General features: G+C 45.8%; 4 protein-coding genes across 6 annotated transcripts in view; 2 read left to right on the forward strand and 2 right to left on the reverse strand.

Moving 5' to 3' along the window:
• LOC142575239 (transducin-like enhancer protein 4) overlaps nt 1-22,458 on the reverse strand; it is a 60,125-nt gene extending 37,667 nt beyond the window's left edge. The window contains exons 1-7 of one of the 2 annotated variants that reach the window (XM_075684419.1): nt 21,713-22,458; nt 8,022-8,186; nt 7,884-7,928; nt 7,556-7,618; nt 7,227-7,301; nt 4,788-5,052; nt 3,211-3,233 (exon numbers count right to left, since the gene is read on the reverse strand). In XM_075684419.1, coding sequence (XP_075540534.1) covers nt 3,211-3,233; nt 4,788-5,052; nt 7,227-7,301; nt 7,556-7,618; nt 7,884-7,928; nt 8,022-8,186; nt 21,713-21,757 — 681 coding nt within the window. In that variant the 5' untranslated portion in view covers nt 21,758-22,458. The remainder of the gene's footprint in view (nt 1-3,210; nt 3,234-4,787; nt 5,053-7,226; nt 7,302-7,555; nt 7,619-7,883; nt 7,929-8,021; nt 8,187-21,712) is intronic. The other variant, XM_075684418.1, reaches the window with a different exon arrangement.
• A 12,491-nt stretch (nt 22,459-34,949) lies between these two features.
• Nucleotides 34,950-100,862, reverse strand: Smg5 (Smg5 nonsense mediated mRNA decay factor). 2 transcript variants are annotated; one of them, XM_075684423.1, is made up of 21 exons: nt 100,477-100,861; nt 95,339-95,437; nt 94,898-95,018; nt 94,121-94,283; nt 88,562-88,678; nt 87,883-88,054; nt 81,612-81,713; nt 64,723-64,797; nt 63,618-63,751; nt 56,470-56,613; nt 54,057-54,131; nt 52,685-52,745; nt 50,506-50,620; nt 49,649-49,727; nt 49,426-49,559; nt 47,137-47,277; nt 40,645-40,891; nt 39,960-40,050; nt 38,885-38,965; nt 37,150-37,313; nt 34,950-36,466 (listed from the first exon to the last, which is right to left on the reverse strand). In XM_075684423.1, the coding sequence occupies exons 1-21, from the start codon at nt 100,545-100,547 to the stop codon at nt 36,390-36,392; spliced, it is 2,463 nt and encodes an 820-aa protein (XP_075540538.1). In that variant the 5' UTR covers nt 100,548-100,861; the 3' UTR covers nt 34,950-36,389. The 2 variants fall into 2 exon arrangements, with proteins under 2 accessions (XP_075540538.1, XP_075540539.1); XM_075684424.1 differs by lacking the exon at nt 54,057-54,131 and having other exon boundaries at nt 100,477-100,862.
• On the forward strand, nt 44,824-47,277 carry LOC142575245 (vacuolar ATPase assembly protein VMA22). Its single transcript, XM_075684431.1, has one exon. The coding sequence runs from the start codon at nt 44,849-44,851 to the stop codon at nt 45,473-45,475; it is 627 nt and encodes a 208-aa protein (XP_075540546.1). The 5' UTR covers nt 44,824-44,848; the 3' UTR covers nt 45,476-47,277.
• Nucleotides 100,863-101,119: 257 nt separating the features above from the next.
• LOC142575243 (T-cell activation inhibitor, mitochondrial-like) lies at nt 101,120-104,875 on the forward strand. The gene is made up of 2 exons (XM_075684425.1): nt 101,120-102,343; nt 103,442-104,875. The coding sequence occupies exons 1-2, from the start codon at nt 101,277-101,279 to the stop codon at nt 103,878-103,880; spliced, it is 1,506 nt and encodes a 501-aa protein (XP_075540540.1). The 5' UTR covers nt 101,120-101,276; the 3' UTR covers nt 103,881-104,875.
• Nucleotides 104,876-107,474: the final 2,599 nt, after the last annotated feature.

A 107,474-nucleotide genomic window follows, 5' to 3' on the forward strand; every position in this document is an offset into this window, starting at 1 on the left:
CCTTCAACAGAGTGGAACGCTTCTATAATAGCCTGTAATATAGCTTTGGCATGTGTTCTTATCATTTCTCTCTCTCTTATGAGCTCACAGGTGCTGCTATGGAAAACATCACCCGCAGAGCAGCTTTTTCATGCCTCACTACTGTTTTACTCTGCTTCCATAAGCGAGACCAAGGAATGCTAGTGACAATGGGCTGGTTCTCAATGATGATCACACTAAAAATAAACATTAAGCCGTTTTCGTACATCAAGCATTTCTCTCTTGAATTCTATTCATTCAGTCACCCCAATTATACCGCCCCCACCAACTCAATTCGCGGTGAATGTAGTGTAGCGTTCAGCACACTGCCTATACTAGAGAACCTAGACTTATGTGGGCATGTAAAATATCCAAGAAAGCAGGCCTTCCCTTTTTATTTCAAAATAAAAAGGCATAAACATAAAAGCGGCTTCCCCCTACCATACCGCCACCTCTCAACCTATTATGCTGTCATTGCCTACTACCGAGCGGAGAAGCCGGGTGGGCTCACGTTCAGTCGAGAAACGTGAGCCGGACCATAGGGTTCCCGGCAGCGAGGCAAAGTGTTTTCGGCGTTGCCTCATTCAACCCCCCCTCCCCTCTCCCCCCATTCCTCAACACCAAACAAAACCAAAACCGCGACTCGTTACGTGTGGTTCTCTTCCCCGAGCTGCGGGGGGAGAGAAAAACAGACGTCGTCCTCGCAGCACCGACGGCGGGGAACCTCCTCCGCCCCTTGTCGCGGGGAGACAGCAACCAGAGGAGAGATGAGTCCACGTACTCAGAAGCGCGCGTACCCTCCCCACCGCCGCTTTCAAAACGCCCTCGAGCAAGCCCCGAGACGCAAAGCAATAAAGTGGGCGCCCTGGCGCCCTCGACCCGTTCCCCCGTCCCAGCTCGGCGAACGCCAACCGACACTCGTACTGCACCGCAAATTGCCGCGCGGCGGCATGCAACTTCCCCCCGCCATCTTTCGGCATTTTTTCGCTGAAAGCGCACAATGGACCTGCTGGGAGTGGGGTCGGCTGGGAGGGGAACCGCCTAGCGGGGGATCGCTCGCTCCGGCGGGCGCAGCAATCCGTCAGCAACAAAGGCGCCTGACAATCGACCAGCGGTTCTCCCTTCCTAAGGGGGTGGGGGTCTTTCGAGACGAAAAGACTGCGGGAACAATACGCCGCCGCTGTACGCGCACTTGTAGCGGCGCACCGTGCACGCGTCGCAAACACGCATCGGCCCCTCTCCGCACTGGTACCACGGGAACTGCGACCACGGCTGGGCGGGAAGCCAGTACCCCCGCGCAGACCAGCTAGAAGCCCGCGAGGACTCTTCACCTCCGTAGCAGCGTTTACACGGCCACGCAAAGTCACGGCGAAGTCGGATGTCGCAGCGGTCGTCGCCATGTGTACGCCGTCCACGACGTCGTGCAACGAGATGCCCGCACCTCTGCGAATCCGCGGCTTCTTAAGAGCGACGTCAGCACTCCTTCGCAGAGTTGTAGCGAATAGGGACAGTACAAACGAGAAGAGCTGAGCGGCACGATCCCACGCAATCCCTCAATGCGATGGCAAGTCACATCGCCGCGTGAAAAGCGCTTGCAGGAGTGATACGCTGGTCACAACACCTGCGATAAGTATGCGTTCGAAGCTCTTAATAAGGGACACCTAAGCACGCGCGTACAGAGTCCTGAATATTTGGCTGCGCGTGTTAAAAAAAAAATATTTTGCGCCCTCCGCTGCACTGTTCTTGCTCAAATTTTGCAGAACGATCGCATCCTGGCGTCGACTTCGTTTAGTATAACACCTGGCACGATTAGTCACCTGTTTTTTAAAGACAAAAATAAGAAACTGTTTTCGTCTATGGTGAAAATGACGTCTGAAACGCCGGCCCTGGCACAGACTCGTTTCGCCAGCTGCAGTCATCTGCAGAAGGCAGCGTTTCAGAGAGGGTTGCAGCTTGTCGCCCGCTCCTGGAACAGGCGACTGCCCGCCCTGAAACGCTGCTTTCTGCAGATGACGACAGGTGGCGAAACAAGTTTATGCTTGCGCCGTCGCGGCAGCAACTCGCATCTCCATAAGCGCAGGAAAATTTCCACTTTTTCTTAGAAACCAGGCAATTAACTATGCAGAGTATTATACTACACGAAGTCGAAGCCAAAATGCGATCCTTCTGCAAAATTTGAGCATGAACAGTGCAGCGGTGAGCGTAAGATCTTTTTTTGAACACGCGCAGCCAAGTATTCAGGACCCTGTCTGTATACATGAGGGATATGGTGGTTGGTCGTTTTCGTCGCAACAATTAGGAATGTTTCTTAGCGTGTGCTGGGGGCGTAACCTAATCATGGAAGAAAGGGAACCGAACCATGAAATCATGCGAATAAAAAAAAAAACACTTTCCGCTTGCCTGTGTTGATGTTAAACTCTGTCAATCAATTTCTCAAGCAGCTGTTTAGCTTCTTCGCAGAGTATGGTTTGTCTTTCTCTCATACGAATCAACGCTGCTTGATGCTAGGAACGTTACGAGCGTGGGGGAATGAAACGCGAGCGGCGCATGGCGAGCGTGGAGCTCTGTCGTGAGCACCTCTAGCAGAAGCCACCGAATTTCACGATCGGAGACCCTACAATACTCCATAATATATGCTTCCACGCTCACAATAACGTCAGGTCGGGTCGAATCGGCTGCCGAAATCCGGTCGTCGGGTTCATGTAAACGCTAGCGTGTCGGGCTAAGGCGAGTTCGGTCAGTCCACTTGCAACGGGTGGGTTGACTCCCCAACCCGCTAATGCGATTGGGGAGTCAACCAGCATTAAATGCCTCTAAATGATCTCGACTCGCTCGCGTCGAGATCATGTAAATGAATCTATAAACGAATCTATAGTAAAGCAAACCAGTTTCACTTTGACGCTGTCGTAGCTACGTAAACGCGAATTGTTGACACGAAGCTGCCAAAGGCTGCGGAATGGAGCGTCCACGTCACGAAGACGACGTCTGCGAAAACACTTCACAAGCACTAGTAAAATTACTTCCAGAACCATACAACTCTTTCCTCCGTGTAATCCATATATAAACCATGCGATGCAATGCCCCTACCATACATTCAATACGACACCCGTGTACCCGCTACTACAAAAGCGCTGTCAACATGGTTCCGCGTACATGCGCGGGGGAGGTCATGATGTGTAATGCAAAACTTACATGCCGCTCTTCGCTGCTGTGAACTGCACCAGTCACCAAGGCAGCCAGGGCCAAGCGTGTTTAGCGCCGCGCGAAAGAGGCAGGAAAGGAATGAAAGGGAAAAGAAAGAAGTCAATATAATATAACGCTTTGAAATACTGCGACGCGAGCAAGCGCTCAAAAGGGAAATAATGAAGTATGGAAAGAGCGCGAGTCGCATCGATTCAGCACAGCTGGGATCCAAAAATCGATCAGCCCGGGGGTGACACCACCGCGAATATTGCCATCATATCTAATGATCTTGTTACCATGTCCTTTGGGAGATCAGCGACGTTGTACAATGGTCAGCACTAAATGGGTCAATACATGGACTGAAAGAAAAAAAAAAAGTGGGCTTCCCGCGCCTTGCCTATCGTGCAGACATTTGCTACAAGAAGTCCGACTGCATCTGTAAAATCGTTAAAATCGCTTTGTTACGAAGCTCGACAGCCGTCAACCAAGTTACCCGAGAGCAAATTATGCATAATTTCGAGAAATTGATATGTGGCACGAGAGTAGCTGATACAAGAATTGCTTTCGCCAGCAGAGTACTACTCTTCACATCAATGCAAGGGAGAGATCGTGGGCTAGAACTGGCCGACACTCGTAGCACTCCTTGCGGTAGCCGCTATCGTTACGATATAGATTGGCCACGGCAGGATTGAAGCACGCGCGTTCAGTCCGGCCGTGATTTAGCAAACAGTGGTGTCAACGTGCTCGCGAAAAGCAACTGCGGCCATATACGTTACGGCAAGCCAAGAATTTTTGTATATTTGAAAGGCGGGTAAGTGGGGCGCTACGCTCTTGGCAAACCTGCAAGGTCTGCAGCTCGCGCGCAGCAGCTTTTGTTCAGTGGTTTATGGTACTTTCCTAGCCGCAGTTCTCTACGTGAATGCATTAGATTGCTCATCACCGCGACACCGAAAGGCATAAGAGCAAATAGATGAAATGAGATGTAGAATCGCGCATTGAAAGGTCCTGCGTAACTGCTCGCGGCGCTCGTCACCACAACAGATCTCGAATTTAGCAGCTACAGCCAGGCATCGCACGTGCCATCGCAGAACGGCTGCTCGACTGCTGCAGACAAGCGTGACCGCGTCTCACTACAGAGCTGACGGACACGAAGTGTTCGGCAGCATTATCTCGTGTACTTCGTTTTTCTTGCTAGTTTAGTCCGCGCTGTTTCCTCAGTACTAACATACCGTACCTCTAATACCAAAATGGCCACTGCGCGCTCGTAGTCTGGTTCCAGGTTGCAGTGCACCCCAGCACTAACGAAACACAGTGTAATAATAAAGAACGGGTGGATCATACTTCGCACTGCAAGAACTACAAGAACTCCAGCGGCAGCTCTGGCCATGGGCGGCGCATGTGACCTTTGAGTCCTTGGCCGCCAGGAAGGGCAGCTTGCGAAGCACCTGCTACCTTCAATTTATGCGCACGGCACTCACATAATCTCACCGCCACGTTCACCTACATTCCAGGCTCATTTGACAGCCATCTGGCTAGGCCAGCATGCGGCTAACGTTGACGTGGTGAGCAACGTAGCGGACACTCACCGGAGGCGGACCGCTTGTCGTCCGAGGCGGCAGCGGCGGCTGCGGCTGCCGCAGCCGCGGCGGCTGCGGCCCGGTGGTCCTTGAGGGCAGCGGCCGCGGCGGCCAGGTGCGTGGGCGGCGGCGGTGCGGCCAGCGACGACAGCGCCAGCAGCCCCGCCGCCGTGCTGGGAGGCAGGCCCCCTCCCGGCGGCTGCAGGCCGGCCATGGCCGCGTGGGACAGCATCGGCAGCGGAGGGGCGGGCATCTGCTGTGCCTGCATCTGGTGCTGCAGCAAGACAAGCGAGGGCTCGACTCGGCAAGAAGCAGAAGCTCATCAACCTACCTCAGCAAGAAGTCATTTGCGCACACCCAATACTCGCGAAATGACTGGTCACTCGCCCCAGCTGATCCTATTGGTGTACCCGACTACGTTTCCTTTCTCCTAGCGCCTATTGTGAATTAATAATAACTGACAGCAAGGTGGTGACCGGCAGTACGAGTAGGCTTTTCCTCGGTAAACGAAATTCATGAATGCATAATTATTGGAGACAATGAAACTCTTATGGGAGAACGTGTCAGAGCGGACAATTTTTTTTTCTCAGTATGCAATGTGTGACTATGGTATATTGTGTAAACGGATGATAGAGTGAAATGTGTATAACATGAAAGTACGGACTGCGTAGTCCCAGATACAGGCATTTGTGCTTTTGTGGCTGCTGGCATTGTGTATTACCCTTATGCGCCGAATAAAAGGATAAGAAGCCCCAACGATACTGGACCGCCGAGGTGTATGCAAGCGCATGAGCGGCTGCCACCGCATTTGCCGCAGCGATATTTAGTCATTTTTGGCGCAAACCTTCCAGACATCGACGAGCGACTGCTCCAGTTGGTAGTTAAGCAAGACACCAGGAGATGTGCAATCTGGATAAGACTTCAACGACGAATGAGACTGACCGGCGATACTGACGTCGGGCTCTAACCACACCGCTTTGGCGCTTCACGGCAACGACCACCGCTGACAACAGTTCTTACACTAGAGAAACCGTACTTGTTTAAAAGCTTATTTTCATAAGCGAAAAATAATCCTCACTGTTTTGCGGTAGCTTTAGCGCCGTCGGCGCCGATGTTATACAGTGGAAGGGCTAATACGTTGGTATAATGATGTGAAGGAAAAATTATGCAGATCCCACGCACTGTAGGAATCGACGTAAGCGAAGCTTTCCATGATGGATGCTTTGGTTGAATATAATTAGTGGTGATGTTGACGGCTAAAGCTTAATTTCTTCAACGTTTAGGCTAACACGAGAGTGGTGAGTTGATGTTAAACGTTACCTTGCGTGCACCATTGCTGTTTGTCTGCGTAGTACACAGAACACACAGGGAGAGGTGTTTGCTTAAGGCGTTGTAGTGCGCCATATTTTATAACTTCTGAGAGGGTTGAGCGTTGTCATTTCCTCACATGGCACATTGCATTGTGGCAGAAGTATTAAACTTCAATTGGATTATGGGGCTGTACGTCCCAAAACCACACTCGGATTATGAGGCAAGCCGTAGTGACGGACTCTAGATTAATTTTGACACCGTGATGTTCTTTAACGTGTCCCAAAATCTAAGTGCGCGCGCGTTTTCCATTTCGCCCCCGTCGAAATGTGGCTGCCGCGATTGGGATCAAATACACGACCTCGAGCAATGCCATAGCCGCAAAGCTAACGCGGCGGCCACAGAGGTGTTGATTTGACGGTCGACCGCTTCCGTAGTGTATTCTGGAGCCTGAGGTGCGCTTTAATTAATGCGGCTCTGCTTCTGCACGCCCTGCGTAAGTTGCCCGCTTGACATATTTGCATGGCGTTTATCCTTCAGAAATAGCAGCAATGAACTGTACCGTATCTTGAATTTAAGCTTATCCTGTTTCCCCGCAACCGCTGTCGTATAGTATTGGGGTTTCCTTGTCTTCTCACGTCACCTCCCCCTCTCTTATATTGGAACTGCCGTTTCCCCCTCTACTTCTCTCTACAGTTCTATCTGCGTCCCATCTGGCTTCGCACGTTAGTAGAAAGGAACGCGCTGCAGTTTCTGCAATACTTCTGAGGGGAGTCACAGATAATTACAGCTGTCAAGCGGCTATGGTGGCGATGGCCAAGGTGCTCCCGAGGGCACTGTGCCCATTCGACGTGGTGGGGTGAAAACGAGTTTCTCCCGTCGCCTTTTCTCTCTTACTCGCGCTGTCATATATATACACGCTCTGAACCACCCCCCGACGCGCTGTCCGCGACAGCAGCCCACAGCAGCAGCAGCAGTGGGAAAGTCGAAAGATGAGGCAAAGAAAGCATCGCTTTAAAAAAAAAAAAAAGAACATCCCACAAGGTAATGTATAAAGTACCTAAAAGCTTAGGCGGACGTCGTTAGCGGTAAACTTCAAGGTCAATATCGCAAAAGTTTGCGGCCTTAAGAAGTACATACCCCGATAATGGCGTTGAGTTCGGTCATCGTGACTTGCTTGGCACGTTCCACAGCTGCCGCCACTTGTTGTTGGTGCTGCGTTGCAGACGAAAGCAAATGGTAAGTCAGCGACAGTGGGACAGTCTGCGAGGTCCGGTAAGCAATCATCGCCCGAAAGCCTGACAAACATCGGTACAAACGTGTTATTCAACTGTCGCAGCGTTACCGATTGCCAGATATAGCATACGAGTGCACAAACAATGGGCAAAACTAAGCAAAGTGCATGCGTCCACTATCGAACGATGCTAATGCGAACACACAATTTGCACAGGGGCAGTTAGGCAACGTACCTCTTGCGACAGGAAAGGCAGGATCTGAGCGATGATGGCGTTCAACCTCTTGGCAATCTCAGTCTGGAAAAAAAGAAAACGTATATATCCGCTAATCTGACTTGTGTAAAGGTCAAACATGAACAGAAGGATTCATGCGCCAGTTCATTTTGAGCTGTTCCCGACATAGTGCAGCAAACGCAGGCAGTTTGCGAGAACCGCCCAAGATGCACGACAGTCGGCCTACAAGATTCATCACGTCGGCAAGCGCGATCCGCGAACATCGGATGCCAAAATGCGACGAGAAAAAAGTTTTCGTCCGCTAACGGCGACCTCACTGCAGACTCACCTGCTTGTGCATCTCCACGTTGAGACCGTAAGACATTTCGTAGTACTGCGAGGCAAAGAGAACAAGCATCAGCAGTGATGCACTGCCAGCGCCACGGCCGTGAGCACGGCGGCGGCAGTACTACATCATGGTACTCACCATGACATAGTGCCTCTGCATCTCAGTCTTTTCGCCGGCCAACTTCTCGCACTCGAGCTTGAGGCTGTGGTACTGAGCCTGGAGGAAGCTGAACTCCTCCTTGATGCGGTCGCACGACTCGGTCACAGTGAACTTGAACTGCTGGCCCGCCTGTGGCGGAGGACCCTGGACAACGAGAAAAGGATTCGTTACAGTGGCGCGCCAACAGCAGTACAGGGCACATGCAGGGCGAGTGGCAACGAAAGTCGAAGCACGAAGCTAGGCACGTGTAAAGCGAAAAGGGGGTGCTCCTCGGTAACGATTCCGATTCTCCAGCCTCTGTGACGTGCGCGCGAGTGGAAAAATATAGGTCAGAAACCGCTTTTTCGAACGTTTCCAGGCATAAAAACGCAGAATGAGCGTTCTCTAGGCCGCGCCCCCCATATTATGTCCCGTCATTTGGATATCGCAGACCTTCCGACTACTGTGATGAAACATGTGGAAGCTGAAATGTAGAGGGCTTCCGTGCGCTCTAGTACCGTATCACGAAACTATAGCGTAGCCATGACTGTGTCCGCTATGTATTCAGCCTGCTCGCAACCTGTTCCTTTAAGGGTTGTTTTCATTAGGCCTATTCGATTCTGCTTTGGCGCGATGTCACAGCTCAATTCCTTATACGACAAACATAATTCAATTTTTCTGATCGCACAGACATATGTCTGACTCACGGCACGAATCCGTATACATATGAAAGGGTAAATTGTAAAGCGTGCGCGAGTGCGTCTGCAATGTTGTGCGCAGGAACGGCAAAAAAAGTTGAGTCACTTTAACCTTCGCTAAAGAGGATGAAGGCGAAAGCCTGCGGCTCACGAGACATTAATTAAATTACTTGACATTCTCATTCGAATGCGTTGTTACTTCCTATTGTTTTCTCCAGCCAAATGTCGCGGGTTCGAGTGACTTAACTATATCCTAATTAACTGTGCCTTAATGAACACCACCGGTCGTAGGTTCGACCATCGATTTTGGTGCACTGAATTTTGATCCCACCAAAACTGAAGGTTCGACTCCCACAAAAGGTCATGAGCTCTACTACCACCAATGGTAAAGGGTTCGATTCCCGCCGAAGGTCGAGGGTTCAACGACCATCGGTGGTCGAGGGTTCGACTCCCGCCAACAGTATTGGGTTAGACTCCCGCCAACAGTATTGGGTTAGACTCCCGCCAAAGGTCGAGGGTTCGACCCCACCAATGGACGTGGGCTTGCTTCCAACCGGTTGTCGAGGATTCGACCCCCGCCAATGGTCGTGGCTTAGACTCCTGCCAATGGCCATGGGTTCGACTGCCACCAAAGGTCGTGGGTTCCACTGCCATCAATGGCCGTGGGTTCGACTTCCACCAATGGTCATGGGTTCAACTTCCGCCAATGGTCGTGGGTTTGACTTCCGCCAATGGTCGTGGGTTCGACTATCATCAGTGGTCGCGGGTTCCTCTTCTGCCAATGGTACTGGATTAGACTTCCGCCAAAGGTCGAAGGTTCGCCCCATCAGTGGACGTGGGGTCGCCAACCACCAGTTGTCGAGGATTCGACCCCCGCCAATGGTCGCGGGTTCGAGTTCCGCCAATAGTCATGCGTTCGACCGTCATCAGTGGTCGTGGGTTCGAGTTCCGCCAATAGTCATGCATTCGACCGTCATCAGTGGTCGTGGGTTCGGCTTCCGCCAATGGTATTGGGTTAGACTCCCGCCAATGGTCGTGGGTTCGACTACCTTCAATGGTCATGGGTTCGACTATCATCAGTGGTCGCGGGTTCGACTTCCGCCAGTGGTCGTGGGTTAGACTATCATCAGTGGTCGCGGGTTCGACTTCCGCCAGTGGTCGTGGGTTAGACTCATCAGTGGTCGCGGGTTCGACTACCATCATGGTCGTGGGTTAGACTTCCGCCAGTTGTCGAGGGTTCGGCCCCCGCCAATGTTTGTTGGTTAGACTCCTGCCAGTGGTCGCGGGTTCGGTTCGACTACCATCAAAATTGGTGCCACAACGGCGGACGGTCAATTTGTCGATAATGCCGGACATCGGATTTTTCGACCCATGAGCCACTTCAGAGTTTCGCCTTAAAATATTCGCGAAACCTAGCGACGATGATGCACGAGAGCTTCGAAGACAAGGGAAAGCGCTCGTGCCAGCATTGTGCACGAATAATGGGACCAGGAAAACCGCCGACAAATCAAAAGGCGACGGACAGTGTGGAAGCGAAAGCACAGCAATGTATAGCGATAATATCGGCCGCAAGCTCGAGATACACGAGCTGTATAGATAAAGGTAACGCCTGAGAATCGCATTCGAGGAAACGCCTGGGCACACGGCCAAGCGAACGCAACGATTTCTGCTACAACCTGGGGCGGCTTGCACGAACATTTAATAACGAATTTAAGAACGCATTCTTAAATGTTCCCTAGACAACTCCTAGTCCGCACTATAACGCGTCCTTAACAGAATGCGCGCCTATTCGTTGGGCAATTATGCACGAGAACGAACCTTAGGCGCAGCAGTTAGGGCGAGTTGGTATGCCATGACTTTTTTAGGCTTGTAGTGCAGCTCAGAACGAGCAAAAAGGAAGGTGGCAGGGGTAATGAAAAGGAACGGAGAACACAGGGTGAGCGCTACCCTGTTCTCCGTTCCTTTTCATTACCCCTGCCACCTTCCCTTTCGCTCGTTCTGAGCTGTGCTACAAGCATAAAAAAAACCAGCCTTAGGCGATGAAAAGCACAACACGCCGCTCCTGACGGCGCTGACGAATCAAGCAAGACATCCGCTTCTGATCAATATTTAACAACCATTAATTAATTCAGTGTTCGAGATCCGACAGATACAGCGAAGGATAGTTGCAGCTGAAGACTGGAAAGTGCACTGAACTCTACCCACTGCCCATTACGCAAAAGAAACGAAATATAGCGGTGCCGCTTGTGAAAAACCAGCAATACATATAGCATAGCGGAAAACGTGGGTCTGTCTGGTTGAACTCAACGCCACCAGGCGGCTGCACCACTCCGGCCGCTCATGTTTACGCCCCCGCACATCCGGCAATCCGCCCAAACCACCCCCGTTTGCCGGAACAGCTGACATGCTAAAAGTCTCTAATATGAGTATACGATAGTTCAGCACAATGCGTTGGCGGGCTGATTGGTGCGGATCCATAAATACTTTGTTTAGCACAAAACAAAGTATTTATGAGTATACGAGTATGAGCAATATGAGTACTTGTTCAGTAAAACGAGTGAACACGGAAATCTATCCCATGCTCGTATAGGCAGGCATGGTGCCATGTCTGATGTGACGTCAGTCACTTTCGTCACCCCTAGGTCATCTTGTCTTGTCCGCTATTCTTGTCCGCTATTCCGGCAAGCAGGTGTGGTTTGGGCGGGTTGCCGGATGTGCGGGGGCGTAAGCATGAGCGGCCGGAGCGGTGCAGCCGCCTGGTGGCATAGACTTCAACCAGACAGACACAGTGCTTAATTTCAGTAACCTACTATATCCTGCTTCGCTTCTGGTGCAAATTTACGCCAGCGGCGTAATTGCGAACACGATGACGCCGCTGTCGAAAATTTACACCAGCAGCTAAGCATAATATAGTAATTGGCTCTGTGTTTGTGTGGTTCAGCTTTGCACCATCAGCTGGTGCCACCAATCTATCTGGCCGCTCGTGTTTACGCCCCCGCTTATCCGGCAAACCGCCCGCGCTTGCCGGAATACTGGACAGACTAAAATTCTCTATAGAAATACCGGAGCCGGCACCCCACTCGTTACCGTATAATGCAGCGTACACAAACTCTGACGGCTCATACGGCTCTGACTACATATCTACCTGCATTGTTACTGAAGGACCAGCGCAGATTAAATTTTCTCACCAACTCACCTTATTACTGTGCGTGGTTTGCGAAACGATGAAATTATAGCAAGGCAATAAAATGTAAACCGACTTCGCTGACACGGAATTGGGACAAGCGGGCAGAACCAACAAACGTGTGCTGAAAGACGTAGGGGTGAATACTAACTGCGAGCTTTTAGACGAATGTACGGTTGTCTGCCTTGATACGAGGTTGCCAATAGTGAACACCCACTGCCTAGTATATAGCATCTCGACATAACAGAGACAGCAGCTCAAGCCGCCGCCTGAGAAGCAGAGCCGCAGAGTCTACCTTCCTTCGGTGCACGTTCGCTCCCTGCACCGAAAAGGAGTAACGCACGGAGAACACAACTGCGACAGAGTTGACACACCGCGGGAGGCCACGTTCGGCGACGGCCGCGCGCACCGGGCCGATTGAGGTGTCGGCCAGCGGAGCGGCGCCGCTCCCCGCGCGCAGCGAGCGCCGACGACCCATCAGCGTGTCGACCTCGAAAAGCGCGCTACATCATCGCAACAGCAGCGACGGCGGCTCACGTCAGCCGAGCAGCGCGCGGCGAGTGCTCGCAAACGAGGAGGCGAGGAGAAAAAGCGGCCAAGCAGGCGACGATCTGAAGGCGCGCTTCAGAAGAGAGCGCGTGTGTTTGTGTGCGTGTATTCGCTGCGAACAAGACGGGGCGCACCGCAAGAAGGGAGGAGGAGGGAGCGCTTATGCAGAAAAGACATACGCGGCTCGAGGCCGTCGACACGCACGCCCGCCTGCTTCGCGAGCACCGCTCTTCCAAAGAACGGCATCGACGTGCGGGGGAGCCACAGTATCAAACCCGAGACAAGTTTACCGCGCGCAATGTTCACAGGGAGAAGCGACAGCGCGCACGAAAGTGTTGCAGTCACTTGCTCAGGCCCGTCTTTCGTGTCGCGTAGCACAGCTTTGACTGCTATCAGGAATTGAGTCCGTCTGTTCTGCCGTGTCGCGCTCTGCGGGCACGTGCACAGTCAGTCACAGGAGTGCAATTGCACATTACAATGACCCCTGCGGCCTTGGCTGGGTTACGACTCTTTTTTTATTAACAGCTTATGTCAGTGTGCGGTGACTTGTGGATCCGCAGAATAAGGTTGTAAGGAACGCGGACTAAGAAGTCAATTCATTACCGGTCCCGTCTTGCTTACGTCTTGCGCTCAGCGGAAGCCCGCCTTTAGCCCTTCGCTGCACACCTTGTGTTGCCGCAGTCTCCTTCACACGTTCTTACGCCTCAGTTGCCCGATTCCCCTAAGCATCGGTTATGACAAAGCGACAAGGTTTTGTCCCCGAGAGAGAAAATTGGCCAAGTGCGCACTATTCTCAATTGCCGACTGCATTAAAAAAAAAAAAAACGGAGGTCATCCAGCGTCATTCAAGCAGCGTCAAATGCTTTCCCTCTCTCTCTTTCGTAACTTGCAATGAGCCAGTAATTCAATGAAGGTAGTGGTCGCCGGTGTCCGTCACAAGCTCGCCATTTCATTGCTGGCTGCTCGCCCTTGCCGCTCCTCATACGCGTCGCCATCCATAGGCGAGGCACCGCGATGGTAGGCAGCGAGCTGCGTGCAATGAAGACTGCTACTGTCGCTATTAGGTAACAAAACATGACACACTGACGAGACGGATTCACATAAGCTGAGCTCAAAGACGTCTACTCGCGAAATAGCCTCACACACTTACTGCAGCACAAGAACTAAAGTCGCCAAAGTCAGCACCAAGAAACTGGGATCTCGATCTAAATGACCGAAGGCAATGTGATAAGTGCACCGTGCTGTATACACCCCACTTCTCAAAAGTAAAGGCTACAAGCGCGCCTGTCTGCATGCGTGCTTTTACGGCGCAAATGGCAAAGCCGCTTCTCGGCGCAGAGATAATTAGCCGAATGGACAGGAGCTAGACAGAAAAAGGACGCGAGATAAGAAAAAAAAAAAAGTGGAGACAGGGAAAGCTATGCCGCAGACGCCCAGTGGCAGCATTTTCCGTTGTCTTCGATCCGCACCTGTTGCAAGCAAAAGACGCGCTACCACCTCCTCCCTTGCTTGATAGGCCTAGTTGCAATATGAAAGGCAGGATATGTCCCGTTATCATAAAACACATATCCTTGTAATATCTAGAGCAAAGATTCCCGCTGATATACGCACCCCCTCCCCCTTGTTACAGGCCAAGCGTCGCTGCGATATCTCCGCTTGGGGCAACACATATAGATAGCCGGCTAACGTGCGCCGCGTCTCTGTCATTGTGAGAGCTTTTGTGCTCGGCAAGAACTACTCGATTCTTAGACGGGATTACAGCTGACCAGTTTTCATTTGTGTCGAAGAGCCACACCTCTTTTTGCCTTCGTACTCGGATAATATTGTTCGAGGCTGCGCTTCTATATGATGGCTGGTGCCTCGATGTTCTCCTACATCGAGGCACCCTATGTACCGAATTCCGCTGGCTGCAATGCACGAACGCGTGCAGCCGGTGTGCAATTCTATGCATTGCAATGACACATAGCCAAATTGCGTCATGTTCCCGAATTCCGCCACGTTGAATTTTTTTAGCCAATCAGGGAGGGAGTTGCCAATCTGTAGGCCAATCACAACTGAGAAGATGACCAATTTGACAGTATGACGGAATATGAGAACAGGTTCACAAGAGCACCCCCGATTCACCTGCGACCGCCATCGCCTACATCACCGCGACCGGCCAGCGCTAGCGAAACCGAACAGCACGAAACGCATTTCTTACGTAGGCCACATTTACAGCACATATACAAAGCGCGGTTTCGGCCTCACGTGCACGTACATGCGGTGTGAGCCACCTCTATACTGACAATCGTCTTCAGTGCCTCAGGCAGCCGCCGGGTGGACGTGACGTCACGTCCGCCGTTTCTCTGCTCTATTAAAAGTCACCAGGTGACGTCTGAGAAACACGATCGAGCAATGCACGGGTCCCCAACGCCATCCGCGTCATGACGTCGCCTGTTTTGCCATGCGGCCTCGTTGGTATACGCCATCTTGGCGCAAACAAAACGAGGACACACATATACGGCCCTTGTTCAGAAGTTAGCGCCTTCTCTGTGTGTTCATCTGTCCTTAGCGTGTGGCCCTTGTTTGCGCTACGCTAGCATTCCAAAACTGTTTGGCCTCGCGCGCCACTTCGTAACTACCAGTCCAAAGTGTGGAACGGAATCGTCAAGCGTCCTCCGATAATTTTGCCGAACTCGCGTTGCGCGGTGCGGCAGCATCGTTGAGACGTTCTTCCTATTAAACTTCTGCGAACGCTGTTGGGACGCGATATATAAATCCGACGCTCAAGCAGCGTTAAAAATAGGTCCGACAACCACCGCCCCAGGAAGATATTCTGATGCCCACAGGAATCTTGTACATTTTTGTTGTTGTTGTTGTTGTTGTTGTTCGCCGCTTCAAATAAAAAGTTGGCACCCTTATTGTGCAGGTCGGTCGCGTGACCTTTACCTATTACATTTTTTTTAAAGCTTCGTGTCTGCACTACAAAATACAGAGTTTAAAGTCGGGTATGACTTGTTCACTTTCAAGCAATGTAAACACAGATCAAGTTACGCAATATGATCACAAAACAAACCATTACAGTGGCGTAGTGGGTCAAAATAAATGCATACACAATGCATGATAAATGCCAGTAGCGACCACAGCGAAATGTGCCGTTTTTCTAGGTTAGAAAATAAAAAAAGTCTATTTCGTACCGGCGCGTACGGGTTAAAACTTGATGCCTTTTGCGAAGAAAGCGCTCTGATCTCACTGCTAAGACCATGGAACATAGAAACGTAGTAATATCCGCGCGTTTTGACATGGCGACAACCGTCGGTAGGAGGCCGAGTGCACGAACCCCAGTGAATACGGCAGGTGAGCGGCATGGCTCTTGTCACCTGCTCCGAGAGTCGATTCAGCAACAAAGGAGAGCGCCACTCCGCGAAGCGCAATAAAAGCGTGGAGCCTCCCGCCCTCACCAGATTTTTCTTTCCATATCTTTTTTTTTTTTCGGTCTTTCAATGTCTCGCTTTTAAGACAGGCGGGCGTTTAGATCGCACTCTCAGTGCGGCAGATGTTCAAAGCATGTCCTGCGCGGACGTGACAGTCTAGAGCACATCCTACGTGCGCGCATGCGCTGCACGTTTGCGTTTACTAAACGGCAAACACGAACTTTGCAGGAAGCGAAACTCGTTGACATGCCCGCCAGTTCGCCCTGAGGACGCCGTGTTTGTATTTGTGAGGAGTGGCGTGGCGAAGCTGATGATAGGTCGGCCCGGTTTGCAAGCTCGGAAGATAAGCGAGTCTGTTTATAGAATAAGCGACTCTGCTATCGTCGTGACGATGATAAACGGGTCGGACGAAGCCTCCATAGACAAAAGTTATTAGATTAATTGTTTGGCTAGCGTATATGTAACACGAACATGTGAGCGTGTGCTACCCCCATCATTATAGACAAGCAGTTCATATCACTGAATATGAACCACTACGTAGCTCCTGGACGTTATACCCAACCTGCGCCTAACACAAGGAGTCATATACGTTGATTTCAGTGTTGTAGTGTACATGTGTTCTCCTATTCTCTACGTGTTTAGTAAAATTCGAAGCTTGCGTCGGACTACACAGTTCCTCGTTATTCTATGGCCAGCGGATGCACGCCTCCTCCTCGGTTCGTTGGCAGTCTTCCTATTCAGCTGACATCTCTTGCGGACAGAAAACGCTACGCAGCAAGCCAAAGGTCGATCACGAATGCCTCATTTTCCTCGCATCTACGCGCCGAGGTTTATACCGACCACTCATGGTCGCATGGTCAGTTACCAGTAAATAACTCAGCACTATAGGTTAGCCAGGGCAGCGTACCCGCCAGCACACAAATCGCTTAACAAGCGACAAGAAGTAGCTTGGAGAGGACTTCAGACGAACACCTACCCCGACCCCGTAGCCTATCACTACTACTACCCGGACCAATACCCTAATACATGTAAGCATTGTAAGCAAAAAAGCTGATCTGTTCCATATTATGTGGTCGTGCCCAGCCGAAAATCACACAAATCACGAAATAAGTAATATTGAGCAGTGGGAGGCCATGTTGCTCAGTTCCGACCCTGACCTGCAGGGCAAGGTCATCAAGAAAGCTGAAGAAGTCGCCAGGGCCCAGGGGCTCGTGGCTGCGTAACAAGGTCATCCGTCAAAGCCTTTACTCATTCACTCTACCGACCGCTGAGATGACGAAAACGCGAGCAATCGCAACTCATTCACAAACGCACCGCTCATGTAAACGTAGATTTATGAAATGAGAGGAGAGAGAGAGAGAGAGAAAGATGTAAGCAGCTGGATTGTCTACCTTCCAGAGCCCGCCTTGGTGTGAAGATAATGGTTGTGAAGTGAAATGTGTCACAAAAAAGAGAACGGGCTCCACTGATATCGAGCACGGTGCATTGTTCGACGCTGCTATTTATCTGAAGTGAACTGGAGAAAACACAAATCTCGAGAACACCCACATTCTCAGGTGAAGTTTGCCAGGTCGGTCCGCATGTCCAGTAAAACTTCAACACACATGTATATTTCGAAGCGTGTGGGCATGGTGTCCCTTTCAGGAAACAATTGCTAGTCCCCTCCCCTCCTCTTTGTGTGGTGTTTATGTACGCTTACATTAATAATAATATTATTATGACGCAATTTTAGTCGAGACGCATTCTGCAAGCAAGGCATTTCACCTTACATTAACTAACGATGTTTGAGGTCAGCGGACCCGCACCTAGTTCGCTTCTGCAACAAGGACCGTTCAGTACGAATAATAGGTCGTAAAAGACAAGATGCGTTGTGTGACGGCATCACAGACACGTACAGGTTCATTGGATAGTTTTGGCATACCGATACCGTTGAACTGCATTCCCGCTACGATATCCGCCACATGTCAGCTGCGACCATGGTAGCTATAAGCCCTTCCAAGCGCTAAGATTTATAGCTGGCCGATGTGGGAACTGTATAACGATAACGGCAAGCTAAAAACGCACTACTGAACATAGCACGCGCGTGATCATTCTCACGATCAGAGTCCCTTTACTAGAGGGTGATGTTTTTGTCCTGACTAAGCACTTCTATGTTACTACACGTATCTCGTAAACAAGGAGTACCTTGCACCTATTGAACACAAATTGGCAGGCAATGTATATGTTGGGATATACAGGCGCCGACCACACTGCGGGAAGGGGCCATTATCAATACAACCTCGCTCCATTCACAAAAAGAAGAGACATTAAATCAACATCTACCCCCCCCCCCCCCCCCCGATAGGGGCAACTGCCCCAAACTAACATGAAGGTAAAACATTCGATGTATGTTCTATTGCCACTACGGGCGTCCTGTAGACACTTTGTAGTACGTACTACACGGCATAAAATTCCCGTGTCGATTTAACTTTACCCGTGACTGAGGCCGCGTTGGATGACACTGCACTGAGAACGCCGCTAACAGCTTTTGCTTCGTAGAACTCTTGCTTGAGCAATTCGTATAGACATGCTGCGTGCACACGAAAGCCGTGTCGTATATTGTAACAATAAAGTTGAAAAAAAAAAGAAGAAAACCTACAATAGTACGCTGGAATGGGGTAGCACGTGCCACCGAGGCCCCGTTTGAAAGGGGAATCCACTCAATATCATCATCAGTTCACAAAAACAGCTCCATGGCTGCCGTCATTTTCGAATGAGACATGAATCGGTTGCACAGAAACACGCTGAAGGAAGTAAGCGCAATAGACTCCGGCGTGCGAATGCCACAGCGCAGGAGACAGCGTGCCGTGAATAAAGAAATCGTGGGGGCGTGGTCTCGCGACAAACATGAACTTCTGCGGGCACGCAGGGCGTGGATGCGTATGTCTGCCGGTATTGCAGCCTCCAGGCTTCGAAGAAATTCAGCTTTTTCACTCGCAGATTCCACGCCCCGTAACATTTGGGATTTCGTACTGAGAACTTCGTGTTTTGATATTTGAAGTATATACGCGCATGTTCATGTACCATCTTATTTTCTTTATTACTACCTCTTTGCTGCCAGAATGCATTCGTTTTGGTACCGCTTCCTCGGAGAGATAAATAAGAAAAAGAAACGAAGGGGCCTTTGCAGGGTCCTTTGAGCTAGTAAGCCTGATAAGACAGCGGGATAAGGACGTCTGAACTTACTGAACCTCCCTCAAGCAGGCGAGCAGTAAAAATCGCCGAGGAAGCTGTAAAAACGCGTCACTTTCGAGCGTCTTTACGTCTGCGATATCGGCGACATCGACTTGGGATGAGAGCAGGCTCGCAGGACTATTAATTTCCAGCGATCGAATAGACGAGCACATGACACACTCGAGTTCGTCCTACGCCCTCGTAGGGCGGTGGACGGGACCAGAGAAAACAAAGACAGCGCCTTCCCCCTACGAGAGTCGACCAATCAAGCGAGTGCCGTACGACAACGCCATTCAGAAAAAAAATGGCCGGCAAAGCGCGCGGAAGTATGTAGCTCTTTTTATTGCGATAGAAATTATATGGACTGGTAAGGCTGTCACGAGTTGTTACAAGGAGGGGGGGGGGGGGCTTTCGGCGACCGTCAACAGCGTCCGCTTGGAGCTTGAACCAGGTTCACCATTGGAGAGGGTTCAGCAGGGAAGGCGATGTCATGTAGAAACAATAAAATAAGCTTAATACATCATTACGGCTGGGCAGTGCACTCCAAGACAAAAAAAGAATATAGAAACGTCCGGCGTGCCTGCTCCTGCACGCAAGGGCAGAGCTAAGATCTGGCTCCGTGTGGCGGCTCGGTGGCCTCCTTATACCCTCCACCATCCGGGCAAGCACATTCTCTTTTGCTGCCTGGTAGAGGGCCTTGTCAGGACACGTGGGGTCAGCCCATACAAAGGAACACGGAGAGAAAACACTCTTTGGCGCAGAGGGGGTGAACGTAGGTCACGTCGGGTCAACCCACACAGAGAAACATGGAGAGAAACCACTAGGAACATGGAGGGAAACCACTTTGGCGTAGAATGGTTGAACGTAGGGCAAAGGAGAGTAGGAGTTAACACTGGTGCATAATCCCGTCCCATACACCCGACTGACAAGTCTGTTCATGTTGACGAGCGTGACGATTAGGCACGTCGCGTCTCGGGCATTTGGCATCCGTTCCATTATATTGCCGCCCAAAGTGAACCGTGGCAGGTCACACTAGGCGAATTTTAGCCGTCGGAATCGACGTAAGGTTCTGGATATATTTAGGTATATGTATGCTAAATGCTTAAAGGGACACTAAAGCAAAACAATAAATCAGTTTAGACTAATCAAGCATCGTTTGAGAACTCTGCAGGCAGTCATTTCAAAATAATAGTTTGATTATTAGATGAGAACATGAAGGTCGAAGTATCAGTATTTGAATTTCGCACCAACACCCCAACACCCGTATGTCAGTGTGACGTCAGGGATACCAAAGTATGTTTTCGCATTTGGGCCGCGTTCGCTGAGTAAAGGTCCCCGAAACTTGCCATGTTTAATATTCGGTTCCTTTAGAACGCAATGTAGTCAATGTGTACCGCTATATGCTTAGGTAGGCCCTAGAAGCTGCCATCAAAATCCATGACGTCACAGCGACCAGGTGCGGGAATCTCAAGGAGGCGTCGCCACCAGTCTTTCGTTCTTGCGCTTTTGCTGGCTTACCAAGCGTCTTATCGTGGTAAGAGTGGTGTTTTTGGTGTCGTAGAAAGGTAGTTTACTGATGCAAAAGAAATCATTTTTCTCTTTAGTATCCCTTTAAACGCTCGAACCTTGCTCTTTCAGAGCCAACTTTATTTATTTCGGGTGAATACAAGAGATAAACCCAATGTGTAATACAGTTATAGAATCAGGACATGATGTGCAACAATCTGCTGAAAAAAATAAACAGCAAATTTTAAGCAAGTTTATAACCTTGATTTATCAGTTTAAATCGCTTTCAATTTCGGGGCATTTCACAAACCATGATCACAGTGTTGTCGTTTTCTTTTTATTTCTTTACTACGTAGCGGTCGAGAAAAGTAGAAAATTATGCGATTGGAGGCTAAGAAACCGTGTTGCATTCGAAATGCAAGAAAACGCAGGCGGTCTAGAGTGGGCGTTACGTGGTAGTGGAGCACGGTTTCTGAATAATAAAAAAAGAGAGCGCAGCTGTTACGCCGAGAATGCACGGTGCGTACCGAGACTCGCGATGTGGCAAAAGAGCCAGCGCATAAATAAAGAGCATGACATGCACATTCAGATCAAACTCGAGCGCCGAAAGGACGTTTCGTTCAATCTGCGCGCAGGCCTGACATGTGGCGGCACCTATCGGCGATAACCGCAAGTAAGAACTTTTAGACGGGTTGCCTAAGCCTAAATAACAACGGCCGTTGCAAGCAGTGAACTACTTCGGTCACACAACAGTGATGTTGCCCCGGCTTCTTGCCAGACGCCTGCACAGCTAATGCGAAAACAAAACAATAAGAACGCGTATTCCTAGCGGCAACGTCACGATTGCGCAGGCAAGAATAGCGATGCAAACAACACTCAAAAGAACAAAGCCAGAAAACTGATTGACAGCTCGCAGAGAAATGGGTTTCAATGGGAGCCGCAGCATGACCATGTCACGTAGCGGAGGCTAGAAGAATACAAAAGCACATAACACAACGAGCTGATGCGATCGCAGTTATTTCTGCGCGCGTTGCTACCCCGTCTGCGCTACAACGAATGTTAACCAACCTGGTGTGCGGTCACGTGCGCGCAAGCGCACTCTGCGAATGTTGTACTACTACTACTCACCGTGACAGGCATGGCTGAGCTCACGGGATGTCTAGCCGGGTACATGACGGGTCAGCCTCGCATCCGAAGAGGCGTCCCGCCGCCGCTACGATGCCCGCCGCTGGCGCGTCGTCATGGCCGTATCCGACTGGCTAGTATCCTGCACTACCTGGTACACCAACGAAGACACATCACGCACCACAAGCACCAGCGGACAAGCTGAGGAGATTCACCCGCGAGGCACCACTTCCCGGGTCGTCCTAGTCGGCGCAGTTGTTGGGAGCGCGCCGGCTTTCGTAAACGCGCGGTCTGCCGAACGGCGAAGAGCGATTGCGGAGCCCAGAGATTGGCTTAATCAACAAACATGACTGTTCCCAGGCGTCAGCTCGACCGCGCTGGCACCGCTTTAGAGCCGCTTTCCACGAGAAAACGTTGGGAGAAGCGCGGCCCCCTCATCCCCGAGTCCCTGGTCGCGGAACAGAGCGTGTGGGCGGAGCGCCCACGTGGGTCTCCGGTCACCGACGCGCTCCGCCTCCTGCAGCTTTCCAGCGTTGAGAGTGCGTTGCCTGACAGCGGGCCGTCAAAGTCACGCAGTCACCGACGCGCTCCGCCCTCCCAAGCGCCCGCCTCGCGGCGCTAATACGATTTCCATTTCAGCGCTGCCGCCGGAGAGCGGCGGCGCGAGACGGCCGAACCGAGGAGGGTGGCGAGGAGGGAGAGGCCGCCGATCAGCGCCCCAAGCAAGATAATTATACAGAGCTTGATGTTGCCTTTGATGAGCACTTGAGCGTGTAGTGTTGATGTTGAACAAATGTTCAGAACCTGGCCCCGAGAACCCTCCCGCCGCCGCCGCGGAGGAGCGCCTCCCCGCAGTGAGAGACCCCCTCTTATTTTTATCTTCTTCCAGAGCCGCGTGGCGTGTTATGGAGGCGACGCAGACGGCATTTATTTATCCCTCGTAAAGCGGAAAGAGGGCGGCCCCTGCGTGCCGCCTCTTTCTTGATTATTTCGCTCTCCTTCGCGGCGTTTTGTTCTGCGGCTGCCGCTGCTGCTTCTGAGGAGTGAAATTGTTCCCGCGCCTGTTTAACTCGAGAGCGCTCCTCTCCCGCGCCTGGACGAGATCAATTAAACGCGCCCCCTCTTCCCGCCGCCACAGCGGCGAGCGACCCGGCATTTTTGTTTTCTTACGGCTGCCGCTTGTCGCTGCCTTAGGCGTCTGTGGAGATCCGCCGCCACGAGAATCTCCTCCGATGCACTTGCCGTCGCACCGGCGCTCTATCGCCGTTCTCAGCGTGTGCAAACAGCCGCTCGCTTCTCTCTTCATTCTTTTCGTCCTCTCTCGTCGTTTTCAACCTGCGTGACTGCATACGACGGCGCTTGCCGCGCTGCTCGTATGCGGCGGCCCTGCGGAAGACCTCTCTTCTACTGACGACTGGGTCGTTGTCATAGCTTCACACAGCGCGCGCACTTAAAAAGCTACAAAAGAAGTACCTTACATATGTCTGCGAAACGGCCCCTGTAATTCAGGCGTATGTGTTGGAGTATATTTCTTTTTTCCCTTGCCGCTGCGTGCATCATAATCATATCGTGGTTTTGGCACATAAAAGCCCACAATTTTTTCCCCTTGCAGCTTGTGTTTCCAGCCATTTCAAGCGTACGTTCGTTCCCTTCATCTGTTAGCATCACTAAAATAGTGAGCAGTCTACTTGCCAGCCTTTGGCACGTATACGCTCTCGTGTTGCAAAAATGAGCGCTCGCTAAATCCAAGTACGCAAATTGCGGACACGACCACATTTGAACCTAAGCGCAGGTTAGCGTCGATCACTTCATATGCGGGCATCGAGCGATCGAACCGAATTCACTGCGACGCAAGCGCGCTTTCATTGCTTACTTTGCCGGCATGGGACCCACGGTCTGATAGGAACTAATGAGATTGGACGCTCTTTTCGGTACGGAGCCTTCCGGGTTGCGCCAGTGGACACCGCCAATCATTGTTGACCTCGTTCAGCGGTGCCGAGGAAGTATCATTGGCTGGCAGAGAGTCGGGACTTAGTAATAGCGCACGTACTACGTGCATCCACCCCTTCCCCTCGTGGCTAGTCTTTCATACGGGACGTTATAATGGTTTGCTTTATTAAATGGAACGGTCCTCAGACCACTTCACATTGGCCGTGCTTCAGGAACCGTGCAGCTGCAAAACGCAGCTTTAACATCAAGGCAGCACCAGGAAACAGTGAAACTGTCTTGTAATACTTCGCGGTGGTTGAGTTAGCGCCCTGCAACCGACTCTGAAACCCGACCGTACCAATGACGCAGCAGTTGTCGGCAAAATCGGGTTAAAGGCCCAGGCCATGCATGGCCACTTTCCAAGCACGCAGCAGCGTCAGACCAGAAGGGCCATGCCAGCGCTCGTGTAGTATCATAACGAAGGTAACACTCGGTGATAAAAAAGAGGGGGGAAATGCTGTCACGTGCTGAGAATTGATTTTCGCCGCGCGTACGCAAGCAGGCGGGGCGCCGAGAGGTTGGGCGCTTGCTCAGTGTATAAATACTACCGTTCTGTGCAAGCAAGCTGCGCCGCCGTCGGCCTCGTTCCCCATCCCCGTATTGACCCCCCCCCCCCCCCCCCTTTGGCATCGAGTGGGCGCAGATTTTCGGTTCTTCCCGCAAGGGCGGAAGTCGTACGAATGCTGCGCACCAGTGCCAGCCAGTGCGGCTTGCAGCCCTCTCTCCGAACAGGGAGAGATCGTGTGCGAGGTTGAAGGGGTGGGGAAGTGGGGCTGTAGCTGCGGGGACTGCCGGCTGCGCGGATGGTAATGGATCAGCGACGAAATGGCCGCGGACGCCCGCAGTGTTCCCCCTCCTGTGTGTTTGAGCTTTTTCCTCGACGCGAACAAAAGAAACAGCAGCGGCTTGTGAGGGGCTGGGGTCGTGTTGGAGGCTACACAGCGAGGGGGTCAGAAATGTGAGCGCGAGATGAAGCAAGACGTTACACCCCTCCACCCCCCATCATGCCGTTCCGCCGCCTCGCTCCGCCGCGGCCCGGTGGTTCACCGGGGACGAGCGGCGCCCACGCTCTCCGCACCCCGCGCGCGAAACGGCGGGCAGGGGCTTGTTCCGCTTCTGCCCGCGGCACGCCTGTTAAGCTTGCCACACACATGCACAAAAGAGGAGGAACATACAAAGCTAACGAAAGGAGACGGAAACGCTTGTGTGTGTGCTTTTTTGTTGTTGTTGTGGTTGTAGTGGTTTCTTTCTTTTATATATATATTGGCGCTCCGTGGCCATAGCTATTGCGAAGGCGTATGTGCGTGCAATGAGGGGTGCGATTTGTAATAGTTTCGTACGCCTAATGCGATCTCGATAGGCCCGAAAGCCAGTTAGCGATCGCCGACAGTTGCAGTTATATGAGCGTTTCATTTTTATTGTTATTACAATTGTTACTTGTACAGATAGTGCATAAACCTTCGATGTTTTACAGGGGCGCTATTTTGTGTTTAGAAATCAATTCTTTTTCTACAAGGCTTGGCAGCATTAACTACAGCTATAGCAACGCACCTGGCAATAATACCCAGTAAAATATTGTTTGCGTTATCAATCTTCGTTGAGCTTTTGAGGGCCTCTCACCATCTGCCTGAACAATTGTTAGCAATGTCAGAGAAAAAGAACACGAGAAGTCTCTTTCTTCGACAGTGTATACGACCAACTCCACCTTACACTGCAATAGGCACTTGAGAGACAAAGTTTCGAATATGTAGAGTGGACATGAGCTCAGAGATACTGCCGACTGTAGATTGCGCAGCGTGCATTTTAGGCGAAAGTATGCGAAGTCGGCTGGAAGTATTGTCGACTGCAGGTCACGTCGTTCCCATTTTCGGTACTAGGGCTCCTTTTGTGGTAGCAGACAAACCAGCCGATAACGGCCCGTCTAAGCGCTGCTATAGATGAGCAATAAACTCTGCGTCAACCCCCGCCCTCCCTCGCTCTTACATTTAGATAAGTGCGTGTAAGGATGTCGTGTGCTTCAACGTGCGATAAAAAGCTGAGAAAGGCTTTGCAAAGAATAAAGTCGCAGCGATATACAAAAAGTGCTTAAGGAAATAGCTCTCATGAACAGTTCGCGAGTCCAGAAACAGTTACCGCAACTTAACGCAAGTTTATGCGCCTAATGTGTGTGACAGCTGTTGAAAAAGCATATGCAAGGGTGCAAGCCGTCTTATGAGCTAGAAACGTGATCTTATTTCCTCCTATAGAGATGATAATCATAACTTTTACAAAAGCTTGTAAACGTGCACAGTTCAGCACGTCTTTTCTTAAGGGGCATTCGTTGACTTGAAGCCACTAGGCACTGTTGCGTACTCCAGGGTAGCGTACCGTACTGCTGCCGAGAAGTAGCGGCGCCTGCCTAACGAAGCTCGACCGACGTTACTTATTGGGTAGCGTGGCGTTGTCGGCGGGCTGCAGGCATCCGGTAGATCATGGCGACCAAGCAGGGGCGAGACGATTTGCTAGTGCGAAACTTGCACGGTTTATTCAAAGGTAGTTGAAAGAAAATAAGGAAATCATGAAGTATGAAGTCTCAAGTAAGAAGTATATCAAAAGTACATTTCGGAGCCCCTTAAATAGCTCTCTACAAGTGTGGGCGGGATCTTGCTTCCATCGATGACACGTGACAGGCACGGAGAGAGGGCCCCTCCTCCGCAATACCAAGCACGGGAGGAGAAGTCGATCCTCTCATCGACGAATCCGGGGAGAAGGTCGGGTGAATGACCCCTCCGGTGCACGTGGGCTCCGGTTCAGAGAAGGTCGGGTGAATGACCTGTCGCCACGTGGTGTCAGACGCCAACCCTAACAGCACCGACTTTAGCTTCTCTCGCTACCTGCTTAGCAGTTTCCCTGGTCTATTAAGTTTTTTAATGTGCTTGCTCTACTTGATGCACCATTGTACGGAGGTAACTTTGGCGATTGCATGTACAATGTATGTACCTGCTCGTTGTGTAGGAATAAATGCACGAAGTGCGCTGAGCTGCTAGATGTGGACTGACAAAAATAAGAAAGAAAAAGAAAGCGGCCTCTCGTGTTCCCAGCAAAACCGAATGGGCGGCAATATACGCAGTAGATGTAGCATCATTCTAAACCGATTATAGTTGCCGCATGGATTGAAATACACAGTCGACAACAGGATTCGGGATGCTTTTTTCTTTTTTTCTTCGACGACAGAAACAGATTAGTGTATTAAACATCGGCGTTGACAAAATATTAATTAAAATAACATTGCCTATACGGACACATAGTAAGATAAAGTTCAAATATAACTGTTTTACCCAGCAGGCCAGTGACGCAAATGTAAATGCTGTTGACGTTTCCGTCATCCCAACGTTTGCAGAAGATCGCGCATCGATACAGTGATGATGATAGTCCTGCATTAGAGCTGCCTCGTGTGATGCGGCGTATATAGGGAAATGACAACATCGAGCTTCTCCTGCACAAGGACTCTGCACATTAGAGTGGAGGCCGCTTATGTATACAGAACAGAGATATCTCGAATTATTGTCAATATCGATCAGCAAGAACATCTCGTTGAATTTCCGCGTACAAGCACGGAAGAATCGCACGCCTATATCGAACTCCATGAGCAGGGATATTCGATATATCGATCAACGCACAGTACTGTGCCTTTCATAAGGTATGCCTTCCTCGGCACTCGCCGCCGCTGCACCGAACAACCGCGGCACACTGCAGCCTCAGCCTGCGCCTTTTTCAGCACGAACCGTTCTTTTCAATCATGTCACTTGTGAGTACGGATTTTATCCGACTCTCGGCATCATTCACCTGCAGCATGCTTGTCGTAAACGTTCTTTCTGTAGGTATAAGCGAGCGTAGCTTCAAATACGTTACTCTTGAAATACTTCTGCTCAGGGCAGATCTATTGTTAAAAGCCTGCGATGCGACTAATGAATTTTCAAAAAAAAATATTGTCATACGTATACTATGTATTGAAGGACAGTCAATTCTTTAATTTTATACGCAATGGAGATAGAAAAACACGTTTCAACTCTTCATAGGCAACATATCTTCGTCACTTAAAAAAATAGGTTCCCTATGTACGGTAATTGCGCATTGACCATTTCATATGATATATAAAACATACATTTTCATAAAGTGTCTATTTCTCGTTTCATAAACATGTTCCCGGCCGTACAATAAAACGTATTCGTCATTTCATATATTATGTATACAATATATAGGTTTAAAATAAAAATAATATATAATTTGTTCTTTAAATATGGGAATTAGTAATAGCAAGTGCAGTAAGTAATAACAGTTAAATGACAAATGACAACCACATCAAATGTAATCGCGAATGAAAGGTGCGCAGGAAGAACCTTGCCAAAAATAAGTTAACAAGCGAAAGTGCAAAATAAAGATTTCTAGTAGCGTTTTTTGAATTAGCTCTGGAAGAATTATGGAGAAATGTATATTTTCGGTACAACCACAGTTCTTTGGATCCCTCGTCTACTGCTCGATCAATTTGAGTGCCGAGACCGACCCGTGTTGTTATTCGGGAAGGTGCGTAACGATGCGTGGCCGCCAGTCCCGCACAACCGCGTAGAGCGCTGCGGTTCGCCCACCGCAGAAGGTTAGGAAAACACCCAGCACAGCAGAGAAGTGGCTATGTCAGGCGGCTCGACTGATAACTGTGAAAGCGTCATTGAACACATGGAATTATTCTCCACTTCCGGCCGTGTTTTCCCTACTTCCTTTTTAAATAAAAAGATGTTGATCGACAAATATTTTCACAAAAACCGCTTAAATTTGTTAATTTTCGCTTTTCCTTCCTGTTTGGCTGTTGCCTTGGCTCTTTCCCTGAGTAGATCGTTTAATTTTTCAACTCCTTGCGACTCTTGTTTCCAGTTGCCAATTTCGCGCGAAAAGTGTTGTACAATTAGAGAAAAGCCAGACGAGGTAACGGGTGACAGTCACATTGCTCCTGAGTTTAACGGTTGTTGCAGGGTGTGATGATGGACGCTGTTTCGCATGATTTTATTTTGCACCTTATCTAACCTCTATCACGGGTATATGGTTTCGAGGATATGCCAGCGTCGCGGCGAGCCGTCACTCGAGGAAATAATGAAGCAAAAGGAAAAGTTAAACGCAACTGGCGTTTTCTCCGGCGGCAACTCGTTCCACGAGCGTACGCACCTGCTGACTGCGAACCGAATCCCTTTCCTGGTCCCTGGATCAAACAAAAAAGGTTGAACTAACGAAGCATCAGCGATGCGCGTGATCGTTGAATAGATGGTGACAACTGAGCTCATCTGGAGTTAATCGCGCGGGCACCGAATCTATGAGAAAACAGGCCTTCACACCCCAGAAGGTGCCGATAACTACCGCCATCCAAAAAGAGTGAAAAAATTGACAATCATTCCACTCTGTGAAGATGGAATCGCAGCGAGAGCTGACGACAGTCAAAGCTCTCAAACGAAAAGCAAAGTGCTTCACCTCCGCCGCGGGTCGGCTTGAAGTATAGTGCAATGCCGGGCCTACCGGCGGCAAAGGTGAAGTAGGCGTTAAGCACTGTCCATACGTGGGCCGATCCCGGAGGTAATGCAATGCCAGGCCGACTCGCGGCGGTGGTGAAGCCGGCGTTAAGCACTCCCCACACGTGGGCCGATCCGGGAGATGGTGCAATTCCGGGCCCAACCGCGGCGGAGCTGAAGCATGCGTTCAGCGCTCCGCATACGTAGGTCCATCCCGAAGGTAGTGCAATGCCAGGCCGACCCGCAGCGGAGGTGAAGCAGGCGTACGTTAAGCACTCCCCACACGTGGGCCCATCCCGAAGATTTCGAAGGGCGCGTTACAGGTTCCCGAGCCCACAGGGGTTCGTGCCATTGAGCTTGGACCCTATCTGCGCTATCACCAGGATCTGCCCACACGATGATTTTGTTCTGTTGACGGACATTGAAAAAACAACGAAAGGTTAGGTATATTTATTTAAGGCAGAAAGCTGGGCTAGTTGGTTGATGGTTATTCGTATAAGGGGACATTGCATTAGCGCATAAAAAAAGGACACGGACAAGAACATGAAAGAGACACACCGAACGCTAGACATGAACTGGCTTTATTCTCAGGAGGACACAAATATATAGGCAAAAATACGCGTGCCCAATAGCGCATGCCCAATGACACCCTAATGTGCAAGAATTTTATATCCTTTGCTGTCAAAGATAAGTTTGGTTTGCTGACGCAGGCCTGTTTTTCCAGATGGATAAGGAAGGCCTCGAGTATTTCACGCTCTCACTGATCTACATGTGCTAGAAGTAATCACTTGAGTCTTCTCAAAGACCGGCATGCATTCACTCTCGCAGTGCTTGCAATGTGCCGCCAAGTGCCCAGATCCCGATGGTGCCTCGACAAGCAGCGTGTGCTCCACTAGACGAACGTTGATGCACCGGCCAGTTTGGCCGATGTAGCAACTTCCGCATTTTCACAGGGGGTTCATGAAAGTGTACATATACAGGCAGTTCGCCTGACAAAAGCAGGGTTCCTCAGTGGCTGAATGCCTGACAAAAGTGGTCAAAGCTGGTGATCAGGAGGCGTCGACGACTGAGCGACAAGCTCATGGGCGGGCTAGATGCGTGGCACTGCCCTACATTCACCAGCTGACACACCGCCTTAACAAGGTGGCGGAGAAAGGCAATGTACCCCCGGGCTACGTGCCTGTGTTTCACGTAACATGAACCAAAGAATTGATAAAAACGTGGTTAAGTGTAACTGAATGAAACCAACGACATATTGTTAGCCGTCACGTGGCGCTCCTTAGGATATTTCTTACATTGCGCTGAATTAATTAACTAAGATCAATTATGCAAAACTTTTAATATTCACTTTAGGGCCAAGTGTGTTTCGTTACGTTGGAGGGCATTCCAAAACGACCGATATATTTATTTTACGGCGTTTAAAGAAAGCCCGCGAAATATGGAATGAAACCACGTCACTGCGCTCGTGCGCTACCGTATTGCGGCGCTCTAGACCGCACTTCGCGCGAAAGAACCGTGCGCGCGGACCGTACATACGAAGTGAGCGGTCGCGGCTCTCGGCATCGGCTTCACGGTGCGTCAGCATCTTTGACTGTGGCACATAGAATCGTGGCCCACGGAAAGAAAGCGCTGTCGTCTCTGATAGGCTCGACACACGGTTGAGAGTGCTGCAGTAGGATAGCGCACGAGCGCAGTCACGTGGCTTTATTTTGTATTTCGCGGGCTTTCTTTAAACGCCGGAAAAAATCACCATGCAGCAGGTAGGTTGCCACCTGCTGCCCTATACAACGTAACGAAATGCACTTGGCCCTAAAGCGAATACAGTTTTTTTTTGCATCATTGATCTTAGTTAACTAATCAAGCGCAATATAAAAAAAAAATACCCTAAGGAGCGCCACCTAACGTCACACCTTGTGCCACTGCTTTGATTCAGTCGCGGTTTACCACTTTTTCTAAATCGTTGGCTCATATGTTACGTGAAACACCCTGCATATAGCCGTATACGTCCGTAACAGTGCATGGATTGTATCGGTGAGCGCCTGTGTATTTTGCACAAATACCAGGTCATCTGCGGACATTAGCAAAATATATTCTGAACACTTCCATGTGCTAGTGAGCAATATATGTTTCTTAGTTATGCATCATCTCAAGACAACGATTATGAAAGACATAATTTTGTAACGCCGTCGTCAATGTTTGTGCATTGACAAAATAAGATACCCCTACCCCCTTACAAGGCGTAACCTACAAAATATGCCATTTACACACCATTGAACGCCTTAAATGCGCAGTACGGGTGTCTGCGCGAATTATGCACTGTGTAAAAACTACCATGCAGCAACATGAGTGCGCCAAAGGCGTTCTATTCTTAAGGGCTTAAAACGTTTTATGGTGGCTACGCAAGCTGCAAATCTTTCCAGTTCTAATCAAGGATATTTGAGAGAGAAATAACTTTGAAATTGGGATCCTCTCTCATGCCTCAACATCGCTCCATAGTACGTCTTTACTGCATCACATTGTGCAATGTACCGAAAATTCGGGAAAGCAAATTCTTTATGAATCCCACGCTTTATTGCTTGGAGCGTTAAATTATAATGGCCCTCACGCGATATGTAACTGTTAGTCACCTTATATTTTCACCCTTCGAAAACGAAACTTTGCCCACTACCACCACAGCGCGATCGAACTCGTTTCCCGGCGGCAGTAGAAAGTATTTGTGTCTACAAACTTGTTACCTTTTACAGATTACATGTGCTGTGGATGGCAGTAGTAACGCTGGTAGTCACATTTAGTGACACTTTCTTTTTTAAATGCGAGGGTTGATGCCTAAGGCCGTATGGGATGCGGGTAAATAACGATGATTAAGTAGTGAATGAAAGAAGATTTGCAGATCTAATAAAGTCCAGGAGGAATCGATAATATGGTCTCTGCGTCCAAACAATTGAATGGCCAGGTTTATGCGGCAAAAGTCCCGCTGCTGCGAGGTGCCGGAGCCTCCTCAGTTTGTTCAACTCATTTGAAATGGCAGTGTGCTTGCTTGAGTGTTCTCATCGATGAAACATCAAAGGACCGCGAGACGCTCGCGGACCGCATCCGACAAGGTTTTCCACCCAGAATATGCCTGAATAACAATACTTGCGTTCACGGGCAGCAAGGTTAGTATAACGTAAAGCTATTCCAATCTGTTTTTGTTCCAAATCGGCCCTTACTCCTTCCTGATAGGGCAAAATGGCTCGGGCTCTGCCTATATGAGCGTGGCACCCACCTGTATGGACTGGGCCCCGAGTACGAGTACAAACTTAGTTACCCAAGTTGCGCGGCCATCTGCCTCCACTTTTGCGCGCGTCTGCAAACAAGTCGCGCTCTGATGTCAGCTGACTGATCGCCTACTGGAGACCTCCGATTACATTTGACGAAGCTCACGCTGCAACGACCGTCAGTCTACGATTGCGGGCAACAGGCGTTCAGAGCGCAAGAGCAGACGACGCTCCTACGCTAACTGCGCACTTTGCAATATAGAGGTGCAGCAACAAAACGCTCCGAAGTCATGCGGCACAATATTTTTAGCTACGTTGGTTGCGTAGTTCTCACGAGACTTTCCAGATAGTTATCCGAGGGAGAGGAAGGAAATGAGCTTAAAATGGCACAAAAAATTACAAAAACAGAATTCTCGACGTTTAGAAAATGTTTTTCTGGTCACATCACTGGAGTTGAAAGCCACACCCCTCTATAGAAGACACAAACGTCTGAAAATCATTGTGGGCCAAATTAAGTATTTAAAACCATGTGGACATAATAAATGTGTGGGAATTTCAGTCAAGCGAGAGTTGCTTTCGTGCACATTTATATCTGACAGGCCCTAGGCCTAGTTTAGCCGACAGTGACGCTTCCTAACAGGGCATCTTGAGGGAGCGCACCAGAGAGGAAAGTGATTTCACCTGTATTTGAAAATTGCCCTTTTACGATACCAAACACGCCGCTCTTACCGCGAGAAGTGAGAAAAGGTGCGAGGAAAGACCGGTGGCGCCGCCGCCGGGAAGTTCCCGCACCATATCGCAGTGACATGAATTTTGACAGCGTCTGTTATGGCTTAGTTAATTCATCGGTAAAAATTAACTACATCGTGTTCGCAGCAAGATTTGAATATGGCAAGTTTCAGGAACTTTTACTGAGTCAACGCGGCCCAAACATGAAAAGAACAACAGCTTTGAAATCTGTGATGTCATACCGATCTTCAGTGCTCAGCGATTGAAATGTGATAGACAGTATCGCGTCTGGTGATTTTTGCGGCACCAGTGAGCGCAGGGTGATCGCTGAGGGGGTCCAATTGCGTCATGGTGCATCGAAATGACTTGATTTCGTGTGACACAAGAGTGCGCCAGCTAAATGTCCCCAGCGTCCAACGGTGGCGCAAAAATGTGCCGGCCGCCATGCTGTCTGGGTATTGCGTTTCAATCACTGAGCACTCTACATGTGCTGGGGTTCTGGTGCAAAATTAAAGAAATTGAATTCTCATTTCTTTTTCTTCTAATAATTAACCTAATATTGCAAAAGTATCGAAACAAAATTTTTCAGTGAAGCTGTATATGGCTAGGGCATTTCCGTCATCCGCGAACAACCCGTAAACTAGCTCGTTGGCGCCTCTCTGCGCAACTGCATGAAAGCACTTGTGCCATTGCTCACGTGTTCGTCATCTCCTTCCACAGCTGGCTCCATTGCCGCTCATTGAGTATGAGCCATTCATTGGCAAGAGGACACTATCATCGATCATCATCAGCAATGGTTCAAGCAGTATTCATCCACAGCTGGCTCTGTCGTCGCTCATCATTCCAGTGTAGAATTTCATTTCTCTTCTATCGTAGTAATGGCGAGGGCGTGTTAATTCTTTTTTTTTTTATTTACGGTGAATGAACCATTAAGGGGACATGAGTCATTCATGGTCTTATGTGACAGATGCATTTAATAACAGAGGTGATATGAAAATGTGTGTGCATACCCATCGTCACGATGACCACCAATCAGAAAAATATATATGTCCATACCTTTGTTCGAAATTCTATGTCAACTCTGTGTCGTGTGCCAAACAGCTTCGCTGGCCATCCACCTTCACAGAGTGGAATGGTTCACGACATTTTTAAACATACTTCAGTCTTAACTGAATTTTTTCTTTAGCATCCTTTTAAAGCCTCAGTTGGTGTATTCGTCTTAAATATGCTGAATTGCAAACTTTCCCACATCTAACATTTCCATACAGTGTATCTTACAACACTTTCTTGATCCAAGTGCACTTATAACTGCTTGCTCCTGTTAAATAGACCTCCCAGAGACAACCAAACTCTGAACGAGCACAAGTCTGCGTTCTTGCAGAATGTTAGTCTCACGAACTTTCTGTTCATTTTTTGCCACATTTCTTTGCACTGGAAAACCAAAAATTAAACTCTTTCCAAAATGTATCAGAAACATAGGCCAAACAAAATGTTCTTATCTGCTCAAATGAAATAAAAATTTGAGTTATCCAAGTATGAATTACTTTTTGAATGCACTTTCTTCTTGGTGTTTGGTGGCACATTTAACATTACCTACATCCCCTTTTTACATGTCTGGCAGCCCAAGACCACTGACGATCTTCTTTTAGTTTGCTGTATCATTCACCAATACCTTCAACTTGTGGGGTCTAAGTAATCCCACAAAAATGCAAATAAGGCATGAGACAATGCTGCCAACTCAAAATAGCTTTATTTCAAATGAACAACACCCCACTTTAAATGGCACTGATTTCAACAAGTACAGTCTTTTGACAGGTATCAAATACAATTCTGCATACTTTGGCATCTGTAAACATGAACAAACAAGATGCTTCAATAACTTGACCAGTATAAACTGCACTCGACAAGAAAAATAAGCACAAAAAAAAAAAAGGTGACTGGTTGCCGCATTATCTGGAGTCTGCAGATGTTGGACAGCACATACACAGCATTCAGCAGATCGCTGATCTACACAGAACCAAACAAGAGTGGATAGCCTGCAGAAGGCAAATGACAGTGCAACAGTAAAAAGAATCAAGCAGGGCCCACTGGCCCTTTGAAGTTGTGTTGGCCAGTTTGCCTACACTGGAAAATAAATTGACAAGCATACATTATGCTGATGATGGAGCTTCATTTAGCTTAAACGATGTTATATATATATGACACATGAACACTGTCTTACTTCAATTGTATGCAATATTTTATGCAATCTTTTGAAAATAAAACCCTTGAAACAATGTGCTGGTTTACTCAACAGCTGGTAAAACATGTGACAGTGATATGCTGTTCAATGCAGCTTGCATTCAATTAAACTATCTGTCGGCCGGGATTAAAATGCAATGGGTAACAAAACTGAAAATGAAAGTAACCCAAATTGCAATGAACTTGAAATCTTGCTATATGACGTGAATGTCAGCAGCCACAATAGCTTTTTTGTTTGTTTGTTTTGCAAGTAACACAAAAGATTTTAGTTCACACTACCAAACTTTTATCAAAAAGTCCCTTTGACAGCTTGCTAATCTTAGCAAAGCAAAGCAAGAAAATATAAATGGCAAGGAAACTGTGCCAGGATATTACTGAAAAACAATAAAATAATAATGCAAGAGCTTATTCCAGCAAATGAAGCAAGTTCGCTTGAGCATGTCATATGCTAAACCATGAGCCAGCACAGACAGCCTGCCTAACTGCCATGCTACGTGCGCATAAAGTGCGCAAAACAGGAGACGCTATAAAAAGCAAGCTCACTGCCAAGCTTACTGTCTAAGCCAGTACCATCATGCCAAATCAATGACCAGCCCAAACTGCACTGCTGACTGCTTGGACAAATGTGTATTCAGCCTCCAACCACCTGAGAAACAGCTTTTGCCTGCTGCACCAGCCACTTGGCTGAGAATGGCATTGAATTTCTAGGGTGACCAGCCAAACTTTTCGTCAGCACCTCTGCTGTTGCCTCACCAGAAGCTACCGCGGCGATCTCGTTGTGATGTAAAACTCGTTGCTTAGGATTCCCGTACTTGCTGCAAATGAAAGCGGTGTGCCCGCAGGGTTGGTAAATGGGCCCGTTTCTCGCCTCCAAGGGGATCCACTGTCAATCCATGTATGAGGTGCTCAGGGGTCATTCTTCAAGGTCTCTCATCCAGGTTGTGTTCTGGGCACACTCACTGTCAGCCACTTGGTGGTGAATGCTTCTACATCCTCCATGTTGATGCCTGCATTGGGAAGCGGCAGGGGTCTCAAACACGTGGACTACACCTTAGGCGCCTACAGCCACAGGCAAGTCCTCATATTCCTCTCAATATGCCACACAGTGTATGAGGACTGGTGACTGATGCAAGTTTGAGACCTTTGACTCAATGCAACTTAGCCTTAGCTTACCTAAGTACAGAGTGATGGGTGCATAACATGAGAATGGTGAAAGTAAACACCGCTACACAGAACCAAACAACTTCACGAATCCCCATTAGGAATAGATGAAAATAGCCTTGTCATTAGGAACAAATGAAAAGCAGTGCATACACTAACGCACTGCAGCGACCATCTATTATAATTTTTTTGAGGAAAGCATGAAGGCGCAAGGACACGAGGCTCAACTTTAATGATGGCATCAGCAAAACTGAATTCAAAGCACATTGCCTGCACTTGATCGCAGGAGTGAAAAAAAGTGCACAATTTTATTACCACTGAAGGGTTCGTCAAACCTTGGCACATACTTATTACATTAAGATCACAGTGGCCATTCCCTCTGATAATATACCATATGATTCAAATGGAGAGAGCCAAGGGCAAGGGTAGCAACTGCAAGGCTACAAGGCTAGCAGGTAAAGTCACACTAACTTTTACAGTGGTGAGCAACATATACTTTAAATGGGGCATAAGCAGTTGCGATGCTTGCCTGCAGAGTGTGCGAGTGCAGTTGCATTGGGAGGCAGGCCGCCTGCAGCCCCAGGTGGTCCAGAGCAGACTAGCAATGTGACCATGGGCCGGTCAGCTGGGTGTCCGCCCCTGGGGCACTGCCGCTCCAGGTGGTGGCAGCACTCAAGGATCTGGAAGAGCTCCCTGCAGCAACCACACATAAGAGTGTTGTCACTGCACAAGCTTCCTCACGCTAAAACTCTTGTCGGCACATAGCAGTTTACTGTGTTGTTGCCCGATGGCATTTAATGCCCCCAAAGATGTACACAGGCTAAAGGAAATGGTATGGTGGAGGACAGTTTATTACTACTTGCTATTGGGCTAGTAGGTTTATTTCATGGATAGCATAACCCCTGGTGCAAACTAAGCACAAACAAGGAAGATGCACAGGGTAGGTGCATCTGTCTGTGTACCAGTCTTCTCCACATTTTTCGTGTGTGTCTAGTTTGCACCAAAGACTACTTATCCATGGAGTGGAGTACCTTGGGTTACTTTGAATCACTTATGATCTTTTTAACCCTTTCACTGCCTCTCCTGACTATACTCGTTTTGAGGTTTCAATGCATTACCTGCCTCTCCAGAAGCAACTTGTGCAGTAAAGAACATTGCATACCTATTGTGCCATCTCTGGAGCGCTAATAAAAAATACACAAAACTTGTAAGTCAAATTTCTGGCGGAAGGTAGAGCATATATCTAGGGGCTCTGTTGCTCTGTCTTCACAGGGCAGCCTGGTGTGGCAAGTCAGATTGCACTATGACAGACAAAGGAATTTATTAATTTAATTCACAATTGGGAGGAAGCGACGACATAGAGCCTGCTTCTATGCAATAGCAGATCTGAAGGGGAAGGGTGGGGGGAGCAAAGCTGGACAGCAAGTTGCAGAAGTGAGGGACTGTTGAGTTGTAGGCATTTATCAAAACTTTACATGGACAATTCCTTCTCCTGCAGTTGCCCATTTTAATGACATGCTCAATTTCAACTAGAAAGGAATATGCTGGTGGCAAACACATGAGAGTTTATAAGCTATAGTGAAGTTTGCCATCTTGCACCATTATCGTATATTGCCAAATCACTACAGGTGATAAAGGCTGAAAGAGCACTGTATCTGTCTTCCTTTATTGTCCTGTTCCTTCAAAATTATTAGAAATTAGTGATTTGAGTGATCAGTAATGAAGATTTCGGTAAGGAGTGGCAGACATCGGCTTCAAGGCAGCTGCTCCCCTCTTGTAGGTAGGCAGCTTACTAGATCACTCGACACAGAACGAATTCATTCCTAGGACCTCTTGAATGAACCAACTGCCATAGCCTCGCTATCCTTCAGGCTTGGCTCATTTTCCTGTCTTGTGTCCTTGAAAATAAAAACGACCTTGATGAAACGACATTTCAGGTGTACTGAAGGTGTCAGAAAAAAGGTGTCATGAGACAACCCAAATCAACAGTTTCTCGGCAAACAATTTCAAAGCCTAACTTATTCATGGACCCGGGTTGCGAGAGAGAGTGCACAGAAAAGAGTGTACTTTATGACAAATATCTTCCTCGGTACATTTTTCTGTTTTCCTTGTACCAGCTCCAGCCGTCGTACTTCGTTTTCAGACACAATACTGTTATTGCCACTACAGCTCACAGGCAATTTGTTTGCAGCTGTAGAGCATACCATACGCTTCCACTGTGGTCATAATGCCTAGGAATATAGAAGCTAACTTGGGGTACACACCAGGCTTCCTTCTCCTTGCGTTTTGGATACTTCATGGGAGACAGAGAGAGGCGTTCATGGCTCTTTTGAGAACGAACGTACCTGCAAAGACATGGTAAGTATTATGCACAGACAAAAACAACTTCGCACTAAAGCCGCTACGAGCATTCACTACAAGTCAAACCAACTTTAAAGAGCCATAGTTCATCGGTTCCTGCACTGCAAACTAAATTCATATTCAGTAATTAGTGCATGAGGCAGACATTAAGCCACAATTAGGGATTATATCTACTTTTTTTTTAGAAGCAGTAATGAGTGGTACAGCACAAGAACAGCTGACCTTATCACTGCTTGGTGTGTAGTATGCCTCTACCATCAGATTAAATAGAGTGGAGAAATACCATAAAAAGAAAAATAATGTGACAGGAAAAGCAACAGAAATATATTGCTTTACAAAAACTTGCCTAACAGCATTAAAAGCGCCTACCTGACTCACCTGTCCAGCTGATACTTGGCCAACCTGATGTTTCTCAGAATAGTTCTTACTTATATACATGTATCAGAAAAAAGGAAACCGAGGAGCCCGACTTTTATTTGTCATATCACAAGAAACCAACAAACAATGACACCAAGGACAGCATAGGTGAAATTTCATGCAGTTGTTAACTGAATTAAAGAAATGATAAACAAATGGAAATGAAAGTGGACGAAAAGACAACTAGCTGCAGGTGGGATATGAACACAGATCTTTGCATTACAGCTGTTTTATTTCATCCACTTTCATTTCCATGTAGTTATTGTCTATTTAATTCAATTAAGACCTACAAGTGATTTCCCTATGCTGTCCTTGGCATCATTGTTCGTTGGCTTCTTATGATATGACCACACACATACATACACACACAAACAAAGTAAAGCAGGTACAACAATTGCCATTTTCTTCTCTATTTAAGTGGACTGGTCTCCATGCCTGTAGTGATTCCTATCTGCAGTCCTTGCTCCAAATTTGGCTAAGTTTTTCAGCGTACAAGCACTGTTTTCTAGTATTTTTCTAGCAATTTTGCAGAGTAAAGATGCTGCTACAAATGCTGCATACCTGCTTCCTCTGCGCAACTCCCCTTCCAGCCAGCGGATTGACTCACGGGCTCCAACGCTTTCCCGTTTCAGCAGGTCCAGACTTGAGATCACTGTAGGTAGACAAGAAGCTTGTTTCTCTCAATACCAGAAAAGAAAGCCTAGAGAAATCAGATTCTGCTAGCAGCAAAGTGATCGTGCACTATGGCTTCAATGTTGACCTGTGATTATGAGCGATATGCAGTCCTTGCTATTGCACCAACCAAAGCCTCCATGAGTGATTCACCCCTTCATTCAAATGCAGCAAAACATATTGCAGTGCCTCTATATATACATAGAAGAAAACATGTTGTAACGAGTAAATTAAATGATGAAACAGTCCTCCCTGGAGGGCAGACAATCACAACCAAATGTGTTTATGCAATAAATTGAGCCAAGCTACCCCCCAACATCACCTGCCATGATTGGGCAACGGCTTGAGCCACCTTGCAAGTCTAAAACGGTCATACCTGCAGTCTATATTTTTTCTCCTAATTGCACTGATGAGCGTTAACGTGCACTTTAGATCTGCCATCGAGTGTGACTCATCTTTGCGACACTGTCATTAATTCCGCCCTTCATATGACCACCCCTTCCATGTAATGCCCCTTTGGGACCCTTGAAGTATAAACAGCTATAAAAAAGTTCAAAAGAAAGGTTAAACTGACCATGTGATGGCACAACAAGCACAAAGCGCCGGGAGGCCACCAGGCGTCGCAGGTGGACCAGGCGTGTGGAGAGCACCTGTGTGTGTGGCACCAGGAAGGGCGGTGGTGCGGCCTGCCTGCCTGCCTGGCCCAGCTGTCCCTCCAGGTCCCGCACCTCCTGCTCCAGCCACAGGTGGGCCATGCTGCGCATCACCCGCTTGCGCTCCTCATCACCCCCTCCTCCCTCACCACTCATGAGGAAGACATCCTGCACACAGAGTGGTGCACCACATGCACGTGAGCCATCAACAATCCAGCACAAGCAATTACGCAGTTGGCACAAAAGCTATGTCCCCTTCAGTCACGGCGTACACATTGTGTTCTTGCCAGTTCAGCTGAGCAGTTTCAAAAAAGAAACTACAGACATTGACTTGTGGGTCAACTGAACCCTCACCTTACCCATGCAACTGCATTTCACTCCTGAGCATTGCTATGCATGACCATTTTGTCTAAGGCACCGCATGTTCAATGCGCCATGTTTGATCACCAACGGTGAAAGAACAGTTTTCCCTTTCTAGTTTCCTAGTCATACCCGAAGCCAATAATCTAATTACATGTGCACTTTAATGGGACACTAAAGGCAAATATTAAGTCAAGCTAAAGTGACAGATTATTGCTCAAAAACAACTAGGACATCAATATTATCGATAACAGACCTTTATAAAGTGAGAAATTTAGGTAAATATAGGACACAATTTGAGATACTACTGGGACATTCTAGTACCAGCCCGATGATGCAGCACCTCACTATAACAGTGTCACAAGTACTCAACCATTGATATAAAAAAGATTATTGCACTGCACTATAAGATGGAAGAAAATGCTACTTGTCCAATTGTATACAATTCTTGGAAGAAATAACTCATAACAGACGTTAACCTTGACAACGTGGGTGGTCATAAGGTTCCATTTTCACTTGACCCCGCATCGTGCATGCTCTCACACTTGGGTAGATTTGGTATGACATACTTGCTGCACTGATTTTGCTGGCTTGTGAAGCTCATATTAGCTGCAAGCAGCAGAAAATGCTGCGTCCAGGTGATGTCTTGGCTCCGTTTCTGGCTGTGTTTTTGCGCTTTAGGCAAAGAATCGTATCACTGGCTCTTGGGCGCCATTTTACCCAGTGATGGCAGTAAAGGGCACTCATGATTTCTGCAGCATCACACCGTCTCACTCGTAGACGGTAGTTTGAATTGTTCTACAGGAATGCAGCCCCTTCCGTTGTGATTTTCACTGTAACTAAATCTGTTCTTGGCAAGAAACAAGTGCTGCGAGGTTTCTGTAATGGTATTTTAATAGTCCACATTGACGTAATATTTGCCTTTTAGTGTCCCTTTAAGCCAGTGATCCAAATAATCCAATGAAAAAATTCAACATGACTGACTAAACAGTAAGACGAGATTTATGAGGGCTCTCTAGGAAATGCACAAATCATCAACCTGCTATCCTGAATTTCTCTGAATTGAGTCTGCAGTACTTTGGAATAAAACTAAGCAACTTTGACACACTTATCTACAGTCCATCATATAATTTGCAATTGAATTTGCAGGGATATACTGTTTTCACGATGACGACTCTGCTGCAAAAATAATATAGATCATTGTCTAAGCAGACTGAACGGCAGCTATGGTCTGCCAAATGACACATTTCCCCAGTGACTTCCTTGTTGCACATTTTAATACAAGAGAAAATGAAAGAAAGAAATAAGAGGGCCTTTTGAAGTGTTTTGTAATGCATTTGCTTAAATATCTATTTTTTTATAAAATTCACAACATACTTTGAACTTTACTCCTGCTTTCTTACTGCACAAAGGTAACCCTGTAATGCCAAGTGTAATTCTATGCTGAGTTTGATACCTCAAAATTCTGATTTAAGAGGGAGCTTTAGCTTGGGGGCTCCTATCTAAATACATGGCAATGCAGAAATCGTTTTTTTCTCGGCAGCCACTGCACCAAATTTGATGAGACTTGATGACCACTTTGATAATGATGTCACCGTTGCAAGAGGATTTTTCATTTAGGCCATCAGTTAAAAAAAAAGCGTATAAAATTCTAGAAAATGAAACTGTCAAGTTTACAACTAACTCAGCAATGAAATCCAATATGAAAATTCTATAAACTGCACAAAATACATCTACAGTGAGCAAAACTGATGTATTATACAGTACTCTGAAGCATGCTAATTTGCGTGTAGAACTTTTGCAAGACCATCATAAACTTTGTAACAAATTCGTAAAAGCTGTAAGTTCATATATGAAATTTGCTTTAGATACTCTAACTGATGCAGTTTACAGATCTAAGATATCTGTTTTCGGTGCAGAGTTACAGATTTGTAAACTTCGTACTTCTCCTTACTTTATTTACTTGCTGATTTTCGGCACTTTTTATTTTTGAGCTGAAGCCCCAAATTAAGATGTTCCTACCTACAGTCACCAGAATTTAACTTTCTCTCTCAGATGCAATAAATTTCATTTAAATCGGTCCAACAGTTGTCTCATAAAACCGTGTATGCATTTCACATGTATTTGATTAGGGAAATCTGAGTTTGCCCCGAGCTGAAGCTTCCTCACATGTAAGAGGAACTGAATGCAAAGTCCATAGTAGCATTTTCTACACGCTGGAGCGAAGTTTCCAGCTATGGATAGTTCAGTAAACAAATTACTGATTCATATACTACTTAAGTTCCACTAAGGTAACATTTTCTTTCTTTTTTTTGCACAAGTATACTCTTCAGAGCCAGCTATAAGGTATGCCCAGATGCCCATCGCAATAGGTGGGCATCTGGCTGCCCATTGTAGAAAATGTGACGCGAAGGCACCATGCTTCCTGCTCTTGAAACAAACTGTTGTTGTCTATCGCCACAGGAATAAGATTACGAGGGAAATTGTGGAAGCAGCTGAGATAGCCAGAGCAGGTGACGAGTGCGTTCGCACGCCGTCTATACTTTTATCAAGGAAAGAGCTTGAATTTTTGGGCATAGTAGTCACATGACTGTTTTTCCTCCTTCCCTTCAGTGTGTCTATTACAGTGGCGTCCCAGTGAGTATACATACACTCACCAGCCGCAATAAATCAATTGTTGAAAGTTAGCGCTCGTCCTGTGTTCTGCTTGTCCCTGTGTCATTTTTTGTGCTATGTATCCCAGTCTGTATATAAGGTATGTGCTGGGGATTTCTGGCCCTATGACATTATTTATTTTCTTTTTCTTACTACATATACATTTAATATTGTTTCGGGTATGCAAAAAATAAAAAATGAGTTGCCGTCACCATTGCAGGGCAACTACATCTCTTTATTTTCATTTCAACAAAACAAAAAAGTGAACAGGCTGTTCCATTTTTCTTAATGTGAAAATGTGTTTTGACATTACAGGCATAAAGTGTGATGGGAAAGACCACCACCACCATGATGCTGACAGAAACTGTATGCATGTAGTGTGCCACAGCAGCCCTGAGGCAGGCAAAATAATCCACACTTTACTGCTGCATGGTGCACGTTAATCTGACACTAAGGGGCCTGCACTTTGCCATTAGATATTAGGGTAAAATTAAGCAAAACCTGGAGCTTTGGAGTGATTGAGAATTATTAGCAGTGGCTGGATGGCTTCTGCCTGCTGTAGCAACTTTTGTTTTTTTGTCAAGTGCAGCTCTATTGAAATTGATCTGCAGCGCATGCCTGCAATGGAGATAGTGTTTCTTGCAACATATATGCACCTAAGAGCTGCTGGGCTGTGCTGCAGAGAAAAAAAAAAGAACACTTCCAAAACATTTATATTCCAGAATTTGCCGAAGTTTGTGAACTAAATTAATACTGAGAGAGAGAGAGAGAGAGAGAGGGAAGCAGGAGGAGGAATGAAAGCGGAAGCGGGTTTATGGCGGCACAGTATTATGGATGCCTGGTATGTTGGCCGGGTTCAAACAGGCATAAGGATGATGTAAGGGCGACGCAAAACGTATGAATAGTCAGAAAAAAAAAAAAAAAAAAGGGATCAGAGACGTACGATCGTACGCCGAGACCCGAGGCCGCTGACCATGCCACTGACGAAGCAAGCGCTAGCACGCACAAACGGCGCGAGCGCCCCGCCACCTGTCGATCAGCACAAGAACTGCTTCGACACGTGAGGTCACGTGAGGTCACGTGAACAACGCTATCACATGAGCGGCCAAAATGGCGGAAAAAACGCTAACTTCTGTTGCTCCGACCGAAACTGCCAAAACAACCGTGGCGGAAACAGGCAAGCTCGACGATTCTACTGACAGAGAGCGAGAAACGTTGCTGGAGAACGCGATCGTTTCCGCGGAGAAGATACTACAGTTACGCGAGAGCCTGAACGAGTTAATCGAGAACGGACTGCTCGAGCTGGCACGCGTGCGGTACTCGACCGGCAACAAATCTGTGTCCGCCCTGCAGTTAAACATGGGCGAAGTGGAAGCGCTGCGGACGGTACGCAGTAACTTCGAGGACCAGAACCAACCCTACCCTAGCTTTGAACTACTACAGCCCGACGGCACGGGAAGTACAACCAAAGAAGGCGAAGTCCGTCAGCGTCGTCAGGCAGAGGATCCTTCAAGGGGGGCAGCGGAGTCGCCTCCGCAGCGCCCGACAAGCCCCACCGATCCGCTGCGCTGGTTCGGCGTGCTCGTGCCCCAGTCACTGCGGCGCTCGCAAAAGTGCTTCATAAGCGCACTCGAGGTCGTCGTGGACGTGGCCAACGAGCAGTCCCGCCTCGCAGTCGCCTTGGACACCTACCGTACCAGCCGACGGGCAGCGACAGTGCCCGACGTTGAACCGTGAAATGTGCGACCTTTAGCACGCGCGGACGTCAAAAACGGTAGCTCGTACAGCAACGGTAAATGAAATTGTGTAATCACGGCGCAGTCAAGTGCACGACGTGATTAACAGCGAGACAGCGCTGTCTCCTCGTGTCGAGGCAGGCAGGCAAGCAAGCATTCCATCAACGAATACGTACAAGCTCCCCAATTCTGTTACGGTTTCTTGCTACAGACGTGGGTACTTCAGGTGGACCTTTTGTAATGCGTGTTGGGGCCTACCTTTTGTCGATCTACAAAAAAAAAAAAAAAAAAAAAAAAAAAAAAAACTTTGCCAGAAGGTTCGTCCTGTCTTGAATTTTGAATAGATCTGGAGCTGGGTAATGCTCAGCACTGAGCCAAGGCGTACTGAACCTACGCGATGGGCAAAACCAGCATTGAAGTGCCACATCATATGAATGGATGGGGATATTACGAACGCTACCTTTGTAACAAGGTGCTGGCAGATGTTGCCAAGCTCGTCACTTCGTTTTACGCCTATCACCGGCCTTTAGGACCCACAGTTTGTACTGAACACCACTGATAACGACAGAAATTCATTACTATTATCTATTCTTTGTTCCCTGCTTTTGCACCACCAATACTTCAGTTTTGCTACTCTTCACTGTAGATTCATTAATACTACCCCTAAATCGCATTGCTTCGGGCAGGGTTACTCATTGACCTCTGGAAGGATAATGTGACACTAACAAAATATGCCCTATGGTTTTTTTTTTGCGGTACACAAGTATTGTCATCATCGGCAAATTTTACCCTATAACAACTTGCTCGCAGATATCCTGATCTGCCATCGAAAAGTAGTGCGCCACCCATTGAATTATCATAGTTTTCAGTTTTGATCTTATTCTTAACTGTTTGATCTATTTCAGTCTCTGGCTTCTCCGTTGCCATGAGTAACAGTGTCACCTCATGTAAGCCTGCTAAGGATGTTATCAGCCACGTGGGTCAGGGGGCCACCTTTATTACTAGCCTATTACCCAAGTGCTTTGTATTGGTACTAAACAATGAAACAGGTTCATGGCATACATTTGTGAGCTTAGAAATGCTACTATTGAACTACCAAAAACACAGTGCCATATACTAGGAGGTTGGGGCTTAAACTATTTTTCACTTTTATGGCACTTCAATGAGGACTTTAACACTTGTACTATGAGTAGTGTTGCCCGCACACGCAAAAAATGTGCAGGAAGAAACGTAAATAAACTGCTCACAAAATCTATCAGTGTACTTGTACTTGGCATGCACTTGAAGGACAAACTTCTAGCCCAGTAGTTTTGGTACTTCTCTATTTAGCAATTGTTGTCAAGAGATGAATGCAGGTGCAGAGAGCATCCAGCATGCCCTTCAGGAGCTCTCATAGGTAATCGATAGTGGCATCACCACTTTTATTTCATACTGACACTACTTTATTGCTTACTTTGCTATGAAGACCAACTTGTTTTTTTCTTCTCATTTTTGCACAGAAGTAGTAAGATAATTATTCTCTTGGTATACCCTTTCAGATCAAGGTAAAAACTTCTGCCAAACTATTTAGTGCACACAGTGCTCGAAAGACAGAAGTGCCCTATGCAGCCTTTTCCCTGCAGAGCAGGAGAGGTGTGTCAGTGAAGAAGCAAGGCCACTTGCATTGCTTAATGACATGGGTGATGAGGTCCCATTGGTCATCACAGGCACCTTGGGATGAAACTGGCCATGGCTATATTGCAACCCGGATCCTGGTCTCTCGGATAGCCACTGCCCAAAGCGCACCAGGTAGACAAGACGTAGCTGTGCATAGGAAAATGACAAACTGTACAAGGCAGCATGGTAGCTAAACAAACATAAGGTTGAAAAACTTTCCACCAACATTCTTGATGCGGCTGATTGATGGCTCATTCACAGTTCCCTTTCTCACTGTAAGAATGCTGCTCACCAATGAATTTTAAAATGGCATAGCATAAACCAGAACTCCAAACAAGCAAAACCTGCTTCTTTTGCCTGACGTGACACTTACATGGCATACATTTTTTATATATGTTGCACTTAAGTGATTCTATTAATGGCTCGACTGAATGGAGTTTTCTTGCATTTCACCCAAAGTCTCAACAAGAAAAGTTTATCAATCGGCCAAGCCAGACATTAACTTGTCAATGCAGCCAGAATTTATGCACTAGAAATGGATAAACTCTGGCTATCTGTGCAGGCCACTACTTAAGCCACAGTGATTACTGGCTCACTGATTTAGCACAATTAAGCTCATTGACTACAGTGAAAAAAAATATGCGGATCCCATGCACTGTGGGAATCGATGTAAGCGAAGCTTTCTGTGCTGTTTGCTTTGATGGACAATAATTAGCGGTGATGTTGAGAACGAATGTTTAATTTCTTCAGCGTTTAGTCCAATATGAGAGTGGCATGTTGATGTTGAATGCTACCTTGCGTGCACCACTACTGTTTTTCTGCGTAGTACACAGAACACACAGGGAGACATGCTTGCTTGTGGCATTGTTACGCTCCATTGTTCATTTCTCTGAGGGGGTTGAGCATTATCATTGCCTCGCATGGCACATCACATCGTGGCAGAAGTGTTAAACTTTTGATGGGGCTGTACATGCCAAAACCACAATCGGATTACGAGGCACAGCGTAGTGGCAGACTCCAGATTAATTTTGACACATTGGTGTTCTTTGACGTGCACCTAGATCTAAGTGCACTAGCATTTTTGTATATTGCTCCTGTTGAAATGCAGCTCCTATGATTGAGGTTGAACCCATCACCTCGAGCAATGCATAGCTGCAAATCTACCACGGCGGGCACAGAAGTGTTGTTTTGACGTGCTACATGTTGATTTTATGTGTGCGGAGTGTTGCCTAGATCCTACCGTGCTTTAATCTGGCTTTGTGCCTGCACGCCCCACATCAATTGTCGGCTTGACAAAATTACATGGCATTTATTTTTCAGAAATAGCACGGACATACCACACGGCACCTTCAGTTTACCCGCAACTGCTGTTGTGTCCTTAGTATTAGCATCTCTCTGCCTTCTCATGTCTTTTCCCTCCCCCCACCCTGAATTGGAACTGTGAGTGAAGAGTGGTGAGGCTGTTATCACTCATTTCGCGATTGCGTCAGTCCTGCCTATTATACGCCTCCTCTGCCTACCGCCTATCTACCATTCTATCTAGTTTCCCTCTGGATTTGCATGTTCGTGGAAAAGTAAGTGCTGCAGTTTCTGCAATGCTATTGCGGGAGTCAAGTCAAGGATAATTACAGCTGTCAAGAGGCTAATGTGGCGACACCCAAGAAACTCCAGAGGGCATTGTGCCCATTCGACGTGGTGGGGTGAAAACGAGTTTCTCCCATCGCCTTTTCTCTCTTACTCGCGCTGTCATATATATACACGCTCTGAACCACCCTCCGACGCGCTGTCCGCGACAGCAGCCCACAGCAGCAGCAGCAGCAGCAGTGGGAAACTCGAAAGATGAGGCAAAGAAAGCTTCGCTTTTAAAAAAAAAGAACATCCCACAAGGTAAGGTATAAAGTACCTAAAAGCTTAGGCGGACGTCGTTAGCGGTAAACTTCAAGGTCAATATCGCAAAAGTTTGCGGCCTTAAGAAGTACGTACCCCGATAATAAACTTGGCACAGTTCATTGACTGGTTTTTAAGAAAAAAATGCAAGTTTGCCTGCGCTTTGGAGATGCGAGCTGCTGCTGTAACGGCGCAAGCATAAACTTGTGTTGCTGCCTGTTGTCATCTGCAGGAAGCAGCGTTTCAGGGAGGGCAGTCGCCTGTTCTAGGAGCAGGCGACTGCCCTTTTTGCATTCTGCCCCCACTGGAATAGGTCTTGGATTGAACTCGTGACTTCCTGATCAGCAACACAATGCCCCCATGGCCACTGAACTACCGCCGGGGTTGACAACTGTGAACACATCGTACCTGGCACTCCTCACCGTGTTGTACCCTCAATTCCCAGTTGATGATGTTGTGAGCTGCAGACAGCGCTGCAGTTCCTTGCAGGCAGATGTCTTCTGGCAATGGGCACATGGTTGGCGTGTCTGGTAGTGCCATCTCTGTCAGTGCGTAAATATGGGATTTCACAAGTGTCGCAGGGAACATGCAAGCAAAGGATTCTTCAGCAATAGTGCTTGGCTATGCTCACCAACAGGATAGGATGGTGGGATGAATGGCAGTATCAAGTTGAAGAGGGAGGCCAAATGCTGCCACAAAGGTGTCCTGGCCTATTGACAGAGAAAAGGCACATCAGAAAAGGGCCAAAGTCATTGCTGCTTTTACTGCATCCTCGTTTTCACCCAAGACTGCTACAAAAATCTGCCCTCATCGTAGACTGACCTCTTATCTTTTCTACGTAAAGCTATTTTTCCGCTCTGGCTTTGTTTTTCATTTCTCTGCTAGCTGTACGAGAAATTCACATACAAGGAGTAAATTTACATCTAATGTCACATTGTCACAGTGTCTTGATCTCTGAGCATGTGTATAGTGCCATGCAATTCAAATTAACCTCAAGGAGTTCTAGTATGTCCATGTACTACCATTACGGTTTACATAATACTGAAACACTGGAGAAAAGGATGGCAGCAGCAATGTTGGTAGTGACAATGCATCAGAAATGTCTGTGTTTTATCATATATTGGCACTTGTGTGAACAAGTGTTCCAGCAATGCAATAAATGGGAATGCAAAAGTTTTTTACGTGTGTTCTTACAGAAGGAAAAATAAATGAGTCATCATACAATAATGACTGCTGCTGCCAATGCCTTTCACCGATGCATGCTATGTAAAACATGGCTGTCGCAATTATACCTGTGCATGGCCTAGCTGAACTCAGCTTCACAAGATGGTGCCAGAGGTGCTGCTACACCGGTGTGCACAGTATTTCTTTATTATGTAAATGGCAATACATATACAGATAAGGTAGAGCTCTCTATTATGGCTGCTAGAAGCCATACGAACAAACAACAAGGAAGCCATGTGAAACCATCCAGAGAGCTTTACTTACCTGTGTGCAAGGTCCAATGAGATCGGTGCGTCCCAGGAGCCAGTCACAGAGCATTTTCACCGTAGGCAGCAGATGGACACGTGCCAGGTCCGAAAAGAGTGGACTGTCGTCATCACTGCAGTGATAAAACAATCACAAAGAAGCAAGCTGAAAATCCAGCAGTCCAGGATGGGAACTCAATCTAAGACTTCTGTAAGAGCATGTCTGTGCCATCATGCAAAAACAAACAGAGAAGACAGTGACTGTCACATTAAAGACATCTCTAACAGTTTCAATTTGTAAGTACCTCATTGTACAGCACGACTGAAACACATGGGTAAAGCAAAGTTGCATGCAACATAGAATATTGGTAATGAAACAGCCTAAAGGGCACAGCTGGATGTAACTATGTTTTTCTGAATGCCCATTCACTGCCCATAAACCTTTTGCAATCACAAAATGTTTAAAATGGTGCTGGCTGAAGCCAAATGCTAGCTTTAGTGAATTTTCTGCACAAAGTGCTGTAGTGCAGGCTACAAATTCCAGGCTATGTGCCCAGGTTCCACTTAAATTCAGCTTTCTCCCTGACACCACACTTTTGGCTTTGAGAGCATATGGGTAGGAAATGTGCTCAGCAAATCCTTGTACATAAAAAGTAAAAATAAATCTTGATGCAGATGAATTCACATAGTATACGAGAGAGCTCTTTCTGTCATGCTCACAGCAAGACAACCACACTGACAGAATGGAATCATTTATTCCATGATTGTGAGAATAGGAATGAGCCCGGTGGCTTACGCAAAGTGCTTTATTTAGAGCCACCTTATCTACTGCAGCGACGCTCAAGGCGCTCCAGCAGCTTTCTTCTGCCCTTCGACTGACATAAGAAGGGTGTTTCGAATACCTCACCCAGCCTCATCAACAACTGCGGAGTTGGCACCGATTGATGTTGCTCTGAAGTACGTACAGGAAGAAATGAGCACATCGAAGGTTGCCATCCTTACAGACTCCCCTGCTGCCTTTAGCAGGCTGTTGAGGAAGGACGCCGATAGCCCAATTGCCTGCAATATAATATAGTCCGCCGACAAAATTACTTCTCGTGGGGTGTCCCTGACTGCCCATTAAATAACTTCGCACGTGGGTATTGCTGGAAATGAAGACGCTAATCGCCTCGCTTCAACCTGCGCTCACAACGGGAGTGACTGCCCAGAAATTTCTTGCATGATTGACAACGCCTGTGTGTGAATCCGCCGTTACTTCGTATAGCAGCACCCAGACCACCCTGTTGCAAACAGCTCGTTCCCTCCTTGTGTTCGTGGCCGTGACTTGCCCCGTAGTGCCAGAGCACTGTTAGTGAAATGAAGAGTTGGCTCTGTGTTGGTGTGCGAATGCTTATATTGTCAAGGATGTGTGGACAGTTCGTCGTGTATATCGTGGGGCTCCTGAGAGACACTTGAGCACCTTATATTGCCCCACGTTTGTCACACAATGAGCACTGCTAATTAAGGAATATGGACTGATTTGACTCAAGTGTGTACGACGCTTGACTGTTTCCAAGAGGGAATGTTGCTCAATGTGACCAGGCCTATAAAGCCTTGCTAGCTTTCATGCAGAAAACTGATTTGGCCTCCCGTTTATAGACATCTTTTCCGTGTTCCTACTTTCTTTTGTCCGTGTCTCTGTCCTTTGTTTATTTCCCATTTTCTTTCTTATTTCTTTGTTTCCTATTTTCTTCTCCTCTTCTAGTTTCATTCCCTCCTCCCGACAGAGTAGGCAGGCATTGTGCCCCTCTCGGTGCCAGTTGTCAGCTTGCTTCTTCCCTGTTTTCTGTGCCTGTTTGTATGTTTCCATGCGACAACGATGATGATGATAATGATAATAATAATAATATACAAGGGTGAGGGTGACAGGAGAGGGAGTCAGAGCAAGAGTGCAACTATCGCCATGCTAGGGTGTGCTATGCAACACTTTCATATTTTAGGGTATGTCAGCTTGTTTGTGCTTGTTCCAACTTCTGCACATCCATTATGTTATGTACTATGTATCACTGCACTTGATAGCTAAGCAAGTATGCACCGACTAGCCTAGATATATGCCATGCTGGATAGAATACTGAGCAAGCAATGAACACATCTGTAGCAATAGTTTGTTTATCAGCATTGCACACTTGTGAAGGAAGACTGAAGAAATTTGTTCTCACCTACTAACTGGAGGAGAGCCAGTTGAAGACTCTTCTTCCACTTCAGTACCTGGAAGCCAGCCTGCAGTCACACAGAGAAAAATATGAAGGCCAACAGAAGAGTCATTGTTCGATGCAGTGCCTGAGCCTTGCTATGGGTCATAGTGGTTTGAGTCAAGCCATCACACTGGGACTTTCATCTCATTGTCAAAATGTGACAGTACTACCTAACTTACTGGTACTTCAAATACTGCCATCTCACTGGAAAGGCAGTGACTATGCAATGATTACATACATAATTCACGAAAGGAATTGTCCATTTCTGCTGTTTTACTGATAAGCTTGTGATGCAGCAGTAGAAACACCCTCCCTTCTTGTTTTTCCTTGTCTCGCAACAGAACAGACTCCTTTTCAAAGAGTGAGATGTGTGCCATTCCTATGATGCTGCCGTCATCCTACATCACACTGTCAAAGAGAGCAAAGCAGCGTGCCAACGCAGGGCAAAGTGAGGCAACCTGAATGACTTTCCACCAGGTGTGGAGCACGCAATCAATGCTGTCAGTTACACAGTGGTTGCTTGTGGCCTAACTCAGGAGACTGCATGAAAGAGGCAGGCACTTTGGGCTGAAGTACAATGCCATACTTGAATGGTAATTTCAGAGCACTGTGGCAGTGATACTGAAGTTTTGCCAAGACAGCCTTAGAAAAATAAATAAATTCCGGGGTCTTATACGCCAAAACCATGATCTGATTATGAGGCAGTGGGTGACTCCGGATTAATTTTGACCACCTGGGTTTTTTAAAACAGCACACGAGCGTTAAAAAATACCCTTATCAAAGTGCAGCCACTACGATCGGGTTCAAACCCCAGACCTCATGCTCAGCAGCACAACGGCCTGGCCATTGCAGCGGGTGGAAGACAGCCTTATATCTGTATTACATGAATGAGTAAGTTTAATAGCAATAGTCAGGCTTCACTGTCGCCAGTGAAGCCTGCTTATGCTGGCAGTAAAGCATAGCCGATGTCCGATGGGATCTTTGGAGCGCTGCCTATGAACTTGGAAATTATCAGCAGAATATGCCATCTGACTTCGTAGAAAATTTTTATGTTTTCTTATATTCTCTTTTTGTTAGGGCTGTAGACTGCACTTGATAGCCAAGTGAGTGAAGAAATTTATAAGAACGCAATAAATTATAATTTTTGTGTTAAGAGGAAACCAGCCTAAAAGAAAAGTAAGACAGTATCATATAGATAATGAAGGCAATGAGTACAGAATAGGGACAAATGTGATGAGGTACAGCAGCTGCATAAAGATATGAGGTTACATCTTGTGAAAGAGCAGGGCATTCTTGATATCTACAGCAAAAGGAAACTGCTGGTAAGCATCCTGACCATTCGTGGTGGCAACAAAAGTGCCGTCTTGTGGCAAGGTGGGTTCAGTCAGTAGTTTTGGAACTGCAGGCACATCTGCATGGCAAGTTCCCACAGTAAGGCCTTGTTCATGCTGCCGTATACCATCATGTCACAGTCATAGGAAAAAAAAGCACATTAAAAGGCAGGCAACAGAGACACCAATTCAGTGGTCCCACATTTTTCCTAGAGAGGTTGTGCTTTTCGAGTGATGGGCACACTTTATTTGGCAAAAACAGGATTATATAAATTTCTAGGCTTGGCAAATAAAACAAACAACATCTCTGACTTAAAGAATTGATATAGTAGCAGAAGTGCATCTACTCTTTTATAGTACTTGCTCATGTGCACAACATGAGCAAGTACTATAGAAGAGTAGATGCACTTCTTTCAAAAATCGCAACTTATGCATGCAGGAAGAACATGGTACATAGTTACATAATCAGTTGCCTTCTGTATGAGTTGAAGTTGTCTTGCCATGGCAAGGTCAAAGGCGTACAATTATGTGCACATAAGGTGAATAATGGAGCAGGCGAGTATGTGCATTAGAGCTCCAAGGCGGCTTGCAACCATCTTGCACATCACCAATGATACGAGCCGACATGCATCTGTACAACATGAAGAAACTGCTGTCAGGTTGTAATGCAGCAGTGCTCTGCAGCAACCCTGCTGCAGTAAACAGACTTCTGCTTCAACTCAAAGGTGTAAGCAACCAGTAATTAACAGCAATGTGCATCACCAGTGATCCTAGTCAAGTCAATACAAAGCTATCTTATGTGCTCTATAACAAAACTAACCGCCACCGTTACTTGATGATAGCAATAGCAGCATACTTTATTATGTCATGCTAACCAGCCTAGCTTTGGTCCCACATATGCCCAGTTACTATATAATTGAGGCAATGACAACTTGTGAAGGTAGCATTGCAATCCGTAAAATGCAAGTGTAGTAGAGGCCACTGTCTAGTGTTGCCATATTTAGAGCACAACTCTTCGGCACCCATTCCTGTGTTGAGCGTTAGCGTGCCTCGGCAGCCGAGCGAATGAGCACAGCGAAGGACGAAAGAGCGAACACAAAGTACAATGGGTGATGAAAGACGGCGGCGATAGCGAAGTGAGCACGAGGAGAAAAGCAGAGGAGGAGGGTATGGCGAAACCATGAGAAGAAAAGTGTAGTGCCGCGCAAGACAGGCTCTGCGGCGATGATGGCTATGAGATCGTGCCAGAGTAGCGCACGTCAGACATATGGAAACAAAGTGCTGCATAAGCAGAGGTCTGTCTGCAGCGGCTGCTGTGAATCGCGTCCACGTATTTCTCGATTAGCGAGACAGTTACGGCACACTTCGCTTCATTTGCAACATGCCGCATGAGAAAGATTGTCTGTGCCAGTCAATATATCATGAAATGAAAACGTACTATAGAGCTGCACTCAAATTTTGCATTAGGCAGTATTGTAATCATCAGTGAATGTTTTTCTTTTTAGAGTGTGTCACTAAACTGAGAAAGGTTGCTAAATTTTCACTTAATTTAAATAATGTGAGTGTTTTAGAACACTAATACAGGCCAGCATTTTAACTACCGAAGCCATCTAGTGTCCATATAGTGAATTTACCAGCAGGTTGTAGACTGCTATAGCTTTACTAATATGCATATTTATGAAACAAGGGTTAACCACATCTGAATTTGTGTGTAATGATGCATAAATATCCCTCACAAAGGAAGAAAAAGATAAGAAAGAACTAGAAAAATAAACAAAAGATAGCAGTCGCAGCTAGAAGCACAACGTTTGCACTAATGGCAACAGTAGGCAATTTCTCTATTGCTGAGGCCAACAGAGTAAGTGCTGTCTTGTGTCTTCTTGCTTAGCCCTATTTATTAGTGTTGTTCGCTTCCAAAACAATGTGAAAGTTTGCAATGATGCAGGCTGCTAAGCTGCCTAGTGAGCAGGTAATGCTGGTGAGACAAAGGGCTGCTGTGGTGATAAAGTGAGCTCTGTAAGCTAGACCTACGATTGTGGTAAAAACCAGTTCACAATGGCAAGAGTCACCATCTGCGCAACTGGGAAATGCAGGTTTTGAAAAAAGACGTGTGGGTAAAACATCAGGAGAGTGCAACTTGTAGCCTATTAACAGATAAAGATTGAGCAGCACCAAAGTCTGCAGTAAAGCTTGAGAAATAAGTGACACCTTCATTTCTATAATTTTTTTGAAGAACATTACTCGTTTAACCTTCTCGTTTATCCTGACGTTAACGGTTAGATGCCAGGGGGCGAACAATATTAGGGCAAGTTCATGTTGCAGTACACAACAAGGAAGCTGTCTTTTGCAATGTCTGTTCCTTTTTGGAGTGAACCGGAACACACACCCAATGCACTTGTCAGTACACCTGGCACTCACCGGCATTTCGGTGGATGATGCTGTGTTTCTGTCTCTCAGGTCCTGTGAGGGAGCACTGAGACACCAGGTGAGAACAGGTTGCAGTCACGTGGGAGAACATGTTCAGGGTGAAGGCAGCTGCAGCACTGCTCAAAGGATGAGGCCCTGCAAACATCAGGAAACCACCTTCTTTGGTTTCTTGAGCCCTTCAGAGCAATTGCAGAACACTGGCATTCACCTTTAACTTCTGCTTCACCAACGCCCATGAACTATTAGTATATGGTGCAATCTGCACTACTGGCCATGCAACTGTCTGGCAATTTGAGTAAGTATACCTTCTATTCAAGGTGTCAAGCACACTACCAAACACTGGCTTTTTAAAGTTGTGACGTGCAAGGGCCGGGGCAAGCGAGCCCAAGACCCACAACGAGGAGCCACGGTTCTCGGAGGCCAAGCGTGGGATCGACAGTAGTTGACTGAGGGGTGAACAGATGGCGTGAGTGCGGGGAGGGAGCGGCGCAAGTGTGTGGGGAGAGTGAAAAGGTGATCGGAGTGGGGTGGCGGGTGTTGCGGGCGCGGAAGGTTGGCATTCGGGAAATAAAGCGGTAGTTTGGGACAACGTGTGGCGTGTCGTCGATCGTGACAAAGTGGGGCTGAGGGGAGCTGCAATGTTCTTACAAAAACGAGATATACACAAATAGATGCTATGAACACAACCGCAATAACTGTTCTCGGTGGAAAACATATAAAGCTGTTTTGTTGCATTTCCTATTTGAACCCCCAGATATAGCTGCACTTTGCATTATTAAACAAACATTTGTACATTATTATGAACACTCAAAAGACTTAATTATGCATAATGCATTGTCTCTGTCTGCATGGGTGCAACTGAAAATTGAAGTACAGTTGAACCTCGTAAATTCGAACACACTTAATTCGAACTTTCAGTTTATTCGAATTGGCACTATGGTCCTGTCAAAGTTATGTGTATTCCAATGGGGTGAAAATGCCTGGTAATACAAACGTGCAAGCATTTGTGACACTTAATTCGAACATACTGCACTCTGACAATGCTCTTAGCAACGCGCCAAATCACGCGGCAGAGCCTCCGACCAGCATTACTCTGACCCCGCCATAGAGGAAGAGCTTAGAACAGACGCCCCAACGCCGAGCGAAAAGAAAATAAGAAAGAAAGGAAGAGTAAAGAAATTGTGGTGGAAATTTGAGCTCAGGCATGTGCAGGTGCTTATCACTGATTACTTCTGTTAGTGACACGGGTGTCCTGTACAGTCAACAACCGATTTTCTGGACCCCAATTTTACGGACATGCCCGATAATTCAGAAGCCTTCGCGGCACCACCATGTCGATGCACAAGTCGATGTACAAGAATCGATAGAGTTGATGTACAAGAACATCTGAAATTTCGGACGCAAAAAACCTTCGCCGTCCGACTTTCCAGACTTTTTGCCATGACCACAGGTTCGAAACGGCATTAATCGAAGCCACCACCACCGCCGTTTTGATTATCGCACCACCTTGAGCTGGTGCTCTCGCATGTAGATCCACTGGCAGCTGTACCCACAACCTGCCTAGCTACTGCAACGCTATGCCTAGCTACTTCGACGTTCGCTACCTAGCGTCTTGCTGTTCGATGCCGTGTTCTTTATTAAAACAATTTGCTGCTGTTAGCAATGGTGCCGACTCCACCTTTGTAATCCTCGCGAGTGTCTTCGGAGCGCGGAAAATATAACGCGTTGTATAATGCTGGTTCCCGGAAGTCAGATTCGCCAGAATACAGCAGTGTTATGCAGTGACGCATACTAAAAATTTCGAAGAGACGATTGTTATGGGACATGGCATGTTTCCTTTAATTATACACGTGTGCGCCCGCCACCACTAATCACAATATGGGCACCGATATGCCTAATAACTGACTGTAATTTGTAAATACGTGTGAATAAATCTTTTGGAAGTTTCCACTCATGTGTTAGCTCAGTGCACATGTGCCCCTGCAGGTAAGTCCTCCATTCATTTAGCTTGCTTTAATTTGAATGCTTAATTCGAAAAAAATTTTGGGCCCACTTCGAGTTCGAATTATCGAGATTCGGCTGTAGTAACATTTCGCACTGCTGGAGTTTTAAGATTGCAGCTGCAAAAGCACTAGCACGAGGTCTACAGCATTGTACGTTCTGTAAGAAATAAGTGCAATGTATGCATTATGTACATCGAGTGGCAAATGCCCCTCAAAGGGAACTAGTATACGAACACCAGATAATCATTGTCACTCATTTGGCATCTAATACCACGTGTGTGTGCATGTATGTGTACATGCATGTGCCACACATGCACGTACGCCCACTGCATTGCCTTACTGCCTACACTGCACACTACATTGCCTAATTTGCACATTCCCTCTGCTGGCTTTGCAGCATGCTGCTGGATGAGAGAGAGAGAGAGAGACAGAAAATAATATATACATATACTTAAAAAAAAAGAATGGAAGAAAGAAAGGAAAAAGCTTGTCCTAAAGCCCCTTAAGCTTCGTAAAGTAGTGACACCCGTCTCCTCTGCCTTCATTCCTCCTTGTTTCTCCTCTCTTTCATACTCCCTCCTCGACCATGGCACCACCTACACCGCTCGAGCATAGCAACAGCGCCAACATGCGCATATCGACATTCCGTAGATGCTTCTCGAGCGAAAATGGCGCTGAAGCACAGCGTGAGGGCCCACATGATGCTATTAGGCCAATAGCGACAGGGCATCAGCCTCGACCAGAGCGCGCGAAGAGGAGGCGGCATTCTTCAAAGCAAGGCGCTACTTTACAAAGTTTAAGGGGCCTTAGCTTGTCCAGGTGACAACCTCACTTTTGAGACATGCTGCCATTCACCTTGTGCTGCCACTGTATGTACAATTTCTGTCTATGATTTATGAAGGTGTCAATTGCCGAGTGCTTGTGTCATAACAGGGGTATGTCCTCACTTGCATCTTTTCATCAACTCCTCTCACCACTGCAATGGTGCATACGTCTGGTGGGTGCTCTTCTCAGCATCTGCACTGCATTTTTTTCTGGCCTTCTAATCTGCACATGACTGCACCATGTTTACTGTTTACAGTTGAGGCACAGTACAACATTCTTGTCTGTCAGAGACATAAGAGAACTTTCTTGAAGTACAGTGGGAGGGACAGCAAGTGCAAATTTTTTTGTAGGATGAGACCCTCCTGCGGCCTCCACTGTAGAAATGACCATGTAGAAAATGCCTGCATCATGGGAAGCCTATATAATCAGGCAGAAACCTATACAGTAAAAGCTCGTTAATTCACAACACGTTAATTCGAAGTAGCCGCCGCAGTCTGTCCGGCAATGTATTAAAAGCAATATGTAATGCATCCCGCTAATTCACACGGAAATCCGCACCACCACAGATAATTCGAGCTCCAGAACATCGTGGATGGGGAGAGTGCTAGTGCGTGGGAGCATGCTGGCGTCCCCGTGCGGGCCGCACTGTGTTGCTTTTTCCATCTGTGGCCCTTTGTTTAGGCTTGACTGGAGAGAGACGCATTTGCGCCTGGCCATGACATGGCCAACGCCTCTATTGCAGGTTGCTTGTCTCCTGGGAGGTTCCGTATAAAGCGCAATGACGATAAAATCATTGCTGTGTGCCGTATGCTGTATGTGCGAGAGAAAGCGTGCGAGGGTGAGCCGGCGAACGCGGCTCAATCTCGCGTGCTCAAGAGAGAGGAAGGCGGGGCGCTTGCGCGCCCTCTCTTGTCGCGCGTGCAAGGCACAGGGGTGAGGCGGAGGGAGGGGGGACAGGGTCTCTTTCGGCTGCTGCTTACAGCGCCGTATATTGAAAGCCGTCTGCAACCTGGCCAAAGTGCACGCCCGTGCGGGCCTCATCTTCAAAGCGATCTATGATGTTTGCAGAGTGTGCGTAGTGCCGGTAGCTTCGTATGCGATGTGCTATCTATGTTTCGTTCATGTTAAGCGAGAGCTCTATGAAGGCCAATTCGCTCGCTGTGTTCATTTTTACCTGTGCGCACGTGACACCATACTTGTTATTTTAGTCAGTAAGTGAATGTTTACAAGTTTGTTTGACCGATAAAACTGCTATCCTTACTTCGTATAGCTATCTACTAATTCACTATCGCAATCGATGCTTTGCTTTACGGGCGAACTGCAACATTTTTTTTTCTCCGCGCTAGTCGGCGTAATGAACGCACGGACGGAGCAAGAGCCATCTCAACGTTGGGCATGTCAGACAGCATTGCCTGCGTCCAGTGATGCTGGCTGCGCCAGTGCTTCGAAGTATAGACATTGCTGTTCATGCCAACATGATGTAGCGTCGGTGCGCGCGTGCTCATGCCTGATCAGACTATATACATGCCTTTACCGAGCTATATTTATCTGGCTTACTAGTTCAAATTTTGTATAATTTGAATTTTTGTAGCATCCCTGTGGAATTCGAATTAACAAGATTTTACTGTACTTCCTCTCCGATGTCTTAACAACCTCAACTATAACCTCAAGTGATGTCACCGTCAGTGCTGCAACGCCAATGACAAAAGAAGTGTCATTAAACACCCCAAGGGCACTGCCGGGCAGAGATGCATTGCTCAGAAAAAATTATGGCCAAGGTTGAAAGCTTGCTATGTAACAAACAAGTACAAAATGGGAATGGCCGTGATAGACCCTGTGAGGATTGTATTCGTCCATTTCGCTGCGGTGCCACAGCGGAGCACGTTTTGGGCATGGGGACTGCATCGCAGCAAGCCTGCTTTCGAACATCTTGTGCGCAGGCTGCCGCTTTCCCAAGAGTGCCGTAGAGAAGCGGGACTGTAAAACACTTGCTGCTGTCCGCCCCCAAGCAAACCAGCAGCTCACACGATTGGTCTGTTTTGGCAGGAACTCGCATCCCATCTCTCCTGGTGGCTCAAGCTGACTGTGGAAAGGGGGCTGCAGGGACAAGCTCTCGGATGGCGAAACGATGCGCACTGAATTCTGATTCTCCCAGTTACCCCTTTTTGCTGCTCGTCGGCCATGCCAAAGGCCCTCAACCTGAGGCAAGTGCGTACCTATTCGCTGCTCCTGTTCTCAAGACTACTTCAAAGGGGCGTGACTCACATCATGTGCGGGGTCATAGTGAGCCGGGTTGACCTCGGAGGCTATATCAAGCTGAAAGAACATTGCCCTATTAACACGGTTGTTGGGAGCGATCCTCCCATACAGCATTTTCTAATACTGCTGTGTCACCCTTTATTTGGGGGAGCTTTGGCTCATGCACATGGCAAGAATAGGGAGTAGTAGTTAGTCAATGCCACGGTAGTCACCTCCTTCCTTGTGCTCTGGGCCTTCTCTTAGTGCGGCGCTCTGTCTCACTCCCAGTGGAGATTGAATAAAATCTGCCTGCAGGTTCCGATCCTCAGACTCGCATGGTGGTCTAAGGGGCTACCGGTGGAGCACTGAATGATAGAGACCACAAAGTGGTGCCCAACGTGGGGTGCCACTTCGTGATCCCTATCACACTTTGTGGTGTCTCTGCTCCCACAGTCGGCTCGAGCTACCAGGAGAGAGGGGACGCAAATTCCCACCCAAGCAATCCCCTTGGGTGAGCCCTTGGTCCACTTAAGGGTGGACAGCAGCAAATGATTTACGGTACCGCTGCTCTACGGCGCCCTTAAAAAAAAGAGAAAGGGAAAGCAGCAGCTCGCATGTGCAAAGTTTGAAAGTGGCTGCCGCGATGCGGCCCCTATGCCCAAAACGCGCTGTGTTATGGTGCCGTAACGAAATGGATGAATACAATCCCCACTACTCTAACATGTGCACAAATCTCACCAAAGGCCTACTGATGGTGACATTATCAGGCATACTCCAGTTGGGAGGAGAAAATTTGTAACACATTTTTGTGAACCAATTCAATGCTTGTTGCTCAACTACCATTGCAAGCTTTTGAAATAAATCGCTGTGGCATAATGTAGTACAGTAAAACCTCGTTAATTCGACCCTTAATTCGGAAAATGGGATAATTCGGACATATTTGGCCGCAGGTTGGTTAATTCTGACAACTTCCGGAGCTCAATGAGCGCCGGAGTGCAGCGAATGTGCAACTCAAAAGAGCAGAAATGGCGTTAGCACGTACCGAAACGAAGCGGCGGAGTCTGCATTGCCAGAACGTGTCGTGCCTAATGTGCCTCTAAAGCCTTTATTCTTGCGTTTACCACCGCGCACAGCACCACATTGGTCCTGTGCCTTTATGACTGCATAGTTGCCATACATGATCGCGCCGATAGCAGCGGCTGCAGCAAATTAGTTTCAGTTTGACTCGCTACGCGCATGTTGGTGGCTTGCCTTCATAACTGCGTAGTCGCCGTCCATGATCGCGTTGGTCGATCACGGATGGCAACGGTGAATCTGATAACAGTTGCTGCAAATGGTACTTTTGTTTTGACTCAGTGCATGCGTCGGCTGTGCGCCTTGAAGACCACAAGGTCGCCGTCCATGATCGCATTGACAGCGGCCGTGGTTTTGTGCGCAGCGTTTCCTGCAAAGAGTAGCTTCGGTTTGACAAGCTTTTGAGGGTGAAGAGCACCGGCTACATCACGATAGTCAGCAACCAGTACTGGCGAAAAAATGATCGGGATGTGCGTGCTGTAGTAAAAAGCCAGTCTCAAATGAAAACGCGCCCCGCGGCTGCACTAATCAGCCACGAGATGATGAGAATTGCAGCTTCCGCACTGCTTTTTTGCGAGATGGAAACGGGATTGGCTCATTCGTTCAGTAAATAAAAGCGTTTTGACGTGGTAAGCATTTGTTGATATTTTTTTTTTTACATTTGGTTAAGTCGGACATTTCTTTTGGTCCTGTGAAATTCGAATTAACGTGGTTTTACTGTACTCTGCATAGTGCTTAACAATATGGTTATGTAGAAACAGGGAAAGGAAAGGCTATAATACAAGTGTATATACAGGTGCACAGTTCTGTCCTAGAAGAAACAGCTCATGCAAGGTTATGTTGTTGCGATCTTTGCAACCATGGTAGGCCTTTCTTCACCAGAAGCAACAACTGTTCCATAGATAGAAACATGGTCAGGTGTTGAGAGAAATTCTGCACAAAATTTTTCATCTAAATGTGACATAAGACTTGGAAGGAAAAAACCATGAAGGCATTCACCTGACTTGTGCAGCTTGTCAGTGCAGATGATGGCCATGACAACTGCTTGGAAAACCAACTCTGCCTCTGCCACGGGCTGCTCCAAGACAGCCACCAGTTGTGACAAGCACTCCTCACACAGGCTCTGCAGCCCACTAAGTGAAAGACAGTTTACGTTCTGAGCCACTGCCACCCAACAATGCAAGCATTTACTAGTATGCACTGGGCTGCAAGGACGCAATTTAATGCTCATGAAATGACAGCATCTTGTAACTGGAAGGTAGGCGTGTTTTCGCTAAGAAATCTTCTCAAACCTGTAAGTGTCATAGAGCAATTACAATCTTACAGTTCATGCTCCAAGACAAAAGAAATATAACTTGTATCAACTCCAGAAGGTCAACCACTGTCATGCATGCAAGGACTTTACAGTGAATTGAGCAGGAGAACATAATGCAGTAAACTAAGGATGTGGGGATTTATCAGCAAGGAAACAAAGCTGAGCAAGAAACGAGATAAACGTCAGTTATTTCATGCTTCCTTTCTTCTATCAGTCTTTCAAGATGGTGATACAGGCTTACAAGGTGGCTTTCAAGTGATGGCAGTGCCCTTCCAGACATTGCCTGGTTTCCATGCAGTGAGAGATTTTGAAAGCAAAATTACCACCATACATATCAGCATCATCATTACCAGCCTACGTTTATGCCCACTGCAGGACAAAGGCCTCTCCCAGCAGTCTCCAATTATCCCTGTCTTGTGCCTGCAAATTTCCTAATTTCATCACACCACCTAGTTTTCTGCCGTTCTCGACTTTGCTTCCCTACCCTGGCACCCATTCTGTAACTCTAATGGTCCGCCAATTATCTGCCCAACACATCACAAGCCTGCCCAGCTCAAATTTTTTTTTCTCGTAATGTCAACCAGAATATATTTTTTTCTACTAATGTCAACTAGTATATCTGATATCCCCGTTTGCCCTCTTATCCACACTGCTCTCTTCCAGTCTCTTAATGTTGCACCTAACATTTTTCGTTTTAGCGCTCCTTGCACGGTTCTTAGTTTGTTTTATATGTATACATATCAGCAATAGTAATACTGGGCATAACAACATAGTTATTGTAATACCAACCTGGTGTCACTGGAGGTGTAAAACTGCTCGCACAACCTCAGGTAGCTGCATGTAAAGACTTCTGATGGTTTGCACCTGCATCAAATTGCACAGTAAAATCAAAATGTGGAGTTCAACATCCCAAAGCTGCATAATCAGTTGGGTATGAGGGATGCGATAATGGAAGGCTAGATATTAATTCTGACAACCTGTGGTTCTTTAACATGCACCCAAGGCATGGCACACAAGTGTTTTAAAGCACAGCTCTTAGGTGCCCATTCCTGGGCTGAGCATTGCCATCCCTCGGCATAACCGCACAAATGCACTCATGTCACTGCTCGCGCATTCATTGTCGTCTTCTTCCACAGCTGGCTCCATTGCCACTAATCATGCCAGTGTTCTCATGCTGCCCCTCCCTCTGTGAAGGCGCTGACAGTACTGGCCCACTGCCAGTCGGTGCAGGGATTTCGGTCTCAAATTCTTTGCCTCAGTATATCGTGAAATGAAAACACATATACATCTGCACTCAAATTTCACGTTAAGGAGTATCGTAATTGACAGACACTTTTTACATTCCACACCCATCAAAATGCGTCCCCCAAAGCTGGTAATCAAACCTGTGATTTCACGCTCAGTAGCAGAACACAATCATGGCCACTGAAGTACCACAGTGGGTAAAATCACATAGTGACAACAAAGTAGCACTAGGCACGACACTCTACCAAACTGCTTGTGCTTCTTGGCCTGTTTATGTCATCACAGCTTAGCCAAATGAAAAAAAAAAAAAAAAAAAAAAGCTTTTTTCTAGTGCAGAAGAGGGAAGAAATATGGACAAGTCCAAAATACTGGATTTGCCGGGAAATAAGTGACTTAATTTCACAAGTGGCAAAGAAAGGTGTGCGGTACTCCGATTGTCACTTTTGGGCATGTACTTTCAGTTTAACATGACCAGCGCAAGACGCATCATCGTCTACAAGCACTGGTCTTCTTATCACAGTGCGGAAACAATGCCACTTGTTGACGCGTCTGATGTTAGTTATGCGATCACGAAAATGAAAGTATCCTCAAAAGTGACTGTTTGAGAATACAGGCCAGGCAGTCCGTGTCCTCAATTATTTAGCAACACCTTTTATGATATTCCTTTCACGCTTCGTCTATGGTCAGATGGACGCTCTGCCGTGAAGGGTGGATGATAAGAGTGGAATAAAATTGTGCGGAAGGCATTTCTACAAAATCGTGGCCCATATCTCAACCATTTTCATGCTGTCACTACACAGATAAACGAAAGCAGTCAATGCATGCACCAAATCTTCATACGCAACTACTACATCGACTAGGCTTTGCTAGTCTTGGTTTCAAGAGAGACAGAGAAAACATTTATTTAGACCATCGAGGTCATTACTCTTGAGGTTGAGTGGGTGGTGTCCTCATGGTGTCCTCATGGTGTCTTCAGCACTTGACGGCAGCCGCGGAGCGCATCGCACACGTTTTTAAACTGCTCTTCTGCAATTCCCAGGTTTTTCGCCACGGACTTACAAGCAAATGCGGAGCGTACAACGTTTGTGGGACTGCCACTGTGGTGCCAAACCACACCGGTGCCAAACCACGCCGGCATTGCCCGGACCAGAGGCCTTTCTTCTTTGAAATTGGCGCGTCAAAAACTTGGACACTGACGTGTGCATCCCCTGCTGGCGTGGATCAACAATCTTGATCAATTCGTGGGGCGTTTCCCTTCACTTGACGGCAGCCGCGGAGCGCATCGCACACGTTTCTAAACTGCTCTTCTGCAATTCCCAGGTTTTTCGCCACGGACTTACAAGCAAATGCGGAGCGTACAACGTTTGCGGGACTGCCACTCTGGTGCCAAACCACGGCGACATTGCCTGGACCAGAGGCCTTTCTTCTTTGAAATTGGCGCGGCAAGAAATTGGACACTGACGCGTGCATCCCCTGCTGGCGTGGATCAACAATCTTGATCATTTCGTGGGGCGTTTCCCTTCACTTGACGGCAGCCGCGGAGAGCATCGCACATGTTTCTAAACTGCTCTTCTGCAATTCCCAGGTTGGTTGCCTTACCTCCACCCCCCCCCCTTCTCTTTTTGCTCCGCTGCTGCCGTCGAAGTGTATCAAACGGTTGAACATTTCAACGTGTTTTTGTGTCTCTTGAAGTGCAGCAGTCTTCTTCCTTATTATAGTGCAAGACGTGAGAAATGGGCCGTTGTAGTGCTTGCCGAGTTTCGCTGGATGATGCTCGCCGGGTTCTAGTTTGCTCTGAGTACGAGTTTGTTTTTCATGTAGGGGATTGTTCTGGAGTATCTGAAAAGGCGTTTAATAGCAAGCACGAGACATCGCTGAAAACGTGGAAATGCTCCTTCTGTAAGCCTGTCGGTGGCAAGAGCCATGTTCCCGCTGCAAATCAGGCATCTGATAACAACATCCTTGTTAAGTTGGCAGAAATTGACCGCAAGCTAAGTTCTCTTCTCGAGCTTCCGGCCCAGGTTTCATGCATGGAAAAATCTGTTCAGGTCTTGTCTGATCATTTCGACGCTATTCAACAGTGGCTGGATACTCATGATAAAGATATAAAAGACCTTAAGAGCTGGTTGGAGAAAACTGAGAAACAGGGCGCATTTCAGCAGCTTTCACAGCTGGAATCTGATGTTGAGGATCTTGAGAGACGGAGCAGGCGATTAAATCTGGAAATTCATGGTGTGACTGAGGATGACAGAGAAGACATGTTGAGTAAAGTAAATGGAATTGCTGGAAGATTACAGGTTGCTTTGTTGTGCAGGCAAGATGTTGTAGCCCTACATAGGTTACCTGGAAAGCCCGGGAAGCCGCGAGGAATCATCGTACGTTTTACACGCCAGGAATTGGCCGATGCTTGGCTCGCTAACAAACGAAACCTGAGAAACAGTGAGGATAGGGTTTACATAGCTGAAAACCTGACCCTCCGTACAAGAAAGCTTCTCTACTTTGCTAAAGAATGGGCAAAAAGTTCTGGCTATAGGTATGTTTGGTGTTCTAATGGGAAAGTCCTGGTACGTAAAAATGATGGCGATCCTGCGGTTGTTGTAAAATGTTCTGACGACCTTTCTGCCCTAGCTCGTTAATAAGAGATATTTTTGAGCTCAACAGAACCATTATGCACCTAGGCTATAAAACAAAGACAGAATGGTTCTCTACACTATGCGTACAAAAAAAGAAGATTAAGCTGTATACATCTAAATGTGCAATCTGCGAATAATGAAACAACAGAACTGGAAACCTTCTTTTCAGAGATAGACAACTTGTGTGATGTAGTTATGCTTACTGAAACATGGTACACTGACGCTAGCAATATTCTTCAGTTACCTAATAAGAAAATTTTCTATTTAAACAGAGAATCACGGCTTGGAGGAGGTGTTTCCCTGTTTTTAAATGAGTCTATATCATGTGACCTATCTGGCGACTTTTCGTGTACAAATGAAAATATTGAGGTGCTATGTGTTGAAACCAATGATACATTATTTGCTGTTTGTTAGCAACCACCTGATGGCAGTTTGAATGCTTTTTTCATGTTTATGGATAATCTGTTGTCATTTGCCAGTGAAAACCGAAAATGTGTAGTTATTGGTGGAGACATGAATATTGATATGGGTTCTGAAAACGCAACGACGCGTGAGCTTGTAAACACATTTGTCCAGAACGGTTGCATTAATGCCATAGAATCAGCAACTAGGGTTACAGCTACAAGTGAAACTACGCTTGATCTCTTTTTGGCAAGTTATCATCCTTCATGTATTAGCAGTTGTGTTTTGGCGTATTGCATAGGTGATCACATGCCAATTTGTATGTACGTTGAAAGTGCACATATTGCGATACGCAGCAACGCATCTATATTTTATCGGGACATTACTGAACAAACGCTGCAGGCATTTCAGGCAGAATTAAGCGAGGTAAGCTGGAATAATATCCTTCAGGAAAATAATGCGGAAGTGGCTTACACTAAGTTTATCACAATGTTTGTTGATGTGTATTCAAAACACTTCGTCCGCAAAAAAAGCAAACATAAAAATTTCAGAAAGCCTAGGCTAAAAAATACCTGTTTAAGAAAATAAAGAAGCATGACCAGCTTTATGGTAAATTTGTAAAATACCGTGACCCTACTGACCTGAAGGCTTTTAAAGATTATAGAAATAAACTAACCAAAGAGTTACGAAAAGCAAAAGATGCAATTATTTCCAAATGTTTTCTTCTTGCTCTCAGGGCCATAAACTTTGGAATAACCTGAATTTTGTATTGGGACGACAAAGAAGGAGCGAGTCTATAGAACAAATTGCTTACAAAGGACAGAAGTTATCACGGCAGGAAATGGTCAAACAGTTTAATAAACATTTTGTGTAACGCGATACCTATGTCACTTCTGCAAAACTTCCTGACCTTACTTTCCCTCCAAATCAAAACACGCTCTTTTTCCAGCCTACAGATGTTCATGAAGTGCATACAGTATTTTCTAGTTTTAAAAACTCATCATGCATTGATTATGATGGGATACAAATAACACCCGTAAAATTTGTGCTACGTAAAATCACTGAGCCACTTGCACACATATACAACTTATGCATCTCAACTGGTGTTTTTCCTGCAAAGATGAAGAGTGCGAGAGTGACGGTACTCCATAAGAAAGGCAACAAGCTAGGCATAAATAATTACCGGCCCATATCTGTTCTCCCTATCTTTTCCAAAGCTTTAGAGAAACTAACATTTGTACGTTTAAACTCATTCTGTAATAAGCACAACTTAATTAGCGAATCTCAGTATACAGAGTTAGCCCTACTGCATCATAAAGAATATATCCTTACCAATTTCGAAAACAAGCTCATAACTCTTGGTTTATCTGTACATTTCAGTAAAGCGTTCGATTATATTAGCCACAATATTCTTTTTCATAAGCTCAATCATTATGGAGTTAGAGGACTTCCTCTTGAATTTATTAAGTCGTATCTTCAAAATAGATGCCAATATGTACAGATAAATAACTTCAAGTCCCAAGAGAGGTTTATTCTTTCTGGAGTACCTCAAGGCAGCATTCTGGGTCCTTTGCTTTTTAATCTATATGTTAACGATATTGTAAATATTCATTTCAATGTAAAATTTTTAATTTACGCAGACGACACCAGTATATTTCTAACATCATGTTCTTATACCGAGCTTATCACAATATCAAATAAGGTGCTCCTGAAACTTAGTACATAGTCTAAGCAAAACTGTTTATGTGTCAACCCAACCAAAACTAAAGCTATAATTTTTCATCCAAAAGGAAGCACCTCCCCTTTACTACATGGCATAGCCTATAATAATGCTCCGATTGAATTTGTAGAATGCATCAAAATTCTAGTCGTGCATTTTTCTTCATCGCTGCTATGGAATGACCATGTAAGCTTTGTAACGCAAAAACTGAGTCAGATAACAGGTATAATAAGCTGTAATCGTTACCTTCTTCCTACGTCAGTTAAAGTACTATTATACAACGCCTTATTCTGCTCTCATCTCAATTACTGTCACCTCGTATGGGGCACTATAACTGATACGAATTTAAACAAATTATTTTTATTACAGAAAAGGATAGTACGCGTCCTAGCAAATGTTCCGTACGATTCACACACCGAGCATTTATTTGACAAGTTTAACATTATCGCAGCGCACGAAATCTATAGGCGTCGACTTTTGCCGAAGTTTTATTACATGAACAGGAAAAGCGATCTATCCCTTGTTAAATTATCATGTTTAGAAGAATGTGTCCCCTCACGTTTCACAAGAAACACGGAACCCTGGACTGTGCACAGTTTTAGAACAAATTACAGCTCACAAATGCTAAAAAACAACTTACCAAGGCTTTTAAATGCTTACAACAAATCTGGCATTGATATATGTGCCCTTACCCCATCAGAATTTTCTCGACTAAATCAGCGGGACTAATATTCATGTTTATATGGCCAGCTATTTCAGAAGTGCAGATTAGATGAGTTTACAGCTTTTTGTTCACATTTATATTACATATATATGCGTATATATGTTATTTGTTTCATCTGTCATATGTGAAACATTATGTAACTTCATTACGCGCAACTACTCACTTTTCACTTAGCACTTTTCATGCATTCTTGCAAAACTATGTATTTTTGTATTGTTAAAAACACGCGGCAGCTCCGCGCTGCCCATGTCTTGTGGTGATAGAGGGCAGGGTGTTTTTTCAAGCTGCACTTGCAGCTTTTCTTCCCTGTCTCCCCCAATCTGTTGGAAATAAAGATATATTCAATTCAATTCCAGGACACCACTGGCCATGGCTGCTCAACGTACTTGCTGGACAAGAGCTTCTTGTCCCGCCAGGGTATCGCCGGTCAGCTGTACCTCCCACCGCTCAAATGATGTGCTAGGCGTCGTTTAAGTGTTGAGGTTTGCCCCCGCACCCCCACGAGATGTGAAATAGTGTAGGGCAGGTGTCGCTGAACCAGGGGCAGATGCCGTGATATGTATGTGGGTACATTTTACTGTATCTGTGTAGGTTTGGGAATGTGTTGGTCTGAGTAAGTGTGAGAGCTACTGCCTCTTCAGTGTTGAGCTTTCTGTGAGGGGGAGGATAAATCGTGCGGTTGAGTCTGATTCGCCGAAGTGACAAGGTTCACAACCATGCCAGTGACATATCAAAATGAAAGTATAGCTATTTCTGCTCGACTTGAGGCCAAATTAGCACATGGTCACGTAGTTGGAGTTTGAATCATCACAAGGCATGCCCTGTAAGGTGCCCAAAACTTCGGCTGTCATTATACATTACGTCTATGGGGATAGTGATGGTGCCACGAAGTTGTACAAATTATTGGTTGGCCACTGTATGCAAATTGTTAAACGTAATGCACAAGCGCAGCCAACACTGCAAGACTTCGCATAACTTGATAACTGCTAGCTATGAGTGCAGTCAGGATATGAGAATTCCTTTTTGGATAGGTCACTCAAGAATCCACTGACACAATTTTGGCCTGATTTTTGCATATACAGTCGAACCCACTTGTAACGATACCAGTTTGAACAATATATCGGTAATAACAATGAAAGCTGCCACACCGTCAACTTTGGATGTTTTCTATGGGGAAATAACCCACTTACTACAATGTCCCCATATTGCATTATTGGTTATAACGATGAAGTCTGGCTGCTGGGTGTCTGCGCCGAAATACTTGAAAAGAAAAAGTGAAATGCGAGCCACTACACAATCGCCCACCACGCCAACTGCCACTGTCCGCTACTCTCCATGAGAGATGGCCGCCAGCCTCACAAGCATCTCTTCCATCACCCTTCCATCCCTCTGAACACGAATGGGCCGTGCCCATAGCTCTGCGCCATAATACCCTCCAAAACATGAATGGGCCGCGCCAATTGCGCTGCCAGCGCTGCTCCCAGATTTCTCGCTGGGTCATATGGCTGGGCCCTCACAGTTGGTTCTTCATTCTATGGCTCTCATTCCATTCAATTCTGCTAATGGATGAAGTCACTTGTGTTAGTCTTTGTTCACTGCGTCGAAGCAGTTTCTCAGCCTCATTTGACTTACTGCCAAAACGGAACATGGCTGATCCACCCGCTGATCATTGGCAATGCACGACGTTGCCGGTGGAAACAAAGCCCACTGCTATAGACTTGGAAACGAAGTGAACGTGCTTGTATCAGACAGCGACAGTGACAGCCACGATGGCAGCGCTGACATTGTAGGGCAGGCTGCCTCGACATAGTGCCCTCAGGGGGTCCTGTAGATGATTCAGTCCTTCATGGGCTCGCTTTCGCAAGGTGCCTTCTGCTTCACTACATGGAGCACATGGATGCTTTGGAGACGGATGTCGGCAAGCTTCGCGTAAAGCAAGCAAGGCTGACGGACATGCACTTTTCTCGTGCAAGCCAGTGGGAAGCACATTTCGAGATGCTTCTGTCAATCATGTGCATTTCTTCTGGAATTCTCAAGCTGAGATGCTGCCGTAACAAACTTCCCGCATTTCTTAAAAGGCACTTTTTGGGGCCACCAAAGCAATGTCTCGGCAGAGCTCTTATGTGGCTTGCTGCCCACGACCCCTTTTTGCAGTTGTTATAGCAAGGCCATTTTTGAACGCTGACAGCCCCGGCTCGTTAACAACACATGATTGGAATGTGCAGGAAGTAGCGTTAAACAGTTAAGTGAGTCAACACAACCAGAAGCCGGATAGAGGAAGGTGGTGGAGAGGGGAACTGGCCTCCCTGCCATTATAGTTTTCTCGGGACAGCTATGCCAGTCCCCATTGAAAATTTTTTTCATGCAACCTAGTTATAACAATTATTCTTCATAACAATAGAATTTTCGCAGCACTTGACTAGCGTTATAAATGGGTTTGACTGTACTATATGTTTACTGTGAGAAAATAAACTCAGCTGGAAGCTAAAACCTGTGCTGTCTTCTTCACATTTTACCCTTTTTCTACACTATAAATCCTCTTCATGGAATATCAACTTGCCCAAAGATACATCCTATCAAATGGGAAAGCTATGAAATAACTATACATATTGCCCCAAGCCAAATCCACTCTCACTGTCTGTAGACAGTGGCACTTGCAAGAAGATTTTAACGGCATGCAACACCACTAAAAATCTACCTTTGTGCTTCATAATCTGTGGTGAAAGCATCTAGGTAGAACCAAGTGGGTGCCTTCTGTGCTTAATATAGTTGCACATACAAATTTTATATATACCTCTTAATTTCTGAAACAGATGTTGAGCGAAATCAGTGCAATTACTCTTAAGAATGGCACAACAATTAGCAGCAATGTGCATGACTCAGTTGTTTAGAATACAATTTGCTTTTTGAGAATTTAGATTTCACAATACTGCAAGTATGTACACAAGGTGTTTCACATACCGTATTTACTCGAATCTAACGCCCACCTTTTTTCCGATAAAACGGGTCCAAAAATTGCATGCGCGTTAGAATTGAGTACAACCAAAGTTTTTAGATTTTCGAGTCGGCAAACTGGCTTCGAGAGGTGGCCCCGTTTTGTCGCCATTATGAGAGGTGGCGCTGCAGTTGCGTTGAGATCTAGTCTGACGAGTGAGGCTTGCCTCTGCCTTGTGTTTTTGTCGGGTTGTTGGTGCTCGCGAGTTTATCATGGCTGTATTTCTTGCTTTAACGCGTTCCGCAAACGTATTAACTCTGTGCAGTGAGCGTCCTTACGTATTTTAGTGGATGCCGGGAAGTGTCAGAGCGGATTCTCAACATGCCAACGTGCAGTGCGCCGGGCTGTCGTTCGGGATACGCTTTGGCAGTAGCAAGTCCCATGCCACGACATTTTTTCAAGCCCCCAAAGGACCTTCACATATTGAAGGCGTGGGAAAACGCGATCCCATGGAAAAACTTTAAGGTGACGTCAAAAACATATGTTTGGAACATTCATTTTGAGCCTGCAGACATCATAAGCTGTTATGAGCATGTCATGAATGGTCAAACTGTTAGAACACCGCAAGGCAGGTGGACATTGAGGGAGTGTGCGGTGCCTCGAATTTTTCTAAACATACCTGAGCATCTGTCAAAACCAAAGGTGCTAAAGTCAGCAAGAAAACCACCCAAAGTAGGAACAGTGGTTTCCACCCAAGTTGCTTCCTGCCAAAGTGATGGGAGTTTATACAACGAAATTGATGAAAGTGACGACGTGGATGGCAGTGAATGCGTTGAAGTCAGCATACTAGAAGCTGCGCCCTAGTTTGCTGTTATGCAGGACGGTCAAGCATTTGAGTAGTGGCATGTGAAGGCTTCGACCATTCAGGTTATATTCTACAAGCTCGAGGAGTCCAGGCGCATTGTATGCATAGAAAAGTGTGTAGTAATCAAACAAGACTTGACGATTGAAGTTAGTTCAAGAGGTGTGCTTCTCCCGCCGTGCAGCTACATCGTCGACATTGAAAAAAAATGGAAACATTCAGACTCAACTAACAAGCCAGAAGAATGTAGTAACATTTCTTCGCTACATTGATGCCCTCAAGATTTGCACTGGGTGCAAATGCGAGTTGTTTCCGGGCATTTCATCTTCAATGACGGCTGTGAAAAGGTAGGGTGTGTTGCAAAACAAGAAATGCAGGGTGCTGTCAGATCAAAGCTTGTCCCCTCCAGGCAAGAAAACGAAAAAAAAAAAAACATGTGGATAGAGTGAAGCACCCCCCCCTCCAAAAAAAATGAAAAAAAGAAAAAGAAAACTGAAGCCACAATGTGAAATTAAGAACCTAAAGAAAAAGGCCATTAGGACCACTGTCTTTCGCGAAAAAGCAAAACGAGAGCTGGGTACACTGACGCACCGTTTGTCAGAAGTTTCAGTAAGCGAAACTGACAAAGCAATGAAAAATCTTCCACAAGCGCAGCATCTTGCTTTTTGGGCAGCATTGTAAGCGGCAAAAGCGAAATCGCCACGAGGATGCATTATGAACAGGAATGGCTTATGGCTTGTCTTCTGTTAAAAATTTCAAGCCCAAGAGTTTATAGACTAATGGTAAAGATGAAGCTCATGCCACTTCCAACGATCACAAGGCTGAAACAAATGATGAAAGGAATGCCTTGTGAATTCAGCTTCAACAAGGTATCTCTTGCCAGTGTTGGGGCCTTTATGAAGAACAGAACAGGAGTGCAATGCTATGGAGCCCTGATACTGGACGAGGTGAAGGTGCGAGAGGTGGCTGCATTTAACAAGAGTACCTGCAAGGTTGACAGCTTTGTTGAATATGGAGAGGGCCATGACTCAGAAACAACAGCCGACCAGGCTTTGGTCCTCATGTTTGTGCCATTGTTTCACTCTTGGGTGCAGCCGATTGCAAGTTTCGCGACAAGACATGCGGCCCCTGGAAGAATGCAGGCAAGGTTTGTTTTGGAAGCCATTTTGGAGCTACTATGTAAGCACAATGCAGTGATCATTGCTGTAATCAGTGATGGTGCCAGCACTAACATGGCCATGTGGTCATGTTTCAGTATCAAAGGAAAGCTTCACGCACCGAAACACAGTTGACCATCCTTGTGTGCCAGATCAGCAGCTGTACTTCCTTTGCGATGTTCCCCACATTATCAAGTGTATAAGGAACCATCTTCTGCGTCACAAGTATGGCATGGTACGTGGATTTGAATGCCTTTACTTACTTTTTATCCTTAAGCAACTATGGAGTGATTTTTGCAATGGAGCACCTTTTTTCATCTCACTAATCATCCCATGAAATATAAACTTTGACCACTACTGAGAACTCCAAGAAGTAGATGGCAAACAGCAGCTCTGTGTGGTACCGAAGTTGACAAAAGTGCATGTAAGCCCGGACAACCTACGAAAGATGAATGTGAGAGTGGCTGTAAAGGTAAACAAAAATCTATATCTATATCTATATTATTATCTATATGTATTTCATAGTTAACTACTCTTTGTCTATGTGCATGAATGAATTTTTATAAAAATAAAGCTGAAAATTTTTCCAATATTCTCAGCTTTTCAGCCATAGCATCGCCATTGGGCTAAAGGTCTACCAGCAGTTAGAGGAGCCTGATCTGAAAGACTGCCATGCAACTGCTGAATTCACCGTCATGGTGAACAACCTGTTCGGTGCCCTCAATGTGAAGCTTCCCCGGCTCGGAATACGAAGTTCATCAAAGGAAATTGAGGTAAAGATAATATTTTATACCTTCTGTTGCACTGTTGTTAAAGGAATTTGCTCGGTGGTTCATTTTAAAGGTAATCCAAGAGTTTCTTGATGCTGTAAATGAGACCGAGGAAAACCATATCGCCAAAGAGGCAGTGATGTCTGTGTCACAAGTTACTATGGAATCTCTTCAGGTTACACTTGCGTCAGTATGGAACCTTGTAGCAGACTTTCTCTCTAAAGGAGCGCATCATGTGCTCACGGGCAAACTCAACCAAGATCGTCTAGAGGTAAGCAGTAAAGTTTCTTTGTTTATAATTTTGATGTTTGCGCAGTTTGTTTCATAAAGAAAGCACCTTGTCATTTCATTTTTTTTCAGAAGTTTTTTGGTGTGACAAGCTACGGAGGTGATGAAGATCACCCATCTCTAATCAGCTCTGCACACATATATAGGCTTCTGAGCCTGTATACCCCATCGATACTTGTGTCACAGGGAATGTGAATGAGGAACAGACCTTTGTGCTTGCCACTGTAGCCGACAGCATGAAAAGGGGAAGGAAGGACAAACTTTCATCCCATGAAAGACTCCAGGAGAAAGTAGAAGCAAAGTTGGCGGAGATATGTTCTACTACGCAGAATGCAGCACTGACAGCACCCGATCATGGATACTCCACAGGACTATGTTATTTGCTACTTGCGCGGCTAACTTGTTCACTGTTTTCTCAAACATAATAGATGCTCTGACTGTATACATAGCATCCAGTCCCAACATGCAGAGTGCCCAGAGGCATTTCTCACTTTGGAGAGCGAACCTAAGCTTGGATGTCTCAAGTTGCCTTCATGGGAGCTTTCCTGTATGTTTCAAGGCATTGAAAACAAGATTTCAGATGAGTTGCAAAGAAACCGGCTCTTTTCTGACACTTTTTGCGCCCTTCTTGATGCCCTTGGGGACTGTGATGTGACAAGTGTCGGTTGTCACATTCACAAGGACACCACTACTGCAGAGCTTCTTCATTCATACATTGTGCTACGAATGCATTTTGCCGCAAAATATGCCTGCAAGAGCCTCAGCTTTTCATAAAATGGCGCATTTGCCAGAAAGTCAAGCTAATGTGAAGGCTTCCTGTACAGCTCCTTCACTGTAAACAGTTTTCTGATTATAAATATGTCCCTGTAAATAATTTACCTGCTGCATATCATTTCACAACATCAAATAAAAATTACAAGGCATTTTTTTTTTGCTTCCTTGCTGGTTGTTGAATTTGTTGGCTTTCCCGCAGTTTTCTGCCTGCGTAAGACGTGTTCAGGTAAGATTGGAATATGGTCAAGTATTACGGGATCCTGGGCTGATTTGTTCAGTATACTGGCAAAAAATAAACGTCGGTTACAACAGGAAGCAGAATGAAAGCAAGCACACTGCCCATTGTTCGCCCTTTATTTTTTTTGCCCTGTCTTACGTGCTGCTTCTTTTTTGTTGTAATGTTCAGATACAACTAAAAAGTGCTTTTCACTAAAGCCAAGTAAAATGAGAGCGAACTTTCGTTTCTGCTTCTCGTATAAGAGGACGACTACCAATAAATGTGGCAGTCATTTGCCAGCGCCTTTCAGGAAGTAGCAGACGATGCGTAGAGATTGATCTTAACGCTACCGCAGCGCCAACGCCTGGTCGGCGATGGTGCCGACCCGCTCTGCGCCACTGGAAGGCCACGCTCTTTGCCAACCGAACCGATCTAAAAATGTTGAGTACAACCCTAAATCTGCATTACCATATCGCCATCGGCATGCGAAAAATGGCCGCCTTGTACGCGCTTCTAGCCTAGCTGCCATAGCTTATTCCATGTGCATACCTCCACGTTGTTCATGTAACCAGGCGCTGGTGTAGCCTAGTCTACCACCTGTCTTCTCGTTTTCTATGTTTTTCAATAAGCATGGAAGCACCGACTGCGAAAACACGCAGAGTTCACCATGATGCCGCATTTAAAAGGAAAGTTATGTGCGCGGAGACAGACGGAAATCAGGTCGCATCACGGCCATTCGGAGTTCCCAAAACTTGCATGTAGGACTGGCGCGAACAGAAGGAGAATATTTTCGCCAGCAAAACAACAAGGAAGGGTTCCAGTGGACCGAAGCAGAGCCACTTCGCTGAAACAGAAGAGCTGCTCGCGGAATACGTGCAAGAGCAGTGAGCGGCACAGCGGCCTGTGACGACCGATCTGCTCAAAGTACGGGTGATGCAGTTAGCGCTACAGAAAGGGCTAGTGCGGAGTGACTTAAAGTGAGCAGATGCTGGCTATCAAATTTTATGAAAAGAAGAGGCTTTTCTCTTTGAAGGCGGACAGGGATATGCCAAAAATTGCCCGAAGAATATGAAGAGAAATTGCACAGTTCTCAGCGGCACATTTTGAAGTTGTGCCATAGGAACGGCTAACACTTCGGACAGATTAGAAATGCCGATCAGACGCCGCTCTACTTTGACATGCCTGCCACCACAACCGTTGAAAAGGGGGCGAAGCAAGTGTGCGTTTCGTCTTCCGGCTACGAAAAAACTAGAGTCGCCGCAATGTTTTGTTGCACTGTGGATGGGCACAAGCTGCCCCATTATCTTATCTTCAGATGGAAGGCGCTCCCGAAAGGAATAGTGTTTCCGAGTGGCGTGATTGTGCGCACAAATGAAAAAGTTTGGATGACTACAGACTTGGTCACTAACTGGATTGATAACGTTTAGCGGAAGAGACCCGGCGGCACTTTGGGTCTGCGTGGGATGCTTATGCTCGACGTGTTCGGGTGCCACCTTGACCAGTGCATCAAGGACAAGCTGGCTGCATGCAACACTGACCTTGTTGTGATACCCCGCAGCATGACATCGCAGCTCCAGCCACTCGATGTTTGTTCGAATAAGCCAGTGAAAGATAGAATTCGGGTGCTCTACACCGAATGGCTTGTCAGTGGCTGCCACAAATTCACGCCCGCCAATAAAATGAAGCGTGCCTTGCTGCAGGACTTTGCTGGATAGCTGAAAGATGCATGGTGCACGATCCCGTCTGCCATGGTCAACAAGGCCTTTAAAAAGTGCATTGTGAATTGTGAATAAATCTGTTTTTCCAAATGAGAGAAAATAGCATTTCTATATGAAAGCAGGAGGTGCGTGGCATTTTACTCTTTTTTCTTTTTTGGGTCATGGAAAATGGGTGCACGTTACAATCGAGGTTTTCATTTTTTTATTTTTTGGTCACGGAAAACGGGTGCGCATTACAACCGAAGGCACGTTAGAAATGAGGAAATACGGTAACTTGAATCAAGGATTTAAGAAGTGGTTAACTGCAGGTGGGTGAAACCAACAACATATGGTTTTCCATCGCGTGGCACTCCTCAAAATATTTTTGTATTCTGTCTAATTAGTTCATTAACTGAGATCAGTTAGTCAAAATTTTTAAGATTCACTTTAGGGCCAAATGTACAGTGGAACCCCGTTCATACGTTTTTCACCGGACCGGGGGAAAAAAACGTAACAGCCGAGAAAACGCAACAGTGAGGAAAGCTCCGAAAATGAATGAAAAAAAGGGCAGCTTCAACTATAGACAATTTATTTCCACAGAGTGCGCTTAGGACTTAAAAAAGCCTATAATGATGGCTTGCCGTTTCTTTCGCTCGGTAGAAATCGCCACACGTTTCTCAATAGCCTGGAAGGCCGCATTGCTGTCAGCGTCGCTGTGAGGTGCGACGTACCTGCAGAGGTCTAGAGCCGCGACGGCTTCTCCAAAGCTAGGATTTGGCCACTGCCCGGCATCATGCGGCTCGTGCTCCTCGTCGTCACCGCGCCACGGCAATGGCAACGGACGAAGGAATATCCGCGGGAAATTTTGCCCTCTTTGGCGTAATCATGCTAACCTGCTAACGACTGTTTAGTATTGCTGCGGATCGCGCGCGTCCGAGCAGCCCGGTTGCGCGCGGCGCGGCGTGGGAGAAATGTAAACAAGAGAGGAGAGCTGTCCCGGTAGGCGGAGCAACGCCACTAGCAACGCCAACTTCCGGTTTCACTTTTGCTTCACAAAGAGTGACGTGAGGGCCTCTCCCGAGTTTCCTTCCTCCGTGAGTCGACCCGTCCAACAACCATGCGGTGACCCTAATCACAGTGATGATAGTGAGAGCATTTTTCACGAATGGCCACTTAGTGCGGCCTCTCGAACTGCTGTGCGGCTTTTTGCAGCCAGTTCCATAGCCAAGCCCGGCCAAGCCCAGCCAAAACTCGTCAAAAGCCAAAATGGCGGTTGGAGCGCGTTGCCTACTTCAGCCCAGGTGGGTTCGGGGTGCCAAGTTGCGACGTATCATGCGGGAACGTTTTCACAGCTACGACGTAACAGCGGGGTTCCTTATACATTGAATCCTATGGAAGCTATGCCGGGACCGGATGAAAACGACGTAGCAGCCAGGAAAACGCAGCAGTGAGGAACGTAACAGCGGGGTTCTACTGTACTTCGTTATGTTGTGGAGAGGCTTCAGAAATGACCAATCCAATATTTTTGGCAATGTACATGCTGTTAGGGGAATTTTTTCGTTGTATAAACCAATTTTGCTGCACGGCGATTTTTTTCGGCATCCAGCCAGCCAAATATGAAATGAACCCATATGACTGCGATCATGCACTATCGTATTGCAGCACTTTCAACCGTGATTTGAACAAAAGAAACATGCGTGCGGACCGTGCCGAAGTGAGCGGCCGCAACTCTAGGCATTGGCTTCACAGTGTGTCGGCACATTACTTGGCAGCACATCAAAAAGACAGGTTGCAGTCTTTGATAAGTGAACGGTCCATGCGCACGGTTCCTTCACTCGAAGCATGGTTGAAAGTGCTGCAATACGATGCCACATGAGTGCCGTCATGTGGTGCTATTTCGTATTTCGCAGGCTTTCCTTAAATGCCAAAAAGAAAAAAAATCACCACGCAGCATGTAAAGTGCCACAAAAAATTCGATCGGTTGTTTCTCCATCCCCTTTAGAACGTAACGAAATGCACTTGGCCATAAACATATTTAACAAGTGAAATATAAAAATTACTCTAAGGGGTGCTGCATGACGGTGAAGGTCAATGGTTTCATTCAGCTGTGGTTAACCACTTTCTTAAAATCCTTGGTTCAAGTTCAGAGAAATGTCTTGCATAGTTTCAAAGCACTTCAGTCACAGTATTGTAAGGACACAAGGCATTGCTGGTTTGGCTGGCTAGTGAGATAAAGAGTGTGAGGTCACCTTACCTTTCTTGCAGCTGTCCCATGTGAGCAGGCTGGCTGCTGTTCTTGTCTAGCAGGCGCAAAAGGTTTCCTTGTGCCCCTTCAAATGGCTGGCCGCTCTGCAAGCTGCAATGTGCACAACAGAACATAGCTGCTTTCTACAAAGCTGGTGCAAGAGCATTCATTTCAGCTTGAGCACTAGAAGGAGCATTTACAACTTCCTGCTGTAAACTCTACAGTAAACTCTTTTTGTAAAAAGCTGATTCCCTGAACTTTTTTGTCTGAAGAAAAAATTTCACTTACATTTAAACGTGCTTTTATATGAGGTTAAAGCATTCATTGAAATGTGGGGTTTATTGCACCAAGACTGCACAGTGGGTTACAAGGGACGCTGTAGTGGAGGGCTGCTAACAGATTTTGACCACCTGAGTAGCAGCAGTACTTATCCCCAATAGACAATGCTGCACAAGTTTGACTATAAACATGACATGCATCGAAACAACACAGGAAGCGGCTATAGTGTTAGCCATAGCCAAGCCAATGCATACTTTAAATAAGTGACTCACAAACGACAACATGCAACTTCGTGAATGGCTGGATCTCACCCGAGGCATTAAACATACTCACAAAAGGCAAAACAACAAGGGAAGACAGATGCGTCTAAATCTTGTATATACCAACCAACACCCTCGACTCAACGGGAGAGGACAACCCTAACGTGGCGGCACACAACGTAGCTCGAGGACTACACTTTCCGAGCTGCAACGAACGTAGACCCCTCGACAGGGCTCTCCTGAGGTATGGGAATGCAGTGATGGTACTGGCCTATGCCATTGTGGAGCAGCCAAAAATGCATTTTGGAGCAGTAAAATGAACTTTTGGAGCAGGCTTATGAAAGCGATTGCAAACTATATTATATGGGCTTTTACAGTGGGCAGTGGACGTGAAAGCATTAAGTGGTCACTGATATATAACTTCAATCCAAACAGTAAAGATGACCCCCCCCACCCTCCCTTCATCGCAGTGCTTATTGTGGGCTGCGACGAAGTGGTGGTGTCTTCAGATGTGCTGCAAAAGCACTTCAAGGGCTGAAAGAAGTACGGAAGCACTTGGATATGCTAAATGCAGAATTCGAAAGTGTTTTCAAACCTTCAGCACGCTCTCGCTCCTATAGATGTATCCTTTAAGATGGAGCAAGCACTCTGGGAAAAAAAAAAAGAAATACCGCACATAAAAAAAGTACTGCCAGCGGTATGAAAAATTTATTTTTGCTGTGATTCACGGATAACCATCTAATTCAAAGTACTGCGATGGTCGACACTGCCAGAGAGGTTTGCTCTCGCTCGTCATGCAACTTGATGTGCGTCGCGCACCGTCGCAAAGTGGAGATATGCACGCGTGACCACTGACTGTGCACATATAACACTGTTAGATTAGGCTGTGATCAGCGAATTCAGTTTGGAGCTTTCTGCCTATATGTGAGCTTTCGCCATTCCCTCCAGTAAATGCAAAAACAAACCTCGCGAAAGCGTTTGCAGTAGTTGCTGGCATGCCACACGTGGACCCTATTTTGTCTTCCGGTCACTGCAGTCTAGCCTGTGATCTCACGTCCAATCACCGAAGCAGTTTACTAGTACGAATACATTGGAGGATAGCTTGCCTCAATGACCTGCCCACCAACGTGTCAGCTGGCAGCGAATTTCATTCAGTGTGATAGCATTAAGGGCACCATGTCGCATAAAATCCAGTGTCAGCATCTTGCGTCGAACGTTGTTTAACGAAAAATCATTCTGAGCCATAACCACGCACGCCCTCCACGTGGCGCAGAGGCGTTAGTGAACTAATCGAATTCCTCAAAGTAAGATGCGTCAGAAAAATCGTAACGTACAACCTAAACACAACCTATACAGGCTTGATAGCGTTAGATTGTAATTCTAATATACCACAAAACGTCATTCTGCTATGCGGAAACTCAAACCTATACCCCTTTTTCAGCGTTTCTACCATTCATGGAGCAGTGCTCCGTGCATCCATGGCCCAGACAAGAGGCCGTGCTTCTACCAGAAAGCTCACCTGCTCGTCTTAGGTGCATAGCATTCGCTGCCACCATTTCCCTGTAAACATTACAGTTAGATAAGCTTCAGTTGCCGTGAAGCACGAGAAGCAGTCGGGGGTTTTTGTATGCCATCGCATTCCACTTTTAAAGGTGAAGCTTAAGCATCCTCCAAATTTTTTTACAGCTCCACTGGTAGCCCACATTCATAGAGCAGAATGGCTGGTATATTTTAATGCGATAGTGCTAAGGGCCCCGCGTCGCAGAAAATCTGGTGTCGGCTTTGGCGTCAGCGTCCCCGTGAGCGAAAAGTGCCATTTATATTTAGGTATATGTATATTCCACGTGTTGCTATATGACATGCGGTATTATTGCCACACCAGTCTATCACTCAAGTTGCTAATAACTTGTTTTACATTTTCGACAAATTATTCCTCAGAATCTTGAGAATGACAGGACACAAATAAATGTCATGAAACAAAACACTGACAGCACATACATGTTATGTTCAATCTTCTCAGATTGACATATTAAAAGTGCGACAAAATAACAGAAACCTGAAAATCCTGTAATTTTTTTGGCACGGCTGCCTACTACCTCTGAGATCAGCTCACGCAAGGAGCCACATTTCTACCAGAAAGCTTGCCTTCGTGCATAGCATTCGCTGCCAGCGTTTCTCGGTAAACATTACAGTTACATAAGCTGCAGTTGACGGGAAGCGTGAGAAAGCAGTCAAGGATCTCTGAATGCTATCGCATTCCACTCTTAAAGGCAAAGCTTATGCATCCTACAATTTTTTGTCGTGACCATACGATACAGCAAGACTTAACCAGTGGCACTTTGTCAGTATCCAGTGGTGAAATTTGCTGTTTGGAGCTGAAGCAGTCAATATCTTAGAAGTGGCTGTACTCCAGTCTTACTCTGTGAAATCACCACGCCAAGAAAAGTGGGGGATAGGTGACAAAATGAATAGCGGCAAAATTGTTCATGGCTGCCATGTCAGCGCCAATGTGCGCATTATGTTAGAAAAATCGAGCGAGACACCATACAGCGTCTGAAAATTTGGTCACTATATTAAGTTGGTCATATAGGAGAGGAGCGCAGGGCCTGGCTTGGTGCCAGCGCGATCGCTCGCTGCCGCCTCAATAGAGAGGTTGTATAGATGCCAAAGAAACCCACATGTATCGGGGTGGAAAGTATTGAATATATACAGCAGCCCACGGAAGAAACAAGCAGTATGATTCCAAGCTTGATTGTAGAGGCCCGACTCAGTCCACCGCGAAGCTAATGTAGCCACTGGTCCACACCATGCCACTTAAAGGGCCCCTGAAACAGTTCGGACAAATTTTGTAGACGCGTAGGGTACAGCTAAAGTTAATCATTTGCACCACAATTTGTGTGGAACGTCTCATATTATGAGAGCTACGGATAATTACAAGTTATCCTCCTCTATAGTCATGCATTTTCTCCTCAACTCGTTCGCCGAGCGATTAGGGCTAAGCTCCGCCTACACTGGCTCTGCGTTATGATGGCACGTCGTGTCATCGACTTCCGGTTCTCTAGGAGCGCGTGCACGCGCGAAACCTCTCCAAACTCTCTGCCAGCTGCTTGGCAGTCGACCCCAAGCGAGAGCTATCGAAGCAGCGTGCATTGCGAGCATTCTGTTGCAGCGCCGAACGTGTCTGGTATTCCAGGAATGTAACCACCGGCGAGCTGGGTGTTTTGACGGAACGGTGGAGGCATAAACTCAAGCTGATGTAGGAACTTTGGCGTAGACGTATGTCAGCTGCCTGATCGGTCTCCATCGTCCAGCCACCCATTGGCGCAGAGCTTAACCAGCCAAACAAAGACCTAATATTGCTCTAACCAAGCGTAAAACATTTTAAACATTTACAGAAACAATGTGTTAACGATTACACTCCTGCAAAAAATTTACACCAGCAGCAAAGAAGAATACACTTCGTTACTGCTACTGTGTGTGATTGAGCTCTGTGCCACCAGGTGGCTGCACTGTGCAGACCATTCAGATTTGCGCTTCTGCTCATCCCATGAAACGACACGGTCAAACAGCCAGGCCCTATTCCCTTGTGCTTGCGCTTACCCTAATACCGGACTCGAGAAACGCTATTGCGTTAGTAATCTTCCGGTGTAAAGTGACGGCCGCAAATGCGCAAATCCTGGCGCCGATCGGCTAGTGGCAGTCCGCTCGTCTGCTGCCTTGCAGAGGGACACGATGTTGTAGCTTGACATATTGCCAGTTGCTACGTTTGCAGTCCACAACGCAACAAATTCGAATCATAATGCTTGCGAAAAGACTGAGACCAACTCTGACCGCGGAGCTCTTGTCAAAATGGAGCACGTTGTAACATAAGCAGACAACGCTTGCTGTGTGCTGGAGGTGCCTAAGCGTAGTGAGAAATTGTTCTTGTGCATTCTCTTTCTGTTACTTTCTTTTTATAGAAACAATTTAACTAACATTCCAACTATTATGAACATCATTTGTTCACCATAAAGGTGGAAAAATTATTGATGACACGCCCTGGGCAGCCAATCGGATAGCTTGCCCTACTGACGTCAATTGGGTGATTTACGTCATATGGGTAGGGGCGGCTGAAAATTCCACCGAGCAGTGTGCTTCGATCGGCAGCAATGTACTTCTTTAAAACCTTATAATAAATTACATGCTTTAGGCGGAGCACTTAGATGCGTCAATTAATGATCAGAAGGACCTACTCTAATGGGGGCTCTGGCGCTTCTCAAGTGAATTGATTTTCACTTTTCGCCCAAGCATTCCCGCATTGTGATGATGCAAATAAATTTCAACTTCAAATTCAACTTCAGAGTACGTTTGTACAAAATCGTCAAAATTGTTTCAGGGTCCCTTTAAGAGAGTGCAATAAAATGGCACTTGAGGGCGTAGTTCCGTTTTTGAAAGCCTGAGCAATGCCTTCGGCACAGAGTGTGTGCAGATTGTTATATTTTGCTGAAATGTAGGAGGATGTAGTAGAATTCGCCTCCCGGTGCAGTTCAGCGCAATTGGTGCAGCGGTAGCATTACTGGGAATGGGAAGACAGAATGACTAGGTACAACATCCCCAACCATTACACGATGCAAAGATGCACTTAAAAACTCAATAGATTGCAAGATGTCCAGCAGCTACAACTACGAACCAAATCATCCAAGAGTGCGATACTAAAGCACACTATTTCTCCAGTAATATACACAATGGATAGATGCAAAATGTGTAGCACTTGAGTCGTGCTAGAACACATGCTATGGGAATGCCAGGGACTAATACATGATAATGAGACCGAGACCTCCACTGACAGCTCCCGCGCGCGATGGCAAGCCGTGCTGCTCAGTTCGAAACTGGAAGACCAACTCTGGGCAGTCCAGAGGGCCAAGGAAGCTACCGGGAGACAACAGTTGGTTGTAAACTCAGTGGGTGCCCCAGCACTCCACTCCACTCTACCCGCTCGCTCGCTCACTCACTCACATGAGTTCCATGTGCACCCAAACCACGATAATACATGGTCGCTTTTGAGTGTGGCTGCTGTGGCTAGAAACTGAACCTGCTAGAGCACAATACCACAGCCACTGAGGGGCGTGTCTCTGTGTGTACACACGTACACACATCAGTTGGGGGGGTGGGGGTTTCACATCATTCCTTACCCAAGCCTCACTGGAAACTCCATGAGCAGAGCATTATTTTCCACGTGAGAGACAGTGACGCGATGACATGCTTTCATTGGACAACTATACACCGGAGATCAGAATCCGATTTTTTCTTGCTTAGGTGTCCCACTCCAATGTAGGAGCTCAGAACCAGTATTTTATAAAATCCCAACTGCCAGCTAGAAGAAATTAAATGAAACATTACTGAGGACAATAGGAATTTGTGCAAGACGGCCTCTCGTCTTGAGAAGTCTACTTGCAAAGTTACGCAATTAATGGACAATAGGAACGTTTACAGCAGGAAAAAAATGCAAGTAGTTTTTGACTCTTACACAATAAAATATTGAGAAGAAAGGGGGTTAACCGAGGGGCCGATTTTTATTAATTGTATCATGAATTGGCTTCTCGTGATATGATAATAAAATATTAACACACATGTGCTACACCTTACATTGTAGAGTTGCTACAGAGGCAGGTAAAACAACATGGCTAAAGCTATCTAGTACCTCAATATGCCATGCTTTGCTTATAAAGGAGGGGGGGGGGGAGGTGAGAGAGAGCGCTGACCATCTCAGGAAGTGGTAGGCAGCCTTGCAAGTGTCGCCAGCCGCCAGGGTACCCAGCTGGTTGTGAGGCATGCCCGACCCAGCGTCTATAGACAGGGCCTGCCAGTAGTAGCGGGCAGACAACGCAGCCCAGTGACCATGCTCACGGTCCTCGAGCTCACTCAGGTAGCGCGCTGCAAGCAGAACAACGGTGATGTGAACCAGTAACATCAGTATCAGTCAAGGCCAAATCGAGTTTCTCTGTAAGGTCACATTTTCCTTCACAGCGGACACCTTAAAACAAACACACACACACACACACACACATTGCCCTGTGCACTAGTGCCAGAACTTCTCCTAAAGAAGTATTCTAAACATGTATTTTTGTCAAGGTAGGAAGTGGTGATGAGAATAAACAGAATGAAAGTGCTTCACACTATCTTAAGGCAGCTGCACTTTTCAGCACCGGACTGTGAATTTAACACACGGAACCACTGAGAATTCAGTGCAAGTTGCATCTACAAGGATACCTACATTTAATTTATATAAGCATGAAAGTATGGTATCAAAGTAATTGGAGGTGTCAACTAATTACTAATCAGTGTTTGTGTGAATATACAACTTCATAGATAGATAACTTTGATATTAAAGTAACGACATGAATTTGGTGATGATAGTTACCTTATCGCTAATGCACTCACCTAGATCTCCTAATGCGATAAGAAACCGATGGGCAGCCTGTCTAGCCCATGGCTGGTTCTCCTCTGGTAGTGGACAGGATCCATCTTCGGCGGGACGTTTCTGGGACCAACGAGTCCCTGCACACAAGGTGCTTGTAAAATTGTGCAGCACTCATTGTGTCAAATGAAATCTGACTGCTTTCAAAAGAGTGAGATGCTTTTCAGTGCAAAACTTCATGAGAAGTAAACAAACAGTTTAACTCATAGAATTTGCTACAATAATTACTAGAGTGAACTCTGGCACTGCAATTGTCCAGCCACCATGGGAATGATGGTTAGTAGATGGATTTGTCTGGTCTTCATGCTTGTGACTTTGCTTTCTATGCTTTGTCTGCCTTTATTTGCCTGAATTTCAAAGCAATGTATACTTTTCTAAATGTGGAAGGCAAGAAGACTCCATTAACAAGTCTAATCGCTACTATTTGCAGTGGTTCCACATGTCAAAGTGGCCAAATCAAAAGCTGCTAAGCATCTCAAAGAGCTGCCTTGCCCGCACAAAATTCTTTAGAGGAAGCTTTAGCTTGGGTGCTCCTATCTAAATACATGTAAAAGGAGAGTTTGTTTCCCTCGGCAACCACTGCAGCAAATTTGACAAGGTTTGCTGCATTTAAAAGAAAAACTTAAAATCTAGTAACTGTTGGTTTCAAATTTTTGATTTAGGTGGTCAATTTTTTATTAAGAAGTAGCAAAAGTAAAATAATTTCAGAATGAGAGTATCAAGTTGCAACTCTGCAACTCAGCTATGAAAAACGATATCACAATTATGGGAATTGCATCTGGTAGTATGTTATGTTATGTTAGGTAGTATGGTAGTATGTTATGTTAAATTGATATGTTACACATGAATCTGAAAAAATTTGGTAATAAGGAAATACAGCTTTTGCAGAACCCTTGTACACAACGTAACAAATTCACACAACATATAAAATGACATATCGAGTTTGTCCGTTTTCAATGATGTAATGGGTGCCGTTTACAGAACCGTGATATCTGTTCTTGATGCACAGCTATTATATTTGTAAACTTCGTGCTTCTATTTTTTTCAAACTTCCGAATTTTTGAAAATCCTTTTACAAAAATGCAGGCCCTAAATCAAAATTCCGCTGCCTTCAGTCACTAGAATCTAACCTTCTCTCTGAAATGCAACAAATTTTATTAAAATCAGTCCAGGGGTTATCTCAGAAAAACCTTTTTGCATTTTACATGTATTTTAATAGGCCATGTTGGAGTTGGGTCCAAACTAAAGCTTCCTCTTAGGAGCGTTGTGTACTGCTTGCTGACGCATGCGTTTGTGGCATAATGGTTTCAATATCGAGCTTCTGTTCAAATCCTGCCGTCAGACAATTTTATTTATGTTTATTTATATTGATTTATAACACAGTACTTTCTTGAAACTTATCAGTTGGCAAATTCACCAAGCCATTTAAAGCTAGAAATGCGAACTTTAGGCAAATCCGTGTACTAACCATCATTCCTACATTGGCTGAAGCGGCATGCTTGCTGCTCCCATAGACACTAACGCCAGAGTTTCTTCTACTAATTACTGTAGGAAATGCTATGGTTTCACTGATAGCATTGACGCGGCCACGTCAATGCCCAGGTGCGCACCACAGAACATCTATTGCACTTGCCTGTACAAAACACTTCCAAGCTATACTTCTGTATCTTGAGCTTTACACCTTGAACTAACTGTTATGAACATGTCCGATTGACTGATTGTGTTTTTAACATTCCAAAGCAACATAGAGGCTATGACTGCAGACCAGATTATAGACAAATACTTATTTCTTCTTGCACGTCAGGGCCACCCTCTTTTGGTGTACGAGCACAAATTACGAGTTAAGAGTGGTTTAGCACTGATTGTATTGCGTCTATAAGTGTCTATTTTGTCCTTTGCACCTAAATGTGCCTATTTCTGCCTTTGGTGCCTCTTTAAGGTACTATTCTTGTTTAAAAAGCAGATTCATATTTCCACAAGACCTGGCAGCATTGACAGGCACTGTTGTTGATGGCACTGCACTTGGCAATGTGACCTGGCAAATAAGTGCTCGCATTGTCAATGTTATTCAAGCTTTTGAGGGCCTCCACCAGCTGGCTGACATTGGCTGACAGAGAGAAAGGGACAGCATGTTGAGAATGGTGTGCTGTAGACTGCAGCTTTGAAAGATTGCTGGCTGTAGATTGCTGTGCATATGTGTTAAAGTGGAAGTGTGCCAAATCTGCTGCATGTATACCATCAACTGTAGTTACGTGCTCTCCTTTTCCAATGCCTCCACTTCTCTTGTGGTTGTACAGGCGCACGTGCCAATGTCAGCTAATCTGAACTCTAACAATAGATGAACAATAAATTCTGCCATTGCTCTGCTTCCCCTTTTTCTTGTTATTAAAGTAAGTTTATGTAAGGAGACGCATACCCCTGCGTTCCAACACCTGATAAAAAGAAAAACGTTTTCCAAAGTCATAGTGATATACAAAAGGAGCTTAAGAAAGAGTTCTAGTGAATAGTTCACGAATCATGTTGCAGGTATTGTACCATAACACAAATTTGATGCATTCCATGTGCATGGCAGCAGCTGTCTAAAAAGCTTGAGCAAGCGTGGTGCAGTCTTTCTTAATTAAGGTACATGAATGTCATTTTTTTGTTCAAAGAAATTTCGGAAGTTCTTATCAGGCAAACACAAGAATCCAAGAGTGCTTGAAGGCATCAACCATTTACCTTTGTCGATGATGGGCGCTTGTTTTCAGCCTACAAGCTTATTTGAGTGAGAACAAGCACAATATTGAACTTAATAATTTAGAGGTGATAATCACCGTGTTCCTGTCCTTACATCTTTTAAAATATATTTAAAAGTGCGTCACTTGTTTTTTTTTTCTTACTGGAACATTTGCTGACTTCAATGCACAGAGCCTGGGTTTTAGCTGCTCTCATTAATTGTTTAGCAGCCTTTCCTGGCATATTTTCTTATTTTCATCTTTCCTCTACTCAATCCACCATTGCAAGCAGGAAAGTTTGGCTCTTAAATATATGCTACCTGTCCCTAGTGATAGAACAAATGTTTTTGAGCATTCTGGCTGCATAATGCAGTTGGACAAACAAGCAACCTCTCATGTTCTCAGTAAAGCCCTGTAATGCTATGGACTGCATGGAGAATTTGATAGCTGCCTTTGAAACCTCAGAAGGAAATGCTATGCCAATTTTATACAATGAAAATTGGTTACACAAGTTTAATACATAACACATGTCATGGTTGGCGAACAGAATATAGTGCCTAAAGTGAGGCTCTAGTACCTGCCTTAGGCGCCTAATACCAACATTTTTAGCACCTAAGATGCGGCCTCTAGCTATGACATAAACCGCAATGGAGGACTCAGGATCACTGCCACACCACTTCCACCACCAGGAGTTAAAACAACAACAACAACAACAACAACAACAACAACAACAAGCGAAATTAGAAATCTACAGCAGCAGAAATATATCAGTTAGTCACCATGACAGCTAAATGCTATTGCAAACAAAATATTTCAAAAATATTACCATGACAGTGTGGGTAGTGATTATGTACAAAATATAGTTTTGTAAGGCAGTTTAATTAACAAGCCAGAATGTCGCACGATACACAGGTCTGTTGATCAAGCGTCGGGCACTGAGCGCGCAAGCTCTGTTCTCGAGCGAGGTGTTGACGACGCGCCCGAAGCACATGCCTGTCTTCTTTGCTACAGTTTATTGGACTATAATTATAGTCAGAATGATTAGATCAGCTTTGCTTAGCTTTCCTGGCTCCAGGATGTCATTTAGTGTCTAGAGGTATTCTCTGTATGCTTCACCGAGAACTTGGTTGAACTAGTGCTGGCATCCACTCCTTGAAGTCGTGGAAACGCTAGCACATGTTTACATCTCGTAAAAGAATGACACATTAAGCATAATCAATTAATGACAAAACTTGTGCACACTTGAGGAAGGTGAACATAACAATATGAAGCTGTGTAATTATGCACTTGATCATTCAATTCAATTCAGGTTTATTCAACAGCTTTCAGATGTTTGGACCACAGGCAAAAAGCCTGAAAAGGCTTGACTGGGTCTGTGCCCTGGAGCATGGCATACAGTGGTATCAATTCCATACATGTACAGGAGAAAACCAATATGCAGAAAATGCAATAAAATCTACAGAAAACTACAAAACAATGCAAACAAGAGATAAATACATGCTTAAAGAAAATCCATAAGCTATACAAAAATATAGTGAGAAATTCACTGGATCAGAAATGAAAAGAAATAGAGAAAAATTGTATTTCAACAAAAAGTAAAACAATGGAGATTTATGCATATATGCTTCGTAGCTCATTCAAGGAGATAAATGTAAAGGTTACGCAGAGCAGAGAGGAGTATACTCATTAACAGCGACATTTTTTGCACCAGAAGTGTTCAGCAAGCTAGGAAGTGTGTGATGCACAATTTATCATGCATAATTTGTATGAGTGAGAGGTACATGCCATTGCTCTGGGAAACAGGTGTTTCTTTCAATGTTTGCAAATGTGGGTATGTTTTCTATATCTTTGATATAGGTGAGAGCTAACCAATAATTGAAAAGATGTGTGAATTTCAGATCTGTGAATCTGTGCCAGAACTGCCATGAGCGTGTACAGTGTACTTCCGTCAATTCAATGTTACAGTTTATTCAATCCTGAGTGGAAGTCCTGACTGGCGCCCATGCATTCCCATGAGCCCAAAGTTCCAATATTTTGATCCTGAAATTGGCACTCGCCAGATATTTCCAATTTGACCTGGCAGCGCGCACACATCTCACCCCTATGGTGACCCCAATAGCAACCCCTTTAGTGTCAGCGTCTGTCTTGGCAGACCTTAGCGGACGGTGAATGCGTTGAACACACGTTATCTCCTGTCCAAAACGCCTATTTTCAGCCTGCCCTAGGAGGATTTTCAACCAATAACCGTAGCTCACAATGTCTGATTATGATACCTACCTAGTTCTAACACGTGCATTTTATTTTCTTTTTCACCAGAAAAGCTGGGCCTAACATTGCCTGCACGGTGCAACTGAACACGAAACCAAAACCGGCTTTGTGACATTTGTATGCCTTAGCAAATAACAAATGTACTTACTGCAGCAAAGGTGACCTTAGAAACTGCACGGCAAAGCTTACTTTAGGAAACCGGCAGCCATTGTGCAACACATATTCAACATTCCTTGCTAAAATATTGGTTGTCAATCAGAGTTCCACTTTGTTTAGGGGCTTTAATGTCATATATAAATTAGTTTTCTACTTTAGACACATAAAAAGAGGGCGCGCATATTATTTGGAGGCCTGTTGGCATAGAGCAAATACTGCCAAATGAAACAGTGGTGTGTCTTGGCATTTTTTTCTGCATTTTGTTTAATTTGACCTGCTGAATAATTCAATCAATTTCGTTGGCCTAGTCAAAATAGCAGATAGAGTTAATGGAGGTATACTGTATGCTGCATTTTGGCAAATGAATGAGAAATGGGAACTCACCCCTGTTCAGGCCTTGGTACTCCCAGATTAGTGGCATGTCAACATTTGTCTCCAGGTTGAGTTGCGATTCCGCCTGAAGCCGAAGCAACAGGTGGTGGTAATGGCCCCAGCCAGAAAGCAGGTGCGCCCGCAACTCAACCACACACTCCTCCTCTGCAGAAGCCTGCAGCATGACATTGGTACAAGAGTGGTACTAATAAGTTGGATAGGTATTTTCTGTACTACACTACCACACAAACCCCTATTCACTATCATTCCCAACACAAAAAATAAAGAAAAGAAAGGGAATAAATAAATAAGCAAGCTATCATACAAATAACCAAGAAAGCAGTACAAAGTAAACAATGACAAAGAAAAAGAAAGAACAAGGAACAAAAGTTGTTCCATCCCATTTTTTCTCCTAGAATGACAAAGTTGAGCTAGTTTGTAGGGATTCATGCTAGAAAAAAGTTACGTGTGCAGACATGGACACAAGAGGAAAATGGACAATGGAAAAGCTTTTGTGTTCTGTGTCGTCTATTGTGCCCTGCCATCATGAATAAGTTTTAACTCATCCGGTTCACTATCCGTGTGCAGTAGTAAGCCTGGCCTGTCCGGGACTTCTGTGACTGCAAAGTGGATAGTGGCGCCGCTATGTCCACATAATGATACACACTATTAGCAAAACACAGCATAAAGTTGAGGGCGCCAATTTTTGACAACCTCTCAGATGTGAGTGCTTGCACTCATGCAACTCATACTGTTGACTACACATCATTGCAAAGGGGAAGGCAGTACCTTTGTAGCCTTGTAGTGTTGCACAACGTCGTAGTAAACCTTGCGCCAGGTGAGTTCCTCTGCCTGACGGCCATACTGGACTGGAGCAGTGAACAGGAGGCGCTCACAGTAGTCCTTAAGCCTGCACATATAAAAAGAAGGCAATGTTACGTGTGCAGGCAGGACATGAGGACTGCTGCTCATAAAATGAAAAATTAAAGACAAACCTCGATTCAATCACGTCCAGGTAACAAATGCACTATGCTTGCAGGAAAATCTTAGTCATTCACCGCTTTAAGCTATGATAGAATCATGATGCTGTGAACGTGGTTGGTACAAGTTTTTATGTTACTGCAACAATAACATATTGAGGTTATAGTACAACATGCTTCTCTGATGCTTCTCACAAGAAAAAAAAATATATATAGAGAGAGAAAAGTAGGAAGACAGTTCCACACACACCTTGCCCTGAGATGTGTCACCTCTGGAGCCAGGTAGGCTCCAAACGATGAAGCACCCCGAAGCCACTCCTCCAAGCGTCGAGCTGCTTCTGAGGCACTCCTGCAAAGGTGAGTGTAGCAATGCCATATCATGGTCAGAGTGGCACATTTATTGTCACGGCACACTTCAAGGGTAGCTGCATGAAGTGGAGAGAGATTAAGATTAGCTAGTGCACTGTATAGCGAATGTTACTACGCCTTTCTTGTGCAACTGTCATTGAAGGACGCTGGCAGTGACTGACACCTGGTTAAAGTAGCACTAAATTTGCCCATATGACCGAGGTAAGAAGACAAGTTTGGAGTAGAGCTTAGCTGAAAGGAAGGTCTACAGGTGGGCTTTGGTGAGGAGATCACAAGTTTTGCTGCCCAAAAAACAGATAAAAATAAAAATAAGTTAATAAATAAAATAAAATAAAGAAAGATTGGCAAATCCCACGCACATGTGGGAATTGGTGATAAGCTTTCTTTGATGTTTGTTGAAATGTCTTCAGTTCTCCTTCGCTTCTATGTATCAATGTTTCTTGCTTGATGCACACCCTGGTTTCATTTTGTTCACTTGACTTCACGCTTGGATGCTTCTGTTGCTAACTTCTTCACTCCTCTGTCGGCCAGTTTTTGTTGCCAACTCTTTCCCTGCTTTGTAGCTTCACAACTTGCTCAATGCATGCTCTGGTTCATTTTATTCACTTGATTTCTTTCTCCAAAGTCAGCTGCTTTTGCTGCCGACTTTCTCACTTCGTGCTTTACTTATTAAATTAAATTACGGGTTTTACGTGCCAAAACCAAAATCAATGTCTTCTTAAGAAAACATTATTTTGGATTCAATAATCAATGTAGACAACAAAATAATTCGTAGACCTTTCTTGCATGGAAATAACCTAAATAATCAAGCACAATATGACATTTTTCAAGTCACATAACATGTATCAGAATAGGTTTTTCAGCGCAGAATTTTAGAAAAGCAAGGCCTGACTTCATGAGGCTATCCTTTCCTTGGCAGAAAATGCAAAGAGCTGTGAAAGCATAATGTAGTATCCTAGCCTGATTTGCTGTTTTTCTACAGTGGCCCGTTATTTTTCTGTAAATGGCACTCTGGAAGTTCCTGATTAGTAATGTTCACAGTGCTAACCAGATCACTAACTACCAGTAGGGCTCTCACAGCACACTTGCTTTTCTACGTGTTGGTACCATTCATCCTTCATATTGACAGCAATGTTGAACATTGCTGGATCCATATAATCATGCTCGTTATGGCTACACGGATCTCAAGAAAGGTTTCCAGCATTCTTTATAATCACACTGATTGTTTGTAAAATTGAATTGAACATGCAGGGTATGCATGTTCCTACCATGGAACAAAAACAGATGATATGAAGGAGCCATGAAATGAGTGCAATCTTTTTTAAAGCTAAAATGCAACAACTGCATTACATTTCTGTGCAACCTTGAAAACTATGGAACTGATGGTACACTGAAAGATCAAAATACACTGCAGTGCCAAGCCAGTTAACAGGCAAATGTGCATAAAATGATATTAAACGATTAAAAAAAATGATTGTCTTCCAGCTAACTGAAAGAGAATGCTAAATCACTTTACAATCATTAATGGCACCCATTTAAATAGCACAAAATTAAGCAAAAAACATACACAAAAGGCACATAAATTTCTATTTGCATATAATTTGGTGCTGTAATTACATTATATTTATAAAGCAATGTCAATTCATCCATCTATCACAACTGAAGGTACATGAAATAATTATTGTGTAACAACTCCACTGCATTTAGGGGACACGTCGCGAGTGTGCGGCATAGTGTGCTGGCTTTTATTGAACTCCACTCGGCAACAACTTAGGTATTCAGTACAAGCTCTGCCATAAGACAGCATTGCAGCTGCCCTGTCTGTTTCTATGCTCCAAAATGTGCTTTCCAAGGGACGCCAACGTTGTTAGAAGTTTTTCTCTGTCATGGCATCATGAAAGAGTATGAATGTAATCGACTGGCACATATACACAAATTCTTTTTCTATTGGATAGTTGTGTATTTATCACTACATTGTAAGGTTGCCACCCACCATACTGCCTTGTATTTCACAACATGAAACGATATGTCGGCATGCAAAGCGAGATGAATAACTGAATATAACCATTCTAAATCACAGTTCCATGAAATATAGTGATTCAATGCAAACCGCATCATATCTTTGTAAGACTTAAACTGATCAGCAACTGGGAGAATTTCATTGAAAAGGTTCAAATGTGTATCTTGACATGCTTGCTACTACCACACTGAATCCCATACAAACGATCTCTCTTGCCTAGGTAGCATGCAACAAAGCTGCCTTGGGCCAGCGTAATGCAGCAATTTATTCCTCTATTCATTTGCCTTCTGATTATTCAGCGCTCACAACCAGCCAATCTTGGAGATAACATGGGTTTGGTGTTGCTTAGATGACTAATGAAACATGGAAGGGAAAACAATTTGAATAAAATAGTTATATTTTTCTGCATCCAGAGGAAGCATGGGTCAGCAGAAATTACCAGTAAAGGGTCATGAGCAAAAAGAACAAGGAGAACCAAGGGGCTCAATCCCATTTTTTTTTTCTTTATTTGCATTCACATAAGCACACTGGCAATTAAGCCAGGGAAAGCACAGGGGAAATTAACTGGTACTAGCTGGTACATCAATGTTCGCAGGATCACTGAAGCTTCAGCTTATACCATCAGAAGCCAACAAACAGAGAGACCAAGGAAAACATAGGGGAATTCACTTGTACTTACTAATTGAATTTAAAAAATGATAAATTTATGGCAATGAAAGTGGACAAAAAAATAACTTGCCACAGGTGGGGGACAATCCCACGTCTTTGCATTACGTGTGTGATGCTCTAACCAATTGAGCTACCACGGCGCGGTTTCCCCATCCACTTTCTTGGGTATTTATGTGTTAATTTCTTTAATTTATCACTTCTTTAATTTAATCAATAAGTAGAAGTAAATTTCCTTATGTTTTCCTTGGTGTCCCTGTTGGCTACTCATGATGTGATTAATAAAAATCGGGCCCCTCGGATAACTCCCTTTCCTAACGTTCTTACATAATGAGGGTCTCGAATTCGGCAACACCGATGCCTTCAGGTAGCATGTGTGGGTTTATTGCCCAGTTGCCTCCAACTCGAAAGATCACATACTCGTGACGCCTGCAGCAGAAAGGATGTTCCACATCCGCCGCCAAAGTTTGTGAGTGGTGGCGCTGGCTGACACTCCCAAGGTTATTTCTAGTAGAACACATAAATACCCAAGAAAGTGGATGGGGAAACTGCACCACGGTAGCTCAATTGGTTAGAGCATCGCACGCGTAATGCGAAGACTTAGGATCGTTCCCCACCTGTGGCAAGTTTTTTCATCCACTTTCATTGTCATTAATTTACTATTTCTTTAATTCAATTAGTAAGTACAAGTAAATTTTCCTATGTTTTCCTTGGTGTCTTTGTTTGTTGGCTTCTCATGATTAATAAAAATCAGGCTCCTCGGTTAACTCCCTTTCTTCAAGCTTCAGCTTAGTGTGACTATGACTACCAGAGCAGCCTTTATACGCGAGTGTTTTAAAATGAAAGTGGACTCTATTGTCAGTCCCAAGTCTGTCTTGAGACTGGCTATGATGTTGTTGCAGGATATGGAATAGAGACGCAGCGCACAGAGTGCAAGTAGCAACTATGGAAAGTGAGGAAAAATTAGTTTGGAAATAGTGATTTTAAATACGCAGTAGTTAGTACCCTGATGACTACCAGTGGTTGTTCAAATTCAATTAGGCATAACATGACAACAAACACTAGCAGCAGTGGTAACAATGCTTGTAGATTGCTGCACAATATTGAAGTGTCATCATGCATAGAAAAAACAATGAAAATTATAAATCAAGATTAGTCATCGTGATTATAGATATAACCTATGCTTCCAGCTTTATGCTTGGTGAAAAAAATGAAAAATGACATTTAAGGACATATCTTGTGTAATCTATGGCCAATATATATATATATATATATATATATATATATATATATATATATATATATATATATATATATATATATATATGTACTCTGACTCTGACGATATGTACTCTGACGATATGTACTCTGACTCTGTACCCTGTACTCTGACGAAGGCTGGTCCACCAGCCGAAAACGTTAAGTAAAAGAAGTCTCCCAAAAAGTTCGTCGTCTCTTTCCTGCGTATGTTACGTCGGGTCCTGCGTGCTGAACTTTGAAGAAAACCCCTATATATATATATATATATATATATATATATATATATATATATATATATATATATATATATATATATATATAGAGAGAGAGAGAGAGAGAGAGAGAGAGAGAGAGATAAGCAGCTAGCGTTTTCGAACGCTTTCGTGATGCAAATAATGATATGTCAAGATAAAATATGTGCAACGCTTCCACGCGACATTGCCGCGTAAAATTGGTACCCCAGGCAACGTGCAAAGCGAAACGTTCGCAGACAGCTTCGAATATTTGAGCTTAAAACACGTCATTTCGCTATAAACGTGCAATAATTTTCTCGAGACAAGAACGCGACGCTACCACACAGCCTCACAAATTTTGCAGAATATATCTTTTTTTTTGTAATGCAATCCAAGTTTACACACTGACTAAACGCGCGAGATAAGGAACAATGATGAAATTTGAAATTAAAAAAGGAGGGACGCACTGCCCTTTGAAGCATTTTAAGACATGCATCAAAACAATCTATATTTTGTCATGCTTATTCAATTTGAACTTATTTACGGCCTTTGTGTAGTCTTCTCCGAAGCATTACGATAGCCACGCTCACAAATGGGAGTTAGCAGAAATTATGTTTTGTATAAACGAGCGCTCTTTTTCGTCACACAAATGCTCAAAGCAGACTACTTAGCGTCCGGCGTGTCAAACGAAAGGTGTTGCGTTCGTCACGAACGCGCGCTATTGAGACGAATGGACGGCTGCAATACGTGGCGGGAGATAGCACCGGGCGCCTCGGCAATCAACCATCAGCGTTTTTTATTAAATATCGCAGCGAGCAGTAAATTATAAGCCTAACTCACCGATAGAGTCTTCTGGATAACTCGGAGCTTTCATACTTCGCTTCCGTATATGTCTTGGCACCCTTCTGCATTATATCACCTGTTCATTTTCTTAGGTTTTGGCTCCCTGCTACGCACTGCTATGCCAAAGAACAATTTTGTGGCGAAAGTAAAGCTGTCGCTGGCATAACATGCTGTTTTCCGTCCGACGCACATCTGGTCATCTGCGCCCGTCTGCACGCGGGCCCTGATTGGGTCGTAGACGAACAATATGCCGACTGCGCTTGGCTCTGCGCGGAGCCATTCGGCTGGCGCCGCGCCGCAGAGGCACGTTTGTGTCGCGAGCCGTCGCGAGGAATACAGTGGTCGCGTCAAAAAAGAAGTAACGACAATGTTTCTACGTTGTCCGTAACAGCACGTAACAGTACGAAATAAAATGTGTGTCTGGTCGTTTCACCTTCTTGCTTTCATGGTTGCGGGCATTGCAAAAGCACAAACTCCGTGACTCGCCATGCGAACTCTGAAATTAAATAAAAACTGAGAACAAGTTTATTTACGCCTATATGTTTCTATTAAATAAAAATAACAATAAATGTACTACTTACATGTATACAAAAACGGCCCCAAAAACTGATTACATATTAACATCAGAGCCGAGCCAAGACAGAGGCCGGATTCGTAGACATCGGTCTGCTACACAGTATTCGGGGAACCATTGGGGGAACAATGAATGTGCCAAAACTTGATATTCGCGCTTCTGTCGACGGAAATAGAAGACTCTGACGACGCAGGTGCACCATTCCGGAACAGAAAGCCGCAGAATGTCTACCAGAATGTCAAGGAGTATGGTCCTATGGGCGCGGTTTACGTTTCGTTTTACTGGCTGTTCTACCTGCGTTCGCTTGTCGTCCGTTGAGGCGCCAAGGGCAGTGACCTGGAACGATGTCTCGACAGCTTTGCGTCCCTTCTACTTCATTGTGCATCCTGACATGTTCTGGAATCATCCTGCTGAAAAACAGACAAACGAGAACTCTCTCAAGCAACTCAACGCATATATAGAGTCTCTGTTGCAGAAGCAGACGGCGAGGCCATTGAATCTAAACTTCTATCTGCGTCAGGTAAAAGCCACGACAGTGCCGCCGCAGCCGTTCAAGAACGTGCAGATCAAGCTCGCTAGTCAGAACGTCCACGCTACTGTACATGATGTGTTAACTTCGTGCAGCCTTCCCACGGACCATCTTGATTCGCTCAATCCGAAACCGCAATGGAAATCGGCCAGTCGCAAGCCGGAGCACAGGCAGTCGCCGACGTCTGCGAAGTACGAATACGAGCCTCCCGTGGACGATGACTTTTTTGCTCGTCACGAGTGGACCGTGGACGGCCGCCCCAGCTATAATTTGGGACGGTTCTTACGCGACAACGTTCACACGGCTCGTGAACGTTCGGCGCTGAGCAGCCCCGCTCGAGCAGAAGCGTTTCGCCTGTCTAAGGAGACGGTGACCGAGCTGGGTCTCGAAGACCTGCGTTGGGAATGTGACTGGGGCTCTGGTCACTACCGCGGATCTCTCGAGAGCTTCCGGCGACTGTGCCAACAGCACCCCGAAGTGGCGGCCAGCTTGCGCGGCCGCACGCTGATACTTGGGAGAACAACGGGTGTCTCGCTTGACGGGCACGTCGTACTGAGCATCGAGGATGTACGCCACAGCTGGCTGTCGCTGCTGCGCTCGCTGGCCCGCTACGACGCATACGTGAGGCTGGTGCCACCCGCTGAGCGTGCCCTGTCCGAGACGCTGCGCGGGATCCGTGTCGAGCACCGTAGGTTCAAGCCAGCAGTTGCAGCCAAGGCATATGTGCAGCAGCTGAGCAAGCTAACCGTGGCACTCCATCGGTGCGTGCTTTCCAGCCTAGTATATGCAGGGAACACAGGCTCAACATAACGCTTTCCTCGAAGCTGTATGTACGCGCTGTAACTAAGTGGAGCGGTTTACAGCTAGGCCAGCAGTGTACATTTCGTTTGCATTTTTTTGTTTTTATGTGCTGCCAAAACAATGATAGTTGGGATTCTGATGGAATGCTGTATCAACTCAGTACAACAAAAACGGCGCCACATACCCAAACTTGTGGCAAGCCTCTTGCCTCTGACTTTATACTCCGTTTCACACATAGCAGGCAATGCTACAAAGACTAGAGAGACTGTTCTCACTGCTCACATTTGCAACCAAAAAATAGTGTGTCACATGAATGAAATATGTAGGTATGCGTAATGTAGTTCGATGTGACTTAAGTCTCATACTTTTATGCCACAAAATATGGCATTACTACATGGAAGACATTGCAAATTTAAAGCTGTTGACTGATTGAGCAGAGTGACAAGTTTGTGTGAGCAACAGCCAGAATGTACAGCTTGCAGTCATTACCAAAACACAGTACATCACACTGGATGCACAAAGGTACACAAACAATGCATAATTTGATGTGAATTTATGTCCACAAGTTGTAATGTACAAAGTAGTTATTCTATAGAAGTCGTCACAGATAAAAAAACAGCTGCACTACAAAACATGCGGAATGAGACTTCTATGACTGCACTACTTGCATAGCTTCTGCAGCATCATCTGCTAAGTATGAAACGGAGTGTAGCATGTCAGGCCAGCAAGTCGCATTGACTTTGTGATGGACAAATTAGTTGGACACTGTTGTGCCTGATTCATTGTTATTCATACCTGAAAGCAGAGATTCAACAATGTAATACGGAAGAGCAGCAGAGCAGATAAACAAATTTCTCGTGGAAACAACAAAAGCACCTTATTAAGGATATTTGTGGACAACCTCTTCATTAAAGGAGCTCTGCCATGTTTCTTTTATTCTGCTGTAGCCTGTTGAGTCATCTTAGTCGTCATTGTGGCACAAAGAGCAGGAGGTATGCTGGGAGCAAACTGCTGATTGTCAGCAACAAGGAAGACCTTGAGTGTTGCTCTTTTTACAGACACATCTGGATCAAGGGTTTCCCTAGTGACTGGCCAGCACGTCTCACAGACCACCAGTTGGGCGTTGAATGTGAGGCAGGCCCTCTGATGCTGTCGCCTACGGGACAGTTCTTGGCTCCAGCCTCCTGCCCACCAGCACTTCTCCTGGATTTTGTTGGTTCACAGTTGTCCACGGCTGAACAGAGACGCCTCCTTTACAGAAGCCAGCGGCGCTTTGAAACACAGTTGCATCAGCTCTGTATCGAAACACTCAACCTGGAGTCACTTTCCAAAGAGGATGATGTTACGCCGGACCGGATGGTGCTTTGCTGCGAGCGGCTCCTCAGGGCAGCATTGTGGCTAGAACCACTGCTGAGTGGCTGTCGTCTCCATGTGTCTCACTACTGCTCCGTCCTGCAAGATGGCCTTATCTGTCTCCCTTGGGACTGGCATGAGTAGTAGGAATGGCTTTTGCTTACGTACCGGCCGATAGACCACAGCATGTGTCACAGCAAATGCCAGAGGTGTGAGAATGACAGTGTAAGCTGTCATGAATCACTGTTCTTGCTTGAAATCATTGGGCAAACGCTCCATATTTGGAAGTGAAAAAAAGCACAACTTCCAGTAAGTGCTTTCAGCCACAGTTCTAAGTGTGAATAGGTTGCACATGTGCTGTGTAAGTGTGCCAAGGTTAGTTTGTAATTAAGCTGTACAAACACGCAAGATATAGTTGAGGATCTGCATTATGAATATTGTACTATCAGAATGTTAACACATGAACATGTGCCACAGGAATATGAGAGACACATGCAACGAAAGTATGAGGCTTCTCAGTTGAAGATTGCCAGCTATGTAAGACCATATTGAAAGGGTGCCTCAAAGTGAGTTTCCCAACCTTCAAGGATTGTTTGTGTGCACTATACAAGGTACCACACTCAGGACAGGTAGGTATCATACGCGAGGTTCTTTGGGGATATGCCTGGGTCCGCACCTGTATATGGGTAACCTTGCTCTTGTTTGTATCCTACTTGCATTTGCTCTTTAAGAATCTCCAAGCAGGCTGGACAGTTTGAACTTCCTGCCCATGCTTTTACTCTGAGCAGTGGCATCAGCCCTTGTCCCTCTCGACACAAACTTATTTAGGTTTGAAGTGCACTCTGAAGCTGATAACATGAGCCCATGAAACTCCTTGAGCTGGCACATGGAGTGATGGTGTTAAAGAGCAGTTGATAGTCATGCAGCAAAAACAAGAAATGCCACAGCCACGTCTATGTGAACATCTGCAGAGATATTTTGCAAGTGCAAGTGAGGGTTAATAGTTGATAGGGTTCAACACGTCGTAAAGCTGCAGTTGTGTACAGGGTGTCAGAACAAAATGTCTTTTGTTCTGGATTTAGTTTTGTTCCACTAAAAAAAGTTCTATTCTGGTCCTCCTCCAGAAAAAAAAAAGGAAAGTAACAGTAAAAATTTTTGAAGCAGTGTAACGATAAAAACATAGTATTTACTGTTCTCAGTAACTGAATTATGAATTTTGAAGTCCTGCTCAGTGCCTTGACTGTCAAGGCACTGAGCATGATCTGTGAAACAGCACATCATCGAGTGTACTCGCTGAAATGAAGAGACCGCTGTTCCTCTAAAACGAACTTAATAAAACTTGATAGCAAAGTGTGTATCCACAGAAAATGAAATAAGCTCTTCAGCGTGCAAGCCCTGGGTATTGCTATGATGCCGATCTGCTAGTGCATCGAGCGGCAGGGTTAGATTAGTGGAGCTCTTGACTGGCTATCGCTTGCACTATCCCTACCTGAAACACGTGCTTATGTGGACCCCCAGATACGTGCTAATGCTGACATTGCCCAACAACGATTGTTTCAAATTGCTCACTTTCCCCTTGAACTGAAAACCGATAAAAACTATTTCGGTTTCACTGTGAAACATAATAATAAATAATGTTTCGGTCGTGTTCTCGTTCTGGTCAAAAGAAAAAATATATGTACTTTTTGTTTTGGTTTCATTCGAACACACTGCTGGGGTATGAGGCATGCCATAGTGGGGTGCTCTAGATCAATTTCAACCACCTGGGGCTCTTCAGCATGCACTGAAATATGCAAATGTTGCCTTCCACCCCAATTATAATGCGGCTGGGAATCAAGCCCTCGTGCTCAGCAGCAGAATGCCCGTCACTGAGCCGTGGGTGGATGTCAAGTGGTGGAGAAAGCATGGAGAATGGTCTTCTTCCCTTCTCTCTGCACTCCTTGTCTGAGGAATGTCTAGTGGGAGCCCTTAGCTAATAGTTTGGCATGTCCATTAGATGTCCCAGTTGGACAGCAAAAATTATGGCAAACATTGTAAAATTACTGAGGGGCACACAGACACTTGTGCGTCATTTGATACCTACACTGGTCTGTCCCCAGCTTTCTGGCACAAGTTCGACAAAGACAACTCTAATGGAGGTTTATGTTGCCATTGCTGCACTCGCTACTGTAGGTTGTATAGTCTGGGCTGCCCCTCATACCTATTCAGAAAAGCAAAGCAGACAGGAGAGCGATTCCAAGACATCTTCGTGGCTGCATATTATGACTGGGTGCTCCCAACTTTATGTGACAATGCAACTGCCCTGCTTGTTCTAACAAAGCTGGGTGAGTTTGTATATGATGGGTTATGTACAGAGTTTTATGGCAGCTGGCACCAATCTACTTAGCATCTCCTATGCCTATACTGATGCATCTGCGCAGATGCAGATAGAGTTAAAGGCAAATAAAGGATCTTTCCTAACAAGCAAAATGCATGCCAGCAAAACTGGCTACACTGGTGCAGGTGTCTCAAGGCTAAGGGGCAACATTCTAGTTGTAAATTTTGAGTTCTAAAAAACTGCATGTGCTGCATATGATTGATCAGACATTGTTGCAAATTGCAGAGAAGGCATAATTTAAGTGTTGGACTGTACATTAAAGTACGGTAAAAATGTTACCATTTTTTACTTTCAAATAAGTGCAGAAGGTTAATTTACACAATTTATTCTTGCCTTAACGCTTCAACAGTCATTAATGAATATCCATGCGTGGCTATTTTGTGGATATTTAACATCCAACATGGATATTTCTGTAGTAAGGTGGCTGAATTTTAGATGGTCGTCCCTTGGATATCTGTAGTTACATGGACCCAACAGGCCCAGCACCATCGTCCCTCAATAAAATTAGCTGGTTTATTGCTTCACACAGGTTATGTGAATGATTGCCTGTAAACTGAACATGGCCAAAATTCTATATAGGGTACTGCCAACTAACAAGTGTAGCATGCAGGAATTGCTGACTTTTGCTTGGCTTGTTGATACAAACCATTAGTCCAGTTAATCTGCAGTATACTCCCATTATGATAAACTCGGAGGGTTCATACACGCACATTTCCTTAATACATAACTAGAAAAAACGAGGAAAGGTTGGGAGGTTAATCAGATGGATGTCCGGTTGGCTGCCCTGAAAAACTCTCTATACATATACAAGCTTACTTTCTGCAAGTCTTTATGCACAAATGCAATTGCAATGCTAGCAGTCAAAGGTGGATACAGGCCTTGCAGTTCGAGCTTAGGTATGGCATTGAACTTGCAACTGCTGGTTGAAGGTTTAAATAAATAAAATTATTGGATTTAATATTATGAAACTGTCTGTAGTACTAGTGGGTCGTACAGGGCGCCATAGTGGAGGGTTCTGGATTAATTTTGACCGCCTGGCGTTCTTTTAATGTGCCCCTAAATCTAAGTACTAGCACATAAATGTTTTTGCATTTCGCTACCATTGAACTGTAGCCGGGAATTGAACCTGTGACCTCGTGCTCAGCAGAAGCCCGTAGCCACACCACAGCAGGTTGGTTGCAAGCAAAGAGCAAGTTGCAGGTTTATATGGACAGCACAGTTTAGAAACCCTGACTGCAACAGCTCTGATGTATTGATTTGCTTTCTGAATTCGCAACTTGCAACAATTTCATGCTAGTGTACAGCTGGCATCAAAAGTTTACGTTTCACAGCATCTGAGACAAAGCAGAACATTTCTGCGT

The sequence above is a fragment of the Dermacentor variabilis genome, chromosome 3, assembly GCF_050947875.1.
Source record: "Dermacentor variabilis isolate Ectoservices chromosome 3, ASM5094787v1, whole genome shotgun sequence".
Taxonomy (NCBI): domain Eukaryota; kingdom Metazoa; phylum Arthropoda; class Arachnida; order Ixodida; family Ixodidae; genus Dermacentor; species Dermacentor variabilis.

Coding starts and splice junctions, on each gene's coding strand:
- LOC142575243 (XM_075684425.1), top strand. CDS start 101,277: ATGTCTACCAGAATGTCAAGGAGTATGGTCCTATGGGCGCGGTTTACG. Junction 102,344..103,441: donor CTAACCGTGGCACTCCATCG/GTGCGTGCTTTC, acceptor CTCTTTTTACAG/ACACATCTGGATCAAGGGTT.
- LOC142575245 (XM_075684431.1), top strand. CDS start 44,849: ATGGCGGAAAAAACGCTAACTTCTGTTGCTCCGACCGAAACTGCCAAA.
- Smg5 (XM_075684423.1), bottom strand. CDS start 100,547: ATGCAGAAGGGTGCCAAGACATATACGGAAGCGAAGTATGAAAGCTCC. Junction 94,284..94,897: donor AACACTACAAGGCTACAAAG/GTACTGCCTTCC, acceptor GTCATGCTGCAG/GCTTCTGCAGAGGAGGAGTG. Junction 38,966..39,959: donor GAGTTGCGCAGAGGAAGCAG/GTATGCAGCATT, acceptor ATGTCTTTGCAG/GTACGTTCGTTCTCAAAAGA.